Below are 144,179 nucleotides of genomic sequence, written 5' to 3'. Positions count from 1 at the left end.
TTGCCTTGTTCCTGACTTTAGAGGAAATGGCTTTAGTTTTTCACCATTAAGTATAATGCTATCTGTAGGTTTATAATATACAGCCTTCATTGTATTGAAGAATGCTCCATGGATTATTAATTTTTCCAGAGCCTTAATCATAAAGGGGTGTTAGATCTTGTCAAATGGTTTTTCTGCATCTTTAGATAACCATGTGGTTCTTATCCTTGCTTTTGTTGATGTGATTAATTATATTAATTGATTTGCATATATTGAAGCATCTTTGCACCCCTGAAATGAATTCTGTTTGATCGTGGTGTATAATTTTTTTGGATGGATTGTTGAAGTCGATTGGCCAAAATTTTGTTGAGAAGTTTTGCATGAATGTTCATGAAAGAAATGGGTCTATTGTTCTCTTTCTTTGATGAGTGCCTGCCTGGTTTTGGGATGAGGGTTATGATGGCTTCATAGAATGCGTTTGGTAGTGAACTTTCTTTTTCCATTTCATTAAAGATTTGGAGGAGTATTGGTATGAGTTCTGCTTTGAAGGCCTTGTAGAATTCCGCTGTAAATCCATCCAGTCCTGGGCTTTTCTTACATGGGGGTCTCTTATTACTCTTTCTATTTCAATGCTTGATATGGGCTTGTTAAGTTGGTTTACCTCATCTTGGTTTAGTTTCAGCATGTCGATATTTGCTAGGAAATCATCCATTTCTTCCAGATTCTCAAAATTATTAGCATAAAGGTTTAAGAAGTATTCCCTTATAATGTTCTGAATTTTGGTTGTTTCTGTGGTGATGTTTCCATTCTCATATCTGAGTTTGTTTATTTGGGTGTGTTCTCTTCTTTTTCTGATAAGACTTGATAAGGGTCTGTCAATTTTGTTAATTTTTTCGAAGAATCAACTCTTTGTTCTGTTGATTCTTTCTATGTGTGTTTGTTGTTTTGGATTCTAATTCAATTGTAATTGTTTCATTTTGTCTACTGGGTTGGGGTTTAGCTTGCTGCTCTTTTTCAAGGAGGTTCAATGTCTCATTAAGTTGTTGGTTTTAGATCTTTCCAATTTGTTGATGTAGGAACTCAGAGCTATAAACTTGCCTCTGAGTACTGCCTTTGCTGTGTCCCAGAGGAGCTGGTAATTTGTGTGTTCATTTTTGTTAAATATCATGAACATTTGAATTTCCTTTTTAATCTCCTCCATGACCCACTGGTGATTCAACCGTGTGTTGTTCAGCCTCCATGTTTTACCGACTTTCTTCGGTGGCTTTTGTTGTTGAGTTCTAATTTTATTGCATTGTGGTCTGAAAGAATGCAGGGCATAACTTCAATGTTTCTAAGTTTGGACAAGTTTGCTTTGTGAACTAAAATGGAACTATTTTGGAAAATGTTCTGCGTGCTGCTGAGAAAAACGTGTATTCTGATGCTGCTGTGTGAAATATTCAGTAGATGTCTGTTAAATCTAGTTGATCTAGACAGTTATTCAGATCTGCGGTTTCTCTGTTGAGTTTTTGCCCAGTTGATCTATCTAGGGGATAGTCGTGTGTTAAAGTCCCCAACAATTAATGTCTTTGGATCTATGTGAGATTTGAGGGAAAGTAGTGTTTCTTGGATAAATTTGGGTGCTCTGTTCTTTGATGAATAGATATTTAGAATTGTAATATCCTCCTGAAGGAGAGATCCCTTAATTGTATATAGCGACCTTCTTTATCTCTTCTCACTAATTTTAATTTCAAGTCTATTTTATCGGATATTAGTATTGCAACTGTTTATAGGGGCTGTTTGGTTGGTAGATTTTATTCCAGCCTTTCGCTTTCAGAATATGTTTGTTTTTATGAGCCTGGTGTGACTCTTGAAGGCAGCAGATAGAAGGATCTTGCTTTTTAATCCAACTAGACAGTCTATGTCACTTAATTGGGGAGTTAAGTCCATTAATGTTGAGAGTTAGGACTGAGAGGTGTTTGGTAGTTCCTGCTATGTTATCTACCTTCTTGGGGGCTGAGACAACTGGGTTCTTCCTATGGTTCTGGATTCTCAGTTTGGGTGTGGTTTCTTGACCTTTATTGTGGTCTTTTTAGTTTTCTATGTGTAGGACATCTTTAAGTATCTTTTGTAGGGCTGGTTTGGTGGAGATATATTGTTTCAGTTTTTCTTTGCTATGCAAGGTTTTTATTTGACTTTCTGTTATGAAGGAGAGTTTAACAGGGTACAGTATCCTTAGTTGATAGTTGTTTGTCTTTAGGGCATGGCATACATTATTCCAGGGCCCTCTTGCTTTAATTATCTCCGCTAAGAAATCTGAAGTTATTCTAATTGGTTTCCCTTTATAGGTGATTGATCTCCTTGACAGCTTTAAGTATTTTTTCCTTGGTCTGAATTGATCCTGTGCGGATTATAATGTGACAGTGGGATGTCCTGTTCTGGTCTGGTCTATTTGGGGTTCCAGAAGCTTCTAGTATCTGAATAGGCCTATCTTTTTGCTGTTTGGGAAGTTCTCTGCTAGGATCCTGTTAAACAAATTTCCTAGACCATTAACTTCTGTGTCTAGGTGCTGCTCTACACCCATTATCCTCAGATTAGGCCTTCTGATGGTGTCTTCCGAATGTTGACTAGATCTATCATATTTCTTGGATTTGTCTTGGATAGTTGTATGTTCTTCCTCTATAACATCTAGGCTGTCTTCCTTCCCTGAGCTTCAATTTTCTGCATGGTCTAACCTACTGTCAAGACTTTCTACTTTGTTTTTTTATTTCTTTTCCTTCTAATTGGTCGGCTTTGATGGCTTCAAATTCTTTGTTGAAGCTTTGTTTTAGATCTTGTATGAATTTATTACTTCCTTAATTTGGTGTTCAGTGTTTATTCTCTTAGTTGATTGGTTATGGTTCCTTGGACTCCCTTTCCTACTGATGGGCTCCATTCATTATTCCCTTTTTGGTCTCCCTGGATTCCTTCCGCTGTCTGTTTATGGATTCCATGAATGCCTCTATTGATCTTTGACTATTTTCAGCCTGTTTATGCAATTCCTGTATTGCTCTTTGATTAGCTTCCTCATGCTCATGCAATTCCTGTATTAATCTTTGAGTAGCTTCCTCATGCTCACAAGATTCCTGTATTAATCTTTGGTTTGTCCCATCTCACTCCCTATCATGCTCACACTGAGTCTTTTGCAGGTTTTCAATCTTTTCATTCACCATGTTTACCAGTAGTGTTTGTAGATCTTTTGGGGAACTCTCCTCTAGATTACTCATTAACTGTTCTGTCACCTGATTATCATGAGTGGGAATTGAGATACTTGGACTTGCCATTTTTCTTGTGTTTCCCCGTCTGGTTCTGCCCATGTGACATGAAAGCAACACAAATTTTGTGCTAGAACACTATTTTAAGGCAAGCATCAACCAGAGTCCTGTAGTTGCACAGTTAAAATGGTTACAGATAAAATATAGTTCAGCAGATACAATCTATTCAACATCAAACAACTATGGATTAATGGGCTAAGAACATCAAAGAGGGATTCAGCAAACCAAAAATTATTAGGTTTAGGGAGAATTGTGGGGAAAAGTAGGATTAGAAGAATGTGGAGAGGTAAAAGGAAAAAGTGAATTTAACCAAGAATGATAGGAGATAGACAAAAACATAAGAAAAAAATGAAAAACAAAAATTTATATTAAAAAAAGAAACACTTAAAATTATGTATTTATAAAGAAATAATATTGAGAGAAGAAAATGATAGGATGAGTGGAGAGAGAGAAAAAGGAAAAATGAAAATATAAAAAATAAAATATAAGAAATCTTAAAATTGGAATACTTAAAAATTATATTGGTATAAAGAAATAATACTACTATTAACGATGTTAAGCCTAAGAGGTTGTAAAGTGAGTAATAAATTTCTGGATTAAGTATGTACACAAGGAGGGATAAGGTCTAGTAATTGATGATGAGCATATGTCTTGGGATGAGCAGAACAGCAATTAAGTAACACAAAAAAAGAAAGAGAAAAAAAATTACCAAAAGATCAAAAGAAATTAAGAAAACCACACACACACACATACACACACACACACACACACACCCCTAAAATAAAAATTATGGAAAAAAATAATAGAAAACAATTTTTAAAAAATAGGTAGAAAAAAGAGTTCTTCGTTTTTTTTTTTTTTTTTTTTTTTGGGTGGGAGGGATCTTGTATCTTCCTTGTGTCCTTAACCAATCTCTTGGTGGAGTCTCTGGTCTGCTTGTGGTGCTTTGTTTTCTTATGTCAGTTTGTTTGAGCAGGCAGAAAAATGCTCTGCCTTATGCAGGACTTTGTGATCCTCCTACCAGGTTAGTTCAGTGGGAGGGAGATCTGCTTTGAGTATCAAAAAAGAGGGGGAGGGTGGCTGTTTCCTCTAGCTTGGAGTTGCTGTGAAGAGGCTAGGTTCTGGGAAGGGTTGAGGCCTATCAGCAATCAGTAGCTTTTCCCTGAGGGGCTAGCTTCTGAGTCACTCACAGACCCCAGCCTGGAGCCATTCTCAGGGATTATGTTTACTGAATTTCAATTGATTGTCTAGGCTGCAGTGGGGAGGGGCAGCCTTGGACTCTGTTTACCCAGTAAAGAAAATCACTCCTCTGGGGGCGGAGCTTGCTTTGCCTGGGTGGGGTGACTTTCCCCTGGGTGGAGCTGAGCCTGGCAGGTCAGATCAAGTTCCTGTGACCTGTTTAATGGCTTCTATTGTTTTCTTCCAAGGCCTGAGTGGGAGCTAGCTACTGGGCCATGCCTTTGTCAGTATCAATGATGGAGATCTTCTCTGGTGGTGGGGGAGGTGCTACCTTCCCACCGCTGCTCTGTGAGAGGAAGTGAGGATGTCAGGGTTCTACTCAAGCCAGACTCTTGTTTCCTGGGCTGTTCCTGGTCTGTGACCAGCAGGTATGAAGATTTCTGCTCCTTGTTTTTGCTGGTGGTGAGTAGAATCTGCTGGAACACCTCATCTGGCGCCTCTCTCTCTGTTGATATAGCGGCTGCAGTAGCTGCTGCCGCAGCCACAACTACTGGCAAGTGCTCAGATCTGTCTCCTTGACCAAGCTGCCTGGATTTTTCCTCTCTGACCAAACTCTCTGTAGTGTGATAGCACACTTGGTGTGATCCAGTAGCCTGGGACTGTTCACTGGAACACAAAAACTGCTTTGTATGTGAGAGCTTGTTTAGCCTCCAGCTTCTCCTCTGCCATCTTCCTCCAGACTCGAAATTTCCTTCTATTAGCAATTTTGACCCACCTGTTGTTTGTATATAATTAATTGGCTTGTCTATATAATTCTAAAAATGCAAGATGTAAAATGACAGTAATTATGGATATTTATTTTCCTGTATAGTAGGTATCTAGAAAATTGGTAAGTATTTTTGATCATTCTGGATATTTGGCTTTGCATTGTCATGTTTATGATATTGTGATTGCTCACAAACAAAATAAATGTGCTCACACATTTTAAAAATTAAATTCTATTTGTCATTTATTTATTCTTGTGATATGATTGACCTTCACAATGCAGTAAATTGACTTCATGAAGTATGTCTAGTCTTTGTGCTTGTGCTAAATAGTTAGAAAAGTGACTGTAATACCTGTTCTGCTAAGGTATTTTTTGTAACATTCTTCTAATTGTTAGTTTTTGTATGTAAATATGAGCAACTGCCATGTGTGCTTTTTATTTGTTACATGAGGAAGCTCTAGTTCTCTAAAGTAAGGGCAGCTGTGTTATATCTCAATTTGAAGGATGGAGAAATTAAAACTTGAACTGCCAATAGACTATTGTACTGTTGAAACTTTCATACTTTTGATATTCCCTCAGATCACCTCAAGAGATTTTTAAGATTCAACTAATTAATTCCTAAATAGTTATGAGAAAGATGTCCAATGTTGTATCTAACAGTGGCTTGACAACACTCAGATGACATAGAAATAGGGTGTAACTGGAGAATTGTTCAGGAAGTTGCTATTACTAAAGTGAGGTCAAAGTTAAAGGAGGCAGCAGGGATAGTGAAGGAATGGCACTAGCAATGGAGGAAGGCCAAAGGAAGGCTGTTACCATCTGCTGTCGTGAGATCTTGGATGTTGTAGGAATAAGGATACTAATATTGAGTAATAGCTATAGAGAAACACCTTGTTCTGTGGTTCTTGCCTGTGATCCTAGCTACTCAGAAGGCTAAGAGATGATGATCATTGGCTAGCTCAAGCAGGAAAGTTTGTAAGACTCATATCTCCAAATAAGCACCAAACCCTTTGGAAGTGGCGGTGTGGTAGAACACTAACCTTAAGGACAGCACCCAGGACCTTAGTTCAAGGCCCAGGACTAGGACTCTAGGACTAGTATGTACACACACACACACACACACACACACACACACACACACACACACACACACACACACACACACACACACACACACACACACACACACACATTAGCGGTAGAAAACTCTCACTACTGCCCAAACTGTAGTGGGCCTTGTGATCATGGGATGAATGCTCTTACCTTTTTCTCCCAGCCTTTCCATAATTGCCCGCCAGTGCCTCCCATTCATTTATCTTCATCTAGAAGCCAAAGGTTCTACTCCCATGGCATAGACAAAGCCAGAAAAAGGTGAAGAATGGGAAATACTTAGCACAGATGCTGCATTCATTTCTTATGTCTTCTGTAACAACTTATCACAAATTTTGATGCCTAAAAACCATCTAATTCTAATTGTGCATATCTGGAAGTTTGAAGTTTAACTTCAAGGTATCAACAGGAATGAGGTCTTCTGGAAGCTGAAGGGGGAGAACTCATTTCTTTGTTTTATGCCATCCTCCAGTCTTTCCACATTCTTGGATTCTTGATCTCTTCATTGAATCCCTCCAGCCTAACTCCTGTTTTCATCATCATATGTCTCTTTGTGACCCTAAGCCTCCTAACTTTGTCTCATACAGGACCTTTGTAATTACATTGGGCCTACTTGGATAAACCAGGCTGATCTTTCATTTTGCACCATGTAGTAGAACACTGCCAGGATTTGTGGATTAGGATAGTCACGTTTCTGTGTTCAGGCTCCAGTCTTCTGATCCCTACTAGTTGGGGATTTGAAAGAATTTAATGTCTCTGATATAGAGAGATCAAAGACATTGTTTACACATTGTATAGGTGGGAAGAAATGCATATATTAATTTGAAAGGTATTTTCCTTTTTGAAAAATGAAATAAAAATGGATGAATGCCCCATTTAATTTTAACATTGTATATTCAATTTTTTTCTTTTTTTGTGGGTCATGAGGCTTGAACTCTGGGCCTGAGTGCTATATCTCAGCTCTTCAGCTCAAGATGAGTGCTCTACCACTGGAACCACAGTGCCACTTCCAGTTTTCTGAGTTGTTTATTGGAGATGAGAGTCTCGCAGACTTTCTTGCCCAGCCTCCTAGGCTAGGATTACAGGCATAAGCCACCAACACCCGGTAATCCTTTATATTTTGAATGTCTTCTAAATTTCCAAGTTAAGTTGCCATCTATCTACTTCATGGCAAGAATGTTATGCATTCTTCATAAATAAACTGTCTTGTAAAATATAGTAATAGTTATGGTTGTTGAGTTATTATTTCCTAGTAATTTTACATATAATTCCCATCTCTATTGGGAAGAAGCTATTATGATTTGTACTTTAAAGATGAAATAGAAATGTCAGTTAGGTGATTTCCCTTAGGCAATGTAACTGATAAAGGATATGTTGGTTATCATTATCCATTTGGTCCTCCTGAGCAGGTATGTAATCTCTGTTCTGCTCTGCAGGGCTAAGCAATTCAAATTCAAATTCAAATTCAAATCCTTGGTTTCTTGTTGGCTTCAACCACTGAAACATATGAGCAGGACTAGCATTCTCTACTCCCTTGCTGCCTTGAAGTAGAGAGTCTGTTCCTTAAAGAGCTATTGTGCTAATGGTGTTAATTCCACTCTGCTCAAGTTGTAATAGTCCTTGGGATCTTCATCCCTTCCTGTTCTTTCAGTCTTCCCATAGTCTGCAAAAAACAAAAAATCCCTTATTAAGTTATTTATAGTGATCTGAATGTCAATTGTTTTCCTCCCTTTAGAAGAAGTTGGCAGCAATATGATTGAAGTGATGTTTATCTTTAAAACTTGAGTCATTTCAATATATTGTCTTTCATAAAAATGAATAACCAAATAAATGAATTAGTAATTTGAAATAAATGTGTCTTTAGTCAATTATAGTCATTCTTATTTTTAAAACAATTAACTCAGTGAATTAAACCAGTGTTAGAATATTCAAACACAGACATAGTATGCTCCAGGTTACATATAATGAGTATATTCTCTACCAGAATTGTCTGTAGATATTAGGGCAGTTTTTAACCTTATTATTCTCCCATCAGCAAACTTCATTGTAACATTTACCTGTCTGATGTCATGATTTTCGGTGAGTTTAGATAAGATTCATTAACATAGGAAACTCAGCAAGTTGCTCCTCAGAGAAGGAATTCTTATTCATCACAATATACTTTTGTTCTTTAACAGATTTCTTTATACCACTTGCCAAGTGATGCTGATGTCTGTTTCCTTGACAACAAGTAGGGTGAACACTGAAATGATAGAGAGTGCATGTAAGGTGTATTCACAAAGTGATTGTAAGTGTTCAGGGGAAATATATCAGAGCAACCTTGTCTTCCTTTGTGAGCAAAGATGCTAATGAAGAAGTTTCACATTGCAGGTGGTCCCTGTGGCACCAAGGGGGCAAGAAACACATGACATCCAACACTAACTTATTACAAATCTACATTTGTTTGCTACTGCTGTTCACTTTTAATTTTCTCCCAGTTATTCTTCACTCTCATAAACCCAACAACTAGTTTATTACTTGAAAGAGAAACAAACTCTTGGCATTTTTCTTTTCAACTATGGGATACAGTTAGCATGTATCCCATGATACATGTTACGATAGTTGTGTGTGTGTGTGTGTGTGTGTGTGTGTGTGTGTGTGTGTGTGTGTTTTAATCTGGAATACATGGTTTGAAATGTATCATGGCAGCCAAACATGATGGTATTCTAATTTCTTGGGTGGATGATGCAGAAGAACCATTAATGCAGCCTGGACTATTCAGTGATTTTTGAGGCCATGAGAGATGGGCCACTATCTCAAAAAATATATTATGATAGTGCAATACTTATTCTAGTATCCCATATTAGATCAATAAGAATTATCCTCTAACAATTTTTCCTGCAAGTCTGGATTATAGTGTCTGTTTTAATAAAGTTGACTATAATAATATCTTAAAATTACTTATTCATCTTAAAAAAATCCTTGCTAAATTTAGTTAGATTATTTTCATAGTCACCTGGATGGTAAGCATATATTGATGTGTTCTAATTATCAATACAAACAGTGCATAATGGAGTCTCCATTAAGAATGTGTTTAACTTATTCATCTCTTTTCCTGATTATGGTAGATAACAAAATTTCCCGCTCTGGAGTAATGATCTTCTGGAAACAAACCTCTGAAATGTATTGGTTAAAAATTAGAATATAAATGTGGTATAATCTTTGTCTATAATTATGGCATATGGATAACTTTATAATTAATTATCTCCAGTACTAATATATTATCAACATTCAAGGATTTTAAAGCATATATCTACATTTATCCATTTCAAAAAATGAGAATCAGTCCAGAGAAAATGGATCTTTCTCTTACTTGATGATATAATTAAGTATGCACTGTTACAGGAATTTCTGTCACAGGTCATGGTGTTAATGTCTTCCTTATCCACTAACAAAATCTTATATTAGGAACACTATTGTTAGATGCTTCTGAGTCTTGCAACTGGTACTGAGATGAAACACTAGGATGCAGAAATTTCATTCAAATATCCTTTGGAAAAAGATGCAATCTGGAAAATTTGTTTTGTGATACTACTGCAAAAAAACCTCAGCCCAACTTCCTTGGTGCGGGGACCTGGACTTGATAGTTTTGTGTGCATCAAACCATGGATGTGGGTTCCTCTGCAAGGCAAGGCTACCCTCTTCAGTTGATGGTCACTCTCAAATGGGTTTGAGGACAGATCTGAGAGTAATCTGCAGACTACGTAGCAGCTCAGTGGTTCTTCTCTCACTCAGTCCTGAAGGGAATATTTAGGCAGGAGAGTCCAGCATCCCTGATAGTCCACAGCTAAGCTACTTGGCTGCACTGGCTCTAAACATGTAACTATTTGGTTTCTGAATTTTGGACTGGAGTGGTGTCATTTCCTCGGGGAAAATGAAGGTGATTAGAAAGAGCATCTATGTGCTATCTTCCTTTTCTATTATCTTGACTAGATTCATCTCATCTTCAGTTAACATTTGCACTGGTCTGGAAGGTTTATCTAGTAGGGCAAAAAGAACTTTATGTTTACAAAATGAAACTCCTAATAATTATGGTTTTTCCCCTTGAGGCACATGTAAACAACCCAAAGCCTTTCATTTGCTAGGCAAGCACTTTATCACTGAGCTACCTCTCCAGCCCAACCATATTCTTTTGAGGATGCAGCACTTGTCAGTTTGCCATTAATCTTAGGTAAGCAACTATCCATGAAGCACCACAATTAACCACCTAGATCTCAAACATATTCCTTCTTGTCCCCATTGTGTAACAGAATCCCTACCTCCACCTGATAATCTTGTTTAGTTATGCCTGACAGGATGGCACCTGCTTTTTCTGCTTGCTAGTTCCATGGCACAAGAAGCTCAGAGAGCCTAGGCAAGAACTATATTAAAATTCTATGAGACTCTCTCTACTTCCTCTAGTTTCAGAATGACGCACCTTCTCAAATGAGTCATTGATAAATGGTGTACTCAGACAGGTGCATTTCATCTTTTAAAATCTTTTCACTATGCAACAGTAGTCATTAGTGTGTATTCTGTATCCTGAAGGATAACACCCACCTTCTCAGAGTATTCTTTCTAAGCTGACACATCAACAATAACTGTACCCTTTTATTTCAGTACTTTACAATTGAACTGAGGTCCTCACATTTACAAGACAAGCGATCTACCCCGTTGAGCTACAAGCACAGCACCTTTTTGCATTGCTTATTTTGGAGGTAGGTTCTTGTTTTTCTGTTTTGTTTTGTTTTTAAAATACCCTGATTGGTCTAGGCTGAAATCCTCCCATTTGTGCTTCCCAGTGTCACTAGAGACAAATAACCGGCATGTCCCACTGTACGCAGAGATTTTGCTTCCTCCATAGCTGGGATAACAGGCACACCACTGTATCTAACAATTGATTAAGAGAGAAAATCTTGAGAACTTCTTTTTGCCAGAGCTGACCTCTACCTTGGATCCCCTGGTCTCTGCCTATACTTTAATATACCATTACATGCTCCATGGAAAGAGCAGCTACTGTGCATGTGATAAGTGATAGGCCCAATGTTCTCACAGTCATGCAGCCTTTGCAAGAAAGTGAGCCCATATATTGGTGCAGTTATAGAGGATAATGTACCAATCTATCAAGCAATCAAGCAAGTTGATTCTGGAGATGAGACAGTGGCATTCATATTTGGACTATATGTCTATTTACAAAAATTTCATCACTACCGCTTCCTAAGGTAGAAGCAATAAAGTGTCATAGGCTTAATTGTTTTCCTCATGGGACAATATAACCTTAGGCACCCAGAATTGGTATCTTTTGCTAGCAAGCTAGAATTCTGCATCAACTGTAATTGCTTAGTGTTTATGAATAAGAATCTACATTGTATATCCCATAGTTAGCCATTATCTATCTACTTTGACTACTCCATATATGCACCTTTGGTTCCAGCAGTGTGATGGTTGTTGAAAAATGTTGACTTTTTTCACCTGGATGAACGATCAGGTTGTTTAGTATGTTTTTCACGGTGGATGTTCTCAGGAACATTTGCAGAGGAGAAGGAAGCAGGATCAAGCTGAACGAAGAGTTAGGTAGTCACAAGACTTCAGCTGAAACTAGTTAAAATGATTTCTAATATCCCTTTAGAGTTTCCTTACATAGGGAGAAAATGTTACCTTCATTGCCCCCATTCCAACATTTTTGGCTATGGGCTATTGCAGTCACCTCCAGGATGGTTATATCATGGAGAAAGAAAACTTGGGTCAGGAAGAACTTGAAAATTTTTGCAAATTTGATCCTACAAAATTACCCTTCTCAACTGAGCTCCAAATCACCCAAGAATATTTATCCCCAAAACTTTCAGGTGGATGAAAGTGGGACATCCTCCCTTGAGGAATGAGATAAGCCTTTGCTGTCAGATAGACAATTTACAGCAACTGGGCTAATCTGAAGACATCCAAGCTACTAATACTAAAGGAACTGATGACAATTTGCCAAATGTGAACACTAGCACACCCAGCATGCTCTCCCTGGTGCTGCTTATATACCCAACCAAGCATTTCATTCTTTGATCTTTTGAGGATGCCTCTGTCTCTAGTTTAGGTTGCTTAAAAAGTAATTTGTCTTGCTTCCTTCCAATCTCACTTAATCTCTTCATAATCCTGATTGCTGGTGACCTGATCTCATGCTAATCCTATGTCCAACTATCACCAAGAATCAGCATCCTAGATGGTTTTGCCCAAACAAAGAAATTATCTATTAAAAACAAAATTTATGCCAAGAGCTAGTGGCTCACACCTGTAGTTCTAGTTATTCAGGAAGCTGAGAGGTAAGGATTATGGTTTGAAGCCAGTGAAATTTGAAGCCAGAAAAGTTCAAGAGGGCTCTTATCTATAGTTAACTAGCAAAATGCCAGAACTGGAGGTGTGCCTCAAGTGGTAGAGTAACATTTGTGAGTGAAAAATCAAGTGAAAACACAGGTTCTGAGTTCAAGCCCAGATACAGCAATAATAATAATAATAATAATAATAATAATAATAATAATAATAATAACAACAACAATAATAAATTATACAGATTAAGCACAAGATAAAATGTAGCTCTTTTTAATCTAAATTGCAATAGTACATAAGCTATGGGTTTGTACCCCATTGATATTAGTAGAGCATAGATATCCAGTGCTTATCCTCTTGAAGCAAATATAAGACAAGAATAATCCACATAATTACAATGCAAGGTTAACTACTGAAGTGAAGAGGAAGGAGCCATCTCATCCATTTGGGTAAACAAAGGAAGCCTTCATGAAAGCACTTAATCTAGGCCTTCAAAGATAAATATGGTTTCTGTATGTGACAGCCATAGGACTGCAATATTTATAAAATAGCATTCATTACCAAAATGGATTTAGCTACCTATCTTGTAATGTAAATAGCCTTTACTCCATATGTATCCCTTTACCAAGTAAATTGGAACATCTTTTTGGTTGAGGAAAACAAATTTGTTTCTGTCAAATTTTGTGTTCCTATTACTTCACAGATTATTCTGTCACCTTAAGGACATGCAAATATGCTTAAAAGATATACTGCGGAGAGAAGGAAGGAGAGAAAGAAGGAAATGGAGAGGGAAAGAAAAGCTATGCCAGGGAGGAAAGGAAGGAGAGAAGGAGAGCGAGGAGAGGGAGAGGATAATGGAGAAGGAGAGACAGAATTGAGAAAGAATGAGCTTGGAAGACACGGTATGAAAGCATCAGAGCATATTTGAACATAGTGAGTATGAGACACAGTGGCAAGAGAAAAGAAAGGACCATAGAACATAAGGCCTACAAGGATTCTGATCCAACTAAACTGATTAATACCAGAAGAGAGGCAGATACAGTAACAGCAGTAACAACAGGGATAAGGAATCATTAGAAGGGTAAGCACTACTTATAATGCTCTAGACAGGCACTAATGAAGGCAAAATGCAGGATGCTGTCAACGGAGATAGAATGGAGAGGGTAAGTGGAAAAACCACCCAAGAATTAGTGCTAACAGAACTTGGTGACTCATTTAAAAGTGAATGAATTTTCATGAAAATATAGGACAAAGAAGGCCAAAAGTTTTGAATTGAGTAACTAAAGACTACATGAATGTACCTGAAGAACTATTAGGAATAATTTGATTTTGAATATACAGTATTTCAAATATCAACAAAGCATCTATGGGCAAGAAAACCAAGAGATGTAGGTTCAGACTGAGACCTGGATGTGAGTTACATAAATTAAATGAAAATGAAATAGGTTGGTCTCCCAGTCTATTCCTTGAATCCCTCTGGATCTTCAATCATGTGTCTATAATTTGAAGGGATTTCTACCTGGTGGTGTCATATTCTGATCAGATAACCTAGATTTCAAAATAAATAATAACAAATAATCCGGACTTTTTTCCTTCCAGAACTGGGATCAAACACAAGGCTTTATGAATAACAAACAATTGCTCTACTAATGAGTTATACTCACGGCTGCAACAACTATTTTTTAATTTATTTATTTTAATTTTTATCTTCTAATAGTTGTATAGAGGGGTGCCATTCAATAAAAGCAGTTTACTTTTTAGCCCTTCTTCACATCCGTCAGCAGTCACTGTTGGATGTTTTTAATGTGATAATGGCTTTTTTTCTAAGTAAATGTAATTAAATATTTTATCTTATTTTCTAACATATATAAAGTTGAAATGATATTCATAAACTGATCTGTGGAATGGCAGCTACATTGTACAACTATTTATTTACTTGTTTATTTGTTTATTTTATTTTTGTTCAGCTGCGGCGCTTGAACTCAGGAGTTGAGTGCTGCCCATGAGCTCTTTTGCTCAAGGCTAGTGCTCTACCACTGTTCTTCCACTTTGAGCTACAGTGCCATTTCTGGTTCTCTGGTGGTTCATTGAAGATGTGAGTTTGAAGGACTTTCCTGCTCTGTCTTATTTTGAACCATGATCCTCAGACCAGCCTCCTCAGTAGCTAGTATTACAGGCATGAGCCACCAGCACCCAGCTTCTACAACTTTTTAATTATAATAAAAATATAAGTTTTGAAATGGAAAGGATATATACAATAACAATTCAACCAACCATAAAATTTAGGATCCTGAAAGGCTGCCTCAATTTTCCATGTGAAATGAAACTTGAAATTTTCGGCTTTATGATCTCTTTTCTGTTTTCAATCATGACAGACTACTATTTTAGTGTTCTTATTTTTAAGATCAATCTTTCTTTTTTATACCAATTTCAAATTTCAAAATAAAAGGAGTATGGTTTTTTTCTTTGTTTCTGGTTTAGAAAGCATTGTTTCACCCACACTCTAGAAAATCAAATTCTCTTGAATTTGTATCCTACTCACACTTGTTTAAAGATCCAAATAAAAACATACTATCTGCTCAAGAGTGATTCATCAATGAATCATATGACAAGTGTACACGTACTTCTTGTCATCTGAACTCTTAACCATATATACTTTGTAACTACCTGCAAAATTTCTCTTATTCAACATCTCAGTTGAAAACAATGCAATGTACTGGTAAAAACATCAGAGTTGCTTGAGAATGAATGAGAGGATGTGGATTGTATTTCAGTGACATTTTAGCTCTTCTTATAATAAGATAATTGTTAAAGTAATATGCATTTTTCTTTTTCTTATGTGAAAATATCTTTTTAAGAAACCAGGTTTTCCTGGAGACCCAGAGGAAATCCCATCCACAGAAAGAAAATTTGTAAGCACAGTCAACCCTCCATACTCCCACTTTTCTGTATCCATTGGTTCAATTAAACACAGGTTGAAAATATTCAGTAAAAATGTTGCCCCTGTACTTAATGTCTGTCATTATTCCTTATAGTCTTATAGATATTTACATGGTATCTGTACTCTATTAAGTAGTGTAAGGAATCAGTAGATGACTTTAAAGTAGACAAAAGAATATATATATATATATATATATGTCATATGAAAATGCTCATTTTATATAAAGGATTTAAGTATTTCTGATTTTGGTATCTGAGAGGTGTTTTGGAACCATTTCTTCACTGATTCCTAAGGATGGCTTCACAATGCCTTTGATTTCTGTACAATGATTTTCTATAGGTGAAAAGGGAAAAAAACCAACAAAGAAGAAGAGGTTTTTTTTTTTGTTGTTATTGGGGGAAAAAACCAAAAAAATGTTACTTTACCTAACACATTTTTCTAAGCTACAGAAATAACCATGTGCTTATATTGTAAACCTCAGGAATATAGAATACCCTTGAGAATATCAGAAAGCACTGAACGTTTTCAGAGATCTGAAGAAGAGGGGAAGGAAGAGAGATATTAAAAATGACATCAGTTTAAGCAGTCTAGGATAGCTCAGAACATATACAAATCATGCAAAGCTATGTCCTTTGAAGATCAACTGTGAAACTAACACCTCCTATGCGTTAAGGTTGTAGTGGTCTTTCACAATAGGATGCAGAAAGCTATGATAAATGAGGTTATTATGCAAGACAAATTTTCAATATTTATGCAACTGTGTATTTTTGGAGATGAATGCCATAACTTAGGTTTATGTTATATAGTGGAGAGAAAATAGTGGCAAATAACTAATGGCAAATCCAAACTAGAGCAACATTAACTTTTCAGTATACCATTCGGTAAACTACATAACTTTATGGGAACACAATTCCTTTGTGAAGTGAAGTGTTCTATGGTTGTGGGAGCTGTTATTTTTGTGATTATTTACTATGGAGTGAATTAAAAGGAAAATCTTGCAAACAAATGTCTTGATAATAGATAATGTTCTCAGACATTCCTAGGCATTCATTGATTAGGAAGATATTATCTGTGTAACTCCATTCTTTTCTCTCTAGTGTTATTGATTTAGAAGATCCTAAGTGACATATTATTTTCCTCTCAAAGAGTATGTGCACTATCTTTTCAGTAAAGGAATTCTAAAATAGTTGTGATTTTAAGAAGGTAACTATTCCAAGTGGGGACTTGAACAAAATATATCACAACATAAAGATCTGGGGACAGGAAATACTGGTCCTACCTTTTGTCATTCCTTTGAAGAGTTTAAAGAAATGATTTCTATATAATTCAAGTATATATATATATATATATATATATATATATATATATATATATATATATATATTTAAGAGAGGATGAGTCAATTGTGGGTCTTGAACTCAGGGCCTGGGAGCTGTCCCTGAGCTCCTTTTGCTCAAGGCTAGAGATCTATCACTTTGAGCCACAGCTCCACTTCCAGTTTTTTTGGTGGTTAATTGGAGATAAGAGAGTCTCATGGATGTTCCTGCCAGGGCTTAGCTTTGAACCTCAATCCTCAGATCTCAGCCTCCTGTGTAGCTAGGATTATAGTCATGAGCCTCCAGTGCCCAGTTCAAGTATAATTTTTTTCCATACATATTTTTATTGTAAAAATACTGTACAGAGGGATTACAGTTACATGAGTAGGGTAATGAGTACATTTCCTATCAAGCATTGTTACCTCTTCCTTTGTTCCCCACCCCTCCTCCCGCTTTTTTTTAGTCAGTAATGAGGCCTGAACTCTGGGCCTGGGCACTGTCCCTCAGCTCTTTAGCTCAAGGCAAGCACTCTACCACTTGAGCCACAGCACCACTTCCAACTTTTCCTGCTTATGTGGTGCTGAGGAATGGAACCCAGGTCCTCATGCATGCAAGGCAAGCACTCTATCACTGAACCACCTTCCCAGCCCCAAGTATAATTTTTATTAGTATATCATTACCTAACCTGAATAGCTTTAGGGGAACACAATGGAGTCCTTTGAGAAGCAAGTGTCCAATGGTTATAAGAGGCAAAAAGATCTCAGTGCTCAATGGAGGAGGTTGGGTCATTGACATAAATATTGAAAATGTTAAAAAAAAATTGTCTGATTTATACAACAAAGAAATCAGCACCAAATATTTCCCCCACTTGATGCTCAGTATTGAGCGAAAGATAAGATGCACACATACTCTGCTTAAGATTTAAAAAGTAAGGGGCTGGGAAGGTGGCTCAGTGGTAGAGCGCTTGCCTTGCATGAATGAGGCCCTGGGTTCGATTCCTCAGTACCACATAAGCAAAAAGAAGGCTGGAAGTGGCGCTGTGGCTCAAGTGGTAGAGCGCTAGCCTTGAGCTGAAGAGCTGAGGGACAGCGCCCAGGCCCAGAGTTCAGGCCCCATGACCAGACCAAAAAAAAAAAAAAAAGGTTTAAAAAGTATATCTGACTTCATGCAAAATGGTTACTATTGGTGGTCTTGACATAGAAGAAAATGTGGTAAAGCCATATCATGCACTGAAGTAGCTCAAGACATCATCTTTCTTATTATAACTGTGAGTGGACATGTGTAGCTACCTTGGCCTAACAATAACATGATTTTCTAGAGCTCAACTGCAGGTGTCAGTTGCTGCAGCAAATTGGTCACTGTGATGTTTTATGTGTCAAATTCCCTGGGTCACATGGTGCCCATATATTATCTCCCTCTCTTTTCTATTTGTACATATCCATACACAGTCATAGTTATGGCCTAAAGAGATGAAAGATGAATAGATAATAATAAATACTAACGGGAGTAGAATATGAATACCGGTTGTGGTCCTTAGAACAATGGCATTTATGAAAGTTGTGGTTTTTCCTACAAACTTATTAAGAGGGGACCCAAAGATACTCCTTATTTATAAGGTTATTCCAGTTGGGCACTAGTGGCTCATGCCTATAATCCAAGCTACTCAGAAGGCTGAGATCTGAGGATTGAGTGTCTAAGCCAACTCCCCAGGCAGGAAATTCTTTGAGACTCTTATCTTCATTGATCACCACAAAGCTGGAAGTGAAGCTATGATTTAAGTGATGGATCACTAAACATGAGCAAAAAAGTTCAGGGACAGTGCCCAGACCCATAGTTCAAGTTCCAAGACTGGTAAACACACATCCCACACTCCACCCCACCCCCACCACACACACACTACACAAGATCATTCAGAGGAAACTGAATTAGCCAAGGAGACTTTGACGTGGCCAGATTAAACCAGCAGTGCCTAGTACTCTCTGGAGATTGTGCTTTAAGAAGGAAGGCCCCAAATTATAAAGATCATTTCCAACATAATGTCTTGTGAGTATCACTGTTGCATAGTTTTTCCCTTTTGTCCTTTGTCACACCATTTTGATGCTGTACAACTTGGGGGTGGGGGGAGAGGGAGAAAAATGAGGGAAGAGGTAACAAGTTAGACAAGAAATGTAATCGCTACCTTACTTATATAACTGTAACCCCTCTGTACATCATCTCAACAATAAATTTAAAATAAAAATATGTCAATTAAAGAAAACAAAGAAGAAGGAAGGCCCCATTGGAAGGTAAAGCGCATGGAAAGTATGAGGAAGCTACTTTCAACACCGAATAGACTAACAGTCATGGGAAAGCTGTTACTATAAACAACCAACAGCTGGTAACATACAACCAGTTGAACTGAATTTCCCATAGTGCTCATGACAAGAGGTCCTCTCTTACAACTCCTCACAACCAAAAACTTAACATGGCAAAGGAACTTGTGTCAGGTGATTTTAGTCTTATCTGAGTCTCCTGTGCAGGCAATATTTGCTTAGGGGATCACTATTAATCTGAGTAAGAAAAAGTTTGGAAACTATGCATAACAGGAAGTTCCTACCCAGTCTTCTCATCTTTCTTTTCAACTATCAGAATTGTTTCATTTGCTTTACAGTCTAAAGGCTTTCTCTCTTCCTTATGTCATACCATCTTTAACTTTCACAGGAATTTTCCATAACAGATCTCTTGCACATTCAATCTTTGGCACTTCCTTATTAGTGCTTCCAAAACAACATGCTCACAGATCTGAAATTTAGCACGCATAGCACATCTCATTCCACTTGGGGGAAGTTCCAGCTACTCAAAGACTGGGACTTACTAAGGTGTGATGACTGACTCATTCACATTTTAGACATTTGAAACTGACTCTAGATGAATACGACTTTTGCCAAGATTATCTGTTAGAATGTCTATATGAGGCCTCTCTCTTTGTTCTAAAATGACCTGCTAGTATAATTCCTCAACTTCATGTTTCCAGAGAAATCCAGACAGAATCCATATTGCCTTTTGTGTTCTACACTCAGAATTCATCATAACATTACATCTGTACCATCTTACTGGGCACATTTCTAGTGTGAGAAGTAAGGTCACATGGATGTGGTTACCAAAATGTATAGATTACTGGGTGCCATCATAGTGGTTGGCTATCTCAGGATAAACATACTACAAAAAATTTCATAGTTCTTGAAAATATCTATTGTGCTAACATAAAACAAAGAAGTAGAAGCTTAGTATAAATGTTTTTTACATAAATTTTAAATATATGAGTACAAACATCACAAGTAGACATCATGAAAAAATATATAAACAAATGTTAATGCATTAAACATTTTAGAATGCATGTAGGTAGGGAAGCAGAATGAAGATTGGGAATAGGATTAAGTATTTATAAATAAAAATATATTCTATTACTTTCAACAAAAATTTTGGTTGAGGGTAGATTTCTATTTACATAAGCATTCATACTTTAAAAAAGGCATCCACATAAAAATATACTCCTAGATAGCTTACTACTCAGTTTTGTTCCCAGGAAGTAGATTTTTCAGGCTACATAAAATACTCTTAATAGAAGCTTTACCTCACTTTCTGTTGAAACAGTTAGTGGTGTTTTGGGACTTTTGAAAATTTCCTCTGATTGAAGTTTCTCATTTGTTCAAGCCTTGTCAAGGTATAGACTATTCATCAACCTTCAACATTAGACTTTCAGGAATGATGATATCCTGTGTTTTGAGTCTAATTACTTATACTGTGTATAATCTCTGAAGATAGTAAATATAAGTGATACATTTTGCATATGAAAATTTCTTGTTTGTGCTATAACTAAATTTAGATAGCATAACTAATCATTTTCATACTTAGTAGACTCAATACTTACTCTTGAATAAGTAAATCATTATTTAAGAATCAACAGAAAAAAGAGGAGTTATAAGGACATGAATCTCTAAACTTGAATATTCTCTCTCCCCCCTCTCTTTCTCTCTCTCCTTTCTTTTTTTCTTTTTCTTTCTTTCTTTCTTTCTTTCTTCCTTCCTTCCTTCCTTCCTTCCTTCCTTCCTTCCTTCCTTCCTTCCTTCCTTTCTTTCTTTCTTTCTTTCTTTCTTTCTTTCTTTCTTTCTTTCTTTCTTTCTTTTCTTTCTTTCTTTTTTTGCAGGTCCTGGGGCTTGAATTCCCGGCCTGGGTGCTGTACCTGGGCTCCTTTTGCCCAAATCTAGCACTCTACCACTTGAGCCACATCCCCATTTCCCTGTTTTTCTGTGATTAATTGTAGATAAGAATCTCACAGACTTTCTTGCCAGGGCTGGCTTTAATCCCCGATCCTCAGAACTCAGCCTTCTGAGTAGCTACAATTACAGGCATGAGCCAAAGGCACGCAGCTGAATATTTTTTTGACGAAAGTTATTTAACATTTATGTAAAATGATAATCTTTTCCCCATCCTTAAAATATTGAAACAATACCTTCCCTTTTCTGTGTGTTTCTCTTTCATGATAAAAGTTATGGTTTCACAGAGAATCTAATGGGAATTATGTAATTATTTGTACATATATATTATTTTATTTCCTGTACCTTTTAAAACCTCTATACACAGATCCTTTTTGAAATTCCTTAGACACTTGGCAAGTAGTCAATAGTGAACCAACTTCCTGCAAGAAAGCATTATTTTTGCATGTCCTTGGAGACTGGATAATTAATGTGTAATGTTTTACTTAAAACTGTAATTAAGTTTAAATTAAAATTCTTTGGGTTTTTAATAGAGGAGGAACCATTTTGCTGCCTTTTCCAGTTAAATGTAATGTTTGCCAGCCTGTCTGGGCCAAACCACCTCCATTTATAGATGCTTAATATTACTGTTTTAGTGTTGGCATTTTGACTGGGAACTTTAAGAAAACGTTTTCTTCCTATCCTCCATTACAGTTGCTTAAAACAAATAGCAAAATAAAATCATCCATTGTCATTTACTGTTTTCCTCTTTCTAGAAACATGTAATACATTATTTATTTTTGTTGGACTCTCTTATAAGCACTAAAAATTCGAGTGTATCTTTCTGGTCTCTTAAGAGGTTAAGCTAGATGTATTTGAAGACAGTCCTCCTCAATTGCTCCTGAGATTCTATTCTGTTTCCCAGCCATGGATTCATTTGGAAGATCAATCAAGTAGTGGTGAAGACTCTTAAAGAATCTTCTGATGGAAAGAATGACATCACCGCATTTGTTAGGAAATAGAAAGACTTGGAAAAAATTATATTAAGTGACCAGGACCAAAGAAACATAGTCCCATGGTTTCCCTTATTTGCAATAACTAGAACATGTCTAGGACAAATAGAAAAGGTCAAAAGCTATGTACATATGACCATATAAGATGATGTTAAGCAAAATGAACCCCAAGATAGGGACACAAATTTTTTTTCTTTCTTGCTATTGTTTCTAATGTATTTATAATGTACCATGTGATTTTTTGTTTTTTTTTGTATGTTCCTCCCCCACAGTATAACCCCTGTTTTCACTGTATTTGATGTCGGGGGCCCTGCATCTTGTTTATACACTTTTCTAATTCAGGAAGCAGAAGGGAAAAACAAAATGCTTAAATAGGGATACAGGTTGACCCATTGTAACAATGAGATGTACAAGAGACTATGTTGAAAACAAACTTTAGGGCTGGGAAGGTGGCTCAGTGGTAGAGCACTTGCCTTGCATGCTCGAGGCCCTGGGTTCGATTCCTCAGCACCACATAAGCAAAAAAAGAAAAAAGCTGGTAGTGGCACTGTGGCTCAAGTGGTAGAGTGCTAGCCTTGAGCTGAAGAGCTGAGGGACAGCGCCCAGGCCCAGAGTTCAGGCCCCACGACCGGACCCAAAAAAGAAAGAAAGAAAGAAAGAAATGAAAACAAACTTTACAACTTCGGTGGGACGGGGAGAGGGGGTTTGCAGGGGGGGGGGGATGGTAGGGGAAAAACAAAGGAGGAGCCAACAATGCTCCATAGGAAATGTACTCTACCTTGCTCATGTAACTGTAACCCCTATGTACAGTATTTTTACAGGAAAAGCTTACCATAAAAGAGAACCTTCTGATGAGGAGTACACATCAGTTGAAGGATGGAAGTTTTGAACACAGTTTCCAGCGTGGACATATACCTAATCTTCCTATAAGCAGCACTATTCACAATATCCAAGTTATGGAATCTATCCAGGTGCCTTTCATAGATGAATGTATATACATTCATCTATATATACATGAACAAAGAAGAATTATGATGTTATAAAAAAGCAACAGAATGGTGTTATTTGCAAGAAAGTAGATGCAAGTAGCAATCATTATGCTAATGACCCAGACTCTAAAAATCAAATACTGTGTATTTCCTCTCCAATGTGGAAGCTAGAGCTAAAAATAACAAAAGGACATGAAAAGAAATGGAGGCATATTTTGTGGGGAGAGAGAGAAGAGGGTGAAGGGGGGGAGAATATGCTCACAGTTCATTGTATACGTGTATGAAACGTTCACAAAGAAACAGTGAAAAACAAGTGGGTATGATCCATGTACATAACATAAATTCATGAAAATCCAACACACAATTAATATATGCTAATAAAACTACAGAGGAAAAGATATTCTGGATTCCTAAGTTTATTTTTCCTTTGACTTTGAGCATTCTCATTGTTTCTAATTTTGGAATGTTTCTTATTTTTCCACTACCTTAGAAATGCTTCCCAAATGATCAACAACAACAAAAAAGTTCAACCAGTGACTTACATTATAATCCTAGCTACTCAGGCTGCTGAGACCTGAGGGTGACAGTTCAAAACTAACCAGGACAGAAAAGACTTCAAGACTCCATCTTCAATTAACCAGAAAATGCCAGAAAAGTGGTAGAGTGCCAGTTTTGAACAACAAAGCAGATTGAGTGTGTGAGGACCTTAGTGCAATCCCTAGTCCCAGCACACATACACAAAAATAGTTCATTCAGAATGTGAGAACATCTGTATTGGTCTTCATTTTGTCCAAACGAAGACGACCTGAGGAAAAAAATTTTTTTTGTTAGTTGTGGGGTTTGAACTCTTGGCCTGGGCGCTGTCCCTCAGTACTTCAGCTCAAGACTAGTGCTCTACCACTTGAGCCACAGTGCCACTTCTGCTTTTTCTGCTTATGTGATGCTAAGGAATTGAACCCAGGGCCTTTAGCATGCAAGGTAAGCACTCTACCACTGAACTACCTTCCCAGCCCTTTTTCTGCTTTTAAATGATCAATTCAACATACTTCCTTTCCACACATTAGTTTATGCATTCAAATCATCTTGATGAACATCATGCCTTCCCTCATTCTCATCTGTCCCAGTTCTAACATCCTTTTAAGTTATCTGGTACCATTTTCACATTTATGCCTTGAATATTTTGACTGTGTTTGCCCAGCCTTCCTCTTTCCATTCATTGAGACAACTATTTTACAATAATTTCATATAATATTTTCACTAGTTCAAAATTAAACCTTTTAGTATAAATAGTAATTATAAAGAAGCAACTTAGTGAAGATAGACTTTTATTTCAGAGATTTATTTTCCAATTTGCATTTAACTAATCCAGTTGTACTAAATGGAAAAGATAAAAAAATCTGGCTTGTGAATTCTAGATATTACTTTGTTTAAAGGGATCCTCTTTGGGTTACATCGACATAAACTATGTTTATCTTGATTTCTTCCTTACCTTGTGAGATAAAGGGAGAAAATAATTTCTGCATGAAAATTACCAGGTCCTGAAATTTCAAGCTAATGACCTAACATTTTCTTTTAATTAATAATCTGTATTACTTTGCTATCACATTTTAGATTTCTACATCCTATAGGATAGAATACGGTATTGTGTATATACAAAGAAACAAAACTGAACTTCAATATAACCATGAAACTGATATTCCATTAATTGCAAATTACAATTGAGTGTCACAACATTGAATACCTAATAACTATTGGAAACTCTTCTGGAATGGAAAACACTTTTCCAGCTCAATGTCATATTTAGGTCTTTGTTTGAAGGAGGAGATAAGAGTTCTGAAGACATTTGTCAGGATATTAGATTTACTTCTTACCAGATTTACCATGTAATCTCTAATCTCCAGAAAATCTTGATTTTAATATTTCATCTGAAAGATACTCCGATTTCAATGCCACAACCAGAATTTCATGAATTGTTGCACAGAAAATTATCAAGCTCTCTTTGTATTCAGATGAGTAACTAACTCTTGACATGTTTTTCTATGTTTTTAAAATTCTACATGCAAAGATGATAAAAGAGAAAGTGATTTCATACTTTTAGGCTCTTGGAAAATGTGTTTATATATACATATGTGTATATATATCTATATATAGGGAGATACATATATACATAAATTAAGGATGTTCATTTTTGCTTTGTGTAATTAGATATCTCCATTTAGAATTATTTCTTCTTATTAAATGTATCTTCTTTAAAAGAGGCTTCTGCTTAAATCCAAGGGATGACTGGGTTTTGGCTTTCTCCCAATTACTTAGTTTTAGGCGTCTTTGCCTGTTATGATACTTAAAGAGAGTTTGCATGCGATTCAGGTTGAGTAACACTATATAATCAATTTCACAATATTGGATAATTTTCTTCTAAGACTTAAACTTGAAACCTCATACTCAAGATGTGACACAGCTTACAGTATGGAATAAAATCTCAAGGGTAATGGAATTTCAGCGTATTATAAGATTACATTTTACTTTATAATGTCAAAAGATCCATAGAAAATATTCATAACAGTTGAGAAGTTTGACCTTTGAATTAGTCACATCAAATTCCAGACATCAACATTAAAATGAGCTCATGAGCAACTCTCTTCTGAAAAAGTATATACTTAAGTCAAATTACCAAAGCTGTTAAATACAGCCAAGTCTTAGAAGCAAGTTATTTATGTGAGAAACATAAATAACAAGAAATGAATTCTAAAGTTTTGAATCAAAGATGGAGACTGAATATTTTGGCCCTTAATTCCAAAATGTGAACAGTATTGTGATGTTCTTCAAGTTGTTTTTCTAATAATGGTTATGGCTATAAACCACAACTTCCTAGACAATATTGCCTACTTCTTGCTACTGAGGAATTTTAAAGTTGGTAGACTAATACTAGAATTCATATTTAACATCTTGCTAACATGAAGCTAATAATAGACATGGAGAATTAACCTTGATGAAATCACATATCTGACTCCATTACTCCCTGGCCTATAAACCCAAATCTCATTATTGCCTGCTACCTGAAGTTGTGCTAAGTAGTGTTTATTAAAAGACCTCCATGAGTTGTAGATCAGCCTCAGATACCACTTTAGTGAGTTTTCTCTCTCTGTTCTAAACCTCATTCTTATTATAAAGTTAGCAATGTCACCTTTTGTGAACTTCATGTTCATATCTGCCTGTTTCATGCCATTCTGCCTTGCTGAATCTCTCCTGTTTACTTGGTCTTCTCGAAGAATGACATTACAAGGTAGTGAGTTAAGTGTACAGATGGATTTTAAGCCTTAACTCTTCTGTGGGTCCTTAGAAAATTACTTAGCCTCACCAAACTTCAGTAATCTGTAAAATGAATTTTTATATTTTTACTTTTCTGTTGTTTTAGAGGTGTTATACAGCATGTCTACCTTTACATATGCCAGGTAATAAGTACATTACTTTTGCTTAATATCACTTGTTCTCTCATTATCTCTTCTTCCCTCCCTCTCTCTCATCTCTACCTACAAATTTCTTGGTTCACTTTCATCAAAGTCCAGTGTGAAATGAATCTGTAAAATATTAAAAGTATAAAGGTATTAGTAAGATTTTTTCAGATGTCCCATTTTTAATTCAGTATATAATGGAATAATTATCACTTTACAAAGCCAAATACTGAATTAAGTTTTACAATTTCCTTATTAGGTTTTTATAACCAATTTATCACTGAAATGCATATATATATATATATATATATATATATAGATAGAGAGAGAGAGAGAGAGAGAGAGAGAGAGAGAGAGAGAGAGAGAGTTTCTGTTACTAAGAAACTATATCTGAGAAGAAGAGCTTAAGAGGGAAAAGATTTCTTCTGATTAATGTTTAAAAGGATCAGTCCATGGTTGGTTGACTTTATTGGTTTTTGGTTGTGGCAAGGCAGGATGTGGAGGCAGTGAACATTTGGAGTAAAGCTCCTCACCTTATGGTGGCTAGGAGGGAGAGAGGATGAGAGAAAGGGTCTAGGGAGAAATTGTACCCATCCAAGGAATATCTCCAGTGAGTTACTTATTTCAGCTAGATGCATCTCCTAATAATCCATTCAGCTCTGAATTTCGTGGATTAATCCACTCAATGGATTGATTCTCTGATCACTAGCTCCCACATGATGCAGTTATTTCCCAATAACACCACTAGCTTGAAACAAAAGTTTCAACACATGAACTATATATCCAACTATAATTAATTTTCTACTTTAGTAATTGATACTAACTATACTCTGTTAGATTTTTCTTTCTGAGTATTTTTCTTTCTTCCCTTACTGTGTTCCCTTAGTTCAACTGGATACTTTTTCATTGACCCTTGTGCAGTTAATTAGTCTCATTTAATTCGTGATTCAGTCTTGTGGATATAAGCGAATCAAGAGAAGAGGTACTTAGCTAACCTTGTTTCATGCTCCTCATACATACATGTACACTTTCATGCCTCTGCCTCCACTGTCAGAGCGAAAAGAAACATATGAAAAACCCACAAAGTGATTGATTTGGAACCTTCTCCTTTTGGCTAGCCAAGGAAAGTACTGTTCTTATGTCGAAATTTGAATTATTTAGAAATTATGTAGAAATACCTTGACACCCATTGTTCTTCTTTTGTTGAAATAAGTTTTTTTATTGTGAAACTTCTGTACAAAGGGGTTACAGTTACATGAGCAAAGTAATGAGTACACTTCTTATCAAGCATTGTTGCAATGCATTCTATAAAGGTTCTCAAATGACACCAGTATATTCTCTAACCCAATTCAATCCGCTTTCTAGTGACATAGTCTTTTGTAAGATGCTAACAGCAGCCCTATCCCAAAGTTATGGGCTTCAGAGAAAGCTTGATTGAAATGACATACTAATATTGAAGTAATTTGATTTTAAAATGGGTTCTGTTATTGAAAAATACAGTTACTGCTTTGATCTCATTGCTTGTTGTAGGTCTCTTTATTTTTTAAGTTTCGTTTCATTAGGTTAATTGTATGTAGAGAAATATATCCTCCCCAGACCCTAGATTTTCCACTTTATTTTCCCCAGGATACTCTGGATTTCTACTAGTATGTGTTATGATCTCCCTTTTTTATTCCTAGTTTTTTTTTACTCCCACCCTCTTTTCTCCCCCCTGTGTCATTACTGGGACTTGAACTCAAGGCCTGGGAGCTATTTCCTTATCTACTTTTTGCTTAATGCTGAAATGCTACTACTTGGGCCACTTAAAACAATTTTTTTTAAGTAAGTTTTTTATTGTGAGAATATTGTACAAAGGAGGGGTTACAGTTACATGAGCAAGGTAATGAGTACATTTCTATCTAGCATTATTGTCTCCTCCTTTGTTTTTCCCCTACCATCCCTTCCCTCCCATCTCCACAACTACACTTCCTCCCCAACCCCCATCTCTCCACCCCTTTACTCCCACCCCCGCTTAAATTGTAAAGCTTGTTTTTCTACATAGCATCTTGTACATCTCATTGTTGCAATGGGTCAACCTGTATCCCTGTTTAAACAATTTGTTTTTTTCCCTTCCCCTCCACAAATTATACCAACATCAAATACAGTGAAAACAGGGTGTTATACCAGGGTGGGGGGGGCATACAAAGCAACAAAAAATCATCTTATAAATATGTTAGAAGCAATAGCAAGAAAGAAAAAAACACTTAGGTCCTTATCTTGCAGTTCATTTCGCTTAAGGTTATCTTATCTGACCTTATCTGCTTGTCTCAGACATATTACTAGTTATTGCAAATAAGGGAAACCATGGGACCTATGTTTCTTTGTGCCTGGCTTACTTCCCTTAATACAATTTTTTCCAAGTCTTTCCATTTCCTAACAAATGGGGCAATGTCATTCTTTCTGATGGAGGCATAGAGTCCCATTGTGTACATATACATTTTCTTGATTCATTTATCTACTGAAGGACATCTGGGTTGGTTTCGTATCTTAGCTATGGTAAATAATGCTGCAATAAACATAGTTGTGCTGGTAGCTTTAGTATGGTCTTGTTTGTAATCATTTGAGTAAATGCCTAAAAGTGGATTGCTGAGTCATAGGGGAGCTCTATGTGGAGTGTTTTGAGGAACCTCCATACTACTTTCCAAAGTGGTTGAACAAGTTTACACTCCCACCAACAATGCAGTAACATTTCCTTCTGTCCACGTCCCCTCCAGCATCTGTTGTTATTAGAGTTCTTGATTATAGCCATTCTAACTGGGGTGAGGTGGTATCTCAATGTTGTTTTGATTTGCATTTCTTTTATGGCTAGAAAGGTTGAGCATTTCTTCATGTGTCTATGGGCCACTTAAAAAAAGTTATTTTCGTTAAGTAATTGAAGATAAGAGTTTCCTAGACTTTCTTGCCAGGGCTGCCTTCAAACTATGATTCTTACATCTCACCCTGAAGAGTCTGGATTTCCCCTTTTATTTTTAGCCACATTGGAAAAGGCTTTACTAATTTCATATATCTTTTTGAAGTCAACTTTTTGTTACAATGATCTGTGTAGTTTGCCCCCTTGTTGGCATTTCTGCCATAATCATTATTATTTATTTCCTTCTGTTAAACTGGAGTTTGGCCTTTTCTTGTATTCACATCTCAATGCTGAAATACTTTTCAAGGAAGAATTTACGAGTACCCCTGAAACTTTTCATTTTTTAAAATTTTATTTTATTTTAAAGATTAGTACTCATTCATCCCTCTCCAAGACTGATCTTGAACATTGCTACCTGCTCCCTTGGTGTTCTCCCACTATCCCTTCCCTCCCCCAATTCCTCCCCCCCTCACAAAGTTGTAAAGTTCATTTCTGACATAATGTCCTATAAGTATCATTGTTGCAATGGGTTATCTTTTGTACTTCTTTTATGATGTAATTATTTCTTTTTTATTTTTATTTATATATATTTTTATTGTACAGATACTGTACAGAGGGGTTACAATTAATGAAATTTAATGATTCACCAGACCCATATGATGAATGGCCCTTGAACCAGTTTCTTGGCTAGTTCGATGACTGCACTGTGCTTGATATGTAGATTTCTAAAAGCAGATTCTAAAATATAAGCATAAACTATATACTGAACACTTCTGGCATAAAGGCAAAAATTATCCTAAAAGAACCAATCTGAGAACATGGGTTTTAACTGCACACTCTGTTCTCTTTATTTGTAAACTGGGAGATGTAGATTTAGTTGAGTGGCAGGGCACCCGAGCCTGTGTTGTCTCAGAAAAGAATTCTGAAAATGGCAAAACCACTCTGTATTATTGTAGAGAGGGAGTACCATTGTCATGTAAACAAAGGGAAACCCAGTAGTAATTTAAAATGAGTTACATACTTGACAGCTCATTTCCTTGCCAGACTTTCCCATTCTTCCAATATAAAAATAAATAATAGATTTTGTTTAATTTGCTTTTCTAAGTAGGACACATATTTAATATGGTCTCATGATTACAAATACACATATTTTTATTACATACAAAATTTTAAATGTGATATTTTGTAGCTAATATAAAAGCATTGAGTTATAAATAAAGCAATTAAAGTATGATAATATAGTTTTAGATTATATTTTGGTTGGTGTGCAAATATGTTATCCAGCCTATATTTATGGGTTTTGTGATTCAAATGAACAATTTGTGTACAAGTACCATGTTTTTGTGCCAATAGAATTCATTTTTCTCCTTTGAATCAAGTCTACACTTTTTTTTGTAATACACTCAAAATTCTTTAGATAAAACACAATGAAATCTTTTAATAGTCAGCTCTGGAATTGACAAGACTCTTTTATTAAAGAGCAGAAAAGAAAAATCAAACTGGAAACACCAGGAATGAATAATGGATCATGAGTAAGGAGGAAATTATCCAGTAGGGAGTGGGCGTTCTCCAAGCTGGATGCTTACTCATGGCGGTCCTCTACACTGCTCCATGATGAACAAGTCCTTGAGAGCAGTTACCTGTCCTCTCGGCTTTCCTTTGTCCATTATGGAAGGACTCCTAAACTCTTTATTCTCTATTTCCCCACCGTACTGAAACACTGTTAGGGAACTGCTTCCAGGATGCTGCAGATACCTCACTGACAAAGACAGTACAAGTGCCTGGAGACCTATAGCATCACTGTTAAATGCCTTATGATACAAGGCAAAAATGGATTTATCACTTGTCCACTTCAAGATTAAATATATTTACACACCCCTTGAAAAAACAATTGGTTTGAGCATCTGGAATACTAAGAAGAGTTATATTATTCTTTAAAAATAGAATGAAGTCTTTTAGTTACAGCTCTTAAAGTTAGTGGCCAGTGAAGATATGTTTACCCAGCCAGATATTTTAATGGCCTTGTCATCTCCAGTTTACTTCCACTGGCTTCTTTTAACTCTGTTGTGGGGAAGCATGAGAATAAAAAAAATTTCAACAAACTTTACAACTTTGGTGCGGGGTGAGGGGCCGAGGAGGATTGGGTGGGGAGGCGGGGGGGGGGGGGGAAGATGGGAAGAGATGGGAAGGGGAAACAAAGGAGGAGGCTACAATGCTTGATAAGAAATGTACTCATTATCTTGCCCATGTAATTGTAACCCTTCTGTACAGTATTTTCACAATAAAAAAGGAAATGTACTCATTATCTTGCCCATGTAATTGTAACTCCTCTGTACAGTATTTTCAAAATAAAAATAATAATAATAAAAAGAAATTTCACTGGGGAATTTTAATTTAGTACAAGTGAATCAAATATATTTGTTTTCTAGCTACTATATAGAGAAAAATTATTTCAATAGTTAATAAATATCTCAAGCTAGATATAACATAAATAGAATATGTCATGAATCATCTAAGATAGTGAGCTTACATTAGATTATGAATCTAAAAGGATAGTAGTACTCAAACTGTGCAGCACCTGTTTTATTTACATCTGGCATTATTTAAATGTCACTATGCACTAGAACCATATAACTGGAAAAGGTAACTGTACTTAATTACCTCATTTTTGAAAAATTGCCCAAACTGCATGCAATAGCATGCTTAATTCATTATGATTTGTGAGGCAACAAATAAATTTCACAAACAAAATTTACAACATACTTTATAACAAAAGTATGAGGAGCTAACAAAAGATCTGGTTTAAATTCTTGTAGGTACTTACATTTTATATATAAAAATTTACTGTTGTCCTCAAATACCTATTTGTGACAAACATTCTTTATTACTATTATACAGAATTTTAGGATACATGTAATCTTTGTTTTTAAGCTTCATATTTATTTATAATAGTTTAAAAGCTATGATTTTCAGATACTTTAAGCACTTAGAAGGTACACAGAACAAATCTCAATGAGAAGACTCAGCTCACCTCCATCAGAGATGTATATTGTGAATTTAGTTTGAATAGACAATGTATGCAGAACTGGTTCAGACCTTGGATTTTATACATTGCAGTGTCAATCATAGTGCCTTTTGCATAAATTCTGAATCAGCTAGTGGCTGTATGATATTAGACAAGTCAGCTTCTCTGGCTCAATTTGGTAGTCAACAGAGACTCAAATACTTAGAGGAAATAAAAAGGTCAATCATTTCCCTTATAGTGCCCAACACATAAGTAGTGCTATTACTCTATTAACATCACAGTCACGTCTATATCTTGTACTCTAGGCTTGGAAAACAGAACTTTGTGTATGCTACTCATGTTGCTGTACAGGATCTCTATAGCCAGGACACACAAGGGGAGATAATTCTCTCTTTCCATGTAAAGTAGCCCAGTCATACCTCAAACATGCTTATGTGGAATTATTTGCTACTATCCAATTAATTGTTAAAATCTAATAATTTGATATTATTTGGTATCTAATATTTAATTTATAAATGTCTAATTATTTGTTAATTTTTAGTTTAATTCTACTTAACAAACAATCCATGACTGTCACAGAAATGACCCTGTTTATCATCCTTTTCACTTAAGATATTTATTTTAAAGTTCCAAAACAAGTGTCTAAGAAATCTTTGAAACAGCCTTGCTCTTTTATACACTGACCATTCTTCTTCATTTTAATCAAATCCTTCTTCCTCACCAGGGAAGCCTTTGCAGACATTTTGTGAATAGTCCTTTGAGTCTGAGGTGCAGGGTTGGCCTTGTTCACTCGTTTAGAGATGAGTTAAGGAGTTGGCAAACATAAAGACCACCTAATGATACAGAACTAACTATCAGTGCCTTTAAGTCATTGTCAGTGTGATCCATGACCCATTTCTAATGTATTAGTTAAAATAAATTGAAAAAAAGGAAATAATTTGTGTCTTTAGGAAGTAGATATTAATACTGCTCAGAGCTTCTAGGAAGAATAAATGGTATAAACATTTGTTTTAGCAGTCCAAGTCATTCATGTCCTTAATGTTAGTAGAAACTAGGCTTGGGGTGCTTTTATAGTATTTTTAAACCAACATCAATATAGAAATCAAGCAATTCTTCTTTTTAAAAGAATTTGATTCATTTCTTTATGTCAAGATATTGCAGATATATATTCCTTAAGATACTGAGGAATAACAATTATACAAATAACAATTTGTATAGAGTTTTTAATTCTGGTTTAGAAAGATAAATAATTATATAAATCAACAAAGAGAAAATGCCAAGTAGTAATATGTTAATGGCTATAAAACAGAGTAATATATACAGAGGAGCTGCTTTAAGTTGAACTTCAGAAAAGGTTTCCCAAAGGAATTATTAAATATTAAAGCAGAAAGCTGAACATTAACAAAGACACAACTATATACTCATCATGTGTGCTCATCAAAGAGCAAATTTAGAGAGTTCTAGAAGTCCCTAGTGACTATATATTGATTATCCAAATGCTACTTCAAGACCCCTAGTATTGACTCCTTAAACAATATCCATCCCGCAATCTCTAGAAACCCAAACATGAGCCTAATGCTTCCTTAGGGAATCTTATTTTTCTTGTGTGTGTTGATATATTGTGTATGTATGTGTTTTACACAATGCAATTACTGCTTACCTGCTTGATCTTTTACTTCCTATGATTATGCCATACAATTGACCTGTCATCATGATGAGAATTTTCAGAATGTTAAGCTCATGATTGTAACATGTATATTTTGATTCTTAATAATTGGAAGCATATTATCTGGAAATGCTCAAGTCATAATCATACAAGCAAATAGTTACCATATAACATCAGTTCTTTCTGTGGCCTCAAGTTGATTCTGGGGATGAAGAGGAAGAAAAGAAGATAATGTGCATTTCCGTGGGAGGTGACCAATGAATCTGGTTGAGTTCATAAAGCTCCCCTAAGTTTTAGCAGGACTGGAATTTGAACTCAGGGTCTCACACTTGTCCATGCCTTCAACCTTGCCTTTTGCTAGATTTTTTTTTTTTTTTTTTTTTTTTTTTGTCGGTCGTGGGGCTTGAACTCTGGGCCTGGGCGCTGTCCCTCAGCTCTTCAGCTCAAGGCGAGCGCTCTACCACTTGAACTACAGCGCCACTTCCGGTTTTCTGGTGGTTTATTGGAGATAGGAGTCTCACGGTCTCTCCTGCCCGGGCTGGCTTTGAACCGTGATCCTCAGATCTCAGCCTCCTGAGTAGCTAGGATTACAGGCGTGAGCCACCAGCGCCCGGCTTTTGCTAGATATTTTGAAAATAGCATCTTCCACCCTCTTCTGACTAAGCTGGCTTCTAGAAAATAGCCTTCTAAGTAATTGCAATTGCAAGGATGAGCTGCTAATTCCTGACTATCTTGTACTTTGATAGCACACTTTTACAGATGTGACAGAATACTATTTTATTCTGTAATAATGAAATATGTGGAATTCACAAATATATAATTATTGAATTTAAGAAACTAAATGTTGACCAATTTTAATACAGGTATATAAAGATTGTTGGGAGGCAATTGGTCAACATGTTTAAATCCACTTATCATCACCCAACTATTAATTATTTATATAACATTGCCCTTTTGAATACATGAAAATACATATTGTCTCCTTCTAGATATAATTGTGGACTTATAATACAATTAAGAGTCTAATATGATTAATATTTCACTTGTCCTTTGGGGAAAATATTATAGCCATTATGTTACTCTATTCCTAACATTATAAACCAATGATACAGAGGCCAGTGGGAATCAAAAGATGTGTGGGAGGTGGGAGAGGGAAGGGACACCAACAAGGGAAGGGGTAACAATGATCGACAAGTAATGTAGTCATTGCCTTACTCATGTAACTGTAACCTCTATGTACAGCGTCTTTATAATAAAATTAAAAAAAAAACTTCATCATGGAAAGATCAATTGAGTCTTGAAAATTCTAACTGCGTAAGTAGAAGATGAAAAATTTGTACAACTATTAAATATTGAGGACATGCTCACAATGGAAACCACCAATACATATTAATAGACTATTGTAGGAGAAGAGGAAATTGTATTTTCTTGGCAAGTGTAGTTTCGGGTAACTTGTTTCACTTGGATCCTTATATTCATATGACATGTTGGATAAGGTATAAACTAACTAAAATATACATTGGTAAATAATCATGGATATGAGATTTGCAATTTTTGCCTCATTTCTTAAGACAGAAATTTAATATCGAAGTCTATATATTTCAAATATGTAGTAATACAATGGTTGATTGACAGCTTAAGTAATTCTGATCATTGGTGAGCTAGAAGACATTGGCCAAGTTTTTAGTCACTTTAAAGATTAATTTCCTCATACTTCATGAAGAAAGAAATATTTATCTCAAAATTATATTACAATCATGAAATACACCTAGGAATTTGAAAGTACAGTTAGGTTTTCAATAAATGCTATTCATAGAATGAGTTCTAGTATCCAGAAAAGATATTAGAAGGATAACTTCTCAACCTGATTCACATTTAGCAGCCTCCTATCCTCCATCTCACTTTTTTTGTGCTAGTCTTGAACACTGTTCCTAAGCTTTTGTATTCAAAGAAAGCACTTGAGCCACAACTCCACTTTCAGCTCTTGATGGTTAATTGGAAATAAAAGTCTCACAGACTTTTCTGCCAGAGCTGACTTTGAACCACCATCTTCTGATCTCAGCTTCCTGAATCGCTAGTATTAAAGGAGTGAGCTAATATCACCCTAGCTATTCACTTCATTTCACTTTTCAAATGATATCTGAAACTCTCTATCTCTGAACACACACACACACACACACACACACACACACACACACACACACACTCACACTCACATTTGTTCCATATTCCATTTCCTAACTTCCATTCTGATGACAGTTGACTCTCATCTTTATTTGCAAAACTCACTGTTGGTTGACAAATGAAACCCACTCTTTTACTTTTTCTTCTTTCTTTCTTTTCTTTCTTATCTATCTTTTCCTTCCTTCCTTCCTTCCTTCCTTCCTTCCTTCCTTCCTTCCTTCCTTCCTTCTTTCTTTCTTTCTTTCTTTCTTTCTTTCTTTCTTTCTTTCTTTCTTTCTTTCTTTCTTTCTTTCTTCTTTGGCTTGAACTCATTCTGGGCATTGTCTCTGAGCTCTTTTTGCTCATGGCTAATACTCTATCACTTTGAACCACAGCTCCACTTCCAGTTTTCTGGTGGTTAACCACAGATAAGAGTCTCACAGAGTTTTTTGCCCAGGCTGGATCTGAACCCCTATCCTCAGATCTCAGCCTCATAAGCTAGGATTGCAGGCATGAGCCGCTGGTGTCCAGTCCACTCTCTTAATCTACCCTTTATATTCTTTATGACATGGTTACACTCTTATTGTTACTAATTCAGTGACAATCTTTATCACTTTGAAGTCACCACTTTCTCAATTATCATTTTGTGACTCTCTTGGATAAAGAGTTTCCTAGCTTAACCAATTTATTACTGAGCATGGTCCTGGAAACTACTCATAAAGTATGACTATTCGTAATATGAACTATATACTATATACTATTCTCCCTATCATTCAGAATTATTTTTAATATTGAGTCCTTTTTTGTGTTTTGTAAAATGTGACCTTTCAGATTTGTCAGTTTAATTTTGGCCTATTGGATTCTACAAAGACAACTCTAAAGTATAGGGAAACAGTAGTTCTAGAAGTCAGTAGTTCTAGAAGGCAAGAAAAAGAAACAGGATTGGGCCAAGGAAGAAATAAAGTTATAAAGCAAGCCCGATAGCTGATGCCGATCAGGAGCTAAGGAGCTTGAAAGACAGATACTCTAATGGACCAGCCTTTATAAACTCCTTTCATTCCAGCAGTTAATATAGGCCTCTTGATAAAGAGGCTGAATTGATCAAGATTCCTCTCTGCAGCTGAGGTTCTTTTGTCTCTGGAAGAGGCCAAAGGTGAAGAATGTTTGCTAGCCACACTGTTAGTAACTAGGAACAGCATTTTATTGAAAAACAATGCAGGAAGTACATTTCCTCGTATATCACATACTCTTAAGTAAAGCTAGCTAACTGAGCTTAAAAAGAATGACTTAAATGTTTTCAATCTTTTGACCAGAACCAATTTGCAATGTTAAAGGCAGGAGTCTGTCTCATATGCCTGATAGCAGCAAGCTTTAGTTGTGAACAGCATATGTGATGAAACATGAAGGAAGTGAGTTTTAGTTCAGAAAATGACCCTCTTTACATCCCATAGACTGATAGGGAAAGCAGAAAGGTTATCACTGAATAATGCAGATCTCTTGTTCCTAGTCATGTATTTTAATATTTATTTAGATGCCAGAAAAGCACAGAAATTTAGAGGTGAAAGTCAGAAGTACATTTTTCTTACGAACCTTGCTTTTGCCCTCGCAGCTCCCAGACAAGACAACTTATTACCCCCAAAACATCACACCATCACATTTCTCCCTGCAGAATATGATTGCTAATCACAATTTCAAATAGCTTTTTGAGAGCCTTAACCTTTTCAAGGGGTCCTCGTCACATTGATTTCTCAATAGTTTGAATCTCTGTATTCTCCCTGAATTTTAGTATCTTTTGGTGACATTTTCTGTCAGATAATTAAGTGTATTTATCTAAAGCTGAATTCATGCATAGAGAACACCATTCTTCTACTCAAAAACTTCATTGGATGTTCAATTTTGAACAACTCTTCTACAGTATTTCTTCAAGTGCTTAATAAAACCCCTCATATCTCTTGTATTAGGTTTCACATTGTGTAATAAAAGAATACCAGATGGTTGTATTTGGGGACAATGATTGATCTGCTTTATCATCATGATCTGCATCCAATACATTCAATGAACTTTCAGTTATTTTTATATTTTTTATTAACTATACATTTTTATTGTAAAGATACTGTACAAAGGGGTTACAGTTACATGAGTAAGGTAATGAGAACATAAAATAAAATAGGCAGATGGTGTTCCAGGCATAAGCAAGAAGCAAGATGCTATCACAAAAACAAACCAGCACCCAAAATGGCTGGAGGCATGACTGCAGTAGTCTGCCTAGCAAGTTTGAGGCCCTGAATGAAAACTGTAGTACTGACAAAAAAGAAAGAAAGCAAGAAAGAAAGAAGGAAAGAAAGAAAGAAAGAAAGAAAGGAAGGAAGGAAGGAAGGAAGGAAGGAAGGAAGGAAGGAAGGAAGGAAGGAAGGGAGAGAGAGAGAGAAAGAAAGAAAGAAGGAAAGAAAGAAAGAAAAAGAAAGAAAGAAAGAAAAAAAAGAAAGGAAGGAAGGAAGGAAGGAAGGATGGAAGGAAAGAAGGAAGGAAGAAAGGAAGGAAGGAAGGAAGGAAGGGCAAAAAAAGAAAGAAAAAATGTTTATGTCATTTTTTATACAAACCAGCACTTTTAATCACTTTTGTTTATGACTTACTACTAAGATTCAGTTACAGCTATATCTTCTTTGTTAATATCATAGTTTATGAATATTACTTTATTTTTCCTTATGATTCATGTTTGATTCTACATTTTCATGTCTAGATGTACAGACCTAAGTATCAAGCCAGCAATGTGGTGATTCCTGAGTTTATTAACTTCTCAGATTTAAAGCTGAGGTATGTGATTTCTGTGATCCTGAACTCCACTTACTTGCAGTGTTGTCTCCTGCAATGTACTCTAAGATTTATCAGGAAAAGGTGGTGATTATAAAATGAAAGTTCCACATTGTATTCTGGGCTGAAAGTCACACAAAGATAGAAAATAAATAGTTAATTTCCTTATACATGGCCAAGAATGAAAAATCAAGAGAATTACCATTAATCATCAGTGATTCTTTTATTACTTTTCTCAGGTTATATTTTTAATTTAAAAAATTTCCTAGTTGGAATATTTGGAATATCTGAAATATACGTAGTGTCTTAAAATTTTAATTTATCTTCACAATGAGTTAGTATAAAGAATGGATTTCTCTTTTACATATGAGAAAGCAGAGATGTTAAAAGGTCATGTGCAAAGTCATTATCAAGTAGAGTTACTCTGGAGCTTGGACTTGGCCTGTGATCTCTAGCTTCATTTTCAATGTGCTTTAGTAGTTTTTTTCAAATGCAAAATCAGCCAATTTCCTTCTCACTTTTGAGTAATGATACCTGAATCATTTCAGAAGAGAAACATTTTTCTGCTTCTCACCTGAATGAACTATGGTTTGCATGTTACTAGTTATTGGCAATGGGCTTGAACTAAAGTGCTGACATATGGGAATAAGAAACCTTTTTGCTCCTTGCAGAAAACATTTATTTTTTTTTTTCCTGTCAGTGTATCTTCAAGGTAGCTGCTGCCTGGTAGTAATAAGCTCAGAAGGAAAGATCTAGAAAGGTGACAAATGGAGGTGTGAAATCTAGCCCATCCTGATGTAAAATAAGACCCCAGGTGCCAAAATGGCCCAAACCATGAAAAAGCACTGTGGCTCACAGGTTTACCAAACCACACTGAAGTGCTATACCCAGGGGTTAAGGTGAAACATGCTGGATTAATTTCTGCCATTTTCAATGTGACTATTTCTCCTTTAAAAGGAAAAAGTAGAGAGAAAGTCATCTGATGAAACTTTAAAATTAAATCTGCAAGAAAACTTATGACACTTAACTTCTAAGTTATTACAAAACATTCAATATGATCCAACAAAATTACAGTAGGAATTTAGAAAACAAAATTATGCCTATGTAAGTCTTAACTACCAGAAGCTGGAAGCAGCAAAGAAGATGTCTCCTATAGAGTTTCGCAGGAGTCATAGCCTGGCCAAAAATGTCCAGTTAAACCTCTTACTTTCCAAAACTGTGAGACAGTAATCTAGCTGTGGTTTTTTTTTTTTTTTTTTTTTTTTTTGGGTCCGGTTGTGGGGCCTGAACTCTGGGCCTGGGCACTGTCCCTCAGCTCTTCAGCTCAAGGCTAGCGCTCTACCACTTGAGCCACAGTGCCACTTCCGGCTTTTTTCTTTTTGCTTATGTGGTGCTGAGGAATCGAACCCAGGGCCTTGAGCATGCAAGGCAAGCGCTCTACCACTGAGCCACCTTCCCAGCCCCTCTAGCTGTGGTTTTAAAAACCTAACAAAATGAGTAAGATACTTTTCTTTGGCTTTGAAAAGCTCAAAGCCTCGTGAAGAGCTACTGGGTAAATGGTGTATTTGGAATTCGAGGTGCCTGTAAGTCCTTGTACTGTTCAAGCTTCTCCAACTCCAGGTTCAATCCTACTTTTCCTTCAAACTGACCTTAAATGCTACTTTCCCATTTCCACTTAATGTAAACATCACTTTATCAAAATAGTAGCAATCTTTGAATTGTAAAGTTGGTGGTTTTTTTTTTGTACTAGTCCTGGGCTTGATCTCAGGGTCTACTTGTCCCTGAGCTTCTTTGGTGCACGGCTAGCACTCTACCACTTGAGCTACAGTGCCACTTCCAGGTCCTTTTGCATAGTTTAGTAGAGATAAGAGTCTCATGGACTTTCCTGCCCTGGATGGTTTCAATCACAATCCTTAGACCTCAGCCTCCTGAGTAGCTAGAATTACAGGTGTGAGCCACAGACATACAGCTCAAGAAGTGTTTTTATTTTTATTACTTGAATATCTCCTCTGAGCTATGCCTAGTACCCAGAACAATATGTGGAACAATCTACTGGATAATGAATGAATGAAGCCATAATATTTCAATATGGGTCACATTTATGGATATCAAATTCCCTTATACTCAGTTGTAAATACAAATTAAAAAGTAGATGCTTAAATTTATAATCCCATTTAGTATAAGTTTTATGACTAACATATGCACAAGATACTTTAGGAACATAGAAGTGGAGCAATAATTAACCTTGACTAGAGAGAACAAGGGAGGGAAGTTTAAGGTGTTTCTGAAAGCCTACCCTAAGAAGCATTGTAAGATGCTTCCCATAAAAGTAGGATGTGCTGGGCACCATTGGCTCTCATCTATAATCCTAGCTACTAAGGAAGTTGAGATCTGAGGATTACAGTTCAAAGCCAGCCCAGGCAATAAAGTCTCCATGAGACTTTTATCTCTAATTAACCACTCAAAACTTGGAAGTGGTGCTGTGGCACAAATGGTAGAACACTAACCGTGAACGCAAAGAGACTCAGGGATAGTGCCCAGGCCCTGAGTTTAAACCCCATAACCAAAAAAAAAAAAAAAAAAAAAGTAGGAATTGTAGAATCAATCCAGAATTTTCTTTCTGGTTCAATGAAAGTTATTGTTGTTAATGTTTTATGACTTTAATGAAGTCAGTGAACTTTCATAACAAAAAAGAACTAATAACCAAAAAATCTTGCACTAAAATAAGTGTCATCTTTCTATATCACTTTCGTTATACAAATCAACTTTTGAAACATTTTGTGTACATCTAAACAATATAGTCCTCAGTGAGCAAATCAACATATATGCTGATGCATATATTCACTTTTGCAGACAACTGACATTTGCAATGAGCAGTAATATCTAAAACCTCACCTGCCCTAAAGAATACTGAGATGGTCATGGTTTTTGTAAGCAACTGTAGACATCAATTTCAATGTTACTTTCTAAATCATAAAGAATTTATTTCTAGTATTTACAGAATAGAATTCCTTTTTATTTTCCATTTTTAAATTTTACTATTTCCCAGCCGTATTGAGGCATATAAATTGACAAATCAAAATAAATGTTATGGGGCTGGGAAGGTGGCTCAGTGGTAGAGCGCTTGCCTTGCAAGCCTGAGGCCCTGGGTTCGATTCCTCAGCACCATATAAGCAAAAAGAAAAAAGCCGGAAGCGGCGCTGTGGCTCAAGTGGTAGAGTGCTAGCCTTGAGCTGAAGAGCTGAGGTACAGCGCCCAGGCCCAGAGTTCAGGCCCCACAACCGGACCCAAAAATAAATAAATAAATAAATGTTATCAGTAATGTAAAGGAAACTCATTTATCATCATAGCAAAAGAACAAGAAAGAACAATCACATAAACAAAAAACTACTCAAACAATATACCCCAAATAGAAATGAGCAAAGAATATGAGTATTTTTTTTTTTCCAAAGAAGATACATCTATATCCAATAGGTACATGAAAAGGTCCTGAAAAGGTATTTGGAAAAAACACCTATTCTGTTGGGCCCACAATTTAAATAAAATTTTGTATTTATCTCAATTCTTATTTTAAAGAGAATATGCCAAGACTGAATTTTCTCTTTAAAACATGTTGTTTTAGCTGGGCATAGTGGCTCATCTGTAATCATAGTTACTCTGAAAGTGGAAAATGGAAGGATAACAATTTGAGGCCAACTCTGAAAAAAGTTAACAAAATTACATTTAACTTGTAAAAGTTGGATTTAGTGATGTAGGCCAGTTATCTCAGCTATGAGGAAATGACAAATAGGAGGACCACAGTCCAGTCCAACCTAGGCAAAATAAAGAATAAAGGGCTTGAGGACATAGCTCAAGTGGTAGAGTGTGTGCCTGGCAAGTGCAAACCCTGAATTTAATCCAAGGTACTATCAGAACAAATAATAAATGAATAAGTTAAGAACAATGTATTGTTTTAAAGCAATTTGTTATCTTCTCTTTACTATATCAGTCTAGAAAAGACAGTAATAGCCATTCTTAATGTATTAGGATTTTGTTTTTCCTAGATGGTTAAATGTGAACCTCAGGTAGGAGGGAAGGAATATCTTTGCGCTTGATTTTTCCTTCCCTATCTATCAGAAATGTTTTCCACTCCTTGCAGAGGTAAGCCATCATTCCTGCACCTTTGGTGGGATCTTTGGTGGGTGACTCTTGCCATGAACATCCTGGTCACTGTACTGCTTACCACTGCTACTGTGAGACATGAATATCCTATGGTCTTCTCTTTCTACATTTCTAAGTACTTCTGTCCCTGGATCTGCACCATGTGACATCCCTCCTAGAGGCAGGAGTGCTTATGTGATATTTGACACGAAGGCCACTTGATCCAGGGCACAAGAGAGAACACATGAAGCTGTGTACAGCATGGCAGTGTCTGGCATCTTCATTCCTACCAGATTGCCAGCTTGTCTAGATATTAAGCAGGTTATAATCTTCTGAATCCTCCAAATGCTTCTGCTGTTTTTAACTCTAGCTAATTTTCTGTTATTTGAGTATGTTCTGTGTTTACATTAATTGAAAATATATTTAGATTTCTGCTTACATGCTATTTTATAAGCACTTTCCCCCTATTTTTCCCCTTAAGCTAGCATGAAACTGAATTTTATTAGGAGAAGGTAGTAATTGAATGTAGGGATAGAGGAACAAATGTAGCGGAAAAATGGGCCCAGATGTATGACAGGTGGCAGGGAAAACCAGACTGATATGGAAAAGAGGATACAGATAATCCACAGAGATAAGTAAGTTTCAGAATAAGATAAAAGTTGTGTTTGAAAACACTTCCAGGAAAAAGCATACTAGTATCTTCCTAATGTGTAATTTCCAAAATGTTTTGTAAGATTATCTCATTTGATATCCAGGGTAATACTGTAAGACAACCATCGCTCTTACTTTGAAAAAAAAATGAAGAAATCCAAGGTGAGAGACTAAATGATTTGCCAAAATTCACAGAACAAAAATTAAAGGACAATAATTCAAATCATCTGACTTCAAGGACATGTTTCCACTGCTACATCCCAATGATGAAATCAGTTATATTTGTAGTGGGATGGAGAGATGCATACAGCTTCCTAATGATTTGCAATAGTGACTTTAGTGTTCAGAGCTGCATACCAACTACTCCTTGACCCTGAATACTTAACATGTCAGTTATTTAAACATTGCTACCTGGTTAACAAGCCTTAAGTACCATAAAGAAATGTCCTCCATATATAGGTGTTTTAAATATTCTGTCCTATACTTGAGTAAACGGATGGTGTTTTAACAATACTCTCATAGAAGACTCAGTCATGTTTATGATGAAAAGATATGGCAGAGAATAGTTGGATAGTATTGAAACCATAGAAGTCATGAAAGGAGATGGATTAAAAGTCTCCCCCCATTTAATTTGAAAAGTCAAATGGTTGGTAATAATGTTGCTATACTGTATTTTTCTAGCTTGGCCTTAGAGAATCATATATTCTAATGATAACGCTTCACATATTTGAATACTCAAGGTTGCTCATAAGCCTTGAGTTCTTCAAGGAAAAGAAAATACATCTGTAGTTCTTTCAGTCATTCTGTACATGAAATAATAGTCCTTATATTTATGTGGTCTTTCTTGCTGAAGTTACCCTTTGAGGTTGGCATGTTTCCCAGTAGTAAGGCGGCAGATGTACTCATTTGATGCAACACTCAGTGTAATAACAAACTTTCTTCTTTTGAATGAACTCAACTCTTAGGCTGGCTAATTGTGTAAGTGAATATATTTTGAAGGAAACTTTATATCCTCAGTATGTCAAGTGTGAAGTCATTCTATCATCATAGGACTCTTTTTCTACTTAAGTCATTTTTCGGGTAATAGTTATTAATTCCCATCTTCTTAATTTCAGCTCATTAGTTTAGCTTTCCAAGATTTTATGAAATTCAAATTTTATAAAAGAATAAGTTTCTCTGAAAACTTTTATGTCCTCTTCAGCTTTTTGTGGTACCTGGAGTATTAACCAACTAAAATGTTTCTTTGGATTTACCGAGTAACTATATGAAGTCACAAACTATCAGCAAGATTAGTGTTTAGGCACTAAATCCACCTGATGGTGCTCTCTTAGACTGGCCCCAAATCCCTATTCATTTTTTATGTAAATAGTGTGTCAGTACCTGTATTGATTTAACACTACTTTGACAATGTCACATTCATTAAAACATGGCAGTTTTGTCATGGAATAAATCTTCTTATCTAGAGAGTATATTTCTCAGTCTCCTTTGCAATTTGTGTGGCTATGTGACTGTGTCCTGGTCCATCAAATGCCAGCAAAATTTATCTGAATCTTTCTCTTCTCTCCTACTTCATGGGAAATGGATACTGATGGAGCAGTTGCTGGGAGTTGAAGAAAGCCACGTGTCAATAGTGGCAATGTGTGCAGGGCAACAGTGGATTGTAGATACTTCTAGGATCCTTTGGTGCAGCTGCTTAAACGAGAAGATAGCCACAGTGGAAAAAATATCAAATATCTTATAGACATACTATTTCTTCATCCTCTAATTTACCCCACACATGAGAATAATTTATACTAAAAGGTACCCCTTTTATGGAAGGATGCTTCACAAAATGTTGCCTAAAAGTCATTCACAGATGAATGTCATAAATACAATTATAGAGTCAAACAAATGCATTATCACATTTGTAGAGAAAGATAATTTCTTTCAGTGCTGAGCTGGATGACACCACAGATTTACCTTTGGAATTTAGGGTTCTGGGTTAAGATTGGCTTTAGGGGAGAGTTGGTGGCTAACAATAGGCCACCATCATGTGATTGATGGGTGGCAAAGCAAGAGTTCATAAAAATGAAAGTCTATCCAATTGACCACAAACCAGGCCACATTAAAGCTACCAGCACAGCCATGTTCATTGTTTACCATAGCTAAGATATGGAATAAACCCAGATGCCCCTCAGTGGACAAATGCATCAAGAAAATATGGTATATATACGCAATGTAATTCTATGCTTCCATCAGAAAGAATGACATTGCTCCATTCATAAAGAAGTGGAAAGACTTGGGGGGGGGGTGAAAGTAATACTAAGTGAATAAGCCAGACCCAAACAAACATAGGCTGCATGGTTTCTCTCATGTATAATTACTAGAATGTTCCTATAAATCTACAAGTAAAAGACAAATAATTATAAAGAAATAAAATGAAAAGACATAATACCAAAACTAGCTTTGATTACCTTACAGTTTTGATCAGAGACAAGCTTTAATGTCACCTCATGTAAGAAAATATAGGTTTTTAGACTTAGTTTTTGCTTCTCATGGTCATAGAGTGGTGCCTGATAGAAACTATAGGAAAATCTTGAAGGCTAGGAAGAATAATGTACTCCCGTCCAGCCAAGGACCTTGATATACTACACATCTAGTTCTGTCCATCTCAACCCACATCTAAACATAGAACTCAGAGATGAGAGAGAGAAGGAAAATGCAAGCAATGACAGAATAATGAGCAGAGCAAAGTAATATCCACTGACAGGTGCCTGGTATGGTCGGGGAATTCATAGTCTCTTATGCCATTCTTCACCATGATTCTAAGCCTATCTCCTCTTCACTGTAATGACTAAGATGAATACTCAGATTTCCCTTGTTAGTGACCTAAGAAAGTTATCCCAATGAATAGCAAGCAAGTAACTTATTGCCTGAAGTCCTCAGTTATTTCAGTGCACTTCCGACAATACATTCAATTTTTCACTGGAACTAGAGTTCACAATTTTTTCAAGTAGAATAAGCAAACAGGCAATACCATTCCATCATAATAATAGCATGTAATTCATTACCATGCTAAAAGTCTACACATCAACACATCTTTCTGAAAGAGCGAGAATGTAGGGTTGAACAAAGAGCAAAATAAATTTTACCTGAAATATAGGCTGCTCCTGCCCTCCATCCCCACTTGTTCTTATTCCTGAAAGCATCTGTTGTTGAAAGAGCTTGCCAAAAATGTCACTGGCAGATTTTGCTGGACAGGGGCTCCGATCATTTCCAAATGACAGAAAATCAGTCATGGGATTTAGGCTTTAAGTAATCATTAACCATGGTTCCTGCATAGACTGGGTGGAAAATAGAATGTTCTTAATCTGCCTGATCTGAGAGGTCAAGCTGTGCCACATGCTGCCTGCTCCCAAGGATTCAAACCTTGTCACAGTGACTTCAATAAGACAATTTTGTCCTTAAAGATATCGCACTCCTTCAGTGGTGAAAAGCAGAAATACTAGTAAGGATTTTCTCCATGTTAGAATTTTTAAGGCATCTCTCATTCTTTCATATAGATGAAAATCACTGGCAAAGTTTTATGGAGGAGGGCTGGGAAGGTAGTAAAGTGCTTGCCTTGAATGCATGAGGCCATGAGTTCGATTTCTCAGCACCACATAAGCAGAAAAAGCCGGAAGTGGCACTGTGGCTCAAGTGGTAGAGTGCTAGCCTTGAGCTGAAGAGCTGAGGGACAGCTTCTAGGCCCAGAATTCTGGCATCACAACCGACCAAAAAAAAAGTTTTATGGAGGAAAGGAAATAGCTCTACCATCACCAAATGGCATAGGAGTCATAATTTTATTTTTCTTTTAATTGAATGTCTCTCCTTAGGATATATGCAAATATTGCCATAAACTGAAAGTATTGTCCAGTTATCCCACAGTATATTCTTCCAACATATATAAAACAAACATTATCCAAAGACCAGTGTTTACTTAAATTCCTATTTCAATGGATACTGTCAAAGAGTCTTAAGTGCCCAGGTTTCTGTTGGAAGTAAGATATTTATCATTAAACATGTATTGAATTAGATTTTCTGGTTCACAGCTGAGCTGAAGGGAACTTTAAACTCATCATAAATAACAACAAGTAACAACTGAAATATCAACAACTGGAATAACAACAATTCTTGTTGGACAGGTCAGAGAAATGAAGTCAAAGTGCCCTCTCCCAAACTGGAGAGACAGATGGATGGATACTAGGAAGAATAGATGATCAATGCAGAAACCAGTGAATGGAAATTCCTATAGGAACTACTGCATCATATTATTTGATATATATATCCCCAATGAGTTGTAAATTTATGTCTACACAAGAACATGTGTATTGATTTAATCACAATTGCTGAGAATTGGAAGCAAACCAAATACCCTTGACTATTTGAATGGCTAACTAACCCTGAGTACATGCAGACAATGGAATATTAATCAGTTCTAAAAAGAAATGAGATATAAGCCTTGAAAAGAGACTGGGCTAGCAATCCAGCCTAACTTGGAAAGACTACCTGTAGCATAACATGAAATTCTGGGAAAACAATTATAGGCCATTAGTTGCCAGGAAGTGGAAGAAGAGATCAGGAATTTTAGGGCAGTCAAAGAATTCTGCATCCTACTATACTGATGGAATCATATTATTATGCTTTTCTTAAAACCCATAAAATGGACATAAAAAGAGTGAACCTAACATACACAAAGCAAATGATAATGACACATCAGAATAGGCCACTACTTTTAACCTCTTTGATGCTGAATCTCCACTGGGATCATGAACATGTTTACAAACAGATTTTTGTGAATCTCTTGTTCTTTTATCAATGTTTTTCTATAAATCTAAAACTGTTTTAAAAATAAAGTTTATTAGCCAGGTTCAGTACCTGCAATCTTAGTCACTTGGGGGGTAGAGATTGGAAGGTTACAATTTAAGGCCAGATGAGGTAAAAAAAGAATAAAGAAAAAAAGATTCCATGTTGAACAAATGGCTGTGACACTCACCTGTCATCCCAAGCTAAGGAGGAAGCACACGGGTAGGGTACAGTGGTGAGTGCCTTTCATCTTAGTGATGTGATGAAGCATAAATAGAAGGATCTTAGTATGGGCCTAGTCACACATAAAGTGAAAATTGAAAATAACCAGCCCCCAAAGAGGTTGGAGTTATAGCTCAGGCGGTACAGTCCCTGACTCACAAGCACAAAGACCTGAGTTCAAACTCTAGTGCATAGATCAATTATAAAATATACCAACTATCACTTTCCATCTATTTGTTTTCATCAGCTTGAGAAAGCAACAAGAAACTCAAAGGGAGAAGATCAAACACCTAGGGGCTTGGCAGAGATGCCTAACCAACAGGAAACAAAAAAAGGGGGGAGGAATATTTTCTTGAATTATCTACAAGAACTTCTTGTGTAATTGTTGAAAACAGAAGGGAAAGATAAAAATAATAACTTTTTTTGACTATTCACCACCTAACCTAAATATATGATACTAACCGCTGTGATAAGCTGTATTATTATAACTTAAAACACAATGTCTTTATGAGAAGAAAGACAGGGAAAAACTATTAGGATCAAACATTTTTTTGTTATTTACTCTACCTTAAGTGCAATAGATATAAGGAAGTATTCATGTGCCTACTCTGAAATGACTTTAAAATGTAATAGAAACCAAGCAACAACCTAAATTCCCAAATCTTACAAAACGCGCCAAGTATTAAGGGAAAAATAATGCAACTCCTGCAAGGCCATAGCGATTCAAAAAACCTTTATGAAGAGCTGTATGTTAGGCCAAGGTAACAGAGCCAAACATTCACTTGGTGACATTAATCCATCAGAGATCTGTAAGATATCCCCTCTTCAGTATTGTTTGCTAAAACAAAGCTCGGAGAAGCAAGCTCTGTAGATGCAGCCAGCACCAAGGAGAGAGCCAGCCAGACTGCCAGCCAAATGAGTACTGCCAGCCAAATGAGCCAAATGTTGGCATTGTCCCACTAGCAACACTTCATCATCACTAGTAAAAAGCTCAGGAAATCCCAGCAGACCTCTGGGAATGACTGATGTGTGGCTTTTGTCCAGGACAGCTCAGGATGTAGGACTTATTTCACTCCAACCTAAGAATCATCAATTCTCTTAGACAGTAATGGTCTCCCATGATTTGAAATCATAATGTTTGCAAGTTAAAACTGATAACAAAGGAGGAGGCAACAACGCTTGATAAAAAATGTACTCATTACCTTACTCATGTAACTGTAACCATTCTGTACAAAGTATCTTTACAATAAAAAAGTATAAAAACTGATAATGAAAAAGTTATCCATTTGTTTTTATTTCTGTGAAACTACTGATATAATGTTGGCTCACTAACCTCATAAGGATCCTTTTCTTATGAGTGCCTCTAAATTTCAGATACTTCTCTTGAAAATTTGACAGTTATTGTTGATATCACTGCTGCCAAACTGATGTGTATTGGTTAATGATTACATAACAGGTCTAGAAAGAGATAATTTTGGTTTTTGAAATGTAATATATTCATGAGACAAAATAAGATTTTATTAAGATATGATGTACACATAAAACACATAATATTACATAATTTGACAGAGTAGTATTAAACAACATAAAATAAATACTATAAAACCATTATCTGTTTTGATGGCATTCTGGAAAAGCCTTTATATAAGGAGGTAAATTTGGCCTTGCAATGTGGATAGGAATTGAAAAAATGAAGAAAGCACAGGAGAATGTTTTGCTAAGCGAAGTGTTAGGGATTAAAATGAGAAATTTCAAGATTTCACATCATGTGAAACTATGAAAACTCCAACTTGGATGGTTTTTATGTGGTATTAGTTGGAAAGAAGATAGTAAGTAGAATCAAGAATAGAGAGAGGGCTTTAGATACCTGGTTACATACTTTCCAAACAGTCATAATAGAAATCCCAAGCTTTTCTAAAGAGCTGAACATGAATAAGTTGACATTGATGTTGTATGTCAATAAGGAGAAAATGTAGCTACAGTGATGGTTGGGAGAGACCAGGAGTGGAATGATACTACAAGGAACACAGAACATGGAAATTAATAAAATCAGCACATTTAGACCAAGAGACAGTCTCTTTTTTGTAGAGATGCATTTCAGTAATCCAAAATGTCATGTTAAAGAAAATTGATGGAGTTGTTGGTTATACAATAATGACAGTTGCCCTATTTTGCCTTTTCTCTGCACATTCCCAGGACTCTTTTGTTTTAGAAAAAGTACTCCAATTTCCATCTGCAGACTACTGTGTATTTCAGTGTATACAGTGCAGGAAAGCCACATTTGATCCCTGGATAAATAGTCTTGAATTAGCCATCTTTTACCCTCACCTCCACAGGAATGAAAAGAAACCAGTGAAACATACTTGGGATTTTGACTGAAATTGTGGAGGTGAACTTAGTTAACCAAGAGGCCAGGGTGTCATCAGGAAGCTGTGGGAAGAAATGTCACTGTTGGGACACACTCTCCTCAGAACAGAGTCAACACAGAAGTAAATCATCTTCAAGGTGGGGAGAAGACCACTTTGAGTCCCCTGAAAAGTCAAAATTCTTTAGTTTCTGTCACTGTGAACTGACAAAAATAACACAAAAGTGTTGACATACAATTTTATACCCAAACCAGCTAGGCGCCGGTGGCTCAAGCCTGTAATACTAGCTACTCAGGAGGCTGAGATCTCAACATCACGTCTCAAAGCCAGCCCGGGCAGGAAAGTCCGTGAGACTCTTATCTCCAATAAACCACTAGAAAACTGGAAGTGGCGCTGTGGTTCAAGCAGTAGAGTGCTCGCCTTAAGCTGAAGAGTGCAGGGACAGTGCCTAAGCCCAGAGTTCAAGCCGCACACCTACAACAACAACAACAACAAACATCAACAACAACACAATTTTATATCCAAATTCATTCATTTGGTCCTTTGCTAAGGACCAAAATTTAGGTGGCTTCAACCACAGACAATACTGTCTCACAGTTTTGGAAATTACAAATCCACTGTGAAGGTGTGGCTAGGATCAATTCCTTTTGAGTTTTTTGTTTGTTTGTTTTGTTAATGGGAGAACCATCCTTTATCTCTTACATTGTGGTTGTTGGCATTCTTTGGTATTCATTGCCTTCCAGATTCAATAGCCCAAGCTAGATGCATGTCAGTCTCTGTGTCTCAATCTTTTGTTTCAATAATGTCATAATCACAGTGGACTATCTAGAAATAACCTCACATTAGCTTGATCATCTAGAATGCTATTTTTCAAATAAGGAACTTCACAGGTACTAGAGATTAGGCCTCACTATCTCTCTGGAGAACACAATTCAACACATCGCAACCAGACATTTTCCACATGACAGACTCAGCTGGAACAGTTCTGATGTTTCCAACATTAAGCTTTTCTAACGTCAACAAATTATCCCTTCACTCAACTTAATTAATATCATTCTCAATTTGAGGCTCCTCACTCAAGTGATTGCAAAGATAAAACACATTGAAAAGCCCAAGGTTAGGGCACCAAGTGTGAAACTAGTTCATGCATGAAAAGTATTTGCTTCTACAGGGTTAAAGGAAGAGCTCAGAGGATGTGAAGATGGTATTTTCATTTTGTAAAGCCAGACAGCCACAATGCTATTCACTTGAGTTATACTGCTTTCAGTGTCAAAGATTGCTATGAATTATATGTTGTTGTGTCTGACCACAAAGAGCAAAAATGGCTCCTGCTTCTTAGGTACCCTTGTGTGAACATTCTTGATTTCCCTTACTGTTGTTACAGATGAAAGATACAACATTACAACTGAATGTGATTCTTGACTGTGGAAATCTAAGTTGGTTAGCCTGCAGGAGCTAAAAATGACCACCCCAGAAAAATAGTTTGTCAGTGTTATTATCTAAACAATCTAAGTAGTTATATATGAATCACAGAGTGTTGAGCATAATGGCCTGTCTAGACTCAGTGCTTGCATAATGGTTTATTGTTGTCTTTTTTGCACCAGCTTGTCAACAAAGTTGTTGATGGTCTCCTTAATGGGTACCTCCATGGCTTTTTCTGAAACAGACAAATCTTGGGATTCTTAAAACACAAGACTTGAAAAACACTTACCTTAAACTTTCGAAGTATTTAAAATAATATGGTTTGTATTTGTAAAGAGTAAGTCCTTTAGTGAAAGTAGTTGTATTAAAATTTCTTAGTCATTTCCAGACAGAGGAAATTCACTAGTAAGTGAATGAACACAGATATCCACTGTATTAGAGAATACTTTTGTAGAATGATGGTATAGAGAGATTACAAGCTTTAATGCCTGATTTGACTTTGGTTTGGAACCTGGTTCAGCTATTTGTAGAGTTACAGTTAGGTTTTTTCCAAGTGTCTTAGACTGGTTTACTTACAATTAGGATCTGAGAAAAAAATAATGCATAAAACGCTTCATGATTATTAAGTGCTCCAAGAAAGTACCAAGACAACATGAAACTCAGGACAGATAATGAGAAGAAACTAAGAAGAGTACCATGCCAGGCAAAATCCTATGTACTGTCACCACAGGTAGATCATCTAGATGATCTCTGAAATACCTGTTGTGTTTCAGAGAAGTCCTCATGTAAGGAAAGGGAACTGAGTTTTCCTACTTGTAAGAAATGCAAAGGGTTTTGAGTATGCCCCTAAATGAGTGCAAACAGATCCTGTAAAATTCATCAGCAACTAGTTTTGATATGTGCTTAGACTATGTATAAAGTTAATGAAAGCCAATAGTGTATACATAAATGCCTATACCAATGAAGACATCAAAATTTTAATCTCTACAACTTCTGCAACTCTTACAGTTGCTTCAGCTTCTTTTTCTCCATCCAGTAAAAATTGAGCCTATGTTGTAGCATTGGATCTGGGAAAAGGAACCCAAATAATTTCCCCAAATAGTCTTAGCTCTTTCTTTTTTTATATATTCACCAGAAATCATATTTTCTAACACTGGTCATGGAAAAATATTGTAGATAATGTCTGAAACCAAAAGAAAACTCAGGCAACTTACTAACTGCAAAACAATACTAAACTTCTGTCATCATAATACCATTTATGTATATAAATGACTTGCTGAGATATCTAGTATTTATATCATATAATTAGTAGGCAATATGCTATTAAACCATTGTTAATTCAATAGCTCAGTCAAAAAAAGATTATTTGCATTTGAAAAATCCTTGCAATCTAATTACTTTATTTTTGGAAAAATTTAAATTACTAAGGCTTTTGTTCATCTTGTGAAAGGTTTATCTCTTTGTAATGTAGGATCTTAGTGAAACTAACTGATTCTGATTTGTCTTACTACTTTCTTCCAAAAATAGAGCAACTTTTTCAATAATTCAGAAGAGCCAACCACTCATATTTGTCAAAGCTGATGTTTTATAATCTTGTAAAACTTCTGCTGCCTCTGAAAGAGAAAAAGAGAAAAACAATAAAAACTACATGCTGAGACACTGTCATTCCAGACAGTGCATAAGACTTCATTGTCTCTATAATTCTATAACCTATGTTTCCTCTCTCCTATCTATTACTTGCCCTTTAATTCAGGGTTTATATTCATTTCTTTTCCCCTAGGTTACTCTAATAAACTATTAAATGTTTTAAATTCCCATCATTCTCTTCTCCAGTTTTCCCCAATATCTTCACCAGCTTACTATTTCTTCTTTCTTTCTTTCTTTCTTTCTTTCTTTCTTTCTTTCTTTCTTTCTTTCTTTCTTTCTTTCTTTCCTTCTTTCTTTCTTTTTTGGATGGTCATGGGTCTTGAACTCCAGGCCTGGGCTCTGTCCCTCAGCTCTTCAGCTCAAGGCAAGTGCTCTACCACTTACGCCACAGCACCACTTCTGGTTTTCTGGCGGTTAATTGGAAATAAGAGTCTCACAGACTTTCCTTCCCAGGTGGGTTTTGAACCACAATCCTCAGATCTCAGCCTCCTGAGTAGCTAGGATTACAAGCATGAGCTACGGGCACCAAGCTAGGTTAATATTTCTGAAACATGAATTGAAAGACAGTCTTCCCTTGTACTAAAACTTCAAATGACTCCCTTTTCACACTCATGACATTCTATGTTGATAGCTTTTAGTTCATTTCTTTAGAATTCTGTTCTATTTCCCTTTGTTCCAACTAATATACATAATTTACAAGAGTATGATTCTGTCTTTCTCACTCCTTTTTCTTTCCTGAAATTACCTCCGTTCTGATCAATGCCTACCGAAATAGTATCTCTATAATAATACAGCAAAAATGTAATTATTGTTGTACAGTAATTTTTGTTGTTATTTGGATAATTTCCTCTATTTTGTAAAGTTTCTAGAAAGCATTTTATTGATGCAGAATAAATAATAAAATAACTAAGTAATACCTGTCCTTTAGGAACTATATCATACCAGTTTCTGAGACCTTATTAATCTTTTCAGACAGACTTTCTCTATTCTTTCTTCTCCTTACCTCCACATGCTTCACACCTCCTGTCCTTACAGATGCCTTCCTCCACATTGGGTTTCAATGAAGACATATTTTGTGCTTCCCTGGAAGGTGGCCTCCATGGCTTTTCTCCCATTGTAGGGCTTGATTTATTCCAAATGCACAACATTTAACTCTCAAGCTGATTTTTAATTTTTATTTTTTTTAGCTAAATGATAATACAGAGAAGATTCTCAGAAGCCTCTTGATTTATATCATTTCCAGAAAATAGCTTTACAAATATAACCCTTTTCCTCAAGTGAAAGTATAAATCAAGCAAAGGATTACAAGTCTTCCAGAGTGAAATACGCTAATGTTGGACTCAGGTAGCAAAGGACTTACTAGAATCTGCTTACTACTTATTGGCTCTGCAATACTGAACCCATTATTTAAACCTCTGATACTTGATTCTGCATCTGCAAAATAAAGGCAGCACTAGTGCACATTATTGAGAGATATAGTAAGAAGCAAATGGGTTGATACACTTAAAGCTTTTAGACAAGAATCTGACAAATAGTAAATTTCCATAAACACTAGTGGTTAACTTTTTAAAAAACAAATTTACTTTATGCCATGGAACATATATAATCGATTGTCAACTGAAGAAGGAACATCAACATTGAACCCAACTGTGTGTTAACTTACAAATTCAAAGTGAGTTTTAAAAGTTATACTTGTGTTAATTATCTTTATATAAAAAAGAAGAACCTCAGAGTTTTATGGAATATAAGTACATGAATTTCTACTACCCAATTTAAGAAGTTAACAGTTATGCCCACAACACTTCCTTCCTCCAAAATTAGAATACCTTCATTATTTTTGCTGATTAAAACTACAGTAAAATCTCATGGTAAAATAATTTTACAACCCCAAAATGTATAAAGTCACACATAAAAATATGACAAAACATAGTAAAAGTATAGTGTATCTATAACTGAATGTCTATAGTCATATATATCATACACATATTTATATATATGTAATATACAATGCATCTTGATCACTTGCCCTGTTTATAATCCTCTTCCCTTTTCTCACTTCCCTTACCAATTTCATCAAGTCTCCTCATTCCATTTTCACACAAATGCAGAAGATATTTTGAATATATTCACCCTCAATGCCCTCTCTGTCCATCTTCCCTTTGCAGAGTACCTATGCCCAGACAAGACATGTTTGAACTTCCTAATATTCATTTATCACATTAATGATGCTTTTAACAATGACAAAGAAATCCAAAGAATAGGGCATTTGTGTCTTAGCTATAAATGTTAATATGAAAGAGCTGTCTCCTCTCATTAACTGTCATAGTCAAGCAAGGCTTGATTTGCCAAGGAAAATCTCATTGGGTCTAATATTTAGAGAATATTCTCGTTTCTATTTTTACTGAGGCACACAAATACAACTTATGTTAGGATACAAGCTTAACGGGTTAGCAATGTTTTAAAAACAGCTGTCACACTCATTTGAAACACCTGGTGAGATGTGAATTCTTGTGCTTGAATAGTCCTAACATTAGCAGAACAAATATTAGGAAGTTTAATGTTGATGCTATACATTTGCACTATGTTGAAGCAAAATAATCACGGGTGATTGGCTACTACATTGAAGTCATACATTTTTCATTAATTTCTCTATGCTTGTGTTTTGAATTTGAGGCTGAGGTATTCATTAAAATGGGAATGCAGGAGTTAGAAATGCCATGGGTGGGCTCTGCTGGTCATTGCACTGGGACCCAGCCCAATTTCCCTGGACTCAGGGATTTTTTTTCATCGTGTTATGAAGAGAATTAAGCTAGGTGCTGGTGGCTCATGCCTGTAAACCTAGGTACTCAGGAAATCTGAGGATCGTGTTTCAAAGCCAGCCCTAGCAGGAAAGTCCATGAGACTCTTAGCTCCAATTAATCACCAGAAAGCCAGAAGTGGTGGTTTAGCTCAAAGTGGTAGAGTGTTAGTCTTGAGTAAAAAAGCTCAGGGACAGTGCACAGGCCCTTAATTCAAGACCCAAGATGGACATAACAAAACAAAACAACCAAACAGCAACAACAAATCTAATCAATTAGTTGTACAAAGGGGCTTCATTATCAGCCCTTCCCTTCCTGTGGTCATGGTCTTTAGAGGTTCACATCTCTGTGAGAAGTATTGGAGAACGCCCAGATTAAACTACTATGTACAATTCAGCAATGACTTTTCCCTAAATCCTTTTCTCCAGGTGATGCTACTCAAACTTTTGTGTGCAGCCCAATGGGTGAAAATGTTTTGCTTATTGGATTCTTAATAATAGTGAGATTAAACATCTCTCATTTTTTCACATTTTTCCTCCCTTCCTTCCTTCTTTTCTTCCTCCCTTCCTCCCTCTCTTCCTTCCTTTCCTTTTTTCTTTTGCTAGTAGTACTGCTGTTAGAACTCTGGGATGCAAAGTTTCTCAGCATGCTTGTTCTGCTGACACTCCATACCAGCTTTTTGCTGGTTACTTTGGAGATTGAATCACATAGACATTTTGGGAGGGTGGGCCCAAATTGGCTTTGAACAATAATCACCTGGATTTCAGCCTCCTGGGTAGCTAGAATGAGAGGCATGAGCCATCAGTGCTGGGGTGAACATTGTTTCCTTAGGTGTACTACTTATTTGTCATTTTTGTGTATGTAATTTCATGATTCTTATGACTGCATCTTTTCTCCTTAATGATAGCACAGAAAAGGTAACACTTCCCAGACCTCTTCCAAGATCAGTGACTAGTAGGTTGAGAAGAGATGATGGTCTGCAGAGAAAGTGAGAACAGTTATACTTTATATATGCTATACTCTTGGTTCAAAGTCCACAATTCTATATTCTGCTTTTGGAAGCTGTGATTACAACTCCAAAAATGATATTTTTCTGTTGCTAGCTCACTGGCTCACAGTTTGGTTGACCAATAGGGAAAAGGAGAGAAAAGGAGCCATGATTTGACTTTTTCTGTTTGTCCCAGGAAATACCTTCACTTTGTCAACAGCAACTGGTTCCAGTCTCTAGCTCTTTTGCTTGTTCTTTGTTCTAGGAATCAACCTTTCAGAGATATGCACAGCATTATGAGAGATCCAAGTCCCAACTTTGCTTCTACACTCCCATAATCAACATTCCTCCTCCCTATCCCAGATTAACACTAGTTGAGCAGGAGCTCCCCTCTTAAATGGGAGATGTGTCACACTCCCAGCAAAGTGCTAGGCAGGGTGAGTTCCTGCTTTCTCTTGTTTCTTCTCATGTACTTATTTATTTTATCTTTATTTTCGGCTAAAAGATACCCTCAAACTAACTAAACCTATTATATATCAAGTCCTATGAAATACAAGTGTGATTTTGGCTCACCTTCTTGGACCATGTCTGAGTGGAGATTAAACTTTTGTGGGGAAAGAAGACGTTTAGCTGTATCTGTTGAAGTTGAATAGCTATAGGGCAGCTGATTTTGAATCCAGCTAGCAGTTAGAAATCTTACACTGAAAGCAGTCAGGATGGCTGAACACTCCATGAAATCTTACATTGAAGCCCCCAAAATATGCTAAGATTGAAATATGGGATAGGTTTCCTCATTTATATAAAATTGAATAAGAAATAAGCCATTAGCTGGGCGCCAGTGGCTCATGCCTGCAATCCTAGCTACACAGGAGGCTGAGATCTGAGGATTGCGGTTCAAAGCCAGGCCAGGCAGGAAAGTCTGTGAAACTCTAATCTCCAATTAACCACCGGAAGTGGCACTGTGGCTCAAGTGGTAGAGTGCTCGCCTTGAGCTGAAGTAGGCCCAACCCCCATGACTGAAATAAAAAAGAAAAAAGAAAAGAAAAGAAAAGACATAAGCCATTGTTTCTAGTTTTAAATTTTCTGATATACAATTTTGTATTGATATTGACATATATATATATATATATATATATACATATACACATATACGCAGGTATAATTTAATAGTAGTTTTAGCCATAAGAACAGCTAAACATCTGACGTGTTTGTGTGTGTGTGTGTGTGTGTGTGTATGTGTGTGTATTAAGAGAAAAGTTCTTTTTACCAGCCTATTGTTTACTAGCTATTGTTTGTTTCATGCCAATATATTATTATTTACCAGCTGGCCTCAAACCTCATCTCCCACCATTTAGTTCCAGATTCTATTTCTGCTCCCTGGATTCTTCTCACTTCCTTTAAGCAAGTGTACTTTCAACTCAGCCTGGGCACTGGCTCATCAGCCATTGCCTTGAACACTGTTCTGAGTCTTCAAGGGCTTGGCTCTTGAAGGCTTCACCATGCAGCCTTCATTCTTTGCTCGCTCCTGATAACCACTTCTGTCCAGTTCTCTTTCTCCATCACTTTACATCCATTACTGTTTTATTTTATCTCATTTTTTTATGGTCAAGACTGCTATTTGACAGTACACATTCATTTATTTATTTTTTATATTTATTATCTGGCTCCCTCAATTATGACACATGTACTATGTAGGCAAGTTGTAAGTTTTGTAGGGAATAGGACCTGGTAAATAGCTGATTTACAAAATCATTGAAATTGACTCTACAGTAATTTGCTATCATGCAATACTAGATTTATTTCATCTAGCATTTTCTTGTGAAAAATTTCAAACACATATAAAAGTTGCAGTGAGTATCTTTTCCCCAATATTTAATCCATAAATATATAAATATACACTTCAAGGTGATAACCAAATATACAAAAGTCTACTAACCTAAATATGTTCGATTCAGGTGACAACTCAAATGATACAATTCCTTAGAAAGGCAAATTCATGGTCCAACAAAATAAATACGAGGAATTGGACCCTCAAATCTCTGTGTGTGTGTGTGTGTGTGTGTGTGTCTGTGTGTCTGTGTGTGTGTGTGCGCGCGTGCGTGCGTGTGTGTGTGTGCATGTGTGTAGAATGAGATCAAGAGGAGTGAACTAGATGAATGAAGAGAGGAAGGAGGGGCAATACAGTTATAAAATTCAATGCATATTCTACAAAATTAAGAAAATTCATAAAGGGGTGGGGATGGGAGGGATGGAGGAAAATTATGAAAGGAGTGACATTAATCAAGATTCATTGGATTCATATACTACCTTGTTGAATGACAACTCTGTTGTACAACTACTTAAAGATAAAAATTAAATTAAAACAAGAATCTGATATGCTTGCTTAGACATATGTCCATATATCTGGCATAATATTATACATTTGTCCATTTCCTCCTTGCTTTTTCCTTCCCTTCCTCCCCTTCTATCTGTCTTGCCTTTCCTCCCGCCATCTAAGCTTTCCTTTCTCCTTTTATTCCATTTTAGACACATTATTGCTATGTAGGTCAAGCTGGCCTTGAATTCATGATCCTCTTTTGATAGCATATTACATGCTGAAATTGCAGATGTGTGCCACCATATCTGGCTCTATTTTCTTTAAAATTTAACATAAACTAACAGCAGAGAGTCTCATCATGAACATTTTATAGATCTATTCTTTGAACAAGTCCATTCCATCTATTGTGTTATATATACTCCCTTTATCTAATTTCCCCTTCCTTTTTTCTAACAGTATTTGGAGAAGGGGTTTATTAGGCTACCACATTCACATGTATAAAACTTTGATCTTCTTCAGCCACCCCTTACCCTGTACTCTCTTAATTCATGTGGAAATATGGCTTCCACATTTTTCAGTGGCTGGTATAAGTACAAATGTGCCTATTATTTTGGTGGGGGTAAAATCAGAGTGAAGATGTTCAGTGCTATAGTATCCCAAACAGAAAAGCCTGGAGTGGATGAGCAGTTGTCCATTATCATTCCATGAAGGGCTCTCCTTTCTTCTGCCAATTGTCACAAAAGGCAATCTAAATACTATTGGAGAGTTTTAGACATTGGGCTAAAGCCATTTTAGATCCTGAGAATAGAAGACCAAGGTTGAAAAAACAAAACACTCCAAAAACCATATCATAGAATTATCAAGTCATCAAAAACTTTCCAGGGTACTTAAGACTTCAAATCCTTTTATATTGTCATCCAGTTGAAGTGGTCATTGTAGCTGAAATGAAATGGTACTTTTGAAAGAGATACTGCCTTTGGGAAAGACCTGGATGCACCTTCATAAGGTGATTAAGTTCAAGGGAAACCTAAGACACTCCAATGATTTCAAGGTGGTTTAAATGTAGTAAAATAGGTATGAAATGCTCTAATAAGTGCTCTCCAGTCAGGCTGCCTCTACTGCCTGATATTTAGAGGTTTAAAGTAGAAAAAAATCTTTTGTAAATGCAACAAAACATGAGGTAGAATCAAGAGAAGAGCACATAAAACCAGTTTGAGCATCATTTTAATGACAATGTGGTAAATGATGGAAGAGCACAGTGCTCAGTGACAACAGGATTTTTTTTCTTTTTTCTTGGTCTCTAGTTTGACATTCACCTTCTCCTTCCAGTTCCCTCCGCTGTTTCATCATCTTTGTGTGGTAAGGAGTATTGTAAGTATTTTATTTTGTCAGGAGAAGAAGCCTTGCTAGTTTGTCTTTGAGACTCGTGTTATCAAATGCTTCTGTTTCTTAAAGGTGACCAGGTTTATGACATATAAGAATAGGAAACATTCATCTGTACACAGAACCTATAAACTCGATAGTGTGATAGTTTAACTCTAAGTTCTGAGATGTTCTATATTTGTTTTTAGTTTATACTTTCTGCCTATTTGCGTTAGCTTTTTTAATTTAGTATTTTGAACATTTTTTGTGTTCCTATTTTTTTAAGTTGATACAGAATAGAACTTCAGGGACAATATCCTTCTCTTGGGGATGAAGTTACTGTATTCTAAATGTGCATATCTTCAAATTTGTGTGTTAAAATGTAATCCCACACTATGAAACTAAAAGGTGGGGACTGGGAAATTCGGGTCAGTTGAGGAATTGGAGCGTTTGAAAAGGGGAAGTCTCCTGATTTGGAAAGTGAACAGGGTGTGGTAGAGCTATGTACTTTTTCCACCAGATGAGACCGCCATGAGAAGGCATCCTTTACAGAAAAGAACTTCCAGAGAAACCGAAGAACCTGTTGCTATGATCTCAGACTTTCCTGCATCCAGAACTTTGGGAAATATATTTGTATCCCTTATAAATGATCTATTCTGAAATATGTTGCTATAGCAGCAGGACCAGAAAGAAAATTATGCTGAGAAGTGAGGGTGTTGTTCCAATAAACATCTAAAAATGTGTAAGTGGTACTGGAAACCTGGGGAGTGGGCAGAGGCCGGGAAAAAATTATAGAGCAGGTTAGAGAAGAAAGCCTAGGTTACTGTGAATAAACTAAGATGGAAATGATTTAGTATCTGCTGCACATGAGTCCTGACTGCTTATGGTTTTGTCGTGTCTGGATTATTAGTAGCTTTACATTGCAGATTTTTAAAGATTTTTTTTTTAAAGTAAAACTGTTTATTCCACAGCTCTGTTCACCTATTAGGAGGTGTTTGATTAGACAATAGTTCCCATCTGGGTGGTGGCAGCTCACATCTATAATCCTAGCTACTCAGGAGGCTAAGATCCGAGGATCATAGTTTGAATCCAGCATAGGAAGGAAAGTCTTATAAGACTCTTATCTCCAAGTAACCAGCCAAAATCAAGAAGTGGATCTGCAGATCAGGTGATAGAGCATCAGCCTAAAACAAAAAAGCCAAGTAGGAGTGCAAGACTCTGAGTTCAAGTCCCAGTACTGGTACAGGAAGGAAGGAAGGAAGGAAGGGAGGAAGGAAGGGAGGAAGGAAGGGAGGAAGGAAGGGAGGAAGGAAGGGAGGAAGGAAGGAAGGAAGGAAGGAAGGAAGGAAGGAAGGAAGGAAGGAAGGAAAGAAGGAAGGAAGGAAGGAAGGAAAGGAGGAAGGGAGGGAGGGAGGGAGGGAAGGAGGGAGGGAGGGAGAGAGGGAGGGAGAGAGGGAGGGAGAGAGGGAGGAAGCAAACCATATTTTCAGGTGAAAGGTCAACCTAGTATAAGGTATAATTTCTATGTCTGAAATCAAACAAACCTGGGATTCAAATCTCACAGCTGCTATAGTGAATGTCCTTGGGAAAGACTCTTAACCACTCTGATTCTCAGTCTTGCGCATTCACGAGATGGTAATAAGCCCTACTGTAGCATTTGTTGAGAGAAACATTCAACATGGTATTTGTACATAGTATTCACTCAGCAAGCATAGCTATGATAGTTGTGTGGGGAAGAAACAAGGGGCCACAGACAGAAGATCTTCAACTGTCAAAATGAAAACTTGCCATTCTAAATAAACTTTCATTCTAACCTGAAGTCTATCCAAACCTAGTAAAACTAAAAGAATATTTAGCTTCAGAAAATAAAAATAAAAATAATCACAATTAGTATAAGTGAAGATGGCTGTTCGTGACCTGGCTGACAATTCTTTAAAGTCTACATTTTTTTTTTGGTACTGGGGCGTGAACTCAGGTTTGGGCACTGCCCCATAGTGTTTTGTTCAAGGCTGGCATTCTACCAACTGAACCCCAGCTTCACTTCTGGTGTTTTGCTGGTTAATTGGAAATAAGAGTCATACAGACTTTCCTGGCTTGGCTGGCTTTAACTCATGGTCTTCAGATCTCAGCCTCCTGACTAGGTAGGACTACAGGCATGAGCCCCATGCACCCAGCAAAGTCTACCTCTTCTTTCATAGCTGTTCCTCCCACATGATCCTGGTAGACAGGGGTGAAGGTTTCTTTGTACGGCCTAACCACTAGGTATTTCAAGAAGGCCTTCGTAGGAAAGGAACAGCACAGTCCTGTCTCCAGAGTCTCAGCCTTGTTCAAAAGTAAAGTGGATGAGCTATAGCAGACCTGGCAGTCCATTAGGTATGAGCGAGATTTTTTTTTTAAATCAGAACATATACATACCAAAATGAGTTCCATACTGGATTGTTAGGAACATCTGTAGAGGAGTAGGAAAAATAATAATGTTGATTAAAAGTGCTTTGGAGCAGTAACTAACTATTTGCAAACTGGTTGGAACTTAAGAAAAATCAGATGAATTTCTCTAGATAAAGAATCACATAATCATTCATCAGCAACAAGATCTATTCAGGTAGAGTCATTACTTCTATTTGAGAAGGTGAGTTCATTAATAATATTATAAAACATATACATATGGCCAACATCTCAAAAGTAGATTCTAAACCACTTATACCTGAGTCTTCCTCATAATTTCTTTCATAAATACAAGTTGCCTCATCCTCCCTAGGACTGTAACCCTGTTCTAACCTGTTTTTATATGCACATTTCTTGTTAAACTTTGGGACAATCAGTCTGTCAAATTGTTCATCACTCAGGCAATTAGTCATTTGTAATTGAACTCCATCTAATGACACAACTAGACAGCAAAGAAAAAAATCAATGTATTTTATATTTTTAAAAGAGTTCTTTTTAAGAAACCCCTTCTAAGATAAGATTTAAAAATGCAGAAGAGTGGTTGGGTACTGAAGAAATTGTTTAGAAATCCATAGGTATCATTTCACGCGCAGCAATGATGAGATCATTGGTTGAAAAGTTGTTCAGACTAAGGAAAAGCAGCCTGACTTTTTTTCTTTCTTTCTGAGTGGCAGTAATCATTCCTAGTGGAAGTTAACAGAAACACTTGTGAACTAATTCCTTGGCCATAAGATTTTTGACTCACAGAATCCCAGTACCATTTTAATATTTCCATTCCTTTGTTTGCTTTTCCCAACAATTTTATTTTTTTATTCAAGTAAAGTTAAAGCCAAGTGAGAGTATGAGGCTACAAGCTCAAGTTCCTATACTGTCATAAGTAAATAATCTAGAGATGATTAAATACATATAAAGGAATGTGTATAGTTCATATGTAAATCCTAAGCCATTTTTGCTAGGGAATTGATCTTAGACTCTGGGGTTTGTGGGGATCCTGGGAAACAGTCCTCAGTATATCCTCAACAATATTTGTGATTACTTGCCACAATAAATTATTATCCTTCAACTAGTTTTTGTAGTCATTGCACTGTACTGTAATGAAGTAAATAATTATTTTTAATTAATTTTCCACCTTTTAATGCAGAGATATGTTCTAATTTGTCATATGAGATGGTTTAATGAAAACACCTTATATACTACCTGGTAAGTCGGAGACACTCAAGAGTTCTTAATTTTCTTATCCTTTCTCTAGGCTAAGAAACACATTGCAATCTTTATAATAAAATATAAAAAAGAAAAATACTGCATCCTACTCACTTTGTTAATTCAAACCTAATGAATTTTCTCAGCCTTAATACTGAAAAGAGGCAGATATACATATACTCAGTCATTTGAAGAAAAAGGAAGCTTTCGTAAGTCTTGAGCCATGAATTTTCCATTAACATTTTAATACGTTCATCTATGGAGAAGCCAAAATTGGCTAGTAATATAATATGAAGCTTACTTATAAATCCTTTGAACAAATATACTGCATACACAATAAATGTATTGCCATCTTTTAAGGGTAAAATAAGAACTTGCTTTTATGAATAATATCCTGTAGTGACACGAGACCTTAAAAATGAATAATTATTTTTATTTCTCCCTTATTAATTTTAAGGAGGACCTCTGGGTTAAAATGGTTAGGTATAGAACTTCTTTAGAGAGTCTTAGAGATTCTGAGATGTTCTATATTTGTTTTTATTTTATACTTTGTTGCCTGTTTGCATTGGCTTTTTAATTTTAGTATTTTGAAATTCTTTGTGTTCCTATACTTTTAAGTTATATGTAAACTACAGAATAGAACTTTGTAACTTCATTATGACCAGCTTGTAGTAAAATGAGAGAGTACAGCTGGTGTTTCTATCATTGCTGGAATCAGTAGAGTTTCAAAGGTTTATTATTTATATCTCTTTACTTTCGCTACCACAAAGTAGCAAAGATACGTATGAAAACCAAAGCTATCATTTCTCTCTTGACCACTGTGTTTTTTACATAAGTGATCACAATGATACTTAGACATGGCTTCTTTTGCTCATAAATACAGAAAATACTACTGGAAAATTTCATAAAAGATAAAATTTAGTGAAATAATAAAATGTCATAGAGGGAAGGAAAATTCCTTCCTTTCTTTTTTTTTTTTGGTCAGTCATGGGGCTTGAACTCTGGGCCTGGGCACTGTCCCTCAGCTCTTCAGCTCAAGGCGAGCGCTCTACCACTTGAGCTACAGCGCCACTTCCAGTTTTCTGGTGGTTTATTGGAGATAGGAGTCTCACGGTCTCTCCTGCCCGGGCTGGCTTTGAACCGCGATCCTCAGATCTCAGCCTCCTGAGTAGCTAGGATTACAGGCGTGAGCCACCAGCGCCCGGCTTTGAGCAATGTTTATGCATGATGATTCTCTTATATAAGCATATAAGCATACTCCTTCATTTACTGAAGAGACACACTTCCACACAAAATTAAACTTTATATACCAAGAAGTATGGTATCGACATAACTCCAGTACTCATTGTCTGGTGAGAGCACTACTTCTTGTCTGGAAGGATTTCTGTAGATCTGGCTTAAGGGAAGATTACTTTGCTTACCATTGAGTGAAAAGAGAACAGGTTGAAAGGAAAGAACAAGTTCATTTTACTTGCTGGGATATTTTATCATTTTGAAGGTTCTCTGGGTTAAAAAATTCAACTTAATTACTATACAGGCTTAATGTGGTGAGCTAACAATACAGTTTAGAATTAGAACTGTGCTAGTAGTTTAGCATCACCATTTTGGTGACCCTTGTTGAATTTTTTAATGTTAAAAGTCAGGGTGGAGGTCAATAATAATTTTTCTTTCCCTTATCTCTGCTTTGAAGACTAAGTGAGATTATAATGTGTGAAATGGCTTTATGAATCATAAAGCTTTGTGCTGAGTTTAGTAGTCATTGTATCTTGCTCATCAAAAGGGTCCTGGCCAGCCCTGTTCTACAAAAGACAGTTTTCAATGTGAAACACACAATAAGCTTAATCAAAAGGGAGAGACGTTCATTTTTATGCTTAAATCTGATGGAGAATGGACATCCATATAGAAATGCAATTGGACAAAAAGATATGATCTTATGAGAATTGTCTACATGGAAAAGCCCAGGGAAATGTGTCTATTCAGATTCTTTTTTGGTTTCTAGGTAGCATTTTCCCCCTCTATTTATAGATAGGACCCTACATAAATTAAGGATGTGTGATTTACTTCCAGTTAAGGTTGATTAGAGACCTGCATTATGATCAGCTCTCACTTACAAAGTCTAGGGTGATCATAATAATATTGATTCTAAGACCCTCCTGATCTACCTCTGTCCAAAGCACTGTCCAAAGTGGATTCTCCTTGATGTATATTATGCTCATAAGCACAATGTGTGTGTAGGTTTTACTCAAGGGCAAACAATGTTTGAATCCAGTTCAAGTAGTTTTTAGTAGTTTACAAAAAAAGCTCTCAACAAACTCAAAATTTAGGCTGATTTTGTTTTATTTACAGTATTTATAAGTGCAGAAGATTTAGCATGTAATGGGCAAGTCAGACAGATTGCTGATAATGCCTTCAACTATGTGTATAATCCGCATTGAGCTCTGCAGTTGGATGAGAGAATGCCCCTCATAGACTGAGTTCACAATGGTTCAACTTGCCAATATGTAGACCAAGTCTTAGTTTTTCTACACAATATTGCATGAGGATTTAAACTTTTCAGGAGCTCTTTGACATGTGTATTTTCATTACTGATCTAGAATTTGACCTTCTCTTTCAATATCAGAAGCATTCTTCTCTTCATGTCCCAGAAAGGACAGCAAAATATCGCCGGTGGTTATCTGGGCTATCTGGATTACTGCCAATCAATGCCAACAGAAAAAGAAGCATTGAAGCTGTATAGGATGGCCATACATAAGCCCTTCAGCCCGTTGGCAGATAGCTCTAATTGTGTACCAATCATCAGAGTCCTGCCTGCTCAAAAACAAAACAAAAACAATGTTCTTTGGCTTCAGTAGTGGAAACTTAGCTTCTAGACACACAGAAGAAAAGTTCCCAATTTTCTGCACCTTGAATGTTTTGTCTAGTTTTGCCCAGAGAATCTGATAATAATCATTACATTATTAGTAAGCATTTACATTGTGCCAGAAACATAGCATACTGTGTGATTTTTTTCTCCTCCTCTTTGTATTGGCAGACAAAGGAGGCTTCTCAAGTATGAGGACACTCCTGGGAGAAATTATGTAAGTGCTGGTAAATTAGAGGGAAAAGGCAATTATAAGGGGTGTGGGTGGCCATGTTATCCTATATAACATCATAGTTAAAATGGAGCTGAAAAAGTTGTTATAGTCCAAAAATGGAGTCACTTATGTCAAACCTTGGCAAAATGGAGTCATGGAAGGTTATGAAAAGAAGGCTCACATGCCCGATTTACTAACAAGAGATATTTCCAAACTGCAACTTATTGAATTAGTAGCATAAAGATATCTAATCGTGTAAGGACAGCTAGATTCTTATACAAGGACACTTTCTTGTCATACTACCTTGTAAACCCCATGCAATGAAACAACCTTAAGTGACTTCAGGGTTCAATATTTTGTTAGATATTCTTGCAACTTAGTAATTACAGCTTGCCAGCTTCCAAAAGACACCACTGGCACCAAGGGGCTTACTTTCAAAACAGCTGGCATAGCTTTTCTGTTGTTCAATAAAATGTCCATGTTTTCCTTTTTACTTTGGGCATTCTGGAGGGCCAACCTGGTTTATGAATCATCTTGAATTGTAGTTGTGTTTTATAATATTCCCAAATTAAAGCCCTTTAGCTTAGAGAACCATCTCTATGCATTAATTTAACACTGACACCATGAAGGTAGAATTTTAACCACACTTTCTCTGACTGCAGTTCAGGTATAATAATTATAGTAACTTTACATTCAGAAGGTTAGGTGAAATGTCAGACACACAGGCACCCAGGGTACTGGAGTGACTTAGGAGCATTGTGTCACATAAGGAGTTGTTGACAATAGTTAACAGGAGGCAACAATGCTTGATAAGAAACGCCCATGTAATTGTAACTCCTCTGTACGGTATTCTAACAATAAAAATAAATAAAAAACAAAAAAGAAAAGAAAAGTCTTAGGGTAGGAAGACTACAGAGAGAAAAGAAAAAGTTGCTATGAGTTATATGTGGAAAGCTGTCTGGATCTTGGAAACAGGAGTTGTTTTGCACTGGGTTGTTCCCATGACCAGAAATGAGATGAAAGGGTTCAAACCGCAGGGAAACAGAGTGAGGCTTTGATATGGGAAGAATTTTAGGGTACTAAGACTTTTCTCATCATAGAATTCATCTCTTCTCAAAAGAAGAAACTTCATCCGATATCACATTTTCAGTGCACAAAGACATTTCCTTGTAGGGGAAATGGAATATGAGGTTGAACACAAAGTCTTCTGATTTCTGAAATGAGAATAGTTTGGAGCCAAGGGACATGTTACCTTGTTTGTCCTAGACACAAGTGTTAGGGTACGGTACAAATATATCTCTTTGTTTTAAAGCAAGAAAAAGCAAATGCCTTAGCTTCCATTTGAAATATAAAACTTAAAAGATCACCCTACCCAACCTTGCCCATCACTTCTCACCCAGCCTGGAGTCTTTTGTTATAAGCCAGTGAGCAAACAGATAGGATGACTGAGGTGCCAAAATACTAACTATATGCAAATGTTCTCTAAGAGTTGCTTGCTATAAACAAATACTTCAGGAAATTAAAGCTAGATGATTTAAAGTAGGAATGAAAGGAAATTTAACATTATCACAGAGATTATGTCTACAAAACTGAATCGAAACAACTCAACATAAGTAATGTGATATAGGCATGTTCTTCAATAATTGAGACTTTCCCGTAGGAATGAAGATGAATGTGGTTAAGGCAGTTTATTCGCAGAGATGAAAATAAAACAATGAAACCAGTAGAAATTGCTTCAGAAGGGCGAGTGGGATGCATGACAGAGAATAGTAGAGGGAGTAAAGTTGATCCAGATACATTGTGAGCATGTATGGGAATGTCACAATGAAATACTTCTTGTCTCACTAATCTAGGCTAATAAGAAAGGAATTTCATTCAGGAAGATGCTGTTTGTAGACTCTCCACAAGATTGTTACTTATGCTTTTAAGTTTTGCACAGACTGAGTTGAAGGTCTTAAAATAATCAGATTCTGTGTATTTTTTCTCAAACACTTAATATCCTGAGAGAGACTTCTCAGTTCTACAATAAAATATCAAGTCTAAGCTGCCAATTTAACAAGAGCCTTACCTGTGGATAGCCTAATAACATAGGGGTAGTTTTCTATCTTATTTCTGCTTCAGCACAGGCAAAGCAAACTGCAGAGATGATGCACTTTTAGTTTGTAGAATCTGCATTGGAACAGCTTCTATGTTTTTCTTAATGGAAAATGATTACCAACATTTCCTCAGTGACAGACTGCATGCTCAGTGGAGATATGCATGTCCTTAATCTCTTTGTTATGTTTTGATCTTGCCTTTTAATGCTTTTGTTCCTGTTCTTACCTGCTTTCTATGTTACTTCAGGGGAAAAAAAAAACTCATGTGAAAGAGTAACTGGTTGTCAAGTTCCTGGCAAAAAGCAAGTGTGCATGGGTCAGATGAGGAAACTAGTGGGAGCTGCTATCCTCACAAAGGTTTCTTCCTGCTTCATAGACATATGGTACCTTCTGCTTCTAGAGTACTCTTACCTGCATTCTGCTATAGATGCTCTTAAGAAATGAATGAATGTTTACTTTATAGCAATGGAGATCTTGCAGCCATATTCTTCCCTTGTGGGTACAGGTGGCCCTAGCTCTCTTCCTCATTCTGATTCCCTTTGCTTTCTAAGTCATTGCAAATCTTGAGCTGGTGTGACATTTCCATCCTCATCTATATTGCATGGGGCTTTCTTGTTTAAAAATATGTAATTTATTATCTTTCAGTAGTTGTATAAAGGAGTTATCATTCACCTACCATCCCTCCCAATCTAACCCCCCTTAATTTCCTTAGTTTCTTAGGATTCTTTCCTACTTCCTCCCTTCATGTATCTACACCCCTAATTCTGTGGACTCCTTTCAAATGCCAGTCTGTATGTATTCAATTTGGTGGACAGTGAGTTGGTTTTTCTGAGCAATTACAAAATTAGAATTCTCCCCTGTTAATACCATACTTCAGTGACTACATTTGTGTGAACGTGTATAAAATCGTGTGTGTTTACTTGTAGTTATAAGTCAGTTGTGGCTTATACATGCAAGAGAAAACATGAATCTTCTCTTAGTTTCTGCTCGAGTTTCACTCGCTTCTCTGGGCTTGTTTCTTAATATCTCCTGTCAATCATGCCCATCTTGTTTAGTGCCACTTCCATTTCCTTTCCTTTTACCCTTATTTCAACTTCAATATTTTTAACTTGCCCTTTGTGAATTCATTTTCTCCACTTCAGGTTCAATGAAATATGGTGGTGGGCACATTTATTATGGAGCACCTATCGTTTGCAAATGAGCTTGGCAACATTGTGCAGTGTACAGGTGTCAGGATATACAGAATACCATTTAAACTTGCTTTGAGACGGCAACAATATTGTGATGTGAGTTTTTTGACATCACCAGATGATTAGCACCAGAGAAATAATCAAATATATAAGATATAATATAGATGTTTCAAAAAGTTTAGTTTTTCAGGAATAACATCGTATACCAAAAATAGCCACAACACAGATGTGATAGACTAGATGCATCCCTGAGAACTAACTGAGATTGCTCTATGACAGAAAAAAGTCAAATTACTCACTTTGATCCAAAAAAGTTCCCAGAGAAAGTTTCATTTAAGCTTGAAGAGTAACTGCTATTTGACATGCAGATTGGACACTTGGATGTATATGGTATGATAGTTGTTCATAGAGTTAATTTCTTCACTCCAATGTCTTTTCTCTTTTTGCCCCAAATTCTATTGTGTGTTGAGATAATTCCCATCTGACATGTTCTTGGAAGGTCTGATGTCTTGTGGGTTGTAGTTCTCAGTTGTTTGTTCTTGTCTCCTCCTTGCATTTCTTTACTACTGTTGTAGTGGGCATGCTTAGAATGCCTCTGCAGCCCACATCACCTGCATTCTGCCTGGAATGCCTGCAAGGGCCTCTTCCCTTCCTTTCTGTTACTCACCACAGTGACAATCAAGGTGTAGAAAAGAAGTTGCACAAAGGAAAACAAATCATAGTGATTTTCTCTCATTCAAAAAAAGAAAAACCTACTGGTGGTAATCTTTTCTGAGAGTTCCAGTCTCCATTCTCAACAACTTCCTTGGCAACACTCCTTCAATAGCTTTTTTTCTTTATTTACCTGTTTGTAAAAATCTCATGTAGTAACAAGAAAAAGGGACCTACAAATGTTGCTTCAGTAACAAGTAAGATACATGGCTTCAGATTTATAAGATTAGCTTGGAAGTCAATCAGGGGGAAACATATGGAAAGATACATTATGAACTCCATAATAAAAACAAAAACTGAATTATGAGTTGTATCAGTTTGTAAATAATAAAAATTGAATATGTGAAACCTAATAAGATTTTTCCAAAACAGCTCTAAATTTCTTTCACCATACTATATTTGAGAAACTTACAGAAATCTTGTTTATTTACTCAGTATGTTCCTAAAGATAATACGTCCATCACTGCAAAACAGGAAAAGAATTGTTTGTGGTATAAGATGCAGAAAAACATTCCAACAGACCAGTGCAAAGTGGGAGAGAACACTGTGGAATCAGCCCACTCCTTTTGAAAGAGGCGGCTTTAGAAACTTCTGGCCTGTTTCCAAATTTTTATTGCTATAAAAATTTAAGTTAGTTTCATTCACCCTCAAATCTTTCACTTTTCCTTTTCTACAAAAATGGATGTCACTTATATGCTTCTTCTTCCTCAATTTTCCAGCTTTATTTTCCTGTCCAATTCTGATTTGTCATACTCACAATTCATTTCTCTTTCTTTCTTTACCTTCTTCGGTTTGGAGACAGGAGTTGAGATCAGATTTTCTGTTTCACTTATTTTCTACCCAGCTACTCTTCCAAGTGCAGAGTTCGGCTCAGGAAGTCTTGTTGATAAAATGCCCAAAGTTTGTAAAGTCACCTCAGAGATGAAGAATTATCACCAAAATAACTTCTTATGTATTCCATAGAGAAATCAAGCAAACTGATTAAACAGCAACTACATTTTCATGGTGGAATCACCTCCCTGTGAATCAGTGGGAAGTAAATGATGGGAAGAAAGCCTGCGGGGGGAAGTTATTCTTGATTATACATCACTCTCACTGACCGCTCCAAGCGAAGCCCACAGCTCGGCAGTACCACATTTTGACACAGAACTCAGGAACCATGCAAGCTAGGGCCAAAGGAGAAAGGACTCCTTGCAGGCACTAAATTGGGATTCCATTTTTAGCATGGACAAGGAGTTTAAGGACTTATTTATAGGCTCATATTTTAGAGAGAGAAAAAGGTAGAAAATACTGATTTCCAAACAAGGAAGCCTCATAATATATTGGTAATATCTTCTGTCTAAATTATCACTTACTTTCTAATTGTTTTAAGTATAAAGTTCTGTATAACTGATCATTTTTGTAAGATATAAACACTGAAGAAATGTTTAAAGTAAAATACTACCTTTCACCTATACTTTTATTCCCAAAGAGAACTTTCATCAGCTGTTTGACATTTTAGCTTTTCATTTCTGGAGATATGCTATGTGTGAGATAGTGTGTGTGTGTGTGTGTGTGTGTGTGTGTGTGTGTGTGTGTGTGTGTGTGTGTGTGTGTGTGTGTGTGTTTCCTCAAACCCAGGACCTCATACACAATAATAAAGTGCTCTACTGGTCCCTCAGACACTAGGGTGGATTTTGAAATATACTGTATTTTGGTGGCTGTCATGGTGGTGGTGGTGGTGGTGGTGGTGGTGGTGGTGGTGTGTGTATATGTGTGTGTGTGTGTGTGTGTGTGTGTGTGTGTGTGTGTGTGTGTGTGACTGTGTCTATGTGTCTGTGTTTGTGTATGTATTACTTTGTAGGCTAAGCAGGTCTTGAACTCAGATATACCTACCTCCAGCTTCTAAGTACTGGGACCATAGGTGTATACCACCATAATGACTGTTTGGTTATTATTTTCCACCAAAATTTTGACTTAAACTACTAAGTTAAAACTAGACATGTAAGCTGGGCACTGGTGGTTCACATCTTTAATCCTAGTTACTCAGAAAGTAGATACTGGGAGAGTGGTGGCTGTAGACCTGTCCAGGGAAAAATAGTTTTCAAGACTTTATCTCAACCAGTAACAGTATAATGGCATGTCCCTGTCATCCCAACTGGGATGGGGTGGGGTGCAGAAGCGGGGAGGGGAGGGGAACAAAGATGACTGTGAAGGCAACAATTGAATTAGTGAGGATCACAGTTCCATGATAGCTGGTCGAAGGTATCTGAGAGATCCCAAACAAAAGCTGGACACAGTACATGTGCCCGTCATAGTAGCCTGGCAGAGAGCATTATCAGAGGGTTGTGGTCCACGCCATGTAGGGAAAAAAGTAAGAGTATCTCAAACAAAACAAACCAATAAAACAAACAGAGCAAAGGAGGCTGGAGGTGTAGCTTGACTCGCTCAAGCATGAAACCCTAAGTTCAAATCTCAGTATCAGCAAAAGGCAATTCTTAGGGAAAAAAAACCTCGTGTGTCCCTATCTCGGGGTTCATTTTGCTTAGCATCATCTTATGTAGTCATATGTACATAGCTTTTGACCTTTTCTGCTTGTCTGGTAAGATTATCCTAGACGTATACTAGATATTGCAAATAAGGGAAAACATGAGACCTATGTTTCTTTGGGTCTGGATTACTTCACTTAATATAATTTTTTGGGTTGGTTCCATATATATACATATATATGTACATATATATATATATATATATATATATATATCACATTTTCTTGATTCATTCATCTACTGAGGGGCATTTGGGTTGGTTCCATAGCTTAGCTATGGTGAATGATGCTGCGATAAACATAGTTTCTCTTGTAGCTTTAGTATGGCCTTGTATGTGATTGCTTGGGTAAATGCCCAAAAGTGGGATCACTGGGTCATACGGGAGTTCTATGTGGAATCTTTTGCTGTTGTTTTTAAATGTACTGTGTGAGTTTTTGTTCCTTTTGTATTTTCTCCCTCCATAGTATAACCTCTGTTGTCACTGTATTTGATGTCTGTTCCCTGCATCTTATATATACATTTTTCTAATTTGGGGAGGGGAAGGGAAATAACAAAATGCTGAAACAGGATACAAATTGACTCACTGTAATAATGAGATATACAAGACATATGTTGAAAATGATCTTTACAACTTGAGGGTGGGGAGGAAGGATCTGGGGAGGTGGGGAAGGAAAGGATAGTAGGAGAAAAACAAAGGAAGGGGTAATAATGCTCGATAGGAAATGTACTCATTACCTTACTCAAGTAACTGTAATCCTCTGTACAGTATCTTTACAATAAAAATATTTTAAGCAACTCTTAGAAATTAATGCACTAATACATTATTTGAGAAAGATGGAATTAGTTTAAATTCAAATTAATTATCTAAATAAAATTGAAGAATTTGATATTTGAAATAAAGTATACATAAGGAATGGCTAATCATGGAACTTAATACATAGTAAGTTCTTTTTGTTCCTTGTGAAGAAAATATTTTATTAAAAAATTTTAAAAGCAAGGTAGTATATTTGCTTTTATTTAGTCAGCTGTTACTTGCATGAAATAAATTTTTCCCAGTTAACTTATCTATATATTTAAATATAATTTCCACAGAACGGAGCCTATTTTAGTATATAAATCTGTCTGCTTTCCATGATCACTCAACAAACTCATAATTATAATGAATATTTGCTATATTAGTATTATAAGAGGCCAATAAGCAGTATAACAATTAGTAGTTTCACTGTAGAATGCTTTTCACATGTCTTATCCCACGTAATACGCATGACAGCTCTTGGAGACAGGGGTAATTACCATTTTATAGGAAAGGAAAATGAGATGATAACAATTCTTCATTCCAAGCCATCAGGCATAGAAATGTGAAAAAATTGGGAGTCCAATTTTCTTACTTAAGGCTGAGGATGTATCTGGGCAGTAAGACCCTATTCTCCACCCACACCATTAAAATTTAGTTCAAATTGGAGGACTCCTCTTTATTCTCTCTTGTGCACACTTTACTGTCCAATGAGATAGTAAAATTTTTAAACATTGATTCATAGCTATTTATATAACAAGTACACTAAGGTATCTGTGAGCATTTAAAAACAGCAGTTTAGGGCATTATGGAAGTATATAAAATTAACTTTATATTCTGTCCCACATATTCTTAGTATATGTTCCCTTGACCAGCAACATTGGTGCCTCCTGAGAACTTACTAGAAATGAACATTCCTGAGCTGTGGTTGAACCCTACAGTGTCAGGAATCTGGGGCTAGTGTCCAGAAATCTCCTAGACTTAGGTTTCATAAAAACAAATCTCCAGAGTTTAATAAATTTCCTAGAACATTATGATGCAAATTAAAATTTGAGAAACAAATTCTACCCAGTGAGCTGGCAGAGGATAAATAACTTGCTATTGAAATCTAAGAAACTACCTGGGTGAGCCTTTGTGCTGATATAGCACAGTATACAGTATACAGTATACAGGTATACAGGTATACAGTCATCCTCCATTTGGAGATCAAAACACAACCTTCTCGCTTATGTTTTAGCAGTGGCTCTGTGTCTGGCCTAGGTCCAGGTTTACTGATTTCAGATACAACAATAGGATTTCATTTCTCTTAATATACTCTGTATGTTTCTTGTGACTGTTAAACATATTTTAATTTTTCTTTAATACATTCCCTTATTAATTCTCATTTTCCACATGACAACCTAAACGCCTTACTTTCTACTCTTTACCTCAACTTTAGAAATAAACAACAGAAAAAAAGAAACAAAGAAAAAGGGAAACTATACAGCAGATCATAAAAATAAGAATAATGCTTTTCAAATTCTAAATACAAATATCTACATAAAGCTAGATGATTACTTTTGTCACCCAACCTATAAAAGCCTACTTAGGGTGGGTAAAGGTGCCAGAAAAAAGAACAGTCAGAAAGTAGACCATTATTCGGAATCTTAATCTGAGCTGTCCTTGAACTTGTTTTCTACCATTGGGCTGACCTGAGATCACACTCATCCTACCCTTATTTGCCTCTGCATCTGTTTTCAGGGATCTGAGAAGAGAAGCTGGGATTCTCCTCATTACTCGATAGAGTATTTGACAACAGCAACCTGTTGTCAAACTTAATATGTAAAAAGAGTCTACTGACAGCTCTTTATATTAAATCAGGGGGGTTTCAACCTGTATAAAAAGACTGTCAGTCAAGGAAAATATTAATTGCTAAGTGAACAAATGAACCAAACTCCAAGAAACTCAGACACGGAGTACCATTCGTTTTGATCCAGGGAAATAAACCAGGTTTAAAAAATGTGCAGTATGTGGAAATGTTGATGTGATGTCTTTAAAGTTAAAATAATGCGAGCTAATATTGCATTGTTTGTTTTTCTTTCACACTGAGCAGGATCTGACATGGAGCTATATATCTGAATGAAATTATAACATTAGAAAATCAGCACCACATAACATAGCATAGAATTATTGTGGTGTTGCTTGGAAAAAGATTAATTCCTAATCACACTGAAAATTTTAATTAAAAAGAAGGTGGGAACTAGATGAAAAAAATTAGGGATGTCCCATAAGCTAGTGATAAGAGCCAAGCATTAAATTAAAATGTTTTCTATGAAAATATGAATCTGCTTATAAAGATTATCCCACTAAATGGTTCCACCATCTGTAGAATTCATGCCTTTTTGTTAGACTCATTTGTTACAAGTAGCTTATCAACAATAGTATTCTCTATAAAATGAGTGAATCTTCTTAAAAGATGATAGAAAATGGCAATTCAACAGTCATATCCTGTTGGAAAAGTTAAAGAAAACCATATTATATTTTCATACAATGTATGACATATACCTTTTATAAAATTCACAACATCTTTTACCCTCTCCTCCTGAAAACCTAAGTGTTTGGGGGATAATAAAGACTTTTGAGATGTTTGTGAATGCTATTCTTTGTTGAAGTAGTGATAATTTTAACAAAGTGCGTAAACATACCCATAGATTTGTTGGATGGATAATCTGTGCTACAAATGGTGGTCAGTTCCACTCACATTGAGGAAATTTTTTAAATCACATTGTTACTACATCACATATATTGCAAAGCATGACTTTAAAGACTTAATATTCATAATATGATGACTATATTGTGCAACTGCAGACAAACTATTTCTTCAGCTTTTATTTACATGATAATGAATTGTTCAGAGAATATACTACATTTTCATAAATGGAGTGTGCATGTATATCCAGTTTGAAAAGATAATATGAATACACAGGAGACACCCAAAAGATGTTTATTTATGTATTTCTATACGCCCAAATAATTCATCTATTCTCCTTTCAAGCTGTCTATCCAACATCTTTTATTATTATGTTGTATTTGGAGATGAGAAGCAAGGCTTCTTTTTAAGAATCCAAAGCTTTCTCTAAAAAGAACTGTGACACACTACACTAAGTTTGGGTGAAGTCCAGGCTAGGGTGTGTTGGGAATTTGGGATAACTAACGTGAAGCCATAGAAAACAATAAGGTGGGGGAGGAGACTACTCCAAATAGAAACAAGCCACAAAAAAATGGAAAGTGTGAGTTAGGAAATTATTTTAAACATTTCAAGCCTTAAACATGAAGTCAGTCTTTAGGAGCACTGGGATTTCTCTCACAGGCTTCAGAACAGAGCTTATCAATTGATGACCGCTGCCTTGGACTTCCGAAAGCAAAAGTTTCATCCATTGATGGATAAATGTTGTAGATAGGGCAATAAGAAAAGTATTTGATTAATACACAACAGAGAGAGTCCTAGTCACATAGATAGTGCAATAAGAAAAGTATTTGATTAATACACAACAGAGAGAGTCCTAGTCACATTCCATGGGGGTCCTGCATTAGAAGCTACCTCAGAGAGATTGAGAGAACATACGCTTCAAAGTTCACGAGGATCCTCCACTATAATTAGTAAAATCCCTGTTGTCATGGAAAATTTAAAATTGTGACTGTTCTGATTGTCTGCCATGTATGAAGTGGTTAGAAATAAGTCTGTGGGAGACTTAATGGCATTACTAACCATTTTTGTTCATAAATTGCTTTTATTGCAGCAGCAATCCCAGAATTGAGCAGTCTCAGAATATAATTTTTTTTTTTTTGGTCGGCTGTGGGGCTTGACCTCTGGGCCTGGGCACTGTCCCTCAGCTTTTCAGTTCAAGGCAAGCGCTCTACCACTTGAGCTACAGTGCCACTTCCGGTTTTCTGGTGGTTTTATTGGAGATAGGAGTTTCACGGTCTCTCCTGCCCAGGCTGGCTTTGAACCGTGATCCTCAGAGCTCAGCCTCCTGAGTAGCTAGGATTACAGGCGTGAGCCACCAGCGCCCGGCTGAATATAATTGTTAAACATAGATGTATGTATGTTTCCTGAAGCATATCCTTTGTTTCAGTTCAGCAAAATTCTTTAGATCAGAAAAATACTAAAAAAATAGTTGAACAGGATGAAGAACATAGAGTGACATGTTAACAAATATTTGGACTGAGTGCAAATTGAGGCTCAGACTTATAATTCCAGCTACTTAGGAGACAATAGGTAGCCCTGGTTCAAGGCCATCCCTGGGAAAATTGTGAGAACCTATCTGCGGAATAATGTAAAAGCAACAATCCTGGGTTGTGGCTCAAGTGGTAGAGCATTTGGCAAGACAAGCCTTGTATTCAAACATTGGTACAAGAGAAAATGTGTAAAGAAGCATTTGTAAAGACACTCTAGGAAATCAAGTTAAGTAAGAATCAAATGAAACTGTTTTCTAAATATTCTGCTTAAAATAATACAAATACCAGTTTCATGCATTTGGTAGTGAATCCAAATTTAGTGTCTGGTTGGGTCCTAGGCACTCTAGCCAATAGCTAGAAAATGAAAATGATGAGGACAATCTGACTGTCTGAGAATTATCAGGACACTCTGATGGCTGTTTACCTGTGATGATTTCAGATACAAAAAGTAAAGACTAACACAAATTAAACAATTACCATTTACATTTACAGAAATGATAGTTTAAAGAGGCTTCTCTTTGTTGTTGTTGTTTCTAATGTACTATGTGATTTCTTTTTTTCTTTTGTGTTTCTTTTTCTTATGGTACATCCCCTGTTGTCACTGCATTTGATTTTGGTACCCTGGGTATTGTATATATGTTTACCTGAATTATGGAAGGGAAGGGGAAAAGCAAAATGGTGAGACAAAGGACAAAGGTGATACTCACAAGAAAATATGTTAGAAATGATCTGTACAACTTGGGGATGGGGTGGGGAGAAGGGAAAGTAGGAGAAAAATGAGGGAGGGGGTAATAAGTTTGACAAGAAATGTACTCACTACCATATATATATATAAATATATAAAATGGTATGTATATGTGTGTGTATATATATACATACATATATATATAAAACTGTAACCCCTCTGTACATGACCTTGACAATAAAATTAAATTAAAAAAGAAATTATCATTTACATTTAAAAAATCTGGAAAATGCTGCAGGCACTATTGAGCGAAGAGCAAAATTAACTACAAACAAGAGAGTTCTATGTGGTGAGGAATGAAGAGGCTTTTGGAACGCTACTTGGATTCTTTCGTAAATGAAGAACCATAGAACATTCATGCACACACTGTCAGTATGTATATTGGACACTAAAGTAAACATCTTTAGGACATTAATATATGGAAAAGAAAATACACTTCTGATTTTAAAGAAGACTCTTCAGTGTATAAGGACATAGAAAATTATGTTTTTCCTCCTTCTAAAAGCACTGGCTTACAAAACACTAATATTTAAGTAGCAGCTATTTTAATTGCAATCATAAAATAGACTGTGTCACCACCTTCTAAATTTACAGACATATAAAATAGTACTGCTTAATCTTTAACATCCTGAATTCTTTTAAAATTATTTTTTGTCAAATGTGGGACTTGAACTCAGGGCCTGGGTACTGTCCCTGAGTTCTTTTGCTCAAGGCTAGTGCACTATCACTTTGAGTCACAGCTTCACTTCTATTTTTCTGGTGGTTAATTGGAGATAAGAGTCTCATGGTAACTTTTCAGCCCTGACTAGCTTCAAATTATGATTCTCATATCTCAGTCTCCTGAGTAGCTAGAATTATAGGCATGAACCACCTGTGCTCTGCCATCCTGAATTCTTAAACACAAATTAACAGACCATCAGCTTTTAAGTCCAGGTGAGAAATTCTCCAATCTTCATAACACAGAGACTCAAACAGGTTATAAGAATGTGAGTTTACTAATAACAACTTAACAATGTAGCTCACCGAGAATATGGTTTTGAAGAGTTTTAAACTTAGTAAAACTCTACAGTGAGGTTCATCTGAGAAATTGCAAATTCATCTATGCATGAATCCTAAAACTTGAGACTAATGTTTTATCTGTAAATAGAACATTAAATCTCCCTCTCCAGAATCACTGTTATATAAAACATATTTGCTACCATAGGCAAATAAAGATTGGGAATAAATTACATAGTAATCTATTCTGTAGCCAAACAGAGTTAATAGTCCTTTTGATAAGCTGATTAGAAACAGCACAAAATTGTGTGTTCATCTTCCTTAATTGTACTCCAGAATCTCAGCCCCTTGCTCTATGGACAGAGCTAGACTCATCAATTTTCTAGGACTGTGGAGCTTAGTTTTGAAAGATAATTCAGAAAAGAAAGGTTGGTAAGCTCCTTGGGATTTAGGATTATTTCTTTTTTTTTTTTGGGTCCGGTCGTGGGGCCTGAACTCTGGGCCTGGGCGCTGTCCCTCAGCTCTTCAGCTCATGGCTAGCGCTCTACCACTTCCAGTTTTTCTTTTTGCTTATGTGGTGCTGAGGAATCGAACCCAGGGCCTCGAGCATGCAAGGCAAGTGCTCTACCACTGATCCACCTTCCCAGCCCCTAGGATTATTTCTTAACTTTCATATAAAAAAAGACTCACTATGCGAATGAGTTGCAGAATCCAAAATTTTAAAAACAAGTTTCGTTTTTATATAGCAACAATAAATGGACCACAAACTTAAGAAAATATCCACTAAAATCCTTAGGATGAATTTAACCAATGAAGTGAAAGACTGGTGCATTGAAGACTGGAAACTTAAATAAATATTTTTAAAAAATCTTGTGTTGGAAGGAATAAGAGAAACCCTAGGTCTCCTTGGCACAGGCCGAAATTTTCTTACTGAACACCCAGAAATCAACAAATCAAAGAAAGGTTGGACAAATGAGATTGCATGAAGCTGCAGAGCTTCTGCATGGCAAAGGACATAGCTAGCAAGATCAAATAGAAAGCCCAGGAATTGGGAGAAGATCTTCAGTAGCCATACAACAGCTAAGGGTCTCATATCTAAAATATACCTGGAACTCAAAAAATTAAGTCCCCCAACAACAAATCTTCAAAGAAACAACTGCCCGATAAATAAGTGGGTGAAAGACTTAAAGAGAAACTTCTCTGAAGAGGAAAGAAGGATGGCCAATAGACATGAAGAAATGCTCAACCTCTCTAGCCATAAAAGCAATGCAAATCAAAACAACATTGAGATACCACCTCACCCCAGTTAGAATGGCTATAATCAAGAACTCTAATTAAACTACAGATGCAGGAGAAGATGTGGCCAGAAGGGACCCTACTGTATTGTTGGTGGGAATGTAAACTTGTTCAATCACTTTGGAAAGCAGTATGGAGTTTCCTCAAAAGACTCCACATAGAGCTCCCCTATGACCCAGCAATTCCACTTTTGAGCATTTACCCAAATGATCACAAACAAGACCACACTAAAGCTACCAGCACAACTATGTTTATTGCAGCATTATTTACCATAGCTAATTTATGGAACCAACCCAGATGCCCTTCAGTAGATGAATGGATCAAGAGATGTGGTATATACATACAATGGAATTCTATGCCTCCATCAGAAAGGATGACATCGCCCCATTTGTTAGGAAATGGAAAGACTTGGAAAAAATTATATTAAGTGAAGTAAGCCAGGCCCAAAGAAACAGAGGTCCCATGGTTTCCCTTATTTGCAATAACTAGTGTATGTTGGGACAAGCAGAAAAGTTCAAAAGCTATGTACATATGACCAGATAAGATGATGTTAAGTGAAATGAGCCCCAAGATAGGGACACAAGGTTTTTTTTTCTTTCTTGCTATCGTTTCAAATGTATTTATAATGTATCATGTGATTTTTTTGTTTCTTTGTATGTTCCTCCCCTACGATATAACCCCTGTTTTCACTGTATTTGATGTCGGTGCCCTGCATCTTGTATATATACCTCTCTAATTTGGGGAGAGGAAGGGAAAAAAACAAAATTCTTAAATAGGGATACAGGTTGACCCATTGTAACAAAGAGATGTACAAGAGACTATGTTGAAAAACGAACTTTACAATTTAGGCAGGGGAGAGGGGTGGAGGGGGGAAAGGGAGGCGGAATGGAGGGGAAGGGGAGTGTAATCGTGGAGGTGGGAGGGAAAGGATGGTAGGGGAAAAACAAAGAAGGAGGTAACAATGATCGATAGGAAATGTACTGGTTACCTTGCTCATGTAACTGTAACACCTTTTTACAGTATTTTTACAATTAAAAAACGTATGAAACAATCCAGTGTCCATAGATGGAAGACTTAATGTTATTAAAATGTCTGTACTACACCAAGCACTATACATTCCAATTCAAACTCCTCCAAATTTCCAATAGAAGTTGATACAAAAAAATAGAAAAAATAATCCCTGAATTTTTATAAAAACACAGAATTCTCCAAAAAGCCAAGAGACTATTGAGTAAGGCGAACAAAGCTGGAAGCATCTATTTTTTAAATTATTTTTTTCAATCAGGCATCCAAATTGAAAATATATCACAAAGTTTTAGTCATTTTAATAGTAGGACACTGACATAAAAATTGCTATATTGACCAACAGTGCAAAACAGAGAGCCTAGAAATAAATCCAGACATACACAATCAACTAACCTTTGGTATAAAGATGCCAAGAAAATATAATAGGAAAAGTATAATCTATTCACTAAGCAATTTTTTGAATTTTAATTTTATTGTCAAGGTGATGTATGGGGGGTTACAATTACATATGTAAGGTAGTGAGTACATTTCTTGTCTAACTTGTTATTCTTCCCTCATTTTTCTCCCACTTTCCCTTCTCCCCAACCCCTCCCCCAGGTTGTACAGTTCATTTCCAACATAGTGTCTTGTGAGTATTGCTGTTGCATTGGTTTGCCCTTTGTCCTTTGTCTCATTATTTTGTTGTTCCCCTGCCCTTCCCTAATTCAGATAAACATATATACCCAAGGCACCAAAATCAAATACAGTGACAACAGGGAATAAACCATAGGGGGGGAAAAAGAAAAAAGAAATGAAATACTACATTAAAAACAACAACAACAAAGTAAAGCCTCCTGTTTCATATCTTGGAGTTCATTTCGCTTAGCATCATCAAATATGGTCTTATGTACATATTGAGTCATTCTACACATCAGCTAGGACTATCCTAGACATATAATAATTACTACAATGAGGGAAAACATGGGATCTATGTTTCTTGGTTCTGATTTATTTCAATTAATATGATTTTTTCCAAGTCTTTCCATTTACCTACAAATGGGCGATGCCATTCTTTCTGATGGAAGCATAGAATTCTTATCTATATTTATATCTATATCACATTTTCTTGATCCATTCATCTACTGGGAGGCATCTGGGTTGGTTCCACATGTTAGCTATGGTAAATAATGTTGCAATAAACACTGTTGTGTTGGTAGCTTTCATATGGCCTTGATTGTGGTCATTTGGGTAATCTTGTTCAACCACTGTGGAAAGCAGTGTGGAGGTTCCTCAAAAGACTAAATATAGAGCTCCTCTATGACCCTGAAATCCCACTTCCATGCATTTACCCAAATGATCACCAAGCAATTTTAAGAAAATTACATATCCACATTTAAAAGAATGAAATTTAGCCTTGTCATACACAAAACTCAATTAAACATAAATTTAACTTTTCAATGTTAGTCTCAAAATAGTAAAACTTCTGGAAGAAAATACAGGGGAAAGATTTCTGATACAGGGCTTTGATAATTTCTTATATGATACATTAACTATAAGAAAAGAAAGCAAAATTAGACAAATAGAAAAGAATAACATCTAACCAGGAAATTTCTGCCTAACAAAAACAAAAAGACTCAGTAATAAAATAGTATTTGGAATGGTAGACAATATTTGCCAAGAGTATATCTGACCAGAGATACATCTAAAAACATATAAAGAATTCAGTAGCAAAACATCTAATCACTTTATATAAAAATAGACATTTTCAAAGAAGACAAAGATATTCAATGTCGTTCATTAAGAGCAATGGAAACCAAAAGCACAATGAAATTTTGCCTCCTTCTAGAAGAAAAGCTACTATTAAAAAGAAAAGTAATAAGGAGAGGATATGAGGAAAGGGAATTCTTGTATACACATTATTGTTGCAAGCATTGTGTGTATATATATTATGTATATATATACATAATGAATATATATATGCATTACTAGGGATTAAAGCAGATTATTAGGCAAGAACTCTATCTTTAGGCTATAACCCTTATCTCTACTTTTTAAAAGATAGTCTCTAACATTGTCCAGGTTGATATTGAAGCTAAACCTCCTGTTGCTGACTCCTGAGTAGCATGTAATACAAGCATGAACCACCATGTCTGACTAGTATGATTATATTGGAAAACAATATGAGGATTCCTCAAAAATTATAGATAAACTCCTACTATATGATCCTTCATTCCACTGTTGGGTATATATCCAAAATAATGTAATTAGTAAATTGAAGAAAAACCTTAATGTCCATATATATACATATACATATACATATGTATACACTCATCCACTAAGATAATATAATTTTTATCATCTACAATAATGCTAATGTACTGGGTATCATTGTGTGAGGCAAAATAAGCTAGGTATACAGAAAGACAAGTGACATATGACTAATCTCAATGTGGAATATTAAAAAGAAAAAAGTTGATTTCATAGAAATTCAGAGTGGTTCCAGAGGCCAAGGAGTATGGACAGGAATGGCATGTGACTAATTTTGTAGTAAGCTATATAGTTAGACAGGAATAAGAAGTGCTTAGTTGCTATTACACTATAGCATGACTATGGATAATGATCATGTAGTCTGCATTTCAAGAAGCTGAAAGGAAAGATTTTGAACGTTTGAAGAGGAATTTTGAATATTCCTGCTAACCTGAACATTACACACTGTACATATAGACCAAAACAAACATAGTAGCCCATAAATATAAACAAATATTATCTGTCTACTAAATTTAAATTAAAAAGAAAAATATTGTGAAAGATGTAAAGAAATTGAGGACCCTGTACACTGTTGATGAAAATGTAAAATAGTGTAGCTATTTAGGAAACAGTGTAGAGTTTCCCTCCACAAATTAAAAGTAGAATGACTGTGATCCAGCAATTTCACTGCTGGATAAATAACCAAATATTTGCAACCAAAATCAAAAGCAATCTGTGCACTGCCATGTTCATTGCAGTATTATTCACAATAACCAACATACAGAAACAATTCATATGTACCACTTTGATGAATGAAGAATAAGAAAAACATGGAATAGTATTCGTATGTTTATGAATACTATTTTATCTTTTTAGCTTTATTTTTATCTTTAAGCAGTTGTACAAAGAAGCTGTCATTCAACAAAGTAGTATCTGAATACAATGACTCTTGAATAATGTCACCTCCATTTTGTCTTATGAACGAAAGAAGCCTTGCCATTTGTGAGAATATGAATGTCCCTGAAGACATTATGCTAATTGAAATCTGCTCATCAAGCATGAAAAATAAAACACAATTCCACTTATATGAGATATCTAGAATAATCAAACTCATAAATACAGAAAAGAATGGTGGTTACCCGGGGGTACAGAAAGAAGAAAATTAGGAATTTTTCAATTGGTCTGATTTCAGTTCTACAAGACGAATAGCTTCTGGAGCTATGTTAGGCAATATACTGAGCACTTACCATTAAAAGTACCAGTAAAGCATCTAACATCTCTGAAGAGGCTAGATCTCATGCCTAATGCTTTTACCACAAAGAAGCCAAAGAAAAACAAAAATGAGACATAATTTGTTAGAGATGATGGAAATGTCCAAATGTCCATTACTTTGATTGTAGTAATAGCTTCACATGTGTTTGCATATATCCAAATTCATTACATTGTATACATTAAATATATGTAAATATTGTTTGTTAGTTATATCACAATAAAATGATATAAAAAGTTGGCTTTGTAAAGAACAAAACCCACGCAAGCTTATATTATAACATTCTCTCTCCTAGAAAATATTTCAGTAATATTTAAACACTAATAACCGTTTTCTGATAACTGCACTCTTAGATTTGGAATTAATATTTTTGTCCTGTATTCTGTAACTAAATTCATATATCCTGGAGGTAATAGCTAAGAATTGTGGGAGATGAGGTAGTTAAGTATTTCTTATGAATTGGCAGCAAGTGAAAAATCTTAGGAAAGTCTTATGTCTATTATTTTTTTTGTGTCCGGTCGTGGGGCCTGAACTCTGGGCCTGGGCGCTGTCCCTCAGCTCTTCAGCTCAAGGCTAGCGCTCTACCACTTGAGCCACTTCCGGATTTTTTCTTTTTCCTTATGTGGTGCTGAGGAATCGAACCCAGGACCTCATGCACACAAAGCAAGCACTCTACCACTGAGCCACCTTCCCAGCCTGGTCTTATGTCTTTTACTCATGGAATTATAAATTGACTATTGTAGTATATCCATTATATTCTAAATATACCAGACAATCCAACTTCTTACAAATTGTGACGTACTTTGACTTATCAACTCATCATGTTTGTTTATAGCGAAACAATAAAAAACCAGTAACACGAGAAACTATCAAACTATTATCAATAACTTTGCAACCTAAAAGCTTGATAAACAAATCATTTGTGCACTCTGCAGGGTGAATTTTTTGCACACTTTCATCATGTAGTCTTTTCAAAGAAGATCGTTCACTTCGTGGTAATGACAATGAAGTAAACTGAAAATATTTAATTCAAGAGAAGCATAAGCATCAAGAGAAGCATAAGCATCAAGAGAAGCATAAGCATCAGCACCTCCTCCTGTGCTTCCGACGTTTTGGGGAAGATGGAGCGTAAACATTTTAGCCACTAAATAAGGATGGTAAATGAGACACAATCCTCATTATCAAGAAACATACAATGTTTTGAGGGAGTTGGAGATCATTACAAATTGTCATAATTTAGGCACGGTCTGGGATGAGTGCTTTACTGGTATTGAGATAGAACAAGCTCTTATGTGGGAATCAATTTGAAACTTGATTCTTTAATGACAAAGAGATCCACATGAAAAGAACGGAGAGTGGCGGGAACAGGGCAAGCAGATGGAGCTGTAACTGTAAATGGATGAGGAGGGAGCCCAAGGAGGACCTTGGTGATTTAAGGGTGGTGGTGGCAAATTTTAGTGTGGCTTGATCATAAAATGAAAAAAAAAGAATGTAGGGCAGGACTGAAAGGATGTTATATGGCATGCAAAGGAACTTGGGCTTGTTCCTGGAAGCTGTTAATAGGCACTGTATGATTTACAGATGCATGTGTTATTTATGCTGAAGAGAAACACACACATTAATTGAGTTTTTTCACCATTAATCATACTGACAAAAGTTGCTGAATTTAAATAAAGGTCACTAAATGTTAGGAAAAGAGTGCCACATTAGAAATAAAGAAAAACAAAGGCTACACATCATTTGAATTCTTTATGAACCTTTCATGTTTCAGCTGGCAAGTACTGCTTCTGAAAAAGGAATGTACCTGTAATCAGGGTGAAATTCTCATGAATGTAGCATGAAAAGAACTTCCTCAAACTGTCTCCACCACGCATCAAAGTTATCTCCTCATTGCTTAATTTTGAGTTTGGATTGTTTGATCCTTTTCTAGTTGAAATAGTTGCAGTGCCATATCAGATAATTAATAAGATGGCTAAATTTTGACTAAAATGTTCAATCACTGAGCTGAGTCTATAGTAATATAGGACACAAGACACATCAATAAAGAGTTGCAAAATTTAAAAACAGGGCATACGATGGTAGAGGCAAATGCAATCTACTATAAGTCCACAACCCTGGGTGTCATTGGGCTTCCCTGTTGAGCTGATGTGAGTTCTGATTTTGGCTCTGCCATTCTTTAATTCAGCCTTTTGAAAGAGCAAGAAATTTTTACAAGTGTTTTGGTCATGCAATATAAGATGCATAATATTTCCTGTTAGAGTTTATAGCATAGTGATGAAAATAAAGTATTTATTTACTATGGGAAATTTGTTCTAATGACTAATAGGTTACAAAGTTTATGAAAGCTGATCTGTAGTAACAGAAAAGTTATCCCTTAGTCTTGGTTAACATATAAAATAGACTAAAATTTACAGTTAGTAGGATTTTGATGGAGGATTGAAGATATATTTTAAAACATTTTCTATAATTCTATTCATTTATTTTTTAGTTTTTGGCAGTGGTAGGGCTTGAACCCAGGGTCTGGGCACTGTCTTTGAGCTCTTCAGCTCCAGGTTAGTGCTCTACCACTTTAAGCCACAGCACCACTTCTGGTTTTCTTGTGGTTAATTGGAGATAAGAGTCTCACTGCCTTTCCTGCTGGGGCTGGCTTTGAACAAGATCTCAGATCTCAGCCTCTTGAGTAGCTAGAATGATAGGTATGAGCCACAGAGACCCAGTGTGAACTCTATCAAATAGTTTTTAAAAGTTAATAGAGTCATAGTTCCAGTTCAAGAAGATGGCTAAACTGTATCTTAAACTTTGGACTGTTAAATAGAGTAGAACCTACAAATATTTTCCTGAAACACTCAACAGGAGATAAAAATTGGAGGTTCAGAGACAATAATGTTTCATGTTTCATATCTCATCAGTAATAAATCTAGACTAAAACATGAAATGCTAAATTATAACTCCTCATAATTCCATTCTAGTCACTCTTTGGAATGTAGAACAGGAAGTTTTAAACAAATCAACATGAATATTCCACTTCTCAGAGTCAAATCTTATACCCATGAATGCTTTCATTTTCCTAAGAACTTCTAAAAAGAACTACCAGCTTCCAGAGAACATCAGTTCAATGGTACTAGGCTAAGGTCCTATCTGTGATTTAAAATGCAAACATTTCCATTGTCCTCCCTGATTCAAGCCTTCCAGTGCAATCCCTGCAATGCTCACAGGAACAACAATGACAAACCAGAAGGACTGCACATTGTGCTTCCTGTGTATTGCAAGTGCTTCCTCCTTGTAAAATTGCACTCACAGACATCCCAGATTGTACTTTTTATATTGTAAAAGATGAAGGCTTTATGGGCGGCCTGACAGCATATTCACAGCAAGCTGAATCTATTCTCCCTGACTTGCCTCTCTCCCCACTGGAGGTTTATGAGTCATATTGGGAGCTGATTACTGTTGAAATTTCACTTTAAGATAACTTTAAAAATTTACAGTTCTTCTTTCTCTAATGCAAGATCCAATAGAGAAGACCAGTGAGAAGCCATATTTATTTTTAAAATAAATAGTTTCTTTATCTCTTTCTGGGAAACATTTGCAGACAGTGTCCCCAGCAATGAAGCTTTTTCATGAAAATGTATGCAGTAAATGGAAAGGAAAGCCCTTTAATGGCACTATGGTTACGATGACTAAAAGATATTTCACGTAACATATTGCAAGACATTTTCAATAGAATGCTTTTAAAAATGACTTTCACAATATGTAAGTTTAATTTTTCAGTTATCATCCAATCTTCTAGTTCCAACAGGAAAAATAATGCCTCCTTTTCTCATTTCACCAAAGATTATAGAAGAAAATTTAAAAGACAGAAGTTATATTACTAGCATACTTGTAAACTGTGCAATACCTAGACAAGTCTACCTATCTAAAACAGAAATATTTCAATATTTGAAGTACATTCAATATATGAAGTACATTCAATATATGAAGTACATTTTTCAAAACTATATTTAGAATTTCATAGGATTATTATTGTTGCCATTGCCACTGATCCTGAGAACATCATGGCTCATGAATTCTCACCATGAAACAGGAAAGTGAGATTGTGAACTCATCTCATAATTAGCTTTCTTCAAGTGTCTGGTTTGGTGACAATCTTAGGAACATTTTAGATAAGGATTCTGTGATGGATATGGAAGAATATGTACATTACATCTCTTTGGGATAGGTGATCTAATTAAAGGGATTTGATTTGTAAGCTTCCAAGTATCTCTGTGAGGGCTATTTGTGAGGAAGAACAAACTATAATATTGGGCATATTAGAGGAGGGAAGCCTGTAAAGAACCTTATCAGAATATAAGATCAGTGCACTTTTAAATCTATTGATTTACAAACTGATTAGTTACAAGCACTCTACCACTTAAATCATAAGTTCTAGACAGTAGAGTTAGGATCTGCAACTGACCATTCATTTCTTCTTCATGAATATTCCCAGACTTGCAGCTCCACGGACATTAGCATAGGCCTAAAATCCATGATTCATTACATATAATTATGTATAATTATAATGCATTGCTAAAGTATTTTATAAATACTTTGCTAGAATGATCAATTTACATTTTAATTTCAAAAGTGAATCATCACAAAAAATTAACTAATTTGCATCAAATGAAAATGTGTATTAGTAGATATGTTTTTCCTTCTAAATAACATTTATAGTAAAAAGCCACACCATATTTTTTTTATTATGCCACACCATATTTTTGCTACCATCTTTCACTTTCTCTAGGACAGTATTAAATTTTAAGTTAAAAATTCTTAGATATATTTTACTGCATTTACTAATTAGGTTTGACACAGGAAGTAAATGCCTCCTTTGAATTTACAGTAAATGCCTTTCTCTTAACAATGATACTGTAGCACCATACTTTATGCATAAAAGCTATTCTATAAATAATTACTAGATTGATCTTTGTTTTAGATCCTTTCTCCCCAAAATGATATTTCTAGGATGGCTTCCTGTAATTGGAAAGAAAGTGTGGAAGTCATATCTTTTGTAAACATTATACTTGAGCCATTAAGATTAATGTAGCTGGTATTTTTCAATATGGGTACAGTAAATACTTCTAATATTGTTAAACATTTTAAAGTACTTCCAAATAGAGAGGAAGAAAGTGGCTTCAATACTTTCAGAGAGAAGTTAATTCACAAAGGAAACTTGTGTTTTATGAGGCTTTCCTGAATTACAGAAATTAAAGATGGAAGGACCCATTAGGTCATTCAGTTCGTTCCCTAGGAGTTCAGAATTACTCCCTAAAGAATGTGTACTGGGTTTTTTTCTAGAAAGGAAACATTAAAACTCAACTGCAATTGAGATAGTAAATTTGTAATTTATGAACAATAAAGGTTTTTCTCCTCAGATATTAATACTACTGCATACTTTAAAATCTGGCTAAAGCATTAATAAAATGATTAGCAAAAGTCAAGAAAGCCATTTAAAAGTGTACTTCCTGGTGAAATAAAAAGCTCCTTAGGCAATTAGCTTAGAAGGAAATGAAAATGAACCCCTAATTCCTCCTCCTTATGCCACCCCGTGGAAAGCTTTTCCTCTTTTTACCCCAAAATACAATTTAGTGCTATATAACTTGTGGGTAATACTTCCTGCCTGGGTAGAATTCTGCAATTAATTTCTTTTGTTCAGTTACAGCTTTCATGGAAGCTTTTTACAAAGATAGCATTCAAAATATTATCTTGATAGATACATAAGGTCACTTTCATAATGGTTGAAATTGTTAACCCTTTGAAGGTCTCAAAACCAATCCTTAATCACAAAAACACAAACTACTGTGGCAACTGAAAACTTAAAAATGGAATTTATTTCACAGATAAATTTCCCCAGATTTTTTGTTTGTTTAAGACAGGACTTGCTATTATGATTCAAGATTGTCCAGGACTTTCTAAGTAGCTCAACTGTCTTCTTTTTTTTTTTTTTTTTTTTTTTTTTTTACTTTTTTGGTTGTGGGTCTTGAACTCAGGTCCTGGGTGCTCTTCCTCAGCTCTTCAGCTCAAGGCTAGCCCTCTACCACTTGAACCACAGTGCCACTTCTGGCTTTTTCTGCTTATGTGGTGCTGAGGAATCGAACCCAGGGCCTCATGCATGCAAGACAAGCATTCTACCACTGAGCCACCTTCCCAGCTCAATTGTCTTTAATTCATGTTTTTTCCTGTCTCAGCCTCCCAATGCTGGAATCACAGACACGTACTTCAGTTGCCTATTAGCTTATACCACTGTGGTATTTATTCAGCTTTTCTCCCTCCATTTCTGTCCCCTCCTCCTTAGCGTCCCAAAGACAGATAAACCAACAACAAACAAGTCAAAAGAAAAGAAAGTAATAAAGAAAAAAAAACATTTGTTTCCATTTCTTGTAGTTTCCATTTCCTCCAGGAAATGGAGTTCATTTTGATAAGTATTATTGTGTATGGTCAGATTCACATAGAGTTGCAGCTTTGTGTTTCTCTCCTAAGAAAATCCTCCTTTAGTCTCACTGTGTGCAAATACCTACAGACCTGTATAATCTATCACGTCAATCTCTTGCGTTTCCTGTAGGTGGATGGTTTCTTGTTTTTGTTTTGGGTTTTAAACTATGACTGCATTGCACTTGGCAAAGCCGACTAATTTCCCCAACACTGATATTTGACTTCCTGCCTTCAGTTGAGGGCTAATCAGAAACCAATGGGAAAATAAACTAGTTATCTCTCTGTGTGTTTCTATGTCTCTGTCTCTCTCTTTTTTTCTTGCCAGATTCAGAGCATCCCTTCTTTTCCATGGAATATACAAACTTTTCTGGTCTGTTTCATTAGATTAAAATGAAGGAATAGAGAATGTGAAAGAGTCTTTTCAAATTTACCTATGACTAAGATATACAGAGGTAAATTCTAGTATGTAAGAACAAGAAAGAATTTTTTATGCTAAAGCTCAATGGTAAGAAAGGTATTCACAACCATTACATGTGATACTGTAAAAATTAATCTCTTCAACTATGCAACTGGAATTTAATAATTGCCAAGAAAATTTCTACTTCCCATAATCCATACATTTCTCAGTTTGGGTTGGAAAGTAAATTTTACTTATTTTCTCTATAAATCCAGGGGCAAGATTTATCTTTCAGACAGAAAGAATATGACAAAAATGTTTGAAATGAATCAGTGGTTTTCAAGACACTTGACATTGTATAAGAAAAGACAGTGATCTCCAAAAGATAGGAGCTAGAAGGGTAAATCTTCTGATTGTTCCAGATTTCTACGTTGGCAGTTTCTAGGATATTCAATACAAAGGAATTCTGGGAGTCTTCCCATGTTAAGAAGACAGAAAAGAAGGCCAAGAAAGAAAATGTAAGAAGAGTTTACCAGAATATTGGAGAAAGAGTGTTTCACAAAAGAAACAGTGAACTACAGACTACTTAATTATTCCCCAGAGCCTGAGCATTACCTGCATGTGAGGATGGAGTAGAGGAAGCCACTGAGATAACTTGAAGAAGCCATGTCCTCTGATCACACAGGATCTAAGACAATGATACCTCTTTCAAACTGAATGGGGGACTGCTACTTTTAAAGGGGTATTAAGTAGAATACTCAGTAACATCTCACTCTGAAGAAGAAAAGGACTATTAGCTCTGGGATAAACATCGCTTAAAATCCACCTTCAAAATCATAAATCATTACCAAAATGAGTGAACTATTTCCAAGGAATTTAGCATCCAAGAACAAAGTTCAAGAATATTTATTGCAACACAAAGTATCTCTCACCTAGCTAGGCAAAAATTTCACAGCTTGGCATCTAGTCAAAGATATGTAGAAATGTAAAAGAAAAGTAGAAAAACAGAACCTAAAATATGAAGAACAATTAATCAATCTAGTCCTAGGGCTAGATAAATACTGAAATTAGCAGACACAAACAGTAAAACAGTTATTCTCACTGTGTTCAATAGATTCAAAAGCTTAAGTGGAGATTCAGAAGACATAAAGAAACAAATTAACTTTTTAAAATGAATCTTACAATGTGTGAGATGAAAAATTACACCATTTGGGATTAACAACAGATTAGGAATTGCAAAAGAAAAAATAAATGAGCCTGGAAATGTGGAACTCTCCAAAATGAAACACAGAGAAAGAGAATAAATTAAAAAAAAAATAGAGTCTCAGTCCTCTGGAGGGCAACTTCAAGCACTTTAATCTATTCAATCACATACTGAGTTCCCGAAAAATGAGAGAGTAAAGGAAAAGTACTTGAAGTAAGATGGCTCAAAGTTTCCCAAATCTAGAGAAGGCAACAATTCCTTAAATTTAAGAGGTTCAATGGAATGAAAGAAGAAAATGAACAAAACAACACTATCATTCCATAATCAAGCCAATCAAAATACAGATAAGAACACCTTTTGGTGCCCTGCCTTTGGTATATACAATTGTTTAATTTGGGGAGGGGAAGGGGAATAACAAAACACTGAAGCAAGGACACAGGATGACCCATTGTAACAATGATACCCACAAGACAGTATATTGGAAATAAACTCTACAACTTGGGGGGCGGGAAGTGAGGGAGTGAGGGAGGTGGGGGAAAGAAGGGATAGTAGGAGAACAACAAGGGAGGGGTAACAATTCGTGACAAGAAATGTACTCATTGCCTTACTCATGTAACTGTAATCCCTCTGTACAGCATCTTTACAATAAAATAAAATTAGAGAAAGAACAGCTTGAAAGCAGCCATGTTTTAGAAATACAACAAAGACTTTCTATCTAACAAAATTAAGTGACAAATAGCTATAATTAGCTAGCAAAGGATTTAAAATAGTATCATAAAAATAACCCAAGAGAAGTCAGAAAAAGCTACCAAAAGGAACAAAAGATTCATGAAACAGAAAAAAAATGAACAAACACATGACACATTCAAAACAAGTATATTAATAACCACATTAAATTTATTTTATTTTTATAGTATTATTAGACTTTATGACTCACTGCTTTACTCAACAATGGTGATCAGTTTTTAGAATTTTTTTTATTGTCAAGGTGATGTACAGAGAGATTACAGTTATATAAGAAAGGTAATAAGTACATTTCTTGTCAAACTTGTTATGCCTTCCCTCAATTTTCTCCTACTTTCCCTCTCTCCCCAACCACCCCCCCAAGTTGTACAGATCATTTCCAAAATATTGTCTTGTGTATGTCACTGCTGTATTGGTTCCCCACTTATCCTTTGTCTCACCATTTTGTTGTTCCCCTCCTCTTCCCTAATTCAAATAAACGTATATACAATACCTAGGTTCTAAAATCAAATAAAGTAACAACAGGGGATATACCATAGGGAGAACATACAAAAGAAACAAAAAAAGTCACATAGTACATTAAAAACAACCACAACAAAGAAAAACCTCTTGTATTTTGCTTAGCATCATTTTATATGGCCCTGTGTACATAGGTATTGAGCTATTCTGCTCATCTGCTAAGATTGTCCATTGTCCTAGACCTAGACTAATGATTGCAAATAAGGGAAATTATGGGACCTATGTTTCTTTGGGTCTGACTTACTTCACTTAATATGATTTTTTCCAAGTCTTTCCATTTCCTAACAAATGGGGCTATTTTAATTGATCTAAGCAATGTAAAAGTAGATACTGTCAGATTGAAAACTCTATAGTGACTACAAAAAATGTTTTAATGTAAAAACTGAAAGAACTTAAAATAAAAGGATGGCCGGGCACTGCTGATTCACATCTGTAGTCTTAACTACTCAGGAGGATGAGATTTGGAGGATTAGGATTTGAGGTCAGCAAGGTCAAAAGAGTCAATAAAAGTCTATCTCCAGACTAAACAATTCAGGGCTAGAGATGTGACACAAGTAGTAGAGTGTGAACTGAGCAAACAAGCAGGAACACGATCCTGAGTTCAAACTCCAATACCAGAAAAAAATAAAAAATAAAGAGTAATAGAACAGATGAAAGCAATGATTTCATAATGAAACGATCAATTCGCTAAAATTCAAATGATACATACTTTTTTCCCTTTTTTTGGTGGTGGTGGGGCTTGAACTCTGGGTTTGGGCGCTGTCCCTGTGTTCTTCAGCTCAAGGCTAGTGCTCTACTGCTTGAGCCACAGCGCCATTTCTGGTTTTCAATTGGTTTTTACTGGAGATAAGAGTCTCATGGACTTTCCTGCCCCTGCTGGCTTTGAACCAAGATCCTCAGATCTTAGCTTCCTGATTAGCTAGGATTATAGGCGTGAGCCACCGGTGCCTAGCTTGATACATACTTTAAAAGAAAGCAATGCATGAAACAAAGGCTGACCCAACTAAACAAAAATAAATAAATTCACAATTTATAGGAAAAAATTTCCAGCTTTACAATGTGATAGAACAAATTGACAGGAAGCCAACAAGTATACTGCAGTTTAGAACACTATTGATCAATCTATAACCAAATTAATATTTTAAAAGTAGTCTGCCCAATAAAAATAGATTACAAGTACTTTTTCAAGAGAATTGAGAACATCTAGTAAGAAATTAAATTTTAAATAATTCAGACAGATTTGTTTTAGAAAAGAAACAAAATTATTTTTATCTTCGCTATTATTTTCTTTTTGGTTGCTGAGGATTTAATCTACAATGAATACTAAAGACATAACATTGACCACTGAGCTATAATCTCAGTCTGATTTTGGCCTTTAAGCCTTTATAGCATTTTTCTTAAGGTTACTCTACATGCATCTGTTTTATTTTGTTTACTGTAGAAATAAACACGTCTGAAATTCGCTTTGTTTGGGAATTTTAGATGTACAACCTACAAAATATGAAAATGTTATAGAGATATATTTGGTATTTCAAATATAGAGGAAAGTAAAAGAGAAAGGGGGTTATTTAATGCCATTTTAAAATAAAAGTGAAAACCCAACAAAAAACAGACAAAATTTGTGTGCAGTATTATTGCCCAGTCATATCATACAGTAGGTGGGGAAAATTATTATCTTTTCCGAATATTAAAGATATTAATAAATTGGAGGTTAAGAAGCACCTTTAAAATGAGATGTAATTCTGATCTGGCAGTTTTCATCAGTGTTTTTGGTTTTCAAAAAGCTGCTTAGAATATCTTTCCACATTCTTCTATGAGATACAGAACACTTTCAAGAGGCCTACTCAGTAGTCCAAGATTTAATGTCATCTTCTTATCTACCACAAAGGTTAAACAGGGATAAAGCTGGCAAAAGCTTAAAAGAAACAAGCTGACTGAGTAGGGGAGTGAACAAATTTAGGATTGGTTTGACTTTAATGTCACAAATTAACTTAAAAGCTAACTTGCACTATTATTCTGAGGCAACTCCTTTGGTAAATCCTGTACTAGCAGGGAACTTCAGCCAGGAGCTGAGGATATCCTGTTTGCTATTCCTCCTTTACCCACCAATGTTTATAATACAGGATCACTTTACTCTGTAGATTGTGTGTCAGAATAGTACCTGCTTCAGCACACACACACACACAAGACTTGTGTGTTTCTACACTAACTGCTGTTGTTTTCTGCACATTATCTACACAATTGTGTTTACTAGTGTTATCTCCGTTAATCCTCACACGAGCATTACAATTTAAGTCTTACAGACAGAAACACTGAAGCATATAGGAATGCAAAAATTTGTTGGTTAAGAAACTAGAAAATAGCATAACTAGTTTGTGGAGCTCTACAAAACAAGTCTAACGTTTGTTTGCTCCTTAGCTTTGAATTCCTGTTTGGTTAGTGATATATTGTTTCTCTCATTTATCTCCTAACTGCCATTGAGTCACTCAGTTCTGGGTTAAATTTTACATTTCTTACTCAGCACTTACTTGATATGGGACATAGTTTCTACATGTGTAAACTAGGAATTGTGAAAGTACAAAAATAAGCCAACATAGCTAACAAACCGGTATGGATGACCATGGAAAATAACAATTACTAAAAAAAAAAACAAAGATAACAATTACTAATTTTGCATCACCACACAAAGCATTAATTCCTTGATTTTGTATCTTTGCATTAATAAATTAAATTCTAAAAGTAGATACTGCTGATTTATTCAAGGGGACTAGTACAGTAATGAACAAATACCTACAGAGAAGGTATTAATATGTAAGAACTTGGAGCCACAGCCTACGGAATATTTCTGTTATTTGTTAGTGAATCGAGTATAATAATATTAGTGAATCAGACATAACAATTTATAACACCAGCTTTTGGGTTGGGTTAGGGCTTTATGAAAATTGAACATACAAAGTAAAAGTAATTTTCCTAGTTTACTTCTTACTGTATAATTAAAGAACAGCTTGAAGACAGATAATTTGCTTTCTATCAAGCTTGATGTAGATAATTCTTACAATCTGATCATTAAGCCCAAAAAGAACACTTTCATTTAACTCCCTTTCCAAAGATATTGATCATCAAGAAAAGTGTGTGAAATACTATGTAATTACTCTAGACTGCAGTACCTAGGCCTTTTCTTTTATTTAGGTTGGCTTTTCTGCTTTCTTTCCTTTAATAGGTTTGTCATCAATTTATTATGCTAATTAATAAAGATACCTCAGAAAGCAAATATGCTCGTCGATGCTTTCTGAACACTAATAAATAACTACATTGTTTAAATTTTCAGAGCCAATTTATCACATGCAAAAATGTACCATAAATTATAGATCCTCATCATTAGTAATGTATAAACTCTTGAGCGTCAGACCTATTAAATAGGGAGTACCTTAAAATAGTCCTAGTTATTGTGGCCTCATTGTGTGCTCACTATACGGGAGGGATATCAAATATCTCTGATCAATAATCTTACTTATTTTGGGTACAATTAGCAAATCACTTCTAATCACTATTACACTTTAACAGCTTTACAAGGATAAGAGGCTATTAGTTTTGGTCAACTGAGCCTGGGTTTCAATGGGTTAACCGGGATCATTGTTTCTGAGACTGTTCCTAGCCTCAGACCTCTCAGCCCTTGCAGAGGCTGGTTCTGTAATAAGTCTCACATTACATGCGGATTAGATTTGTAGAAATCCTGTAACTCAATAGGTACCTGCCTATTCTCTCCTGGCGTCAGCCTGCCTGCACTGCTTTGCTCTGTAGACATACCTGGCATTCCACCCATGCCGGCCCACTTACTAAGTGAACTGGAGTCAGCCTACCAAAACATTGGGGTATTGTTGGGAAGGAGAAAGCCCTTTGACAGCCAAGAAAAGTGTGAAGTCGGGCTTGGGATACCTTGTCCCTGATGCTGAAGTGGATGTGCAACTCTTTCTAACTCCCTTAGATCCTAGAGCGAGGAGTACAAATATGTCCATGCATTTGCCAGCAAAATGCAATCACACTCCAAAGGTAAGATGGAGTTCTGGTTGCCTCTTTCTCCTGTTCCTCCTCCATCCTTATCTCCATCACTTGCCCTCCCCTTCTTTTCTTTGCTTTCCCACCCAACAGTGTATCTTACCAAACATGTTTACATTCAACGGTGGGAAAACAAAACCAAGCACAGAGCACAACAGAAAACAGCCTTGGCACCAAACCCTGAAACAGTGGACTGATTTCTGGGAGTTGTGCCAAATGCGATAAGCACTGCTATTTTAACACATATCTCTACTTCTTGGTGCAAATCATTCATTAAATAATTAGCATGTTACCTTGTTCAGCATCTTTAATATAAGGTGAGGTTTTCATTCAGGAAGCATATTGGATTGTTTAGCATCTTTTTCTAATTAACCATTAATCCCTCCCAGGAAGAATGAGTCATTCAAGCAAGTGAACTTAAAAAGATAAAGGATTTCTCTTTTGTAAACTCCAATTAACAGCTTTTAACAGCCAACAAGTTGCTTAGGGTTTTCCCAGCAGTGGAGGTGATGGTGATGATTTCTACCTCTTGCTCAAACTGGCTGAATTTAGGAAAGGAAGATATGACAAATGAAGGTATCAGATGAGCAGTGAAAAACACTGACATGACAAAAAGATCCTGACTAGCCAGGCAATCCCATGCTTAGCACCTTCTTCCAGGAGATTTTTCCACTTTGACCACAGCACAAAGTGTCTTGTCACAGCCCTCCTGGCGATTACACTCTGCCTCATGCTCTAATCATTGGCACTTTTACAACATAAAAAGTTGCCTTACAGGTTACTTACAAACAGTTCCACAGGAGCCTTAACATATTACAATTTCATACTACTCAACTATTTCTATTTTTTAGTAGCTAGCAAAAATCAGATCAAATCATCCTATTATGTGATACAGGAATTGAGGATTTATACTCTGCTGGTAATTCTGGAGAAACAGTCATGTTCGATGCAGCTTGCTCTCCTTTTGTCTTTCTTCTCCCTCTCTCTCTCTCTCTCTCATTGGTATTTGATAGGTCTAGTCAGACTCATCTTGCTTCTATGTAGGTTCTTTTGCCAATATTTATTATTATGCAGAAAAAATCATAAGGTGTTCTTCTGAAAGTTTTCAAGCTTCACCATTTTTTAAAAAAAGGATGTGTGAAAGCAAAGGTCAGAAGCAGGTCAATGCCACTCAAAAAGGAAAGCAATCCTGACTTTTCACGCATAAAGAACATTTTGTTATTAGAGTTGCTTTGAAGAGCAATTTCACCCATGAATCATCTTCACAGGATTGTATTTTTAAATTTTCTTTGATTTAATTTAATTTACTATCTCTCCCTATATGTGTGTATATAAAAGGTTGTTTCACCCATTCGAGTAATTTTTAAGATGTGTACAGACAGTCTTGTCCAATTTTCCTAATTGGTTAAAAAAATTGAACTAAAACTTGTAAAGCTATGTAAAGCAAGTAACTTATTCAAGGTCATACAATTGTTCATAGAAAAAAAAGCCAGGGACAAAACCAGGTATACTACCATCTAGTTTAGGAAATTTTGCTCTTTTTGTCACAAGATAATGCCTGAGAAGTCCTAGTCTTTCTAGCTGTAGGAAGGCAGTACTTTCTTAGAATAATTCTTAGTGGCAGAACTGGACAGAGAATGAGACAGTGAGAGAGAGAGAGAGGATAGAGAAGCAGAGAAAGGACAGAGACAGATTGAGAAGAGGATGAAGAGGAGAGGAAGAGAAGAGGAATGACTTTGGCTGAATATAAGGAAAACAAAAAACATAAACAACTCTTTCTAGCATCCCCTATTGGGGAAAATTTGGACAGAGATCAGAGTTCAGAACATACCATAACCTAGTAAGATATAAAATATTTTTAAAAAATCAAAGTGATTTTAACCGACAAACCTATCTATGTTGTACAGCATTATATATTGAAATGTATCAACATTGTGAAAATATTAAATTAATTATTAAATATGTTACCTTAAATGCATATCATTGGTTTATGGTGAGAAAAGTTGAAATCTATCAATTTTCAAGTACTTAAAGCATTGGTAACTACAGTGATAATGATTTTTTTTTACAACAGATCCCTTACATTCATTTTTCCTATCTAACGGAAATTTCATATCCTCTTATAACACTCTCCATTAGCTTTTCTACTGGTTTAGAGTCCACACATTAAACTGGGATTATGAATACCTTTTTCATTCTGTGCCTGGCTTACTTCCCTTAATCTCCTCCAAGTAATACCGTGTTCTTGAAAATGATACCTTTTTCTTCTTTATTCTTAGATTTTTTTTGGCAACACCAAAGATTGAGGGGAGGGGAAGCTGTTAGAATGCAGAAATGTCACCAGGAAGTAATGGGTTTTAACTCTGGTGTCTCTCTTACAGTCTTATTAAAGCAATTCAGGTAAGAGCATGATTTCATCAGCTTCCTCCTCATGCTTGCAGTACAGACCCTGAACATTGGAGCTTGATTGCTTGACCTTAGTGAAAGTAAACTTTCTCAACTTTAAGTGAGGATAATCATGACTACCTTAAAAGGTTAGTTACTATTAATCATATTATTAAAGAAGAATGTAGCTTTGGTGTGAAACTCTGGTGTAGTTTTAAAGTATTTACTTTGTAACCACATCTTGTATTGTGGAAATTCTCAACTGTTATATGTAATCATCATAATTTGAATGCTGACATAGACTAATATATCTACTTAAAATTCATCATATTTCATCAAGGTTTTATTTTTATGGCAAACCTGTTACTAGAAAATGATATTAACCTAATAAGAAGTCATGGTTAACAAAATGTCAGGTGATTCCTCCTGTGAAATCAGAATAAATTGCAGATGTTAATGAAGAGTCTTCTATGGCCTTAAGGTTAGGAGAAAAAATAGATAAAATATTAAATATGCTTGACTGAGCAAAATTTCTTCAGCGAGCAAATGGAAATTTCACACAGCGAATTGGCCCAGTGCTTATCAAGGTTATAAGAAAACAGGCGGCAGGTGGGTGACTTAGAGAAAAGGTAAATGTATCATATGATCAGTCAATCATTTAATATTCCAGAGATTCCACATCATGTATAAATTATTTGCATCAATTCATGTTTTTTTCCCACTAATCAAACAGATATAGGCTGATAATATTTAGAAAAAATCATGTGAGAATGTTGAAAAGGATGGCACTGATCAAGACACATTGCATTCATGAACTGCTTTTTTAAAATGGCAACTACGTTGTATAACTACCTAAAGATTATATATGTATAATATATATGGATATATATATAGGTCAGTCGTGGGGGCTTGAATTCTGGCCTAGGTGCTGTCCTTCAGCTCTTCAGCTCAAGGCTAGTGCTCTACCACTTGAGCCACAGTGCCACGTCTGGCTTTTTCTGTTTATGTGGTGCTGAGGAATAGAACCCATGGCCTCATGAATTCAAGGCAAGCACTCTACCACTGAGCCATTTTCTCAGCTCCAAAGATAATAATTTTTAAAACACAAAAATCATGTGTACTAAAATGTATTCATGATTCTATAGTTCACTTAAACACTGGAAATAGCTTTCATTACAGAAATAGAGGTCTTTACTGTAAGTTTAATTCCTAATGAAACTCTGCTTATAATAATGGCCACATTTTACATTTGTTGTATGCTCCAATAGTAAGATTTCTGCCCCATCTTATTCTAAAACTTTTTAAAAATATACAGATTTACTATTGTTATTGAATATACAGATTTACTATCGTTATTGAATGTATATTACATTATAGAAAATTTAGTAAAAGTATGCACAGTTTTCCTAAAATGTGCACTGCTACAATGTTAATATTTTATGTTTCTGGTTTGCAATCATACAAATATGTTGCTTTACTTAATTTTAATCACAATACTTTTGCATACTACTTCTTTCTGCTTGGTTAAGAGTATATATAGAGAGATATGTAGATATATTCTTCTCAATCAATCATTGTTATGTCTATTAAATTCTTTACATAAAGCATTTAAAGGTTTAAAGCATTTCTATCAAACTTGTAGTGTTAGCCTGTGTTACCTTTGAATAGCTGAGATTTTAGGCTAGCCCTACATTATATGTTCAGAGAATCATGCATAAAGAAAAAGATCCGGTGGAATTTGTCACCTAAGACTGGATTCTGACTTGGTCACTTAAGATTTTTGCAGCTGGTTTAAATTCTTTAATTTTCAGTGGGTTATTCTTATAAATGGGGATTCTCATAGAATTGTTTTAAAATGTAAGTAAAATAATTCACCATCTAGCACTTAGTATCATGTGAGCAAGCAGGTGAGCCATTGCCAAAACTAGTGTCCCTCTCTCAAGTACATCATGTCAAGAACTTGAGGAGGTTCAACACAATGCTCACGCTCCACTGCCTCTGTGCATCATTTATTGGGCTGTGGAGAATCACAACCAATACTTCATGCTCTTTTCCAATTCACATTCCCTCAGAAATACTTTGGCAGCGTTCACTATGTAGGATTACATTTTTCCCCTCAAGGTTAAACATGATTGACAAAGAAACCTAAGATCTTCTAAGCACTGAGCCTTATCATTTGCACACATCCAAGTAGATTCAAAATAAGTAATTTTCTTCTTACTTGTTAAGAATACCAAGTTGACATGCATTTTAACTCAGTCCTCCCTGCCACCCCCTCCCCATATCACAGTTACATACTCATAAATGCTGGTATAAAATAATAAATAGTACCATAGGCTTTGGGTTGTTAAGATGAGATAGGATTTGGGAAGTCTTTGTCATTTCATTTTGTCGAGGTGAGATAGAGGTCTGAATTCACAAAATTGAGAAAAGTTATGATACATTCTTATTCCAAATGTTAATTTATGGGTTTCTCAAGATCTACTTTGCTTTAGAGCTCATGGAGTGGCTTTTCTCAGTAGCTAAATGGCTCGATTTCTATGGCAGTGCCACTCCAAGAAAATTGAGTAGTTATCAGAATGAGAATCTTCCTGGTTTATGGTGTCTGAGTAGTTAGTCATAAATGTTACCATGATATAAAGTGCTGTAATTTATACATGCATGCGCGCATGCTCGCACCCACACCCCCCTCACAATTACAGAGTACAATTTGATGTGAAAACAAAATCTCGCCCTAAGCATCTCTAGTCTTTTTTTTTTCACAAAAGATTCATTTTTGGCCGGGATCCGGTGGCTCACGCCTGTAATCCTAGCTGCTCAAGAGGCTGTGATCTGAGGATCCTGGTTCAAAACCAGGTCGGGCAGGAAAGTCCGTGAGACTTTTATCTCCAATTAACCACCAGAAAATCAGAAGTGGCCCTGTGGCTCAAGTGGCAGAGCATTAGCCTTGAGCTGAAGAGCTGAGGGACAGTGCCCCATGACCAATAACAACAACAACAACAACAACAAAGAGATTGATTTCTGTTAGCAGCAAGGACACTGTATTTTCAATTGTAAGTGTAAATATGAAAATAAACTGCAGCACATTTAGTAGATTAATATCGTTCAGGAAAGGGACTTCATTATCATAAGTACAGGCTGGACTGGGTTAGAAATTTAGTGTTCAGAATAAGAATTGGCCCATGTCACCATCCTCCTGTGAAATGGTTACAAAATTAGGCCCAGAGTTAGTGCTATGAAGTCATGTGAATTTGACTGCCTGCCTTCACATGAAAACCAGTAGTACTGAATACAAGGAACCCAGGTGGTTCCTGGCAAATAAACACTATTGGTCATACAACGAAGGGAGGGTATCACTAAGAAAGACCTGTGGGACAGGTTTGCCTGGAGAGAGGGAGATGAAGGAGAAGGCTTCAACAGTAACTGATTATAAAACTAGGAACATTCAGGATTTTGGAATTGTGGAAGACTCTTTGAGTTAACCTAAAGAGGACATATTTCCCCCAAATATTCCTGTAATTAAAAACTATCCAAATCTATATTTTGGGGGATCCTGACTTTTATTTGATTTTAAAATTACTCCAGAGAATGTAGTCCTTAAAATGGAGTCTTATTCCTGGCCACAGCCTCTCTGCTTTTAGGATTACACAGTTACACATTCATTTATATATTTCATCTGCTTCTTTGACTCCTTTATTTCAACTGAAGTTGACCTTGATTCATTTCTGGCTTTGGTCTTCTACTTTATCTTTGCTTTTCAGGCATGTCTATGTTTTCCCATAGACATAATATTTCCCTAACCAACCTGCCTTCTAGATAAGGCCAGTACTATATTGACTAATTTCTTTGTGGAACATTTGCCTCTAGGATTTTCCACATGGCAAGAGAAACTCTACTCTTATTCCAGTTTTAAGAACATAACATTTATTGGAAATGAGAACAGGTTATTATTTTCAATTTCTCATCACTTTTTTTCTTTGTTAGCTAAGGTACTATAAATGGTTTGACAACCATGCATTCATCAGGTTTAGTTTTCTCAGTACAGAAAAAAAAATACTTCCCTGTATCCTATAAAATGTTTTGTATGAATCTAAATTGTCAAGCCATGGATGTTTCAGTTATTCTTTGTAATCTTGATGTGTGGATGCATTTAATTAATATTCTTAGTTTAATTTAATTTTTTAGTAAAAGTGATGTACAGTTACATAAGTTACAGTTACATAAGTAAAATAGTGAATACATTTCTTGTCAAACAGTGTTATCCTCTCCCTCATTTTCTCCCACTTTCCCTCCCCTCTGACTCCCCTCCTCCCCAAGTTGTAAAGTTCATTTCTAACATAGTGTCTTTTGAGTATCGCTGTTGTATTGGTTTACCCTTTGTCCTTTGTCTCACCAAGAATTAAAAAATTTTATCACTTTAAGTCATTCCTTATAGCCTTTTTAGTCTACAGATGTTTCTCCATGCCTGTTATGACTTGGACTTTCAAGGGTAAAAAAGAATTACAAAAAGATTTCAGGACATGAGATGAATTTCAGCCATTGGAAATCCACAACATAGAGCTTGTCAAATATCAGGTTCCAAACCTATGGCCAATGATGTATGGTTTTATTGATAGAATATCAGTTATTTATCAGTTTTCTTCTTTACTTTATTACAAGTTCTCTGTCTCTGTCTCTCTGTATTTTTTCCTTTACCTAATTTTGAGTGAGTAAATTGTGATCTTTTTTTTTCTCATATGATGTCCTCCAAATTGTACATATTTCAGGCATCAACCTTATTCATTAAGAAAAATGAATTAGTCCATACTATTCAGTTTAAGATTTAGAGGTTCTGTTCTTTTAAAATAGATATAGTGAAATTTCTTATTTGGTTGTGAAAACAGATGTTCTAGATATAAAAGAATAAAGGCTTGCTCTGGACTGGAGCATGGCTCAACACAATATTTGTCTAATAAAGAGACACTGATTTCCATCACCAACCCCCCCCCACATGTGCATGTACACAAACAGAATGGCACAAGCCTGTAATCCTAGCTATTTTGAAGGTAAGGGCAGAGGATCACAGTTTGAAGCCAATCCAGTTATAAAAGTTCTCATGGCTCCATCTCACACAACAGGGCATAACAATGCATGCCTGTGATCCTAGCTATGGGAGAAACACAATGACTTGATGCAGTGGCATGTATCATTCATTTCCAGCAACAATGGGAGGCACAAGTGGTATGATCTCAAACCAGGCCAGCCAGGCATAAAGCACGACCTTACCTTGAAAATAATCAATACAAAGCAGGGCTAGAGATATGGCTAACGTGGAAGAGCATCTGCCTAGTAAGTGCAAGGCCCTGAGCTCTGAGCTAAGTCTACTATACAGCCAAAAAAAAAGATATTTTTCAACATATTAAAATATATATTATTAATCTGGGTTTGATATAATATGGCTGTAATTCCTGCAGGTAGGAGGCTGATGTGGAAAGACTGTGAGTTAAAGCCAGCTTGAATTTCACACCTCTCTGTCTCTGTTTCTCTCCCTTTCTCTCTCTCTTTCTTGGGTGTGTGTGTGTGTGTGTGTGTGTGTGTGTGTGTGTGTGTGTGTGTGTGTGTGTGTGTGTGTGCATATGTGTGTGCGTGGTTCTGTCTCAGTAGTTATAAACTTTCACCAGACCTTTATGAGATAAGGAAAGAGATATTTGTGTAGAGATATTCGTTAGCTTCTCAAGTATTTCTAACCAGTTAGTGTGACTACAGTTGGGGGAAAGAGCTTCCTTGTGATCATGAAAGTTTTCATTCATTCTTGTAGGAGTGGTTTACAGAGTCTGGTGAGACCAAATGGAAGATAAGAGTTTATGAAGTTATAAACCATGTATTGTATGCATACTTCCTGTAATCTTTTACGTAACATTTTATGGCATGTTTAATACAGCAAAATGTGATGTGCTATCACACTCCTCCTGACAGCTACCTGGACTCTATGGACCAATGCTGCTGGCTTTCTGCCCAATACTGATGCACTTGACAAGAAGGCCAAGAAGCACTTTGAGTGAGGTCAGGTAGCATGAAGTGTGATGTGAGTTGCAGCATGCAGAACTAAATACTTCAGAGGATTTCAGGTATTATAGCACTGAAGGAAAAGTGACTATTCAGGCAGTTGATATAAGAAAAACACCTAAAATCATTCTCAATTAAAAATAAGGTTATATAACTCCCCCCTCCTCCCACTTGATATTTATTGGTCTTTGGAATTAATTCAATAAGAATATGTGCATAATGAATCAAATTCTTTCACATAAATATACTTGAAAGATACATATGGAGGAAATATAGAAAATAAATTTCTTCTCCGTTATAATAAAATAATTTAAATGCTTTTAGATTAGTTTAGATAATTTATAGGCACAGTTACAGAGCAAGACCAGCAGTGGATTTAAAGCTATTGTTTTTTCTTCAGTTCATAATCTTTTTAATAACCAGGCTTTCAATATATTGATACATGTGATATATCAAGAAAAAAATCATCACGTTGTGAAATGGTAGGGAAAAATGAGTACGAAATAACAAACAAAAGTTAAATTTTAAAAAGTCAATTTAAAAAGTCAAATTCCTGACTATATATCCCTTTAGTTTCACCTGGGATTTTTCCAAAAATCCCAGTGCAACGGTCTCATCAGCCAATGCCATGAAGTAATGAGGAAAAGAGAACAGACAGAAGAAAGGGGAAAGAGGAAAGGCCAATGGACACAGTCCAGTAGTGAGTGGGTACGACTCCTGTCAGTATACTTCGTGTGTGAAGGTTTACATTAGATTACAGGTCTCATTATGTTCTGAGTCACATCCTATCTTCATTTGTTTTCTTCTATTTGTATTTTCAGTAGAACTTTGACTAGTATTTCTATGACTTTTGTGTCTCTTTGCCCTCCAAAAAACTTGTTTTGGGTCATTGATTCATTTTGATGAGTCAAGGAAATGTAAGTCAATAATAAAAAATGAAGTGAACTAATTTAATAGGATATACACAAACATAAATGAGCAGGATACAAATATAGTTTAAATGATGATTACTTACTTACATCTTAGTCTAGATGAATATTTCTGCATCATTTTGAAATATGAGAATGATGAAAGGGGCAACATTAATCAGGATTTATTGTATTCATATGCTGCCTAGGTGAAAGGCAAATCCTTTGTACAATTAGTTACATATAAAAAATAAAAATAAATTAAAATAACAAAAGAGAATATACTAGGATGTAATAAGCTTTGGAAAATTAGTTCATCATACATATTTTTTTTTTGTGTGTGTGTGTGTGTACATATATATGTCCTTGAGCTCTTTTGCTCAAATCCAGTGCTCTACCACTATCAGCCACACCTCTGCTTCTGGTTTTCTGGTGGTTAATTGGATTTTTCAGCCCGGGCTGGCTTCGAAATGGGATTCTCAGATCTCAGCTTCCTGAATAGCTAGAATGACAGGCATGAGCTACTGGCACCTGGCTTGGATATTTTTTTCGTACTATACTGAGTTTAAGAATCAACTAATCATAAATGTTTATAGAATACAACATCTCATCTTAGAGATTTAGGGAGGATCATATCACTGCAAATTTCACTGAAGTCATCAGTGAGTAATCACTCCCGTAGAATTTCAACAGCATCTGGCAGAGAGAAAAAATATATAAGTAAAATATGGAATATTTGAGAACAACCCATGGTAAATTTGTTTCAAGTAATGCATGCTGTGGAGATCTTTGTGTGGGAATGGGTTTATATCATGGAGGATTTTAACTACATTTGAAAATTTTGTTCTCATTTCCTAAGCAATTTAAAACATGGAAGGTTGTTACGCAGTGAAATGACACTCTTTAAAACATTGTTCAAGCAAAGTAATTTGCCAATGGCATCCAGTCATTGGGATTGGAGAATCTAGACAGATCTATAAGATGCCATTATATTACAACTCAATACATTTTACTCAAACTCTATTGGATTTCTGTCTAATTGAATTTCTGATGAATCAGGGCAGCATTCTTATAAGATAAAAATAGCTTAGATTCATATTAAGTTCACATTTACTTAGCCTCAATTATGTTCTCATATGTTATTTCATTAAACCTTGTAAGAGATTTTGCTAATGAGGATACTGAGTCAAGAAAAGCATCTTTTTCAAGAGGCTACACGTCCATAAGCCATGAAAAAATTGAATGCTTAGAAGCAGAAAAAAGAAGGAAATCAAACCAGAATTTCCAGGAAAGGCATTCCAAGGGAAAGATTTTTCATACACTAGAGGAAGAGGGACTACAAGTAGAGAAGCCATTCTAATTGCTTGTATTTGATAAGAGCAGACAGGAATTAATATATGTTTGCTGGTGTGCTTTGAAGGAAGTTGAATATCCAAGTCATGTTGAAAAGTTTCATATTACACCATAGGAAGTTAGTATTGTTAATTAAAGTTTTATATTTAAAAACAATAGAGTGGGTTCTGAAATAATTGCCTTCTTAAATCAAAGGTAAAGTCTACTTTATCACTTACTGGATAGGTGAATCTTTCTCACCAATGCCAATTACAAGTATGATAAACTAAAACCTACATATTTTCTTACCTTGCATTCAATCACACTTCTATGCTTTCAACAAGCATGCTTATTTATAAATCAGAACTAATCCAGGGAAAATGATGACATTAATAAAGGTTGGAGGGAAAGAGCTAATTGGGAATGGCACAAATGTAGGAAATAATACTCAGAAAGTTATAGCACTTTAAAGTATGAAAGATGGAGTCAGTTTAGCATCTATATTTTGGTCCTCTTGGCCCTGTAAATCACATTTTTTTTAATGTAAGAGTGCTCATTGGGCAAAGGAAAGTTTAGTGAATCAGGCCTTAAATTACTGCACTCAGTAATTGTTGACACATGTGTACTTTACAGCGCTAATTTATTTCACCATCAACCTAGTGTTTACGAACACACAAAAGCAGATTTATAGTATATAAGATTAAGAACATTTTTATTTTTTATGTTAGATTATGAGGTTAGATAGATTAAAATGCTTTTGAAAATGGAACAAATCTGCCCAGTATGAAGCACAGGAGTCTGTAAAAATGTTCTATAATGAGAAATTTAGAAATAAAGTAATTTAACTTATAGGACATTATAGCATGTGTTTGAAATGCTAAGATGATTTGAAGAACATAGATCTAAGGTCATGTTAACAGATAAGATCTTGAAGGATCACAGGATTAAGTTATGCTTTTAGTAATGAGGCCATCTAACACTAACTGAGCCCTGTTTCCTTGCCTGGCACAATCCTAAGCTTTTCACATCAATTATCTCATTTAGTCATCATAACAGCCATCTAAAATGAGCATTGTGATTATTCTCATATAAAAGATGAAGCATTCCAATCCAGGAAACTTCACCGACATCACCATTAATAAGTGGTGATCCGGAGGAGTTAAAGTCTTGGGTACCTAGAGGACCTAGCAACTACAGATTCTTAGTCACTGGTATTTCTTAGACATTAACTTAGTTTACCATTCACAGGTAATAGGTTGAGATGAGGCAAAACAGAAGTCAGGTCGACTAAATAATAAAGGAGATGAATTACAAATAAGCAAAGATCACTGAGAAAAGTGTAATTGACTACAAGCCCTGTTGTTTTAGTTTTATCCTTTCCCATTCTCATTTTCCTAGCATTGTAAAGGAATAAATGGATAACATAATTTTCTTCTATTATACCTGTGTGTCTATATAGGATATCAGGAATGCAGATTAAGGATGGTGCATGGTCCCCACTCAAGGGTTTACCGTCATATAAAATTGGGAGATAGGACTTGGTAGGAAGGAGGAGGGTGAAAGAATAGAGTGAACCGAGAGTGAATGCAATCAGAATATGACATAGGCATGTATGAATGGAAAAATAAAACCCATTAAATTTGTTTAAAAGGGGATAGAAGGCTGGGAATATGGCTTAGTGGTAGAGTATTTGCCTACAACGCCTGAGTCGATTCCTCAGTATCACATAAACAGAAAAGCTGGAAGTGGCTCTGTGGCTCAAGGGGTAGAGTGTTAGCCATGAGCGAAAGAAGCTCAGGGACAATGCCTAGGCCTTGAGTTCAAGCCCCAGGACTGGAATAAATGAATGAATGAATGAATGAATGAATGAATAAATAGAGGGAGAAGTGATTTTAAAAAAGAGTAATGGCATGATTTTGATCAAAATATGTTATAGATGGGAAAATCACAATGAAATTGTCCCATACAATTAATATATATTAATATTTGTAGGGTCAATTTTACTAATAAGTTTTAAAAAAACTTATAGTCTAGATAAAATCCAAGATATAAAACAGCAAAAGACAATGATCTACAACCAAATGTTAAATTACATGACAGAACCAATAAAGGTTCAAAGTTTGAGATTATAAAATATTTTTCCTAATTTTGAGAAGAATTAAAATATTCAAATAGGTAAGGGTAGAAATTAGAGGAAAAAATAAATTGTTGCTGACAATTTAAAAAAAAGAATAATATGGTTTTAAACACAAGCTAACCACGTTTATAAGATAGCAAAGAGATTTGGCTGAACAGATTGAAGGAAAACTGTAAGAGAGATTTTGAAAACTAAGTTAAGTAGTGTTGATAAAGTGAAAAAGGAACAATGCTTGCTAAGAAATGTACTCATTATCTTGCCCATGTAATTGTAACCCCTCTGTACAGTATTTTCACAATAAGAAAAACAACAAATGTTTTTAAAAAAAGTAAAAAGGGAGCTGGATCTTTTCAAAACAAGTAATTTAATTTCATCTGAAGTGGACATGTGATTACAGAATAACCTTAGATCTTCTATTCTAAACTTTTCTGCATTTTGGGGCCAGTCTCTTCCTTGGGCATTCAGCAACCGTATTTTTGGAAAAATTTAGGTCTGGGGCCTACTCACTCTAGTTGTGAGAGCCTATCCCATTCATTATAGATCATTCAAAAGCATTCCTAGCCAAATTGCCAATCATGACAATAAAAAATAGTCTCTAGGCATTACCAAATGTCCCCCAGGGGGAAAAATATCACCTCAGTTTTTGTGCCTACATGTGTAACGCATTTCTAATTATAGTACACATTTTCAAGGTACACATATTAAATAGATTATGTTGAAAATGGGGAATCAATTTATGTTCTTACTGGATTTCAAAGTAAGGTTAATTATTATTTCTAAGAAGCTTGAGATACTAAGCTATCTGAAGTATTTAGATGAGTTCTTACCCTAGAAAAGTTCAGGGGTTGAACAGTTTTTCCTCTGGGAAATTCATTATCTATTAAACAATTCAGTGCATCCAGTATTTCCTTATTATTTTAAACAATCTTTATTTTACTTTATCCTAATTTCTTTTGTTGTGACTCTTTGTAGCAAGATTTTGGTTGGGTCTTGTCTGTATTTTTGGTTTTTTTCTCTCAACCAAAATGTAACCTATTCGATGGAAAGCATTTGTGCTTCAGAAAGAATCGATAAATGTTGTTTGAGTAAAATAAAATGATACTGTATTTTATGAGAACGCTACTCATATCTGTATTTAATACTTATGTACACATGGAAAACATAATATAATACTATTGGTACATTTGTATGATAGTTATTGTATTGAGTGACAAGCTCATTTATTAGAGAATTATTAATAGAGAGAAAACAATTATTTTCTAATTTTTTAAAATGCCAGTATCAGGGGTTAAACTCTTGTTCTTGCTCAAGTTTCTTGCACATGTCTGATGCTCTAATATTTGAGCCAAACCTCCAGTACAGCATTTTGTTGATTAATTTGAGATGGAGTCTTACAAATTTTGAACTGTGATCTTCCAGGTATCAAACTACTGAGTAGTTAGGATAAGAATGTGACCCACTGACACCAGGATTTTTTCTGATTTTTTAAAATGATTTTCTATATATTTAGATCAAACTGTCTCTTGTCTATGTGAGCATTTAAACACAAAATGAGATTTTTGTGTGTTTTTTTTATTTGGAATTCTTGTCCACATTCTTTCATATCCAGAGTAAAACTATGGTATCATTACAAACACATATAGTTCCGCAAACAATATGCAAAGCTATAGTTTCCAAAACACTTTTGAAAAAGACATGATCCACAACAGCTAACGCATCGAAGTGGCATGCGTCAGTGTTGATAACTAATTTCATCCTTGTAAAATGTACGTGGTTCTGTGTCATTTCCAAGAGTAAGTAAAGCTTGTGAAGTTCATTATTTCTCACATGCCAGCTGGCACTGCCATCTGGGACAACGTAGGATGGAGGATGTAAGGAAAGGCCCAGAAGCGCCCTCTTAGAAATCTTCCTGCCTGTTCAGCCATCTGCTACCAAAGTGCAGTCTACATTCACTTGGTCTACAGCATTGCCCAGCTCTGACACATCAGAGCCATCCTTGGGGATGCCTGTTTGTGGACTACAGCTGGAGTTAGTTTTCTTTCCAGATGTTTCTCCCTCTGTCTCTGTCTACTTATATTTCATGTGTTCTTCTCCCCATTACAGCCTCGCTCTACCCAGAGACCTGTCCTCCACACCACAGGATTGTAATATCCCCAGAGTTCAACTTAAAACTAGGGTTTATCTTAACATTTGTATTGTTTTTCTAAAGACAGATAAAAAATCTTTGAGTGCTAGATCTGCATGAGTGCAGCTTGGGCTCTTGTTAAACTTTGGTGGATACTTTTGCTGTTGTAAAATGCAGTGCCACTAAATTGATGACAAAATCATAATATAAGTATGCTTACCATGGAAATTATTTGACTCATTTTAGTAGGAATGTAGTATTTAGGGCTCAGTCAGAGTGTCTCATAAAATCACTTGATAATTGAGCATTTAGCGCACTTGGGTTTCTTTTTATCCTGTTCCCAGAGGTCAAACTGCAAAAGCCACTTGACTTTCTTCCCTCATCAATACTAGAAGCAAAATGTTGGCAGAAGTGATTTTTTTAATTTAAATTTTATGGTAAAGGTGATGTACAGAGGGGTCACAGTTGCATAAATCAGGTAATGACTACAATTTCTTCCCTCATTTCCCCCTCCACCCTCCTCCTCTTCAAATTTAAAGTTCATTTCCATCATAGTATGTAGTGAGAATCACTGTTGAATTGGTTCACCTTTTGTCCCACCATTTCCCCTTATCTTACCCAAATCAGATAAACTCATATACAAGATAAAGGGCACATAAATCAAAAACAGTGACAACAGGGAAGAAACTAAAGGGAAAAAAGAAATGCCAGTACAAAAACCGCTTTTGTTTCCATTTCTTTCAGCTCATTTCTATAAGCATCATTTTATATGGTCGCATGCACATAGCTACTGAGCCACTGTGATCCCCTCCTAAGAACATCCTCCTTTGTTTTCACAATGCAGGTCTTAAGAGTGCTGTTTAACAAGTTCAAGTGTAATTATTTGTCTTTTATTATCCATTCGATTACTTGCAGATTTATAGACATATTCTAGTTGTTGCAAATGAGGGAAACCATGCAGCCTATGTTTCTATGGTTCTGGCTTACTTCACTTAACACAATTTTTTCCAGGTCTTCATTTCCTTATGAATAGGGCGATGTCATTCTTTCTTATGGAAGCATAGAATTCCATTGTGTATATATACCACATTTTCTTGATCCATTCATCCATTGAGGGGCATCTGGGTTGATTCCCTATCTTAGCTATGGTAAATAATTCTGTAATGAACATGGATGTGCTGGTGACACTAGTGTCAGCTGGTTTGTGGTCATTGGGTAATTCCCATGAGCAGGATCGCTAGATCATAGGATAACACTATATTTAATCTTTTGAGGAATAAGAATATGTCAGCTAGAGAAGTTCATTAGGTCTTTCTATAAATCACAAGGTGGTGGAAAATCCTATTCCAACATCTATGCTTCTTTAAAACTTAGAGGCCTATTTCATTTAACATTATGATTGGTATTATTGTCATACCCAGTTACTGACATGAAGTTATTGTAACTTTCATTGCTTCTGGAGTGATGGATTCTCAGGCGAGTGGTGCCCACAGGATTTCTAATCCTTTATATATGAAGATTTGCAACAACAAAGGTGCATGAATCAGCATCTTTTAGGATTGTTAGTTCACTGAATCTGAGAAGGACTTTATAAGCAAATTATGTGACACATCATTATTCCTGGAGTCATGCTTATATTTATCAACAATGCCCCCAAACAGAACAAGATACAGTTCTTCTTTCTAATTCTCAGTTATGTCATTCACACACTTAAAGGTGTTTCCCCAAATAGTGTCTCTGTTCAGCAACTACAGAGTATGACAGTTATCCAAGCAAGCAAGGAACAAAGGAACCCACCTGAGCAGAATGACACTGAGGTCCTGTGGCCCCAGAGCAGAACAATCTAAATGGTCACTAAAAGGAAATCAGGGAGGTAGATTGTGACATTCTCATGTAACAGAATACTGCTATGCTCCTTTAAAATTATGTGTACATAGATCAATGTACAGCAGCCCAGGGCCATTCCTTTGATTATAGAATTATTTTTCAAAGGCAAGATAGAATTTGTTTTCCTATTATAATTTTAGCCCTAAAAATATATGCCCACAAATTAAATGGGAAGTAAGTTAACAAAATGTTATCAGGAATGAAGTCTAGATTTTGGACCAGTGTGTGAGCATTGCTTTCTTAGTTGCAACTCTCTGTCTTGAAAACATTTCACTAATGGTATGGTTTGGCTAAAGTTCTACATTGAGATTCAAGACACACACAGAAAAGAAAGCAGAGATGGTAGGCGACTTCTGTGCCCATTAAGAACAAGAATTTGTCTTCTGGAAAGTAGGAAGGTATTCAAGCACCTAGAATGGGAACTCATAGCTCAGATGTGTGTAGGAAGTCTCTGTGAGAGTTTTACTTTCTGTATCTTATTTGGAGAAAGTAACTTGTTCCTAAGTATATAATCATGTCAAAACTTGGTTATGTTTGTCAAATTTACATGGTCGAATCCTAATCTTCTTCCCTAGAAGCTGAGTTTATCCTCTTAACTTGGGGCTGGGTATTAATCTGGATGGAGTAAACCAGAGGAACCTTAAACGTTAACACCTAGGCAATTCGATCTGGGTGCAAGTTTTGACAAACCGCAGAGCCACTATGGATGGGCTAGAAAATTAAAAATGCTCCTCTTTTAAAGAGGAGCTAGGAAAGCACTTTACCTAAATGTAAAAATAGAAGTTCCAAGTTTTCTTGTTTGTCTATTTTCTTGTTTGTCTACTTTCTCCCTTCTTTTTCTTTCTTTCATTTTCATATCTAGTCTCCCTCCTTCACATTTTTCCTCCTTTCCTTCTTGCCTTCATGGCTCTACTATTTAATAAGCATTAAATGAAGTATTTGTAGTACCTCTCCTGCTAAAAAGATTTTAAGAAGTTAAAGGTATATGAATTATTTTTAGGAGTCTTTAACTTCCATTTCCTGTATGGAAAGCAAGACATGTTTCTCTTTCTTCTCCATTTCTCCATACTTTAATTTGTTATGCTAAAATAAATCCTTGCCAAAGCTTTTCTTTTCTTTTTTTTTTTGAAGGAATGTTTTTTAAAATGTAAGGTGGTATCTGATTAAGTAACAAAATAAGTGATTCATGTCTTGGATTTTCTGTAAGTTCCAAGTGGGAAAAAGCTAGAGTTGCTTGAGATTTAATTGCAGTTGATTTGATGATTGGGATTAGATTTGAATTTAGAAAAGAAATGGTGTATTTGGGGCATGAAAGAGTCTTTACAATTGAAGAATCGTTTGCAAAGGCTAGCAATAATAATAACAAACCCATCATGTTGTCAAGCACATCATGTTGTGTCTGGTGACTCAAGCTAGCTACTCATAAGGCTGACATCTGAGAATCTCAATTCAAAGGCAGCCCATGCAAGAAAGTCTAGGAGATTCAAATCTCCAACTAATCACCAAAAACCCAAAGTAGAGGAGTGGTTCAAGTGGTAGAGCGCTATCCTTGAGCACAAAAGCTTGGGGGGGTGGGTCAGTGCTCATGCCCTGCATATTAGCCTGAGTACTGGTACACACACACACACACACACACACACACACACACACACACACACACACACACACACACACACACACACACACACACACACACACACACACACCATGTTGAAAGTGAAAGACTGAAGTCTGAAGCTGCACAGCTTCTCAGAATGGTCCCTGAAATGACTAGAAGGAAAAGCACATCACTTTAGCCTCTCGTTCCTAGCCGTAGGAACTATATAGACATGGGAAGTTTGCCTTCAAGAGCACCTTAGCTAATCAGAAAAGAAAACTGAAACTCTTAGGCCCCTAATACACATTTTTAATTGACTTTGATGACATAGGAGATATTGACTCTATCAATGTGACACATCTATTTATGTGTGTGTGTGTGTGTGTGTGTGTGTCTGTGTGTGTGTGTGTGTGTGTGGTATTTGTTTTGTTTTGGCTGGCATGAGGTTTGAACCCAGGGCCTAATATTTACTTTGCTGGCACTCCACAACTGAACCTTGCCTCTGGCCCTTTTTGCATTTTTTTTTTTTTTTGGCCAGTCCTGGGGCTTAAACTCAGAGCTTGGTCACTGTCCCTGATCCTCTCTGTGCTCATGGCTAGCACTCTACCACTTGAGCCACAGTGCCACTTGCAGCTTTTTCTGAGTAATTTACTGGAGATAAGAGTCTCATGGAGGTAGCCCGGGGTCGCAGGGGTCACAGTGTCAGCTCCCAAGCCTGTGCTGCGGCCCTGACAGCTCAGAGTAGGAACCTTCTCAATAAAGTTGCTTCTTTGTTTTAAAAAAAAAGAGTCTCATGGACTTTCCTGCCTGTGGCTGGCTTCAAACCATGATCCTCAGATATCAGCCTCCTGAGTCACTGGGTTATAGGCATGAGCCACCTGTGCCAGCTTAACACTCCTTAATATTGATGAGTTTGTACAACCTTGCCTTACAGACTTCCCCCAAACCCTCCCTTTGGCTGACCTGGAACCATGATTCTCCTGAACTCAGCCTTCCTACTAACTGGGATAATAGGAGCACACACACACACACACACACACACACACACACACACACACACACACACACACACACACACTCACACACACACACACACACACACATCCAGCAACTAGTTGAGGTCTGTGCAAAGGTATATGCCTGTGCTGGCCTCAAATTCCAATCCTCTTGATCTCATCCTCCCAAGTAGCTAAGTTTATAGGTGTGAGACACTGCACCTAGCACATGCTCTTACTTTGGTTGATAAGCCATCAGTGTCTCTTGATATTGGTAAGTGTCTTCCTATAGAACAAAATTGGTCTAAGTAAGAGGTACTGGCTGATGGATTTCTTTTTAGAATTTTAAATACAGGTCAGAGCTTTGATATGTCATACTGATTTCATGAGGCAGAGTGTGACTATGGACACTAAAGACTAATATTAAATTTTTATGTGCTGATGGTTTGTACAGTACAAATTCACACAGTCATATTTGGTCACTTTTGCTTTTTCTTCTGTACTGACATTAGAGTGAAGGCATTTCACAATGGATCACACCTTTTAAGTATGAACTTTAAGTCACAAGGTGTACAGACAGCTCTGAAGACATTTATATTGCCACACAATTTCCATATGGTAAGATTCTATATTACTTATGTTTACTTTATATTTACTATAGTAATAACAGCTTTTCTATATACATTTTAATTATTTTTTAAATTTGGTCTTAGCACAAGGTAGAGTTGTTTGATTTAAAATTTTTATTCCTAATTAAAAGAATTTTTACCCAGAGAATTTTAAAGCAACTCTGTGTATTTTGATTACTATAACACATTAAGAAAATATAATTGGAGTGGACCAAACACCACAACTAATAATTAAAGCTTAAGTTACTTGATATGACTTATAACCTATTCTTGATAGTATTGGGAAGGTTCAATTTCAGTTCCACATGGCTCAAAATATTGTACAAAAACAGTTCCATGAAGCTTTCTAATTCTAAGATGCAGATAATATATGATACCTCATTTTTATACATTAGCAGTAATTTATGTGTCAATATGCTTACTCTGCTTAGGCACAACTCAAAATATTTCTAACTGAATTGCTTAGATGCCAGCGGTATCTCTTTATTTCCCTCAAGTTTAATAGCTATTTATTTCAGAATTCGCCACCAAAAGGCAACCTACATGTTGATAATTTCTTAATTCAAAGGGAATATTTTTTGTTTACAAAAGAATTATTATCTTCTCTTCACTTTTCTAGGCATATGGTTAAAAAGAAAAAGATATGCTGACTTAACTTCCTTTCCATAATGGAAACACAGTTAATCTAACATTCTTCTTAAATGTTTATATGCAATCTCTTTTTAATGCAAAGAACTTCAATATATCCAAATAGTCAACACAATATACACATCTGTATTTATTTATCAAATGTAAACCAAGATATCAAACGATAATTAGGTGGGACATTCATGTTTGTCATAATTAATATTCTGTCGATAGGCTAGATAAGAAAACTCCAAGGGTTAATGCTTTGCTGGGCTGCCAGATCCTGTTGCCAGTGAATTTTTCTAGCTCACTCCATTAATCCATTCAGCACAATGGATCAGACTGGAGATGTGTCTTCATAAATCACTCTGGAGTGCTGGGGGAAGGAGTATCTAATTAATCAGCACTGTCATTATGTTTGACTTGTAGCAGCCTTACTGTGTTTGGGATGGAGACTCGGTGTATTTAACCCACATGCTATTAAAACAGATCTCCAGTGGTGGTATAAATTTTAACCCATTCACAGAAAAAGTCAACCAGTGTAATTCAACCATATTTTTCAGCACCAATATGTCTTTTAAAGATCTGACTCCCTCATTACTTCCAGTAAACTGTTCCATAAGTCATGGTGAATACTTTGTAGTGTTAAAAATAGACATTTGAATGTTAACTTGTGTTTGACTACTGTGATCAGGGTGAAAAAATATACCTTCAGGTATTTAAAAATATTTTTACTACCTTTAAGTAGGTATACAAAGCAGTTGCCATTCATCCAAATAGTACAATGAGTCTTGATCAATGTCAACACTTTCAAAGTGGGAAGTAGTAGGGATTTCATTTGAATGTCACCATTATTGGATATTTACTGCTGTATCTATCTTTGATTTTACTATTGAATTTCCCTCTTTGGGTCAGATTTTTTCATATACTTCTCTCCTTTCACAAAAATATTCCCTTCTGAAGTCATTGTTTTAAAATTTTTGTTTTTAATTTTGTGTACCAAAATAGGCTTGAACTCAGCCTCACTTGTTTGTTTTTGTTGTTTTTTGTTTTTTGCTCAAGTTTGGTGCTCAAGTTTTGCTCAAGTTTGACTCATATCACCACTTCTGGATTTTTGCTGGTTAATTGGATGTAAGAGTCTCATGGACTATTCTGCCTAGGCTCCATCCTCAGATCCCAGTCTTCTCAGTAGCTAGGATTACTCGCATGAGCCACCAGCACCAAGCCTGTTTTATAATTTTCAGCAATCATTAACCATGAGCTAAATATGTACTGTAAATTCACATTTAAAAAAGCACATATAAGTAGATCTTAACTCATTTCCCACATGAGCAGACAATTTTAATGGCTTTCCAAAGGAGCATTAACCAATGGGAAGTTGAGCTTAAGTCTATATTAGCTCTATACCATTTAATCCATCAAGATCACATGAAGGATGGATTTTTAAGATAATTAAAATTTTACATATAGCTTGAGGGATTCATCAGTACTTTATAACAAAATCTATTAACTTGTAGTTGATTATGTAGATATTAGCATCCTAGCTACTACTATAAAATTATACTTTCCCCTACACAAAACAATCTCATTTGGGCACTGCTAAAGATTTTGTAAAAGCAATGTAGCTTGGAATGTCTTTTATGACATTCCACATACACATATGTACAGACATGAATATTTATGCAGAATGTTACATACAGAATCATGTTGATAATTATTCTGATCGTGAGGTTATGGCCTCTTAAATATTATTATATTAGAGAAAGCATCTATCCAGATTTTTAGGCAACAAGCTTCTAAACATAGGTTTGTGAGATTTTGGTCATTTAAGATACATGTTGGTCTGGGAAGGTGGCTCAGTGGTAGTGCACTTGCCTTGCATGCATGAGGCCCTGGGTTTGATTTCTCAGCACCACATAAGCAAAAAGAAAAAAGCCGGAAGTGGCTCTGTGGCTCAAGTGGTAGAGCGCTCTCGCCTTGAGCTGAAGAGCTGAGGGACAGTCCCAGGCCCAGAGTTCAGGCCCCACGACCGGACCCCCCCCCCCAAAAAAAAGATACATGTTATTTTGAACTTACATTATCCATAGGTCCCTCAACAGAGTATCTGCTCATAATTCTAAGGAATTCTCATATATATGCAAATGTAATTTATAGTGTCTCTGCTGTTAGGTAACAGTATTACCTACACAAAACATGTACTTGGGCATTTCTGAAAGAAAAAAAATGAATAATAATGGTCCTAATTCTTAGTGAAATTTCATATCCTAAGTACCAAAAAGTAACTTTGAGAACATGAAGAAAATATCTACTGAAACTGACCATTTTACTTTTCTAATATGCTAGACAATGTTTGGTCCTCTCTAGTAAATCACATTACATTTAAAGTAGTCTTGGCTTTGTTTGAATTGAGCTCTCCTGCCTTATTCTACAGGTGAGTAGATTTAGGAACCAACTTCTGTGCTTGTGTTCTTAGAGCAAGGACTGTGTCATAGCATGATAATGACAAACCTCTCTAGCAGCTACAGGCTGCTAGAGAGAGGATTACAAGCAGAAAGAAACTGGGAATTAGGGTATTTAGAAAGGTTGCCTCAAGAGGTAAGTTCCTGGGTGTTTACAAGTGAGAATTTCCATTAGGACAGTGAGCAATAGTGATAGTGTAGGCAAATATGAGAGAGATATATTCAAAGGGTATCAAGCAGAACAGTCCAGTTTGTGTTTGATTTGAGTGACAATTGGAAGGTAATGATAGAAAGAAAGGCTCAAGCAGAAGATCAAGAGCTCCTAGACTTCCTAGCCATGGGAAGCCATCATCATAAAAAAATAATGTTTGAAGAGACAGGCAATTGAAACATTATGCAATGTATATGTATGCCAAAACATGAACTGGTACCCTATTACCACATTTATTTTTTCTGTTATTATGGGTCACTTTAATATGAATTTAATGAATAAAACTACTTTTTTATGAAATAAACAATGGGGGGGCAGTTGAGGGACTTGAACTCAGGGCCTGGGCACTGTCCCTGAGCCTCTCTGTGCTCAAGGCTAGTGTTCTATCACTTGAGCCATAGCACCACTTCTGGTTTTTGAGTGGTTAATTGGAGATAAGAGTTTCACTGAAACTTTTCTGCCCAGGCTGGCTTTGAATTGCAATCTTCAGATCTCAGCCTCCCCAGTATCTGATTACAGGTGTGAGCCACCGGCACCTGACTTAAAACGAACATTTTTTTTTAAACAAGTAATCTAATGTCTATACACAAAGACATGAGATTGAAAAAGCACAATAAAGAGGTTGTTGGAGGGGGAACACAGGTCAGGAAAAGAAGGCCTTGGAATGGAATAATAGCCGGACATGGGACTGGCAAGCAAGTGAAGGCCTGGGAGCCTTGTGTAGGAATTCTCTGCTGTGTTTTGGTTTTATTTTGTTTTGTTTTTATAACTAATATGCTCTTGCTAGATGTGTCCTGCAGTAGTTAAGAGGAGGTAGTCTCCAGATCTAACTTCAGTCACCTGATGGCAAAATCATAGCGCTTTCACTATATTTGATGTCAGTATAACATGTGGAGGAGATGGGGACAAACAAGTCGTTTAAGGATTCAGGTGGACCTGTTGCAACAATGAGAAGTACAAAATGTCATGTCAAAACTAGCTTTACAATGTCGGTGTGGGGGGAGAGGGGGGTATAATTGGGTGGGGGGAGGGGGGTAAAATTGGGTGGGGGGAGGGGGGAGGCGGGGAAGGGAAGTGAAGGGTAAACAAAGGAGGAGGCTGCAATGCTTGGTAAGAAATGTATGCATTATCCTGTCCATGTAATTGTAGCCCCTCTGTACAGTATGTTCTCAAATAAAATAAAATACAATTAAAAAAAATCATAGACAAAAATAAGTGAATTGGAAAAGGAATTTTTGAAAAGACTCACTAATTTTATTCTATTGATGGAGTTTTAAAATGAAATTAAGGCTCATAGGAAATTTTCTTTAGCACAGTGATATTGAAAGAAACACACAAGGGGAAATTAATTTGGGCTAAATATCACACTTCTATGATCAATGTGGGAATTAACATGAATTCCACTTTTAATTATATTTTGGAATTGAATTATTTAAATTGCTGTCAAAAGCAAAAACCTTAATTCTTAGTTCTCTACTTTTTCCCAAGAAGCTCAATTTGGGCATGTGTATTAATGTTTACTTAGTAAAACATGTTAGAAACAGTTACTAATACTTTGAAAGTAATTACATTAAATCAAATATTGAAAAGTCAATTGTGTGTGTGTGTGTGTGTGTGTGCGCGCGCGCGTGCGCACATGTGTGCATGCATGCTGGTACTGGGGCTTAAACTCAAGGCTTCACACTCTTGCTTTGTTTTTCCACTCAGAGTTGGTGCTCTACCCTTTGTATCACACCTCCACTTCCAGAATTTTTATGATTAATAGGAAATGAGTTTCTTGGATGTATTTGCTTGAGCTCATTTTGAACCTTAACCCTCAGATCCCACCCTCCCAAATAGCTGTGATTACAAGTGTGAGCCACTAGCTCTAGAGCATTTTTAAAATATCTTTTGTCTTGCTCTTCTGCCAGGGGTTCACATCTGTAATCCTAGCGATTTAGGAGGCTGAGATCAGGAAGATCAAAGGTCTAGCCCTGATAGAAAAGTTTGCTGGAGTTTATCACCAAAATAACCAGCAAAAAGCAGGGCTAAAGGCATGACTCAAGGAAGTACATTGCCAGCCTAACAACCTAAAACCCTGAATTCAAGCCCTGGTATCACAAAAATAAGTCTGAAAATAAAGAGTAGAAAGGCAATATCATAGGATATCACTTTTGGTGATTTATTACATTACATTGTTCTTTACAGAACCTTTAGTACCTTAAGGCTAAAATCTATTGTTTGGGGCAATATTAGAGTTTGAACTCAGTCTCTTGGGTTCAGGCATTGTATTATACCCACAGCCTTTTGAGTGTTAGCTATTTTTTAGATAGGTTTTCATCTTTTTTTTTTCTTTTTTCTTTTTGCCCTAGCCAATGCTCAGATTACTATCCTTCTACCTACACAACACACATCTCTGGGAGAATAATGACACCAAAAACCAGTTTGGGTTAGAGATGGGCTGGAACCACCATCCTCCTAGCCTCCCCTTCCTAGAATTTGGTTGGACAGGCTTGAGTCAATGCAATTGTTATAAAATCACCTTTAAATTTACAGTTGTGAGAAGAGAATTTCAGATAACATGTAGTACCATAAGAACAAACTTAGAATCAGGATCTGAGGAAGAGTCCTTGTCGCATGTGCAGAATACAAAAAAAAAAAAAATGTCTATTTGCTAGATGTGCCGTGTTTTACAGGAAGAGTACCACTGTGAGGCTGGGATTGTACACTGAGGGCATTCTAGAAGCAAAAGTTTCCAAACACACACAGAAATACCAATTGCCTTGACATAGAACCTTGTTGATTATAAGTCAGAAGCATCATACTGAACTGTGTGCAGAAAGCTTTTGAAATGATTTTAAGCAATTCATTTCATAAGCGTATGAACTGCTAGACAGAACCCTTATGTTTTATAGGCACTATACACTGTAGGCAAAAAAAAAATAGCATTAAAATCACAGACTTTGTAGCATAGGAAGCTCTTGGGTGGTCCTCAGGGGAAAATTTAGGCAAAAAAGCCTTGCTGTAATCCAATGTGTATAGCAAATCATTGCAGTATCAAGAAAAGAGAGAAATGGTAGAATTCTCGACTCTAGGTCAAGATGTAGGAAAGAAAACATCTCAATCACTATTATCACTGTTTAAAAATGTAGGAACTGCTATATAACATTCACTGTGTTTTACTGGAGATACAATGATTTCTTGCATGATTTTGAGAGGAAAAAGTGCCTTAAAAATGTAAATCTCAAAAGAGATTAAAACTGAGGTTATATTCTTTAGTAACAGTGGAGAGAATCGTATTACCAGATTCTCACCCCAAAAGTAACTCACCCTGGGAATTTTTAAAAATGTTATTCTAGGGGCTGGGAAGGTAGCTCAGTGGTAGAGAGCTTACCTTGAATGCATGCGGCCCTGGGTTCGATTCCTCAGCACCACATAAGCAAAAAGAAAAAAGCCAGAAGTGGCACTGGGGCTCAAGTGGTAGAGCGCTAGCCTTGAGTTGAAGAGTTGAGAGACAGCGCCCAGGCCCAGAGTTCAGGCCCCACGACCGGACCCCCCCCAAAAAAATGTTATTCTATAGTTTTAGTGCTACCCAAAAGTGATTTTCCTATGAATTTGATGGGATTCAACGCATGGAACTGCTTTGAAATTTCACACAGATATTGGAGGGCGTATACTATTCCAATGAGAAAAAGTACTGTGCGACTCATTCAAGCATTAAAACTGGTCCAGTAATTTCACATATGTATTCATTCACAAATTAATTTACTTACTATTACTTGTATTCCTATACTAATTCATTAAACTAATCACATGATACCCTTACAATGAATCAAACATACGTTGTTCAGTACTATGGATGACAAGATGACTTGTAAGCCAGGCATTGGTGACTCATGCCCATAATCCTAGCTACTCAGAAGCCTGAGATAGGAGGATCACGGTTCGAAGCCAGCCCAGACAGGAAAGTCTGTGAGACTCTAATCTCTAATTAACCACTAGAAAGCTGAAAGAGGGACTGTGGCTCAAAGTGGACAGGGCTCAAGCCCCAAATTCAAGCCTCATGACCGATTTTAGACATGAGAGATAGATATGTACACATATATAAAATACGTTCTATTTATTTTTCACCAGGACATATATTTTCATCAGGACATAATAATTATATAATTTAAACAGTTTTTTCTAGCTTGTATTTATGTGTCTGCTTATGGATGGACTATAATTTAATACAAATTTTATCCTTAGGAATATTCAACATGCATTTATTTTTTAAATATTAGCTTTAAGTAGTTGTACAAACGAGTTTCACGTCAACATGTCGATTTATTATTATTATTTTGTTTATGCAGTACTGAGGAATCAAACCCGGGGCCTAGGCAAGTACTCAGCCACTAAACCACATTCCCAGACCCATGTCAGTTTATAAGCACACTTCCACTGTTCTCTCCCTCCCATCGATTCCAAAGTCAAGTATCTCCTTATTACCTATGCTACATTTTCACCTATGTTTGTTGGTTATCTCAACATACATTTGTGAATAAAGAAATGATCTTTTCTCTACAAAAGAGCAATATTTTCTTGATAAAAATTAGTTATAAAAATAATTTGCAGTAGTTTTCTTTTTCTCCCAAATCATTATAGATGGCTTGTGAAAGTGACAAAATTTTCCCTTGAATTCATTTTTTTTTTAAATGGGAGAACAGGATAGAATATGTAATAATCAAGAAACTTCGTAGGAATGGGGAAGTAACTATATGTCTTTGTACAGGCACTGGACTTGTACAGACTTAATTGTGTATAGTGAGTATCTGTGCCTAGAATGTACAATGTCAAAAAGAACATGAATGAAATCCTTTGCCTTAGACATCAGGTGGTTTTTTGTTTGTTTGTTTGGTTGGTTGGTTTTGTTTGGAACTGTTGAAGTCATTCCACCAACCTGCAGCTCTTTCATGAAAGTGGCAGCAGAAGCCTTGTCTACTGTCTGACAGCTGTTCACGCACACACCAGAGGCTGGTACACCGGCCATAAGGGCATAAAATGAGGCTAGAGGTCTGGAGGCATCATCTGGTACCTGCTCTCTGTCAACAAAGATTCTGGGCTAAGTGGCTCTACAGTTTGCACCAGGCAAGAAGCAAGCCCCAGGAGAAAACAAACCAAAGCAATATTGCTCCAAAGGGCTATGGAATTGTGGCTGTGGTCTCAGTTAGTGACACTGATGATACTGATGACAATTAGGAGAGAGGGTTTACAATGTGAATGGGAGCAATTCAGCTGCTACAAGATCCATCAGCAGACTGCAGCCCCAGGCAAAAGGACCCTGCTGGTCTTTGTTTTTCTCTTCAAACTGGAAAAGTGGGAGGAGGTAGAGGAAAGAAGGGGGGATTTATAAATTCATATAACTTAAATTTTTAAAGCTAAAAGCTGCTGTCAAATTTAAAGTAGCCATCGCATGTGTGTGTGTGTGTGTGTGTGTGTGTGTGTGTGTGTGTGTGTGCATATGCACAGTTCATTGAACAATTTAAATCTCCTCCTCCTTTACCCCACTTCCCCCACTCTCCATTGTTGTACGCTTCATTATAAAATAAGCACTCTTTTCCATTATATGGCCTCAAATAGTTCATCAGCTCCTGAAGTAACTATTTCTGAAAAAGAGAGTTAGTTGCTGCCCTTGGCCTTAATCTTATATTACTAGGAGAGTTCTCAATTTTTTTTTTTAAAAAAAGGAACAGAAGGTTTATTATAACTGCTTCAGATTTATACCAAGTGTCAAAGTCCTTGCTCCTTTTCCCAATACACTTTAAAGTCCTTTCCAGGACCTGATGAGGCTGGAGTATATTAGAGTTGTCATTGGAATCATGCTGAACATATTTATTTTATGCTCTATACATGTAGTTTTCTTATTCAGCTGACTAAAATTTACCATAAGCAAATCACCACTTTGCAGCTCATCAGGGTTTTCAAATTTAATAGTCATTTAAAAATCAACCTCAGATAACTATTACCATGACTTTAATTTTCATGGAAATTTTGTATTTTCTGCAAACAACTCTATGCTTAAATTAATAAAATAAAAAATAATAGCAGTGAAAAAAATTGAACATGTAACAAATCCAAAGTGTTAGAAGACAAGATTTTACTCTCTATTATGTCTAGAATAATAAACACACACACACACACACACACACACACACACATACACACACACACACACAAAAAGAAGTAGCAAATTAAAAGTTTGCCTTTGGGGACTGGGAAGGTGGCTCAGTGGTAGAGTGCTTGCCTTGCATATGTGAGGGCCTGGGTTCAATTCCTCAGCACCACATAAGCAGAAAAAGCCAGAAGTGGTGCTGTTGCTCAAGTGGTAGAGCGCTGGCCTTGAGCTGAAGAGCTGAGCGACAGCCCAGGCCCAAAGTTCAGGCCCCACAACCAAAAAAAAGAAAAAAAAAGTTTGCCTTTGTGCTTCAGTAAAATAAATATCATACCACTCTAACAGTGACTCTGTTCCTGTATTCATATATTTTTGTGACTAAATTCCATAAAACTGTCATCTGAAATCTATTTCAAAACTGTCATATGAAATTTATTTCTAATGTTCTCTGAATAATCCTGCTTTCCATCTCAAAATGCAAGTGAGAATCTCCAAGGGTATGGAGAGTTAATGTCCCATGTTAAGTGTTTATTATTCTTGTGTGTATATATAGACTTATATGTATATATATATGTATATATATATATACTCACACACACATATATATATACACACATACATATATGAGTTTATATATATAGTTTTTCAAATAAAAACTATTTGATATATCCTCTTTAATATGTCATAAAATAAATGTTATCATACTATTTAGAAAATTAAGCTTAAACAATTTATTTTTAATAGTCATCCTAGCTTTCAGGCCTAATGGTAAGGTCAAATTAAGCAATGACTAGATATTCACATATACTAGGAGTTTCTAATATAAAGAGATTGCACACGCATTTTATTTCCCACAAATAATGCTTTGTACTTTAGTTAATGCTGTACTCTAAGAGAAGATAACTTCATATGTAAAGAGCTCAAACATACTGCAATACAATAATAATTCCAACTAAACCTTCATGTGTGATATTTCTGATTTTTTATTCTCTGTTTGTGACTAATTGTGCTTACAAGACAAATGCCAAAAACAACTTATTGCCAAGAATTCTGAAATCATACAAAGTTGCACCTGAGAAGAATTTTCAATGGGGAAATAAAATCAGGCCGACCTCAATCATGGCTTATTAAATTACAGCTGGTCCAAAACTGTTTGATATTCAAGCAGCTAATTAGCAATGGAGATGGCTAATTCAAACTCTAGGCTTTGATCTCTGGGTTCACCCAATATTTATTAGGTTTATTAAAAAAAAAAAAATGGAGAGGGAAAGTATCTTGAAGGCTGGAAGAGACAATCCACACAGTAGTTTACTTATAATTTACAGACTTGTGGTACTTAATATATAATGCAATAATCTTCCTGGTGCCATTTGTCATTTGGATGCTGCTTCGGATTATAGCTTAGGGCACTGCATCTGTGCACATATCTGGCAGGAAATGGTCTAAAATCTTGAACAGCTGAGCATGATGTTTTGGTGTAGTTGGAAAATTCAACCTCTGCTCTAGAGGTCACTGCATGCTTCTGTCCTGACAGCACAAATTGTTTAGCATGTGACTAATATACATACAGAACACAGGCTGCCTGACGTCTGCTACAAGCTTGATGGCTGGTTAGCCGCTAGTCTTAATTTTATGTGACAATCCCACGTAGGAAGTGCTGTGGGGGTGACTAAATGGAGCATATTGATGTCCCACTGGGTGTAGCCCCTGTTGTTTTGACAAATTCTCCTTAGCATTTATCAATCAGGCCTACAATGGGGAGTGTGCTGAATATCTAATTCAGACATGCTAGTCAGGGCTAATAGAGCAAGATAGCGTGTTATTCAATTTGTACTTGTTAGCGATGTCCCACTGTCACTGGGCAATTTACCTTCACACTTCACAAATGAAAAGAGAAATTTGCTGGGCTTCAAACACTTACATGAGTTACAAGCAAAATTTTAATTAGCATGTCATTACAGCAATAATTTATTACCTCTTTGTAGTTTTCCCAGCATACAGATCGCACTTTTCTTATGTTAGAAAGGATGTCCTCAAGGCTTAGGGAACAGGTAAGAATAACAGCTCACAAGCTTTCCTCAAAGATGAATATTGACATTCTCTCTTTGTGGAGTGTTAAATATTTATATAAGGAAATAAAATAAACTTGATACGTGAGGTTTTTTTTTTGAGGATTCAATCAACATTTTTACTAGCTCTGTTTTATTACTGTTATTGTTTTTGTTGGTGGTGGTGCTGGTGTGTGTGTGTGTGTATGTGTGTGTGTGTGTGTGTGTTAAAAAATAAAACAGGTTCTTCCATGCTTCACTTGCTCACTAAATACCATATTAATGAGTAAACTAAAGAAAGCAAAACGCCATCCTTACAAGAACTTGACATACGCTTAGGGGGGAACTTTTGTACTTTTACTAGGAGTACTTGACAACATACAAGAGTTTCTCTAGCTTGTGACCAAAGTGGCATCTACCAACACCATCTTAATCAGTTGACATACTAAAGGAAAAGAGCAAAAAGAAGTTATAGCCATTCTTCGTGTGTGCCAAAATCTGCATTCTTGGAGTATAAAACAGTAAGGACTGATTTACATTATATATATGATAACTATTAGTATATATTATAAATTAATTACACACATATAATTAATTACCCATATACATATATAGGTAATATAGTCATTATTTAAAACAGAAAGAAACAAAGGAGATGGGATGAAAATGGAAGTATAATAAATTGTTTAAAATACACGTCAACTTCTTTGACCACAGTGTTGGCATAGTTTGGAAGGCTATAATTGTATGAACCTCCTCATGCAAAAGGCACAGAAAAATCACTTAGAATATTGCTATTTCATGATAAGTAAATTGAATATTGTGTGGCATATATGGACCAACCCTATAGGAACATGGCTTAATTGCATTTTCTCCATGTATTTATAAATTTGTAGAAATATATTTCTATGTTGGATTCCATATCAGCAATTTTCAGAATATTGCTTATCTCAACCAGTAAAAAGCTGAATGTAGTGGTATTCACCTGTAATTCCAACTATACAGAAAGTATAAATAGGTTGTAGAAAGAGCTAAGGTATTGCAAATAATGGAAACCAAGGGACCTATGTTTCTTTGGGCCTGGCTTGCTTCACTTAATATAATTTTTTCCAAGTCTTTCCATTTCCTAACAAATGGGGCAATGTCCTTTCTGATGGAGATGTAGAATTCCATTGTGTATATATTCCACATTTTCTTGATCCATTCATCTAGTGAGGGCACCTGGGTTGGTTCCATGTCTTAGCTATGGTAAATAATGCTGCAATAAACATCGTTGTGTTGGTAACTTTAGTATGGTCTTGTTTGTGATCATTCGGGTAAATTCCCAAAAGTGGGATTGCTGGGTCATACAAGCAGAAACGGTCAGATAAGTTGATGTTAGGCGAAATGAACGCCAAGATAAGGACTCAAATGGTTTTTCTTTCTTGCTATTGTTTCTAACATATTTATAAGATGATTTCTTTGTTGCTTTGTATGTCCTTCCCCCACAGTATAATCCCTGTTTTCACTGTATTTGATGTTGGTATAATTTGAGGAGGGGAAGAGAAAAAACAAATTGTTAAAATAGGGACACAGGCGGACCCATTGCAACAATGATATGTACAAGACATTATGTCGAAAAATGAACTATACAACTTTGGTGGTGGGGGGCGTGGAGTGGGTGGGGAGATGGGAAAGGATGGGAAGGGGAAACAAAGGAGGAGGCAACAATGCTTGAAAAGAAATGTAGTCATTGCCTTTCTCATGTAATTGTAACCCCTCTGTACAGTATTTTCACAATAAAAAAAAAAGAGCTAAGGTATGGCTGAATCGGTAGAACACCTACCTAGCAATCACAAGGCTTTGAGTTCAAACTTCAGTACTGCCCCCTTATTTTTGAAATAATTTAGTTAAGTAAATCAATCAGACTGATATCTTTTAGAAAGTTAGAACAAATTCCCTTCAACTCCTAAAAAATTATGGCCCTTAGTAGAAAGTGTAAGGAAGCCGAGATATGTGCTCATGAGCATACTAAGAATTTTAAATGAAGATTAGCAAAAAAAGGGAAAAATATGATAGATCTGTTTCCAAGAAAAAAGGCATAATAGAAATTTATTTATTTGTTTATTTATTTATTATCAGTACTGGGGCTTAAACTCAGATCCTCACTCTCTCTTTTAGCTTTTTTGCTGACGACTAACTTTTTACCACTTGAGACACACCTCCACTTCCAGTGTTTTGCTGGTTAATTTGATTTAAGAATTTCTTAAATTGTAGTGCCTGGACTAGATTTAAACTGTAACACTCATATTATCTTCTGAGTAGGTAGGATTACAGATGGGAGCCACAGATGCTCACCTGCAGGTTATTTCTTTTTTTGTGGCAAAATAATGAGTGATATTATATCAACTTTTGTTTGTTAACTTTCTATTTTCCCTCATGCTATACTATATCTATCATTTAAAAAATAATATAAGCAATCTACAGGACTATTTTAGGTGCAAACAAAAAAAGACACAGAGTAAATTATTTAAAAACAAATGTTTTGGGTTAGGGATGTAGCTCAGTGGAAGAGCACTTGCATGGCAAGTTTGGTCCTCAGCTCTGCAAATAAAAAAAATGAAGAAGAAGAAAATGACTCTTATATCATAAAAGTGATCAGACAGGAATTGAGGCTCTCAACAAGTAATGATCATCCTTTAGAAATTTTTAGACAATTCAGTATAATACTATGTGTGTGTATGTGTGTGAAATAAAATGGCCTCATTTGAAAAAAGTGAAATAAAAGATCTCAAATTTTTATTGCTACTTTATTTATTGTTATATTGTTGTGTACATCAGGTCAGATTACATATTCCTTTATAAGTGACTTATTTTTACTGAAAGATAAATTTCCTTTATATTTTATTGGTGGATGAGCACTTTCAAAAAATAAGATTAGTAGCTGAGTAGAATATCTAATATAAACCACAGAGCCTTCTTTTTTGGCTTCTCAATGCACATAGGGTGCATTTTAGTAGCCCATTTTGCAGGTGCATAGACTGAGCCTGACCCTGCATCTCTGTTATTTGCTGAAGGTAGCCAGGAAATGTTTGTTACAGTGGCCCTCTAAGATCAGGCTCTTAGAATTCACAACTTTCCCCCCTGAAGCAGCTACCTCCCTAGGAAGTTAAATATTTGGAGATGGATGCTGCCAAGAGTCTTGGAACATGACAATGTTCTTGGTACTGATTTATTTTGCCTGAAAAAAAATATAGGGAAAGCCTAAAGAAACAGATCAATGATATTATTATTCACGTAGTTGGCCTTGCAGTCATTGAAATGCATATTTCTACATACAAAGCTCCACTCTTGGTGTTCCAGATGATGTAGACATTAATAATACATGTTTATTGCTCTCAGGAGTCTAATAAACACTTTGAGGAGAAAAGGACTACAGTGTAGAAAAGAAGGAACCATTAGGGCTTTCTGGCAGCAAGCAACACAAATCTATTCAAACCAATTTCACTACATTTTTTTTCACTCTTTGCAAAGAAATTGGAGTAAGCTTAAAACCCAAAGAAAAATCACATAGCCTGGCTTCATGGTGGACAGACACAGAGCAACCTGGAAATATAACAGTGATGCTGCAACACCTCAGTACATTCTGGGTACTGGTCCTGTGCTCAGATTCCACATCTTTAACCCACATGATAATACAATAAAATAGGCCCTAGCATTATTCTCACCAGGTGGACCAATGAGGAAGTTGAACCACAGGGGAGTGAAGCAACATGCCCAAATTCTACCCATCTCTTCATAGTGCACTATTAATAATGAATGAATTCCAGAAGGTTGGCATCTCTTGTGACAGTTTCTTCAAAATTCAAGAGTGGATTTGAGTTGTGTCCCGACAGGCAAATGAATGAATGACTAAATAAATGTGTGCACAAACAAATAAACAAATAAGCTAGCATTCCTTGTATTGTCGAGATAATGAAATCAGGCTGTGGTGAATGAGGACACATTTTATGGAATAGTTGGATTACACGTTTAGAGACATTGCCTCATTTTGCAGGCTACCAGACCAGGGAGAATTGGAACCAGTTGTTTGGAATCCAAAGCCAGGGTGGCCTAGCTTCTCAGCGACTGGAAGATGTCATTTAGGCAACTGCCCCAGGCAAAGGACAGTCCAGAATAAGAACCTATGATGGGAAATTCAATCTGGAGATGTTGACAGGTACTAAAAGTTATCTAGGAAGTACCCAGTTTGTCAAGCTCCTGCCTGGGCTCCTTAAATATCAGGGTTAAAATGGTCACAAATGGAGGAGAGTCAGATAAGATAACAATGTGGTGGAATTTCTCAACCTGATAGCATCCTTTATCTGATAGGCCTCACTTCCCGCCTGTCACCCTCTCCTCACTCTCCCACACACACCCATTCAGTTCTAGCCTCCCTCCTGAAAAGAGAACAGTCACCATTAACAAACCATGTATTCATTTGTTCTTTGGAGAAGTTTCTATTGTGCATGAAAGTGACGGACTCTGTAGCTCCACTGACTGAGTCTTTCTTTTGGTAGTAAACAGGTCAACAGGAGAGAGGGAGGGGTGTGCTTTGATGGGGGTGCACCTGGGAAGGCCATCTGTGATAGCGTTGAGGTAATTAAAGAACGCTGCCAGGAGGAGGTGATGTACAGAAGGAAAACGTAAAAGAACAGAAGAAAAGGAGCAGGGACCAGAAAAAAAGTGTGTCCAGCAAAGAGAATACTGGGGGTTAAGACTAGGTTTGCTAGGCATGGGAGTAAGAAGAGTCAGGGTAGTTAGAAAGGCACTGTAGTTCTGATTAGAATGGGGAACAAAACAGATGCAGAAAAAACTCGTATTATCAATTAGATAGCAAAAAAGTACCGTGAGGATTCAAGGTGGTTGAAACTCTGAGTGGTAACAATTTCAAAGACCTCTGGAAAGGATTTGAAATGGGTCTTGCAGGATAAGGAGAAGAGTATCCTTCGGCAGAAGTACAGGGAAAGGTTTCCTTGCAAGAGGAAAGGCTGAGGACACTGTTCTGTTTCTTTGTGTTAAATTTCATCTGCTCTGTGTGTGTGTGAGCACGCACACACATGAACGCGCGCGCTCACACATACACACCCCCCACATTTTCTTGATCCATTCATCTACTGAGTGACATCTGGGTTGGTTCCATATCTTAACTATGGTGAATAATGCTACGATAAACATAGTTGTGCTGGTAGCTTTAGTATGGCCTTGTTTGTGATCGTTTGGGTAAATGCCCAGAAGTGGGATTGCTGGGTCATAGGAATGCTCTGTGTGTAGTCTTTTGAGGAACCTCCATACTGCTTTCCAGAATGGTTGAACAAGTTTGTTGACAGCTCTTTTAAGACAAGTCTCTGAGGACCAGAAGCTAAAGTACTGCTTGTAATTGGTAATGAGATTGCCAGACATCTCAACTGAAGCCAAGAAGATTCAAAATTGCAGCAAGAAGGAAGGAAGGAAGGAAGGAAGGAAGGAAGGAAGGAAGGAAGGAAGGAAGGAAGGAAGGAAGGAAGGAAGGAAGGAAGGAAGGGAGGAAGGAAGGAGAAAGAAGGAAGGAAGGAGGAGAGGAAGGAAGAGAGAAAGAAGGAAAGAAAGGAAGAAAGAAAGAAAGAGAAAGAAAGAAAGAAAGAAAGAAAGAAAGAAAGAAAGAAAGAAAGAAAGAAAGAAAGAAAGAAAGAAAGAAAGAAAGACAGAAAGAAAGAAAGAAAGAAAGAAAGAAAGAAAGAAGGAAGGAAGGAAGGAAGGAAGGGAGGGAGGAAGAGAAAGGAGGAAGGAAGGAAGTAGAGAGAAGGGAAGAGGTTGACTGTTGGTCTTCCCCTGTCCCCTTTGAGCCTGCTGGCTTGTGAAGCATGTGTCCTTCATCACTGTGTCCACATATTCCATTAGACTATCCTGAGTTTCCTACTTCTGTATTTTACTTGGACCACCTTGTCTCAATTTCTTGACTTTTATTCCACTTCTCTAAAAAAATCTAAGAGTAACTATTCCCATGGGTAGCCCTTTCACCTTGAGGTAGTAAAGACAGTGTAATGAAATTAAATATTTTATTCAATCATTTGCTAAATATGTATTCAAACATTTATGGAGAGCCTATGTTTCCTCTTAGTATTAGGGTACTTAAGTGAAATTAGGAGGTTTACTGTAATAGAACATTTTTATTTCAAAAATGGCAGTCAATTAGTTTTCATCAAGTAGCATTTCAGAGTGTGTGAGAGACTCTGGGAAGCTTCAAATCACAGATAATCATCGACTCCTCAATACCCAGGAGTAACCCTAGTAAAAATTTCCAGATTTCATGACTGCTTCCAATGATTGCGAGATTGTGAGGATAACTTGGATGGGGGGAGACCATGAATTTACACCAGCACAATAAATATGCACTACAGCCATTTTCTACTATGTGGTTAACTCCTGGCGTTTGTATGATTTGGGCCTAAGTCCATAATGTACTAGTTAGTGACACAGTCACACAAGTCAGACAACGTTGGATTCAAACCCCAGCTCTCACTTTTATTATTACCTAGTTTTCTGAATTCCATTTCCTTATTTGAACATTGAAGCTGCAGGGGCATTAAAGATTGATTTTGCTCAAATGGTTCTTAACATACACTGGATTTTGGTATAATGAGTAAATACCATTGATAGCTGGAGTCAGTCTATTGGATTTACCCATACACATGTGGGTACATGTCATTTCTGACATACAGAAACACATTCAACACCCATAAACTCTTCAGGATGCCTAAACCAGTAAATGCACAGTCCCACAAAACTATCGACCCCTTTGTCACATTTATCTCTACTTACAACAACTCATTCCAATAAGACATCTCTGTTTTATACGTCCCCTTCTTTCTTATCATAAAAAAACAGCAGGATCTTTCTTCTGAAAATGGAAGTTTATCACTGATTTGTCTCAGCCAGATGAGTTCACTGGATGTGTTAGGAAAATAAGAATAAAAATAGTTGTGAAATTATTTCATCCATCTTCTAGCTCTCATTTTCATGTTTTTTTCTCCCTTTGGAGTTAAGGAGAATTTACTTTTCATTGTTCTTCACCACTTAATATTTACTATTTCTAGTTAGATACTCAAGTGACATGTATTCACCTTAGCGACTAAAATATGCATACAACATTGCCAAAGTGTTGAAATGGTGAATTTAAGGAGAAAAATCGTACAAGTGATTCTTTTGACTTAGCTTTTCACTTTCCCACTGAACCCAATGTTGACATTTGTTACTATTAGAATTGATTATGGAAAAATATGCAGATAAATCTTTTCATGAATTTTCAAGACAACTTTTAGGAACTTAAGGTGGACAAATAGAATTGTATAGATTTAGAGTACAAAATCTGGTCACAGAGTAGTTTGAGTATTTGGTTTAGAAACATACACATATATTACCAGTATGAGTACTTGAAAATCACACTAAAAGAAGAGAAAATTCTACATGGATAGTGTTTTAGTGATAACTCTCTTCAAAGTGTACTAAGTCTCAGCAGGTGTCATAGTTTTAAATAGGATTTGTATGCACACCTAAAATTTTGTTAGGTGTAAAGATAACTAGTTTTCTACCACTCAAGGTTTTTCCCTTATTAAAATGAATTGCAAAAGAGCTTGTAAATAACAAAAGGTGATCTATTTATGATTTGTTTTCAAATAGCAGCTTTGATTTTTTGTGAATGTTAGCTATTCAGTAACAAATAAAAACACTTTTTGTATTATTTGATTTAGTGACAAATTCAGACCCACAAATATTATATAGACAAACACAGTTATGATTATTAAATATGACTTTTAATTTTTCTATTTTTAAGTTTTTCTCTAACATTCCTTGGTGAAAAAAATGTATTCAGAATGGATTATGGGCTTGACTTTTACTACAATTTGGATAGTCAAATTACTGTATAAAAAAACAAAAAACCCAAATGTTTAAATAGGGATACAGATTGACCCATTGCAACAAGACGCTATGTGGAAAAACAAACTTTACAATATAGGTGGGGGGGTGAGGGGTTGGAAGGGGTGTTGGGGAATGTAGTTGAGGAGGTGGGAAGGATGGGATGGTAGGGGAAAAATAAAGGAGGAGGCAACAATGCTGGATAAGAAATGTACTCATTACCTTGCTCATGTAACTGTAACCCCTCTGTACAGTATTTTCACAATAAAAAACATTTAATTTTTTTTAAAAAAATAGGGAAAGATAGAATGCTCTTAAGACATGTTCCTATAATGAAACTCACTTCCTCTATTTTTTAATTCTAAAATGTTTTAAAATCACAGGTTTGGATTCTTCTGTATTCATTTAGATATTTCAACTGGAATTAAGGATGCTGATGTCTTTAAAAGTATAATCTCAAATTTTTATGTATTAAAATACATAGAAAGCCTGGAGCTGGTGGCTCACACCTGTAATCCTAGCCACACAGAATACTGAGATCTGAGGATCCTGGTTCAAAGCCAGCGTGGGCAGGAAAATCTGTGTGATTCTTATCTCCAATTACCACCAGAAAAGCAGAAATGGTGCTGTGGCTCAAAGTGGTAGAGCACTAGCCTTGAGCAAAGGAGCTCTCTGGGATAGTCCCCAGGTCTCCTGAGTTCAACACCTGAAAACAAAAACAAAAACAAAAACAAAAAAACACACAGATAAAAGTGTCAACATGTAAGTAATTTATATAGAATATTGTGCATTGACAAATTTTATTGACTATTCTTAATTCCAAATTCTATAAAAGAAGTTAAAAGTCACTAGCAGTAAATACTTACACCAATGCTCTGGTACATAACAAGACCAGATTAATTTTTCTCAATGTTTTGATGTGACTCTAAATATGCTAAATTAAATAAGCATACACAGGCACTTATTTATGGAATTATGTAAGTGGATCAAGAATGTAGTTTATAAAAATAGTAGCAAACAAGCCACAGAGAGGATCTTTGTGCAGGTAGAAATCAGAAAAATTTTAGCTTGTAGGCAAGCCACATTGCCTCCCTATTAACCTGTAGTTTTTTCCTTAGTTATGAAATGTAACCCTATGATTATATAGAGATGGAGGTGGAATTGCAAAGAAAGCACATTAAATAAACTTACATAAATATACAAGTAGTTTAAAGTCCTGTTTATTTTGAAAATATTATATAGATTCCTTTTTTTGCCAATTAAAATGTCACGGCCTGTTTTGCCTATTTGTGGGCTTGAACCAGTAATTTAAAATAGATGAGCACTTCCCTGCCAAAAATACATTGAGGTTGCACAGTTGAAACTGATGATTACTTACTAAATAATGCCAGTTACTGATCCGTCCTAAACTTGGGTGGAAATTAAATATGAATAGATAAAGAATCTCTCTCTATGAACAGATAAAGAAACTCCCTCTCTACTTTCTTCAAAGTATCTTCAACTTTCATGATAAGTCATTTGGTCATTTGGAGGACACTGATTTGGAGTGACCCATACCCTTAATCCAGATATTGACCCATGGGTAACTGAAGGTCAGGTAGAACAGAGTGTTTAAAAGAGACATGCTTTCAATTTAGAGAAAAATATTTTTATGGATATAGCTTGCTTATGACTTTGAGTGGTACATCTTTATATTTTCATTGCCCATAAATTATTAGAGAATTAGCAAGCATTTAATAATGATATATTCTGCTTATTGTCATGGAAATTTAGAAGTACCAAAATAACAAACAATACACCTAAAATTTATTTATAATCTCACAGGGAACTTTAACTTTCCAAGCAAGGTGAGCTACAATGAGCCTTGTTCACAACAGACACTCAACTTGGTATGTCACTTAAAGAACCCCCACCCCCACCCCCTGTAGTTAAATGTAGAATTTGACCATTCCAAGAAATACATTTTTTTCTTTTTAAATAAAGAAGATGGTAAAACAAAGCTGGTAATTGTCATTTTCATTTAGCATTTCTGTGTTCCTTTGTGTGTGTGTGATGGGGGTGGGGGGAGATTACTCTTTTGAATTTTTAACACTCAAGTTTGGAGACTCCTGGTAGATTTGGTGGAGAGTTCGAATATACACCTAATTAAAAAAAAATAAAAATCAGTAACGCCCAGAAAGCATTGTCATCAAACAATAAATAATGCTTCCCTCTGAAATATCACTTAGAGATGAATGCGTTTCAGGAGTTGAAAGGTGGTGGCCGCACCTGCGGCCCAAACCTTAAATAAAAAATAAAGACAACTGGGTTGTAGGGTGCCTTTCCCCTCTTCAAAATAAAATTCTTTACAACATACAAGACAAATGGCACAAAAGTGAAAGGGCAATGATGCAGACTGGATAGGCTTACAGCGTAATTGAATTAAGGCCTGTGTGCCACGTATCACCACAAAGCAGGCCCATGGCTCGGGCTGCTGAATGGAGGTGGCCGGCCTGTCAATAAAGACCCTTTAAACTGGTTAAATGCATCATGGGCTGTGCAGAGAGCTTTCTAGCTAACAGGTGGCTGAGTAAACCTCAGCTGGTGCCACACAGGGCTGTCGCATTGACCTTCTTTAGGATAATTTCAGCCCTCTTTTTTTTTTTTTCTTAAAAAAATTGTTACTGTACTTGCTGTGGTGGAAACAATTTAGGGATGAATAATTTCTTTTGGTCCCTAGCGGCACTGGTGCCCCCACCCCTTCGCCCCCCATCTTTTTCTCCGTCCTGCTACTGAATTAACATAAAGGAACAGTGACAACAGCAAGCTGAAAAGCATAGCTGGTGGGAGGATTAAGTATATCATTGAAAGGAATTATGTTGTAAATGACTGGGAGGGGTAAGGGCTTCTGTTCCTTGGTCCCATCTGGTCCTTAAAGAATACCTTGTTGTAATTACCCCCAGATGGTTTGTCCTACACTGGGGCCTGGACAGCCAGGTGCCACTGTGCCCTGCTGGGTGTGATATTCATTGCTACATGCAGTGACAAAAATGGGCTTTATTGAAACCTAATTTCTTCCAGGGTATTACACAAATATGAAATGAACCTAGCTCATCAAGAGAGAGCTTTGTTTGTTTCCAAGCTGAAACAGTCTCACCTAAGATAAGGCCCACTGGTTATTTTACTTTCAACAACTATCCTAAAAGAGAAAAAGAAGAAAGAAGAAAAACTCCCAATGTATGCTGGATTTAATTCAATCTTTTTCAATAGTAAATGTAGTCAACATCAATGGCAGGTTTTTATTTCTTGCTGCTAGGTGGCTTTGAAATAGTATCTAACAAAGCCTTTCAGGACCATGTTCTGAGCATTTTAGTGCTGAAATTAACAAGAAGTAAGGTGAAATACAGTATATCCAAGTCATAAAGACATTTTGATACTCAGGGTCCAGTAATTGAATAACACAAAATTTAATTACATATAATTCACTATCAGATGTGACTCACTTTCTAATTTAAGAAACATAGTTTAAAACATTTGGGGGGGCCTTTTTAGCACTAATATTTCTGTACAAAAATAGAAAGTAAAATTTTTAAAAGGTCAGCTGTCTCAATACGCACAAAGGTAGAATTTTACAAAATTATGTTTAATTTTCCATCAGAAAATTTTATTTAAAA

Source organism: Dipodomys merriami, unplaced genomic scaffold (genome assembly GCF_024711535.1).
Source record: "Dipodomys merriami isolate MVZ:Mamm:240054 unplaced genomic scaffold, mDipMer1.0.p SCAF_30, whole genome shotgun sequence".
Lineage (NCBI taxonomy): Eukaryota > Metazoa > Chordata > Mammalia > Rodentia > Heteromyidae > Dipodomys > Dipodomys merriami.
This window is presented reverse-complemented; position numbering follows the sequence as displayed.